We start from the raw sequence: 144,179 nt of genomic DNA on the forward strand, positions 1-144,179 counted from the left end.
CCTAAGTACATGTATGCTTGTTGTAATTACATATCAATGAGGAAAACTGAAGAAAAGTTTGGCCAACATCTAAAGATAAATGAACAAAGGGGAGATTTGTTAAAGGCTCCAAATTCAAGGAGCAGTCCTTAACCTGAGCTTGTACGGAGGTTTGGGTCCCGAGTGTCAGATGGTGCGCCGAATACCCAAGGCTCTTTTCATGACAAGTTGATTTTTATAAGTTCATCTTTTTCTAGCTGGAGGAGAGCTAATAACCTGGTCATATTTTTTTTAGGCAAAAGTAAGGTCCCTGGGGAACAGCTCTCCGTTGAGCCAAAGGACACCTGATAATCAGATCTGGGCAGGCTCAAGTGACAAGTGTTTAAAAGCCAGATGTGGGGCGAAGTGATGAATGCTCTACCGGGGGCTTTAGTTGAGGTTGCGAAGACCTGACGCCACCGCCACCTGGATGGGACCTGGAAGAGGAAGCGCTGGCGTCGCGACCGGCGAACAAGGGACCTCGTGCTGCGTCCCGGGCGCTGCCTCCCAGGCCTCCCGGACGCTTGGCTCAAGGCCAGGCCCTCACCCTTCAGTGGGTGTGGGTGCTTTCAGGAGCGGACGTGACTGCAGCGGACTGGAAAGCGTGCAAGGAAGGGCAGCGCGCGGGGGAGGCGGGGCGGCGCTGGGAGGGGGAGGGGGCGGGGTGCGCGGCGCGGGGAGGGCCAGGAGCGGGCGGGGGTGGCCGCGGAGGCCGGGGGAGGGCGGGAGGCTGGGGAGGGAGACGCGCGCCGACCGCGAACGGAGGCAGCACGCCGTCTGCTCTCGCAGGGAGGCCGCGCGCGGGCGGGGCTGCCAGGTGAGCCCGAGATGCTGCTGCGCGCGAGGCCGGGGCTGCCGGTGCGCCCGCCGCTTCTGCTGCTGCTGGGGCCTCTCGGTCCCTTCCTGGCGGGCGCCTCGGCGGGACCCGTGCAGGCGGAGGATGCGGCGGAGCTGGACTTCTCCACCGAGCCGCTGCTGCACCTGGTGAGTCCCGCCTTCCTGTCTGTCACCATCGACGCCAACCTGGCCACCGACCCGCGGTTCCTCACCTTCCTGGGGTAAGCGCCCCGACGGCCAATCTCCATTCTTTCCCTGCTCAGTCCCGGAACCTCTCGGTCTCTCTCTCCCTTCCTCCCCCCAGCTCTATTTCGGCAGCCTACATCAAACCGCTCCTTCCCGCCTTCAGTTAGTAAGGGGAAATTTGGAAAAGAAACTTCCCACCTCTCTCAGCAGCGCGCCCAGAGATGGGGACCTGGGCAAGTGCACCTGGAGGGCTGTGAGCGCTTCGATCTATTGCCCAGTGTAGGACACCTAAGACCTTGGACTAGGTGGACTTTTTTTTAAAGATGGAAAAGGCCTGAAAGAGAGTAAGCTCACTCCATTATAAGTATGTAATTTTATGCTTCATGTAAAGCTTATATACTCCATATAAGTTTATATATAAAAACTTTTAAAGAGCACTTTTGTGCAAGGTACAGAGATTTCTCAGAGTACAGTTTTTTTTAATCCAAATTTTATATGAGACCTGGGAGACTGTTGCAGTGACTTACAGAGCCTGAATACAAAGCTGCCTCTCCAAGATGAGACTGCAGAATGGGGGACGCTGCTATACCAGCTGACACATTTTCCTCACCTGAGAACTGAGGCTGATACAGGTTCACTGGCCCTGTCCCGTGAATGCAGGCTCTCCCAAGATAAGGAGCTGTGGGGACAGTCCCAGGTCATCTAGTCCACCCTTTCTCCCCCCCACCCCAACCCAGACATTTTGTTAAAGACTGGAGGATAATGAAAACCTACAGAGCATAACATGCAATAGATAAAACTGTTTGTTTTGTTAATTTTCAAAACAGTGTACTTCTGTTCGTGAGCTTCTCTCTAGTGGCTCCTGACCACTACAGATCCCTTCCCATGGCAGAGGCCGTCTTGCATGCCTACACCTCAGAGGTATCTGCAGACAGCTCCACACTCTTCCCAGCTGAGACCCCAAAGACTGCAGCTCACAGAGGCAGGAGCTCCTTCTCCTTCTATTCAAAGACCCCGCTTCTGAATTAGCACCTGAGGGTACATCTCCCCAAGAGTGTCAGCACAGTGCCCAGAGTGACCTAGCCATCTCAAAATACAAAGCATTTAGCTTCCACCTCAGAAGACAACACCAAGGTTAGTATCTGTCCACAGAGGAGAGGGTGAGATGGACAAGGTTCTGTTACAGTTCCTCCAGGTGAAGGTGCTTGGGTGAAGACAGCAAGAGCTGAGGAGATGAAAGCTGAAGTAATACTAAGGAGGGCTAATAAATAGAGCTGATACTAATTGGGCCCTCATCATATGCCAGCCTCTGTTCTAAGCATCTTCTAGATGTTAATTCATTTAGTCCTTGCTCCAAAATTATGAGGTCAGTACTATTATTATCCCCATTTTTAAAATGAAGAGATTGAGGCTTAGAGAGATGCAATAACTTGTCCAGGTCAGCCAGCTCTTACATGAAGGAGCAGAATTTGAACCCAGAAGCTCATTGCAGAGACAAGAGTACGCAACAAGAAAATAAAAAAGTTTATATTTTTTAAAGGCTAGTAGGATAGGGTATAGCTGTAAAGATTGTCCAGAAACAAACTGAGAAGATTGATATAATGAAGATAAGCAATGACTTGAGTGTAGGAAAATCAGAGCCCAAACCTCTGAAGTGCTTCAAAAGCAGCCTAAGAAAATTTAATCAGATGGCACTGTTATGGTTTCCTATGATGACAAACAGATTTTTCTTTTTACATGTCCAGCTAGAGAACACACAGTACACAGAACTTAAATAATGAGAACAATCTAGAATTGGAAAGGAGCATCTTTTCAGTTTTCCTTCTTCCCAGAGGTAACTAATCAACAAGCCAATCAGGAACTTCCTAAGTCTGACTATGTGGAGAGCTGGGAAGAGGCCCTGGCCCTCAAAAATGGGAGGTTAAGACTGGTGGTACTCAACAGAAATATAATATGAGTCCCAAATGCAAGCTATACAAGTAATTTAAAATTTTTTAGTAGCCATGTTTAAAAAGTAAAAAGAAACAGGTGAAATTAATTTTAATAATAGTTTATTTAACACAAAATATTCCAACATATTATATTTTATCATGTAATTAATATAAAAATATTAAAGAGATACTTCACATTCTTTTTCTAATCAAGTCTTCAAAAGCTGGTGTATGTTTTATACTCAGTACATCTCATTTCAGACTAGCTACATTTCAAGTTCTGACCACATGTGGCTAGTGGTTACTGTAATGACAGTACATCAACATTCAGTCAAGACACACACACATGCACAGGTCACTAATACAAGGTAGGAAGTGGCATACGGGGTCCATGGTGGAGATCCTAAGTTCTACAGAGCAAAAAGAGTGGTGTAAACAGCAAGAGTGCCGTTCATAAGGATTTGCTCTTTTTTCTTCAGCAGAGTTCATTCCTTTTTGCCAGTTTAATAAATATTCATTACTAATAACTTTCAATAATCGGATTCCTGCATCTCCGTTGGCGAAGTTACTTTTCATATTTGGAAAAGCACTTACCAGCAATGTCAAGTGCACATTTTGATAGCCAATGTTGGAAATAATCTCAGGCCTTCTCCATGCCTGTTGCTGAGAGAAATAACCACAGCCAGAGAAACAGAACTGAGAGCAATCCTGAGATATAGATTCGGATTTTTCTGAGCCCTGAGAGTACTCCACCCCTGATGGATGCTCATCATTCCCTTCCCTCCTACACCTGTCATTGTCTCTCTTCACATGATAACCCTGCTGTACCCTCCTCATAGAATATTCCCCCCACCTCTCTGCCCTATCTAAACTGTGGCTCTCCTCTGTCAACCCAAGTGGAGAAGTAGATGTGGCTGCTTCTCTGAAGTGGCCCTTTGGAGCAGAAGCTGCACTTTCTCTCCCGCTACAGCTCTTTCCCGTTCCCCCGTGTAGCTTGCAGATGATTGCCCACCAGTTTGAACTCCAGACTACTGTAGTTCAAATCCCTAGTGGCTTGTTACCTTGGGCAAATCACTTGCCTCCTTCTATTCAGGTTCCTTGTGTATAAATGGGTTGAAGTGAAGTAACCTATGCAGTGTCTAAAACACTCACTTGGATGAACCTGCTGCATGCCTGCAAGGACTGCTCGACTCCAGCGTGAGCTTCACCATCCCAAGCCCGGCTCTCATACTGCGCTCCTTGTCAGTGCACTCTGACATACCCCTCTTACTCACTCCTCCTTACTGATTGAAGATTGGCACTGATCTCAGTTTCCTGTCCACTCCCACATCCCATCGTCATCCTGAATGACTTCAAGTCCACTTGAATAAACTGTCCATTTCTTCACACCCATGTTTTTAAATAATCTTCACTCAGTGTTGTACTGGAACCAGCTTGCACCAGCTTGTAGTCATCTCTTCCCAGCTCCGCATTCAGTGACATCAACCTGGTATCTAAGACCCACCCTGGTGGGAATACTTAGCAAATATTGGCAAATACTAAAAATCAGGGCACATTTTTAGGGCACCAGCTTACTGGCACACACTGCTTCACTCTATCTCAGCCTCCTATTGCCATGGCCAAGCCTTGAGTCTTTTCATCTAAGAACCTTTCAACCACTGAAATCTGAAGTTAAAATCTTCTGTTCTTGGACCACAGTCCTTACCCTCTTAGCTCTTTTACTCTTTGACTCACACCATAACTATTTTTCAAGTACCTTCACTGAACAGCCTCTTCTTCTCTCTACTTCTAACACATCTGATTTGGGCTTCTTGATTTACCACGAGTCATTCTGTGATAGTATCTCCAAACTGTTGCCCCAGTGTTCTTGCTAAAACCCAAGCCTTGCTTAGTACAACTGTGTTTTCTCTCTTTGGGATCTATTAGGTGGCCGTAAGGTCTGGAAACGGGAAATATTATCTAATCATGATTGTAATGCATATTATTAATAAACAACTTTTATGTATTTGCTTCTGCTTCCAGTCGTAGTGGCCACCCTATATAGCTGAGCTGTCAAGTTCTTGGAGACCAGGAGGAATGCTCCTGTCACATGGACTGATGTTTCACTACAAATTCTTGGCCTCCAGACCTACTTGGCCCTTAGTGCTACCCCTGAACTCTTCATGTCCTGCCTCTCTCATTCTCTACTTCCTTCAAATCTCTGCTCCCACCTCCACCTTATCACTCTTAGCTTATGACCACATTTCTGTTTCCCAAAGAAAATGACATCCCTAGGCAGGAAGTTCCTTTTCTTCCTGCCACCAAACCTGCAGAAATACCATGGCTATGTGTAGCTTTCTCCCTTCCTTTCTTCTCAGGCCAGTTCTTCTAACTCTGCTCTGAATCCTGTTCCCCATCCTGCATCCCCAAAGGACTTTGCTCCATCAATCACCTTGTCTCTTCCCTGTGTCTCCAGCCTCTCCTTTCTTATTGAATCTTTCCTCTCAGCATAGAAACATCCTCTAGTCTTCACCATCTCAAACACCTCCCTGCACATGTGCCTCTGCAGTTAACCCCCTCTTTTTCTCCTTCCCTTTGCAGTCTTTCTTACTGCCCATTTCTTCCTTGTTCTACCCCCATGAAGTCCCTATCATTGTGTCATAAAACCAGTCTCTCCAACATCATCAGTGACCTTCTTTTGCTGCAAAATCCAATGAATACCTTTCAATCTGATCTTATTTGGTGCCTGCTATGGGTTGAATTTCTGGGCATCCCCCCCAAATTCGTATGTTGACATCCTAACCTCTAGTACCTAAGTATGTGACCTGATTTGGAAATAGTGTCATTGTAGACATAATTAAGAACAGGTCATACTGGAATGGAATGTGCCCTAATCCAGTATGAATGATGTCCTTATGAAAAAGGGAAATTTGGAGACAGATAGGCACACAGAGAGAATTCCATATGAAGACTAGTGTTATGCTGCTATAAGGAACTACCAGAAGATCTTTCCCCAGTAACTAAAGAGGGAGCACGGCTTTGCCAACACCTTGATTTCAGATTTCTTGACTCCTAATCTATAAGACAATAGATTTCCGGTGCTTAGGCCACTGGGTTTTGTGGTATTTTGTTATTGCAGCCCTGGTAAACTAAGAGTCTCTTGGAAGTATTTGGCAAGGTTGAAAACTGAAACACTGTCTCATCCCTTCGGATCTGTGTCACTTCCAATTCCAGGGGTTTCCCCCACCTCCCTACGTTATTTTCCATTTCTTCCTCTAGCTTGTCTTAAATGTTGATGTTCTTCAGACTTCTGACCTAGGCTTTCTTTCACTTCACATAGTCTTCTGAGTGGTCCCACCCACTTCGCTGGCTTCAGTTACTATGGCCTCTGTGTGCTAGGAAATGTTTGACATCTGGCTCCCTGGGAGGAGGGGAGACTGATTTGTTTTTATGATTTCTGGTATGGGTACTCCCTCCAGGGCCAATGTCAAAGTGCCAACAGTTTAACAACTGGTTCTCAAAATCTAACAACTGGTTCTCACAGGCTGGTCCAGACCAGCTCCAGTACTCCTCTGCTTTTGTGTAAACAGCTTGTTTCTGCACAGAAGGGAAAATCAAAATACCTGCAGACTTGTCTTTCCCCTAACAAACTCCAGAAATGGCATGTCTGCAGCTGTGCTCATGTGTTCTTTCATTATTTCCGTGTCACTATGGTAGTGGTAGATTTTTCCCCATTTCTTTTTCCTATATATGATAGAAGTACTGTACCTTTGATAAGTTTTGTTTTCATGACAGGTTTTGCAGGTGTTTTTAATTGTTTTTGTCATAGGGCATTACTATTTTGTCATAGGCCAAAACAAGGCAATGTTCCATTGCAAAGGTGGTAAACAAAACCATCGTTAATACTAATAACTTTGATGCACATGATTTCCTTTACTTGGCAGGAGCCATGGTGTTGGGTTCTAATTTAGTTGAGAAAACAGTCTTTGTCTGGCCCCACTTGCCCTTTCATCAGGCTGGTCTCCAGTGTTCATTCACTTAACAGACACTTACTAAGCCCTAGCTGTGTGCCAGGTCCTCATTCAGGCACCGAGGAAATTCTGATGGGCCTCATGTGTGAAGCCCCTGCTTTCACAGAGCTGACATTGGGGTGGGGCCTGGGATTGGTAAGAAACCAGGGAAACTAACAAGGAAGCTAATTTTAGAGAGTGGTGGATGCTGTGAAGAAAGTAAAGGCAGTGAGATGTGACTGAGTGTGACTCAAGGTGCTACCGCCACGCCCTCTGGGAGGCGGGCCGGCTCTGGTAAATGATCCTCCACTATCATCAAGCACAGTCAAAATGCCAAGCCCAGAAGCAGTGTTGGCCAAGCAGAGGAGGAGAGCCAGCCTGGAGTGTCTCTGAAGGAGCTCCTTTTATCAGTTTTAGGGCCATGTCTTTGCACCTTGGGGCTGGGAGTTACTAGCCCCTGACTTGTAGACTGAGGATTCTCCGTGCTATACCTCACCTGGGTGTGTCTCCTGAGCTCCAGACACACAGGGCTGGGCCTGATGGAAATAAGTTTTTTGGTGTTTCATTAGGATCTTAAATTCTGCAAAACTGAACACACACACACACACACACACACCTGCCTTCATCCCTATCTCCAATCTATCACTTACTCTTCATCTCAGCAAATAATACCATCTTCCAAGATGCTTCCCAGGAAAAATCCTTGACTCTTCTCCAATGTCCAATTGAACACGAAATCTAGTATTATTTATATATCCACGTGTGTCTTGAACTTATCCACTTCTCTCCATCCACTCTGTCACCTTACCTCATCTCATCACTTTCTGTCCACATTAACATGACCACAGTAAGTGAACACCGCAGCCTGAGATTCTTCCTCAAAAGAAAAGCCTGATGAGGCCACTACACAGCTCTGAGTCCTTCCATGGCTCCCCATTGCTCTTGTATAAAGTTGGACTCCCAGACACGGGAGCTTACAGGTCCTCTGTGACATGGCTCTGCTTGCCTCTCCAGTTTAACCTCTCTCAACATCTCCCTGCCCCAAATCTCTAGGCTCTAGCCACACCCATCAGCTCTTCAGTGGTGCCATATTCTCTTCTATTTCTGTCTTTGCACAAACTTCCCTACACATGGAACACTTGTTCCAGTCCCACCTCACTGTCTTTGATCTGGGTAGGATTTATTCCTTTTGAATGTCCAATAGTGAAGCCACTTCACCCTCCCTGGAAAACTTCTAACCACCCCCACCCTCAGCTCAAAGTCAGGTCAGGATCCCCTTTGTCTGTTCTCATAGCACTGTATTGACATTGCCTATTTACTTATTTGTATATATTGCTAGATTATAAATTATATGAGAACAACAGCTATCTCTGTCTTATTTGTCATTGTATCTCTAGCAGTTAGCATAATGCCTGGCAGAGTGGGCCTGCAATGAATCTTTTTTTGAATAAATTAACAGATGTCTATGTCTCCTTTGAATAAATCTTCACCTGTTCTTAAACTAACACACACGCACAAAACTACCTTGAATAAATTAAAATATCATGTGCTTATTATGAAAAACTTGTAAAATGCAGAAAAGCAATAGAAGAGTCTACTGTCCATCTCCCCATATAATGACAACTGTTATCTTCTTCAAAAATATTATTTTCATTGTTAAAATCACACTACGTACTCAATTTGTTTTTTTATTGTGGTAAAATATACCAAACATAAGATTACTAACTTAACCATTTTAAAGTGCATAGTTCACTAACATTGACTACATTCAAACTGCAGTGCAACCATCACCACTGTCCATCTTAGTACTTTCTCATCTTCCCAAACTCAGGCTTTGTACTCTTTAAATAATAATGCTCTCTTCCTCCTCCCTACAGTTTATTTTACTTGGGTTTGTAACAAAGTGGAAATAGTTCTCCTCTGAATCCTTACTTAGTCCAAGTTAGCATTTCTGTTTATCTTCAAGTGGTTTTGAGGCTCCCCTGGCAGATGCCATCCTTCTTAGCATTCCTGTCAGGTCTTTGAGCCAGGGAGAATTTCAGGTTGATAGCATTTCTGAGGCTCACCTGTTGCTGCATTTGCTCATGCCAGGACCCACTGTGTGCTTAAGGGGCCCATGAAAATATTCTAAGGTCCCTGTGGATAAAATTAAAATTCCTGTGGCTAGGATTCTCACCTGGCCCTGGTTGGCTAGCTCCCTGCACACCTGTGGGCAATACTTTGCTATTGACTCTATATAAAGAGCTCTGCCCAGTGCTCTGGGCATGACATGGTGGCGGGGCGGTGGGGCTGCAGGAGAGCAGAGCAGAGGCTGGAGTGGTGGCAGCGCCAAGACAGAGCCAGAGGACGCCTGTACGGGCAGAGAGGCCCAGACTCAGAGACCAGCTCGCTGTGTGCAGACTCACTCTGAGTGGATGGGGTGTTAGTGATTAACCTGCCACCATGGAAATAGAGTTGGGTATCACCCTTTCACCCTAAGAACGTTCTGTCATTTCCTTGGTCACATTGAATCCATAGCGAACTTGCCCAGGGCTGAAACCCATTGGCAAGACAGTCCCTAAGACCTAAAGAAATGAATGTTTAGGTCAAAGAAAATGTTTTAATATATAACTGAACATATTTGTCTTTCTATAAACATCATCATAAAATACACTTCTAAGTGTTTTTTTGTTTATGGAATAAGAGGCTCATGAAGGCAAAGGTGCCTAGTTAGGGAGCATAGTAAAAAGCTCTCAAGTTACAAACAAAAAGTTGATGAGGAGAATCCCTGAAGTTTTTAATGCAGGAGACTTATCTTTTGGTCAGTTTCTGTCTTTTAATTCCTCTTTCCTAAGTACAAATAAAGAAACCTTTTGAAAATTTTACGCATGTAGTTAAGCAGAAGAACATCTTCATATTCCGTATTTCAGGTCAGGCATTTGATTCCTAGGATGTCAAAAGACTTGGCAGTTCAATAGTTCTCCTGGGATGAGTTTCCAGTTTGAAATCAGCCCGCCTGCAAACTAATTAACTCAACTGTTCCAAGAACTACACAGCATTGGTTTTATTTCTTTTCAGAGGATTTGGAAAGCAGAGTAGCCAGGATCACATATGTGAGCCTTCCTGGATGTACCACAGGTGCCCCTGCTAACTGGGTCTAATGTTTTCTTAGTTTGGTTCACATAAATATTCATGGCATTTTCATCTTCTGAGGGAAGGAATTATAAGTCATTCTGATTCCTTTCTATAGCACTTGGTACCTTTCTGAGGACCTAATAGGCACCTTTCAGGAGCCCTGGAGCTTTATGAGACAGGCATTTAGAATTGCTCAAATTGGAGATGTCAGTGTTAGGAATTAGAATCTTAAATAATTCTAAGTTATTTCACTTAAATGTAAAAGGATAGTTTCCCTTGGGGAGGGAGGTTAGGGAGAGGAGGAATGTTAAATTACTTCTGAACTTCTCTGAGAATATGAATGTTTGAAGACCATCTCTTTTTCAAAGAAACACAGAGTCATCTTCCCTGTAGTTTCCACTCTTTTACCTCTGTTCCTCCATCAATCATAGAAGGTTATGATTTTTTGCAATTTCCAAACACTATCCTACTTGTCAATTAAAATACAAGCTCTTGCCACAGTTAGAGCACCAAGTTGCCTTCAGACACCTAGAAGAGCAACCTTGCAAACAGAGAGATTCAGACTGAGATGATTCCCCAGTATGACTTTCCCCTCCAAGGCCTGTATGGCTAGATATTAAGAAATAGGTCCACCAGGAGGGAAGGGAGGAAACATGTTTGGCTAGATTGTTTTGGGAAAAAAACATTCTAATTTCTTGCTTGTCTCCATAACAGCTCTCCAAAGCTTCGTACTTTGGCCAAAGGTTTGTCTCCTGCATACCTGAGATTTGGTGGTACCAAGACAGACTTTCTAATTTTTGATCCCAAGAAGGAACCAACCTTTGAAGAGAGAAGTTACTGGCAATCTCAAGTCAACCAGGGTGAATATTTTTAAAGATTAACTATATACTTCCATTAACTGGAGTCAGTCATGAGCATTCTTGGAGAAATATTATTGCTCACATCTAACAATAAGAGATTAAGGACTTCCCACTGAGCTGTGGGGACACCTACACACAATGAATAAGCAGTGGGCAGGTCTCCTCCTCCCGGCGGCTTCCTGCAGGTGAGTCCTCCCGAGTGAAGGTGTGCTGGGCATGCCTGGGAGCTGACTGTGCTGTGAGTAGTGAGTGTAGCTGAAGAGGGAGCATGTGGGCAGAAACATGTCAAATTGAAGAGAGCATTTCCAGCTGAATACAGCAATGGATTGAAACCCATTTACTCCAGCAGTAGATATGGGTGACAGGTATAGTGAGGGGGCGGTACGTGGAAACAGGCTCTGCTTCTAAGAATGGCTCTTATGACTTGATTTATTGGGTGTGGTTCTCAGGCTTTACTGACTAGACATAGTCACCTTGGGTGAGTTTGAATATTTGGATTCTTGGACTCCATTAGATTACGAGTTTAGCAAGCTCCTCAGGTGATTCTGATAGTGGAAGTCTGTGGGCTTCACTGGGGAAACCTGCCCTAGGGAGCCACGAGCCATTTGCCCTGGGTCTTTCATAAGTGCTCTACACACATCAAATGGAAGTTAAATCATTATCTTAACAATTATTAAAAATATATACATCATTGAATTATTGTAATGTATATATTAATGAATTGTATTTCTGTATTTCATGTATTACATATTTTCCTTGTTTATTTTCTTTACTTGGAAGTGTTTAGAGCAGTTAGTAATTCGGCCAGAACTGATAGAATAGTAATTAGAAAAAATTTTTTAAAAAGCAGGAGGGTTTCCATTTGCAGCAACATGGATGGAGCTAGAGGGTATTATGCTCAGTGAAATAATCCAGGTGGAGAAAGACAAGACAAGTACCAAATGATTTCACTCATATGTGGAGTATAAGAACAAAGGAAAACTGAAGGAACAAAACAGCAGCAGAAGCACAGAACCCAAGAATGGACTAACAGTTACCAAAGGGAAAGGGACTGGGGAGGATGGGTGGGAAGGGAGGGATAAGGGGGGGGAAAAAGAAAGGGGGTCTTACGATTAGCATGTATAGTATGGTGGGGGCACAGGGAGGGCTGTGCAACACAGAGAAGACAAGTAGTGATTTTACAGCATCTTACTACGCAGATGGACCATGACTGTGAAGGGGTATGTGGGGGGAACTTGGTGAAGGGGGGAGCCTAGTAAACATAATGTTCTTCATGTAATTGTAGATTAATGATACCAAAATAAAAATAATAAAAAATAAAATTAAAAAAAAGCAGGAGGGTTTCCTTGGAATAACACAGAATAGTTTATGTTTAGACTAGGCCTTTTCTCAAACCAGTCATATGCATTCAAAAGGTCCATAAGTTTAGACAGGAAACTGTCCTTTGTTCATCAGTCTTCTTCATCCTGTGTGTGTGTGGTGGGGGCTCACTGGGATTATCCAAGGGCCTCTGAAACATCCTCTGTGAGCACAGGGATGGATGAGGCACCAGCTGCCAGGAAGCCAGAATGTGCAGCTTCACAGAAAGGAAGTCCCTGGCAGGTTTGCTCCCCTGGCGGCAAGCGCCCAGCAGCCCTGCTGCCTTGTGATAAAGAAGCACAGTCGGCCAGACTTGGAGAGTGGTGGATATTTCCAAGTACACATGTTGTGGTCTCAGAAACTTTGTTGATACCAAATTACAAGGGAAAAGGTCAACATTTCCTGTCCTACCATTATGGAAAGAGGAAATCACCACAAAGCAGATATAGTCCATGTAAAACAAATTTCTATTCATTTTAACAATAAATCTTAAGAGAACTGAACTGTTTTCTTTGGTGTTGGTCTCTAACAATTTTCAGTGTCTGAGGAGCTTCTGCTTTGTTAAATATCATGACATTATGTCCAATGTATCTGTGGCCGATGTTTATAAATCCGATGTTTCTTAGGCAACCCACCCTTTGGTTGTTCGTTTGCGATGATTGATTAGCCAACAGACTGGACATTTGTAACAGAATGTATCTCTCTCTGAACTTACACCTGAAAACCAGAAAGTTCATTATCCTGCTTTAGCCCCATAAATAGCTAAGTAAATACATGTATAGGATTTTAACCTTGTCTCTGTGAAAATAGATTCTCTAAATTATTTTTTTCCATTTACAGATATTTGCAAATCTGGATCCATCCCTTCTGATGTGGAGAAGAGCTTACACTTGGAATGGCCCTTCCAGGAGCAATTGCTACTTACAGAACAGTATCAGAAAAAGTTCAAGAACAGCACCTACTCTAGTAAGAAATGAAAAGCACCCTGAAGGTGCTCCAGCCCCCAAAATATTTGGATAGCTTGAACTTGGGCTTGACTCTAATAAACCCTGCAGCAGCTGTGTAAAGCTGCATCATACTCAACGAATGTTATCCCTAGTTAGCGTGAAACTTCGAACCCAAAATTTCCTTTTTTTTCTCTTTTTCACCTGCCTTTGCCTACTAGCTAAGAAATGAATTACAGAAATCAATAATTCACTGGCTAATATTGACCTTTATTGTTCTGAAGGAAGTCTAGGAAGACATGGATACACTTTTCACGTGAAAGTAAAATACAACGTATGAAGAGTAAAATGTGAAAACCATTCACAACTCATTGTCCCTTCCGTCACTCCTCGCAGAAGCAGCCCCTATTAGGAGTCGGTGTATCACCAGGCAGGGGAATCCTCAGTCACACCACACAGTCTTGGCCATGAATGAAGCAGCTTTCTCTTCCCTCTGTGCTCTGCAGATGCAGAACTAGCTTGGCAAACCAGGAATTTATCTCCATTCACTGAAACAGGTTTCTAGTCTTCAAAATGGGATGATGTCATGCAGGGCTTGAAAACAACTGAAACTAGCAATCCTTATTTAACTATGAAATATATTTTATCTGAAAGTTGATGTTTTATACCTAACTAAGGGTTGATGTTGCCCCAGATCTCAGTTAAGGAAATGACCTGCTCAGATTCTCTACAACTGTCTTCTTTTGACTTTTGGAAAATAAATTATCTTGACATTAATTTGGGTTAATCAATATTTCTAAAAAGCACATTATTGAAAGTGAACTATTTTTATAAGATTTTGCTGTACACTATCTGGACTTTAGTGTATCTGATGGATGTTTTATATTTATTTTTTTAATTTATGAAGTACAGAAAAAAATGACACAAAAAGTAAAAAAATAGGTTATATGTTAATAGATAATGAAGTCCTCTAAATTAATTTTTTGCATTTTAAAGAAAGGTGGGGGAGCTACTCTGTTGCTTTAATAACATGATCTATGGTTGAATGGAATCTGGTGTAAGGCAGGACCGTCTCAGATCCCACTAAAGAGCCACAGCAGTAAGGTCTCATTTGTAATAAATCATTATGCTACAGGCCTGCTAGGAAAAGACTCCATGGTTTTGGGTAGTTTGTAGATTCCTACTTTTTTTTATCATGTTAAATATTATACTAATTTATGTTTAATTTTTCTAAAAAAAGATATGCTACTCCACATGACCTTTCTGTAACCAAGATAGGAGGTTTCTAACATCTTTTCCTGCCTCTGGGTTTTGGACCTTCATAGCACCAGGGAAGCTTCCTTTGCTAACCATGTAACTGGGTCAGTATAACTCCAGCCACCTCGTTGGCAATGCTAAAATGTATAACAAATGGAGACAGTTGACTTGTATTTGGAAACATTTGACTTCTGGTTTGAAATTTTCTATTTTAATCTGCACATCTTGGAAATATGTAAGTAGGAATCTACTGTGTTTAGCCTGGGCACCAACTCATAATGATAAGTATCTCAGAAGCCAGGAGGTATTTCCGTACATTGCTCTGCATCCATGGCTGAGGTTGGAAATGCCTGAGTACTTGGAGTGGTATCATACAATGGGGAAGACAGAGCAAAAGTCTACTGTGAAAAGAATATGTTAATTGCTTAGTGGCCTGAACCCTTAAAACAGGTGTTCTGGAAGATATAGGTTAAGTTTTCTAATTACAGGACTCATTATGCTGTATTTAACTTAAGTAGAAGATGACAAAAACATCTGTCATGGGAATATAAACACGCTGTAAACCTGTTTGGGCAGGAGAAGGAAGCAGTGTTATAGATGTAATTCTGGATGTGACTGCACAAATGAGGACGTCCTTGTTAAGATAATCCTATTTAGTGAGCTAATTCCTTGCTGTCCTTCTCCACCTCTCTTCCTCATCACCCAATGCCACCCCCCCAACACGCACTCCCATCCTGGATGCTGGACACACATAATGTGAACATACAGGCTTAATGCCAGGGAGAGTCAGTGCCTGTTTTTAATGACATTTAGATTATCTTTGTCCCAGAGATAAGGGATTGGATAATGATTGGATATCGACTAATTATCTATGACTTTTGTTATTATTATTACTTGAGAAGAGAGTAGGGTGGGTGCGTTTGTGTTTTTTTTAAGAGTCGATTTGAACTCAGCCCCACCTTTTATTTTAGATGATACTGTTAAATTATAGGAAGCTTATGATGGAATTTCAAGCTATGCAAATTCCAAGTGCATTTGGAAAAATGAAGAAATAGATAAAGAGTAAATTATGAGCTGGATAAATACTGTAAAATGCAAATGTTCCAGGTTTTTTGAAAATGCCAGAATCTTTGTACAGAGGCTAGGCAGCAGTAATAGTGCTGTATATCTCTAAGGGTGTTTTATGGTTTGCAAAGGGTTCTCACATGTGTGGTGTCAACCTTGGTTATGTGAGGAAGGTGTATGTGGATTGCTGCTTCCCAGATTACAGATCTGTAGCTGAGGCTCATGCAGGGTAAAAGGGTCACCCCTGATCTTACAGTCTGTAAGTGAGAGAGCAGGGCCTGCAGCTCAGATCTTATGAATCCTGGTCCAGGAAACTTTCTACAACATGATTTTATCACATGTCCACCTACAGTATACCATGTCTACGGCACTGAGTCATGCCTTTGCAACAGGCTCTATGAATGGCACTGCCATCAAAGAGCTGAGTGGTACTGGGCAAAGCACTTCAATTCTTGAGTATTAGTTTCCTCAGCCACGGCTCCAGATCCAGGGGCATGCTGGGCTGCAGGACTCCAGAGCTTTTCAAACCCTAATGTCTGTAAGCAGGTGCCAGAGCAAACATCAGAAACACCTGAAACAGCTTGCTACAGTCATTTCTGCCTCTCAGCCTTTATCAGCAACATTAAATCTAGGGTTTCACTGTTCTGGTGATCTGAATAACTCAGGCTGGAGATTTAGAAAGAAAACAAAAACAAACCCATTTTTAAGGAGAAAGGGTGTAAGTTTGCCAGGGATGGCTGATGGCAAGTAGAGTTTTTTTTAACCCAGAAGAATTCAAGAGTGAATTTCTACTTAACAAATAACCAAATATATTGGTTATTTGTTATCTCAAAAAAAATCATTATTATACATACGATAAAAAGATGACACTCAAAATGATATTGTTTTCACTCTCAAGAAGTGATTATAGACTAGCTAATGTTTGGAAAAGTTGAGCTCAAAACTTCTTTTTTCACAGCATACCTAGCCCATAATAAATACCTAAGAGCTTCAGTTATTAAGTTGTTAGGTCCAAACAACCTAATAGTAATTCTTGTCACGTCCAACAGATGTGATGGGTTTCTCTTGCAAACTTAAGAGATCCTGCAGTGCCCCTGCTGAGTAGGGTTGCCCAGGTACATTTGAATTTCAGATGAAATGCATTTTTTCTGTATTTCTCAAATATTGCATAGGACATACAGTAAAAATTATTCATCATTTATCTGAAGTTCAGATAAATGTCCTGTATATTTATTTGCTTAACCTGACAACTGTGTGGTAAATTCACTGTAGCTCCCCGAGTGCCCTGGCACATAGTTTGGAAACCACAGTCCTATGGCTAATTCTACTAATTTTAAAGTAATAAATCACATACATGCATTTCTCAAAAAAATCTTTTAAATGTAATTAAATTTACCAAAATAGTTTGCAACTGAGTTAGTGAGTAGAGACAGATTATGAAAAGTGGGGTTTATGTTGACTAATGAGGTCCGGTGTGTGCAGGCTGAGCACTGAGCCATACAATAGAGTTTTCCCAGTCCACCTGAGGTCATCTGCACAAAACCTGTGTGCTTGACCAAAGCTTTTGGTACCTTCCATGGGACTTGATTCAACAATTGGAGTAAATGAAATCATATTAGTATTCTTAAATTTTTGTCTTTTATTCATAACTGTAGTCACTCATTAGGACTGGAATTCCTTCAGTTTAACAAGGGACATAGTAATTCATTACAAAGAACAAATCTGGAGACCTTCATTATGGTGGTGCCAACCTAACCCTTAAACTGCAACATTTTTCTTTTAGGAAGCTCAGTGGATATGCTGTATACTTTTGCAAATTGCTCAGGACTAGACTTGATCTTTGGTATAAATGCATTACTCCGAACAGCAGATTTGCAGTGGAACAGTTCTAATGCTCAGTTGCTCCTAGACTACTGCTCTTCCAAGAGTTACAACATTTCTTGGGAACTAGGCAATGGTAAGTGTCCCCCAGGAACATTTCGTTAATAAGGAGATTCTCCCCCTTGACATTATTTGTTCCCATTTATTACATTCTTTTTATTATTAGCAAATATTCTTTTGACTCAACACATTTGTGCCAGTGCTCAACAATGCAACTTTTGGAATTGCTTATGGCTGAAAACTCCTTTATATATCCCAGAACCTATTGCTAATCCTAGATTATGGTGCATTTGGGCTGAGGACAATTAGAATACAGCAACATCCACAGCTCCCAGGTTCCTTGAGATTTTCATGATACTCAGACCTAAATGTCTTGCTCCAACCCAGCCTTGTTTGTTTGCTTGTTTTGAAGTAAATTAAGTTACTAAACACTGAATACAGACTATTTCCCAAATATCTGTTAGTTTTATATCTCCATCATTAACTTCAAATTGTCTTAATAACCCCTCATACCTCAGTTATATAATTAAAATTTTTCTTTCTCTGGAGTATCTTCCTTACAACTAGGGGTTTTACTTTTCTTGACTTTGGATTCTAAGGTTTTGTAATTTGGAAATGTTTTGTTGCTTTTATATGCTGCTGTTATGTTTGATTTTAAATAAACAAAACTAGGTACATGGTTATTTTGAAAAGTGCTGTCTTTCAGAACCTAACAGTTTCCGGAAGAAGTCTGGTATTTTCATCGATGGATTTCAGTTAGGAAAAGATTTTATTGAATTGCATAAACTTCTAGGAAAATCTGCTTTCAAAACTGCGAAGCTCTATGGTCCTGATGTTGGCCAGCCTCGAGGAAAGACTGTTGAGATGCTGAGGAGGTAAGAACTAGAGGAAGCAGAACCATTTTTCTTAAAAATAATATTTTTCTCCAGTGGGGCCCATCAATAGCCCACTTCTTATTAAACCATTTACTGACTAACTAGATGTTTTACCAAAGAGGGAACATTGGCACAGAAGACCAAGGATTTGTGGGCAAATAGCAGCTATGAAAACTTTTTTATCAGAATTAGGAAATTTCTGTTTGCTGGAACCTAAAGTAGTAACAGCCCATTTCTAGGGAACAAAATTCTTGTTCATGTATTGTGCACATGAGGATTAAGTGATAACATAACGGATTTTTTTTCCTAGCTTCCTGAAGGCGGGGGGAAAAGTGATTGATTCAGTTACATGGCATCAGTAAGTATGTTTCCTGACCTTAATACTAAGGAAATAATGCTAGCTTTACTTGTTACCTAGTTTTCAAAAAATTATTTCCATTTAACTGCTAATTGGCCTTATAGTTCAAGTAAGAAACAAAGTGTTTCCAGCAGCACTGTTCTAGAATTTTAGTATTAATAAAACAAAAATTCAAAGATGTGGTGGGGACTTGATAATGGGGAGCATCTAGTAACCACAGTGTTGCTCATGTAATTGTATTTTAATGATACCAAAATAAAAAAAAATTCAAAGATTAAGGCACATTACCATTTAACTCATGGAACAGATACCAAGCTAAAGCCGGCATGCTTGCCAAAGAATGGGTAACCCATGAGTATCCACACTGGTGACTGTGTCTTCTCAGGACAAAGTAACTGAACCCCTTCCACCTTGATCTCTGCTTAGTAGAACATCTGCCTTTTTTTTTTTTTGAGAGGGCATCTCTCATATTTATTGATCAAATGGTTGTTAACAACAATAAAATTCTGTATAGGGGGGTCAGTGCTCAATGCACAATCATTAATCCATCTCAAGCCTAATTCTCGTCAGTCTCCAATCTTCTGAAGCATAACGAACAAGTTCTTACATGGTGAACGAATTCTTACATAGTGAATAAGTTCTTACATGGTGAACAGTACAAGGGCATTCATCACAGAAACTTTCGGTTTTGATCACGCATTATGAATTATAAACAATCAGGTCAAATATGAATATTCGTTTGATTTTTATACTTGATTTATATGTGGATCCCACATTTCTCCCTTTATTATTATTATTATTTTTATTTTTAATAAAGTGCTGAAGTGGTAGGTAGATGCAAGATAAAGGTAGAAAACATAGTTTAGTGTTGTAAGAGAGCAATTGTAGATGATCAGGTGTGTGCCTGTAGACTATGTGTTAATCCAAGCTAGACAAGGGCCTTAAAACATCCATGGATGCAGATTTCTCTCAAAACAGGGGGGCTGAGGTTCTGAGCTTCACCTCTGTTGATCCCCAAATTCTCATCTGATGGCCCCCCTGCAACTGTGCCTGTCTTAGGTTGTTCCTCCCTTGAGGAATCTTACCCGTCTCTGGCTAACCAGTCATCTTCCGGGGCCATACAGGGAGATGTAAAGTTGGTAAGTGAGAGAGAAGCCATATTGTTTGAAAAGGTTAGCTTTTTACTTCTTTGCAGATTTATGCCCTGTGGCTTCTATGCCCAGCACTTGTCTCGAGGTATCTTTACCACCTGGAGGAATTATGATGCTCGGTAAATTTGATATGAGGCACGAATTCTATTTAAGGGTTGTAATTAGGAAGGAAGAAGAAAAGCTATAGAGGTAGCATATGGAAGAAAACATGGGAGGATTGATTATTTCTTTGACATATCTTCTTGTAGAGTACCTTAAGCATGTATAGGTTTTAAACTACTAACTAACTTGCGCACACATATTAACATAATAGGAATACGGTGACATAAACTAAACAAATCTATAATTACCAGCCATCTCCAGTGAAGCCAAGAAAACCAGTTAGGCACCCTAGGCATTTGTGAGGATTTGTCTATGATATGATGGATATTGTCCAACTGTACTTGAACAGTCTGAGAGAAATCAGACAAATTAAAGCAACCCATTTCTGGGATCGAACATCTGCCTTTTTTTATAAAAGGGATGTGGGAAGAGGTAGGAAGGAGAGTAAATTCATCCAATTAACTTAAAAGCAGAAAGTAAAGAGTGTTGGTTTGTTTCTGAATACTTTCTGAATAATTTAGCTACTACTTGAATGGGCGAATTGCTACCAAAGAAGATTTTCTAAACCCTGATGTACTGGACACTTTTATTTTATCTGTGCAAAAAATTTCCCAGGTAAGTCTTTTTTCTTTTTCATGTGCATTAGTTCCCCCTTATCCTCAGGTTCCAAGACCCCCCAGTGGATGCCTGAAACTGCAGATAGTACCAAACCCTATGCATACTAAATTTTTTTATACATATATGTCTATGATTAAGTTTCATTTGTAAGTTAGGCACAGTAAGAAATTAACAACAATAACTAAGAATAAAATAGAACATTTATAGCAACATACTTTAATAAAAGGTATGTGAATGTGGTCTCTCAAAATATCTTATTGCATTGTCCTCACTCTTCCTTTTCTTTTGATGATGTGGGATGATAAAATGGCTATGTGATGGGAGGAAGTGAGGTGAGTGACATAGGCATTGTGATGTAGTGTAGGCTACTATTGACCTTCTGACAGTGTGTCAGAAGGATTACCAACTTTTGAACTGTGGTTGACTGAGGAGGGACTACTGTAAAGTCAGAGTCCTTATTTTGTAGACTAGCTAGTTCTAAATTCTATGTGTATATAAATTTACATGTTTTTTCAACTTTAGAGAATAGGCCCTAGGTCTTACTCACCTTCAGTCCCCCTCAATATAGGGTCTTACCCATGTATGTTGCTTAGAAGTTAAAAACAACTTCCAGTAGCCTTTTTGGTAGAATTATCTCTCATAGGGTATAAGAATGGGATTATTTAAATTCCTCTCATACCTTGTATTCCAATAAAAGTAAATTGCCCAAGAATCTAAATGACTATGAGCATATTTTGTAGCTATATTGGACAAATGGGCCTGGGAACGAAAGGGTTTGAATGTAGTTAATCTTCAGCACTACAAATGGTCAGGCTGTTTGCAGTTACCACGGAGACTTTCCTGTTCCATAGGTTGTTGAGGAGACCAGACCCAACAAGAAGGTTTGGTTAGGAGAAACAAGCTCTGCATACGGGGGTGGAGCACCTCTGCTGTCCAATACCTTTGCTGCTGGCTTTATGTGAGTGAAGAAGCACTTGGCTCAGGGACCAGATAGCAGCATTCTACTATCCTTTTATTAAGTTGAAATAGCTCATCAGCCAAAAGCTGATCAAAGACAATTTCTGTGGTTGAGCCCCAAAATTTGTGCCAGATATTGCAAGAAAATGATTTACTAAAGTTTGCTGGACATCTTTAATGTGTGTCCCAAATAATCATTTATGAATGAATTGCTTTAGAAGTGTTGTTCCTTGATTATGGCTGTTAAGTATGCCAAGGATTCCTTCCTTTACAGGAGATGATGAAAGAGTGCATCTAGAGCTGTGACTCAGCCTCTAAACTTCTTGGGAATCTATGAATATAGCTACAAATATTATATTCATGGATTCCCAAGAAGTTTAGAGCCTGAAGTATGAGATCACATCAGAGGAGCTACCAATGAGTTTAAAGATTGAATACATCACCTCACTAACCAACCACCACAATCTTGATTGCTTTAAATAACTGGCTTACTTATGATTAATCCATAAGTCTGCTAACACTCTTATTAATCTAAATTCTGTATCTTCACATTGAGACATATTCTCTTACCTCTCCTATCCTTATTCTTGTAAGTCCAGAATAAAGCACAAATCTTTATGCTCATGGAGGGTATGAGGCATATAGAGAGAATGGATTTTGTTTTGCCATTAACTAAAGATGCAGTGGAGGAGATGTCCAAAAAGTTAAGTGTGATTTCTACTTATTTCACATTTTACTACTGCTGACTATTAGCAACCTTTCTTCAAACCTCACATGGGACTGTGAAGGCAAGGGGTATCCCGAAGATAGAGAATAATCATCTATAGGGATGGGAATTTGTCCACTCTGCTTAGCAGAAGTTGCCTTACCCTGAAAGGGACTCCTATGGCATATAAATGGTCTTTAAGGATTTTTATCATGCTGAAGTATGAGAACATACTAAGGGAAGGATGGTCTCCATTTCATTTGATGACTTAATTATAATTAATACTACTTTTCTAGTTTCCTGTCAGTTCCTCCCACATAGATGAATAAATCAGAATAGTGTGTAATTAGAATTGGGTTACTTTTCCAAGCCTGAAGAAATATGGGCCTTACTTTATTCCAGGTGGCTGGATAAATTGGGTCTGTCAGCCAGAATGGGCATAGAAGTGGTGATGAGGCAAGTGTTCTTCGGAGCTGGAAACTATCACTTAGTGGATAAAAACTTCGAACCTTTACCTGTAAGTGACCATTATTTTCCTGATTCTGTGAGTAGACTCCCATATACTGAGGGTCCTTATTTTTTTAGCTCCTATGAAGAGCAAATCCTCTCAATAAATTCAGTGCTCTCAGTACCATGGAATGATGAATTGAAAGAAATCTTAGAGATCTTCCATTCTAACATTTTTGTGTCTCAAGAGAAGAAATTCTAACATTTTGTGTCTTATGAGAAGAGAAGAAATTAATGTGGGCCATTTGGTGCATGGTATGGGGTCTTTAAACAAAGGGTAATTTGAAATTTTATGACTCTAATTTTACAAGATAACAAACTTAGATAAAAAAATGTTTGCAAAGTAAATTAAAGTGAAAATTACCTATGGTATCCAAAGTTTCAAAACTTTTTTATGTTATGAAATAATTTATTTAACTTTAAGATAAGCCAGTATCATGTATTTGCTCAAAAAAATCTCACCCTAAGAATTGGTTATTTTGTTAATACTCTCTAACATTTATGAATGAAGTCTAATTTACACCCTATCTCCTACTGCATCTGGTACTAAATCAAGAAATGTAGACTTTCTATCTAAAAAGCTACCTGACAGATTTATGTCTAAAAATTGGGTTAGTGTAGATAGAGCTCTGGGAAGTATGACCTTGATTTTTAGTCTAAAATGGCATTTGAGGGCATCTATTTTCTAAGAATAATTCCTAAGGGAATTATTTGAATAGTATAGGAAAGCTAAGAAAGTTTGCAAAAAGCACATGCCAAAATATAAACTAGGCTTTTGTGGTTTGTAGATAGATTTCTCAACAAAGTTGCTTTTAATCTTTAGTGGTCCAAGCTCATGGAGCACACTATTCATAACTTATAGAAAATTCTTAGAAAAATGGCCTTGTTAAAAAATGAAATCTATCTTCTCCAAGTATAAGTCAACTGTAGAGTTAAACCAAATGATATTTTCATTAGGCAAATATCCAAAATCTGGCCCTTTCTTAAATGCACCTTGAACATGGAAGGTAAATAAGTAGCTTCTAAAAAATTCACTTTGAGTATAATGGCTAGGAATTAACCAGCTTATTCTGTCACTCTTTGTAAGTAGCAACAGCTATTTATTATGTTAACAAAATCTTTTCAATGCCCAAACATAAACCTTTGGCTTAAGAACCCTTTGTATATGCATTAAATATACTTCTTCCTCAAAGTTCACAGTTGGCTAGAAAAACTTGCAAGAATAGTAAAAGGTACCCTTTGACACCTGCAGGATACAAGGGAATCAGCTTTAAATCTACCAGCTTTAAATTTCCCTATTTGATTTCAATAACAGTACTGGAAATGGGCAAGGCAGGTATTTTAGATCCATTTTCAAATGAGGAAGTTCAAACTGAGATCAGGCTGTGTGATTTGCTGGAGGTCACACAGTTGTTCTGTGTTACTTGAAAGAATCCTGCACAAATCCTGGCCGAGGCCTGCTTTCTACCCTACCACTCACTGAACCAGGCTGAAGTTGTCTCATTTGAAAACATGTAATTGGTTTTACTCGTCTCCAGTGAAAAATCTGATTTTAAGCAGGGAAACAAAAGCTGTTTTTCTATTGAGTCTACCTTTCCTCAGCTTAAGAAGGAGGAAGAGTTGTGGCATATATTGAGTGGGGTTCTTAAAAAAAGCACAGTCTTTTTATTGTGGAAAATTTCAAAGTATGTAAGTATATGAATCCCCATTGTTGTTTAATCCAGAATCCTACCTGCTCCTCACCTCCCACCTACTAGATTGCTTTCAAGCAAATCTCAGATATATCATTTTATCCATAAATATTTCAGTATGTATCTCGTTTGTAAAAACATAACAAAGTATCATTATCATACTTTAAATAATGTTAGCAATAATTCCTCAATATCATCAAATATTTAGTGTTTCACATTTTCCTTTTCATATCAGATGTTTCTAATAGTTGGTTTATTCACATCAGAATCCAAACAAGGTCCATGTATTGCCTTTGGTTGATATATCTCTTAAGTCTGTTAATTGTGAAGTTCTTCCTTCCTCTCCTATCTTGTCCCTTGGAATTTAATAATTAAAGAAAACAAGTACACATGGTGATTAGACTTGCCATGACGATCATTCATAATGTGTGAACATAGTGGGTCACCATGATATACACCCAAAATTAATAGGTTATTTATTGTATGTCAGTTATACTTCAGTAAAAAAAAGAAGAAAAAGAAACCAGGTAATTTGTTTTATAGTGTTTCCCACAACCTGGATTTTGCTAAATTTATTCCTATGGTATCAGTTAGCGTGTTAACCCCGTGTTCCATCTTTCCTGTACACTGGTAGGTAGACCTTGAGGCTAGAGCTTATCAGATTCTTGTTTTTGTTTTGTTTTCAAGAATTCTTTATAGCAGATGTGTGTGTCCATCAAGAGATACATAATGTCTGCTTGTCATTCTTTTTTTACCTTGCTAGCCAATGATGATTGTTACCTAATACATTATTTTATTGGGGGGGGGGCAGGCAATGGTTATAAGGTTTTAAAGGAAACTGTTTTAGTGTCTTAAACATACAGAAGCTCTATGTTTAAAATTTGCCTTTGTGTGCAATCATGTGTGTGTGTGTGTGTACACATGTGTGTACCTAAAAGTTTGGCTTTGAGCTTTGCTTTGAATTCTTGCATGATAGACAAAAAAGAATATTTAAACTCTCTCTCAGCAATATTGCCCTCAGATTCATGGTGGTAACGACCAAATGAGGTATTCTGTTTAAATACCTCTAGGATAATAGTCCCAGTCTTTATAGGATAGCTATTTGCTTGACACTGTTTTTGTTAAATAAATAACTAAATAAAGATCTATTTTTGCCCTTCCCCTTCCCAACCACCACAACTAGGACTATTGGCTATCTCTTCTGTTCAAGAAGCTGGTAGGCACTAAAGTATTAATGGCAAGTGTGAAAAGTCCAGAAAGAAGCAAACTTCGAGTATACCTCCACTGCACAAACATCAACCAGTACGTATGCAACACACTCTTTTCCAGGCAACAAGCTTTAATCAGTAAGCACGTGGCTTCCTGCTCTGACACCCTGTGGTCCTCTATTCAGTGGGTCTAAGGCTTGTCATTGGTCTTTACTTTTATTTCTGCTTTCACAGTGACATGGTGCCAGAGTTTAACTAAAAATAAATAAATAATAAATAATGGGCATTTGCAATCTAGCATAAATTCGTACACTGATTTTGTCATAATCCATACTAGAAATACACTCTGACTTTAAATGAATAAAGAAAAGGACAAATTTAAGAACACGTAACTATTTTTATTTGAACAGTTAAGTCATTGAAATTATGAGTGAATATAAATATGAATGTGGATTCACATGAATGATTATATGAATATAGTCATATCTGACAAATTCAATAAAGGAGAAGAATTAAGAGGAATTAGTTAAAATTAATTTTAAGAGAAGAATTAGAAAAATAATTAAAAGAAGGAGGAGAACAATAGTAACAACAATCTTGTTTTCAGAAGTTTCAACCCAATTTCTGGAGTTGAGAGGCCACATAGATTTTTGTAGCCCAGTTCTCTGGCCTCTGGTAGCAAAATATGCTCCTAAGTCTTGGAGATTTCTCTCTGCTCAGTCTGTCCTTCCTGATAACATGATACTAAAATAATAACTCTTGCCAAAAACATCTATCATTTCCAATTTCTAGTGAGTGGGAACTTTAGGGATAGTAAGGTCCAACTAGGAAAAAACAGGAAATGGTTTGGATAGAAATTCTGAAAAGTGTCAACAGATTTAATTTTCTTGTTTCAGTTTTTTTGTAAGGTTAGAAAAACTCCTGTTTATCTGGTTTATAATTTGAATTAACATGAACCCTCAAAATTCACCTTTTACCATTTGACCTTCCTATGTTAAAATGCACAGCCTGACCAGCTTCCTAGAACTCAGCCTGGCAAGAGTTGGTAATGGGAAGTGGGAAGAGGAATGTTTTTAATCATGTTTTCACATAGGACCACACTAGTGGTCTAATATATTGTGAAAAGAATAATAAGAGGCCCCACATCACTGTAGATACTAATATTAATATCCACAATTATGTTTGTAATCAAGTTTTCAATTGTTTAAATTAGATAAATATTTTTATTGAGTTGATCTTTTTTTTTAGCCCAAGATATAAAGAAGGAGATTTAACCCTGTATGCCCTAAACCTCTATAATGTCACCAAGCGCTTACAGTTGCCATATTACTTATTTGACAAACGAGTGGACAAATACCTCATAAAACCTTCAGGACCTGATGGATTACTTTCCAAGTGAGTTATTTTCCACGTTCATTTCAAATTTTCACCGATTTGTTGGTGTTTATCAGAATAGAAAGTGTTCAAAGGGAGCAAAAGAAAAAAAAAACTACTATTTCAAGTTCTAACAATTCTTAATACCCAGGAAGTTTATATAGAATACTTATCAATACAAGTAGGACTTTGAGAGTCCAAGGCAGGATAAGAACACAAACAAGCAGTTTATCTTAGGGAATAGTTTGTGTTTCAAAACAACTTGATGTATCAGGATCCACTCGAGGCTTTTAGATTACTTGCTCTAAAAAGACTTAAACAAAACAAGCATACTTTGATAAAATCGCTACTAAGAGCATGGAGGTTGACATAGAATATTATATCATATAAGGTGAGTGTGATTCTCTTATAGCATTGTTTTTTATTGGTTAGAGTAAGAAAACAGAATAGTCAAAAATGTGCCTTTTAAGTGGATTATTTGAAGCTGGTTCCTACTACATTTTGGTTTTAAAAGGCAGTCATTGACTGTCTTATGAAAGAAGATACTCAGCAGAAAACCCAAGAATGATCAGGAACCTGGAAGAGTCAGGAACACAAACATTGTAAGATTTCTGTCCAGTGGCTATTGGAAGGGGCTCTTTTCTCTATGATTATTTACATTGAAGCATACAAAATGAAGAGTTTACAAAATTCTTACTATCTCTTCCCATATCTGCAAAATGTTATATGAGTGTTTTCCTAACAATAAACATCAGAACCTGAAAAAAGTGCAGTAAGCATGCATTCCCCCAAATCCTGTCCCCCATACAGAAGTGTTATTAACACTGGGTACTGTTCCTTTATTTTTTCCCCATGCTTTATTTTACTATAACTATAATCATACAACTTCTGTGGAAAAAAGGCGGGGAAACCCACACAAGTTTTCCCAAGTGTCTTTTCATACATAGCCTTTGTTGATGGGCTTCACGTTTTATAAAATACCATGGTTTTACTTACCATTTTTCTACTGTTTAATCTTTTTTTCCTGTTGTAAATAATGCATATTGGGTAACAGATACTTTTCTCCATTTGGGTTCTGATCCTTGGTGAAGTGGGTATTTTTAGCATATTTGTGTCTGATGCTAATAAGGGGAAAGCTTTTCTGAAGTAATTGAATAATAGTTGTGAGTTGGAAGTGCCTTACAAGATCATTTTACTCTAACCTCAGTTGGGTATTTGTGGCCCGTGGGCTCTGTTTGACTTCTCTGTTGGATATCACAGACTCTCCTGGCAACTGTTCTCTCTGACGAGGATAAAGTGAGCATTCTGTGATGCTCTTAGATCTATTCTCTAAAGCAGATGTTGGCAACTACACCTCATGTCTGTGGACAAGAGGGCTTAGAGAAATTTTCTTCTCTTTCTGGTAAAGGAAGTTGGTATGAACTCTGTGTTTTTATTTTATTTATTTTGGTGTGAAGAAGGTTTGTTATAATGTAGAAATTGGCAGGAAATTATAAATTCACTGTTCTTTTTCATGTTTTTAAAATTTTTTAAACTTTTTTTTGTATCATTAATATACAATTACATGAGCAACATTGTGGTTACTAGACTCCCCCCATTATCAAGTCCCCACCACATACCCCATTACAAACACTGTCCATCAGCATAGTAAGATGCTATATAATCACTACTTGTCTTCTCTGTGCTATACTGCCTTCCCCGTGCCCCACCCTACATTATGTGTGCTAATTGTAATGCCCCCTTTTCCTCTTATCCCTCCCTTCCCACCCATCTTCCCCAGTCCCTTTTCCTTTGGTAACTGTCAGTCCATTCTTGGGCTCTGTGAGTTTGCTGCTGTTTTGTTCCTTCAGTTTTTTCTTTTTCTTTTAAACTTTTTATTAAAGTATTATTGATATATACTCTTATGAAGGTTTCACATGAAAAAACCATGTGGTTACTACGTGTACCCATATTATCAAGTCCCCACTCATACCCCAATGCAGACACTGTCCATCAGTGCAACAAGATGCCACAGATCCACTATGTGCCTTTTCTGTTCTACACTGTTCTCCCCATGATCCCCCACACCATGTGTAAACATAATACCCCTCAATCCCTTTCTCCCTCCCTCCCCACCTGCCCTCCCACACCCCTCCCCTTTGGTAACCACTAGCTCCTTCTTGGAGTCTGTGAGTCTGCTGCTATTTTATTCCTTTACTTTTGCTTTGTTGTTTTACTCCACAAATGAGGGAAATCATTTGGCACTTGCCTTTCTCCACCTGGCTTATTTCACTGAGCATAATGTCCTCCAGCTCCATTGATGTTGTTGCAAATGGTAGGATTTGTTTCTTTCTTATGGCTGAATGGCTGAATAGTATTCCATTGTGTATATGTACCATATCTTCTTAATCCATTCATCTACTGATGGACATTTAGGTTGCTTCCATATATTGGCTATTGTAAAAAGTGCTGCAATAAACATAGGGGTGCATATGTCTTTTGAATCTGAGAAGTTGTATTCTTTGGGTAAATTCCAAAGAGTGGGAATCCCGGGTCAAATGGTATTTCTATTTTTAGTTTTTTGAGGAACCTCCATATTGCTTTCCACAATGGTTGAACTAACTTACATTCCCACCAGCAGTGTAGAAGGGTTCCCCTTTCTCCGCATCCTCGCCAGCATTTGTTGTTCTTAGTGTTTTCGATGCTGGCCATCCTTACTGGGGTGAGGTGATATCTCATTGTGGTTTTAGTTTTCATTTCCCTGATGATTAGTGGTGAGGAGCATCTTTTCATGTGTCTGTTGGCCCTCTTCTTTGGAGAACTGTTTCTTTATATCCTCTGCCCATTTTTTAATCAGGTTATTTCCTTTTTGGGTGTTGAGGTGTATGAGTTCTTTATATATTTTGGAATTTAACCCCTCGTCGAATATGTCATTTACAAATATATTCTCCCATACTGTAGGAGGCCTTTTTGTTCTGTTGATGGTGTCCTTTGCCGTACAGAAACTTTTTAGTTTGGTGTAGTCTCATGAGTTCATTTGTGGTTTTGTTTCCCTTGCTCAAGGAGATGCATTCAGGAAGAAGTTGCTCATGCTTATTTATATTCAGGAGATTTTTGCCTATGTTGTCTTCTAAGAGTTTTATGGTTTCATGACTTACATTCAGGTCTTTGATCCATTTGGAGTTTACTTTTGTGTATGGGGTTAAACAATAATCCAGTTTCATTCTCTTGCATGTAGCTGTCCAGTTTTGCCAACACCAGCTGTTGAAGAGGCTGTCATTTCCCCATTGTATGTCCATGGCTCCTTTATCATATATTAATTGACCATATATGGTTGGGTTTGTATCAGGGCTCTCTACTCTGTTCCATTGGTCTATGGGCCTGTTCTTGTGCCAGTACCAAATTGTCTTGATTACCATGGCTTTGTAGTAGAGCTTGAAGTTGGGTAGCATAATTTCCCCTGCTTTATTCTTCCTTCTCAGGATTGCTTTGGCTATTTGGGATCTTTTGTGGTTCCATATGAATTTTAGAATGATTTTCTCTAGTTCATTGAAGAATGCTGCTGGTATTTTGATAGGAATTGCATAGAATCTGTAGATTGCTTTAGGCAGTATGGCCATTTTGATAATATTAATTCTTTCTATCCATGAGCATGGGATGTGTTTCCATTTATTGGTATCTTCTTTAAAATCTCTCATGAGTGCCTTGTAGTTTTCAGAGTATAGGTATTTCAGTTCCTTGGTTAGGTTTATTCCTAGGTATTTTATTCTTTTTGATGCAACTGTGAATGGAATTGTTTTCCTGATTTCTCTCTCTGCTACTTCATCTTCAGTGTATATGAATGCAACAGATTTCAGTGTATTAATTTTATATCCTGCAACTTTGCTGAATTCAGATATTAGATCTAGTAGTTTTGGAGTGGATTCTTTAGGGTTTTTTATGTACAATATCATGTCATCTGCAAACAGGGACAGTTTAACTTCTTCCTTGCCAATCTGGATGCTTTTTATTTCTTTTTGTTGTCTGATTGCCATGGCTAGGACCTCCAGTACTATGTTGAATAGAAGTGGGGAGAGTGGACATCCTTGTCTTGTTCCCTATCTTAAAGGAAAAGCTTTCAGCTTCTCGCTGTTAAGTATGATGTTGGCTGTGGGTTTGTCATATATGGCCTTTATTATGTTGAGGTACTTGCCCTCTATACCCATTTTGTTGAGAGTTTTTATCATGAATGGATGTTGACAAATGCTTTGTCAGCATCTATGGAGATGATCATGTGGTTTTTGTCCTTCTTTTTGTTGATGTGGTGGATGATGTTGATGGATTTTCTAATGTTGTACCGTCCTTGCATCCTTGGAATAAATCCTACTTGAACATGATGGATGATCTTTTTGATGTATTTTTGAATTTGGTTTGCTAATATTTTGTTCAGTATTTTTGCATCTATGTTCATCAGGGATATTGGTCTGTAATTTTCTTTTTTTGTGGTGTCTTTGCCTGGTTTTGGTATTAGAGTGATGCTGGCCTCATAGAATGAGTTTGGATATATTCCTTCTTCTACGATTTAGAAAACTTTAAGGAAGATGGGTATTAGGTCTTCACTAAATGTTTGATAAAATTCAGTAGTAAAGCCATCTGGTCCAGGGGTTTTGTTCTTAGATAGGTTTTTGATTACCAGTTCAATTTCATTGCTGGTAATTGGTCTCGTCAGATTTTCTGTTTCTTCCTGGGTCAGCCTTGGAAGGTTGTATTTTTCTAGAAAGTTGTCCATTTCTTCTAGTTTATCCAGTTTGTTAGCATATAATTTTTCATAGTATTCTCTAATAATTCTTTGTATTTCTGTGGTATCCATAGTGATTTTTCCTTTCTCATTTCTGATTCTGTTTATGTGAGTAGACTCTCTTTTTTTCTTGATAAGTCTGGCTAGGGGGTTATCTATTTTGTTTACTTTCTGGAAAAATCAGCTCTTGCTTTCATTGATTCTATTGTTTTATTCTTCTTGAATTTATATATTTCTGCTCTAATCTTTATTATGTCCCTCCTTCTACTGACTTTGGGCCTCCTTTGTTCTTCTTTTTCTAGTTTTGTTAATTGTGAGTTTACACTGCTCATTTGAGATTGTTCATCATTCCTGAGGTAGGCATTTATTGCAATATACTTTCTTCTCAGCACAGCCTTCACTACGTCCCACAGATTTTGTGGTGTTGAATTATTGTTGTCATTTGTTTCCATATATTGCTTGATCTCTGTTTTTATTTGGTCATTGATCCATGGGTTATTTAGGAGCGTGTTGTGAAGCCTCCATGTGTTTGTGAGATTTTTCCTTTTCTTTGCATAATTTATTTCTAGTTTCATACCTTTGTGGTCTGAGAAACTGGTTGGTACAATTTCAATCTTTTTGAATTTACTGAGGCTCTTTTTGTGGCCTCATATATGGTCTATTCTTAAAAATGTTTCATGTGCACTTGAGAAGAGTGTGTATTCTGCTGCTTTTGGGTGTAGAGTTCTGTAGATGTCTGTTAGGTCCATCTGTTCTAATGTGTTGTTCAGTGCCTCTGTGTCCTTACTTATTTTCTGTCTGGTTGATCTGTCCTTCAGAGTGAGTGCAGTGTTGAAGTCTCCAAGAATTAATGCATTGCATTCTATTTCCCCTTTTAATTCTGTTAGTATTTGTTTCACACATGTAGGTGCTCCTGTGTTGGGAGCATAGATACTTATAATGGTTATATCTTCTTGTTGGATTACCCTTTTATCGTTATGTAATGTCCTTCTTTGTGTCTTGTAACTTTCTTTGTTTTGAAATTATTTTGTCTGATATAAGTACTGCAACTCCTACTTTTTTCTCCTTATTAGTTGCATGAAATATCTTTTTCCATCCCTTCACTTTTAGTCTGTGTATGTCTTTGGGTTTAAAGTGAGTCTCTTGTAGGCAGCATATAGATGGGTCTTGTTTTTTTATCCATTCATTGACTCTATGTCTTTTGATTGGTGCATTCAGTCCATTTATATTTAGGGTGATTATCAATAGGTATGTACTTATTGCCATTGCAGGCTTTAGATTTGTGGTTACCAAAGGTTCAAGGTTAATTTCCTTACTATCTAAGAGTCTAACTTAACTCACTGAATATGCTATTACAAACACAATCTAAAGGTTCTTTTCTGTTTCTCCTCCTTTTTCTTCCTCCTCCTCTTTATATATTAGTTATCATATTCTGTACTCTTTGTCTATCCCTTGATTGACTTTGGGGATAGTTAATTTAATTTTTCATTTGCTTAGTAATTAGCTGTTCTACTTTCTTTACTGTGGTTTTATTACCTCTGGTGACAGCTATTAAACTTTAGGAACACTTCCATCTATAGCAGTCCATCCAAAATACACTGTAGAGATGGTTTATGGGAGGTAAATTCTCTCAGCTTTTGCTTATCTGGAAATTGTTTAATCCCTCCTTCAAATTTAATTGATAATCTTGCCAGATAAAGGAATCTTGGTTTGAGGCCCTTCTGCTTCATTGCATTAAATTAAATACATCATGCCATTCCCTTCTGGCCTGTAAGATTTCTGCTGAGAAGTCTGATGATAGCCTGATGGGCTTTCCTTTGTATGTGATCTTATTTCTCTCTCTGGCTGCTTTTAGTAGTCTGTCCTTACCCTTGATCTTTGCCATTTTAATTACTATATGTTTTGGTGTTTTCTTCCTTGTGTCCCTTATGTTGGGAGATCTGTGCACCTCCATGGCCAGAGGAACTATCTCCTTCCCCATATTGGGGAATTTTTCAGCAATTACCTCCTCAAAGACATTTTCTATCCCTTTTTCTCTCTCTTCTTCTTCTGGTGCCCCTATAATGTGAATATTGTTCCATTTTGATTGGTCACACAGTTCTCTCAATATTGTTTCATTCTTAGAGATCCTTTTTTCTTTCTGTACCTCAGCTTCTTTGTATTCCTCTTCTCTAGTTGCTATTTCATTTCTCGTCTCCTCCACCATATCTGCTTTTAATACCCTCCATTGTGCTCTTCAATGATTGGATCTCCAACTGTAATTCATTCCTGAGTTCTTGAATATCTTTCCATACCTCCATGAGCACATTAATGATTTTTATTTTGAACTCCCTTTCAGGAAGATTCATGAGGTCGATATCATTTAAATCTTTCTCAGGTGTTGTATTAATAGTTTTACTCTGAACCAGGTTCTTTTGGTGTTTCATATTTGTATATGGCATCCTCTAGTGTCTAGAAGCTCTACTCTCTGGAGCTGCTCAGCCCCTGAAGCAATGTCAGGGGTTGCAGAGGAGAGGTATTGGTGCTTGGGGGGAGGAAAAAGCTGTTTCCTGTTTTCCGGCTGCTATGCCTGTCTCCACTGCCTGAACCAGTGGGCTGAGAACACAGGTATAAGCCTCTATGCTTTGCATTTGTAGTTGCTGTAGACAGATCTTCCCTCTGGCTGGCCTAACACCAGGGTAGGGTTTGCCTGTTTGCGAACCAGGTGGGGCCGGCCAGGAGAAAGGCGCAGTAGGCTGCCTATCATGGAGGGGGTCCTTGGAGCTGTGTAGCCAGCCAGGGAGCTGGAGCACCTGAAGATCAAGAATGTTCCCAACCTGGGAACAATGCTGGGCAGAGTGCACCCAGACAATTTTGTTTACCTGTCCTTTCTCCTGAGCAGTAAGCTATGTGTAGTCTTTGCCCCTTAGCAGCCCTCTTGCTAAGGGCTTCCTTGTTAGGAGGTCTCTCAGACTGCCCACCTTTCTTTTGTCCCAGAGCAGGTGGATATGGATCCCTGCTTTCCACAAGCAGCTGGAATCTCAGTCTTTCTAGGAATTCTGCTTGTCTTAGCTTTCCAATCCCCTAATCACAAGAGTATCATGAAAGCACCATGAAATGTAGTTTTGTGCTCCCAGAGCAGATCTCCAGGGCTAGGTATTCAGCAGTCCCAGGCCTCCACTCCCTCCGTGCTCCATTTCTCTTCCTCCCACCAGTGAGCTGGGGTGGGGGAAGGGCTTGGGTCCTGCCAGGCCATGGCTTTGGTACATTATCCTGTTCCATGAGGTCTGCTCTTTTCTCCAGGTGTGTGCAGTCTGGCATAGTCCTCTTTCCTGTTGCTCTTTCAGGATTAATTGTATTAGTTATATATTTGGATTGTATGTGGTTCTAGGAGGAAGCCTCTGTCTCACCTCTCACGCCACCATCTTTAATCCTCTCCTCTTTCCTTCAGTTTTTTCTTTGTTCTTATACTCCACAGATGAGTGAAATCATTTGATACTTGTCTTTCTCCACCTGGCTTATTTCACTGAGCTATTTTTTAAACTTTTTATATTGTGGTACATACAATAAAATGCACAAATATTAGTGTGCAACTTGATTAATTTTAACATACATATACACTCATGTAACCATTGCCCAGATCAGGATATCAAGCATTCTAATTTTTTTTCACTCTTCACCTGTGTCACCCATTCCCCACCACTCCCTGTGGCAACCACCAGTCTGTTCTCTCTGTTTATAAGTCTATTTCAGTTTTGTTTTGTTTTTTAGATTCCAATTATAAGTGAAATCATATAAAATTTGTCTTTCTCTGACTTGTTTCAGTTAGTAAAATACCCTCAAGGTCCATCCATATTCTCCCAAATGGCAAGATTTCTTTATTTTTTATGGCTGAGTAATATTTCATTGTGTGTATGTACCACATCTTCTTTATCCATTTATCTATTGACAGACACTTAGGTTGCTTTCATATCTTGGCTATTATATATAAGGTAGCAATAAACATAGAAGGCGAATATCTTTTCAGATTAGTGATTTTGTTTTCTTTGGGTGGATACCCAGAAGTGGAATTGCTGGGACATATAGTAGTTCAGTTTTTAGTCTTTTTGAGGACCCTCTATACTGCTTTCCATAGTAGCTGTATGGCTGCTCCTATTTGCAGTCCCACCAACATTGCAAATGGGTTCCCTTTTCTCCACATCCCTCCTCTCTCTGTACCTCTATGTCTCTGTGTCTCTCTCATAGGGGAGTTTGGCATGAACTCTGTTTTTATTTTTAATTAGTTGTCAACATTTAAGAACTGAAACTACTAAGCCATCTGGACTTGCAGATTTTCTTTAAAATTGGAAACTCTGGCAACTCTGGGCTTGTTTACCAAATTAGATGGAATTGAATTGAGGTTATTTTAGACAGGTCATTCAGCTTTTTACTTCTGCTCAGTCCATCCATGACACTGTTCTCTTATGCTGGTCCTACTGCAGGTACATGCATAACTTCCTTGGCCCTTATGGGCATTTGAGTCTGCTACATTTTGTTCATGTGCAATGCCAAATACCTTGTTTTCCCCAGAATAACTCTTAAATATTTGAAGGACAGGTGGATTACATTCTCTCCAGGCTAAATATGCCCAATTTGTTCAATGATTCTTCTCTTTGCTGTATTTATCAGACACTGTTGCACTGTGATCACACATTTCATGCTTTATAATTGGAAAATTGATGAAGTTATGGATGTTTACTGCCCTAAGTTCTCTCTGACGAGTATATGTTACTTATGGTTTTCTCTCTTTAAAATGCTGCATGCATATCCCAGATAAATTTGATGAGTGCACAGTCTGCACATCTGCTCATGCTAATGACCTCAGAGTGTTAAACAGTGATAATCTTTTTAAAATTATTTTTTATTTGTACAGCTTGTGTAGCACCTATAGAAGGTCTTGCATAGTATTTAGTAAATATTTGAGTGAATATCTATTTTAATATGAAGGCAGTATTTTACATTTATCTGAGACAACTTTTGCCCAGCATTTCCAATTCTGCCAAATCTGTTGCTTCCTCATTCCTTCTAGCTGTTTCATCTGAAACATGACAAGCATGTCTTCTATTTCTTGTTATCATGTTACCAACTTCAAAATACAAAGCAGGATATTACCCTCAGATAAAACTCTACCATCATTGCCCAGCCTGATAGGGAAATAATCAGCATGCTTTAAGCTTACAAACTATATACTGATAGCATCATTTTAGCTATATTTATATCTCATTACACAATATAGCCAGATCGTATTACATGTTATCTCACCCATGTTTCATTATCTTAACCTACAGCAGTATTAATTTACAATGAGATTGACTTTAAACTCTGTGCCCCCTCCTAAAGCATCTCTGAAATTTTTTGTGTACTCTTGTTACTGGTGCTCAATTTCATGCAGAACAGCTCTTACTAATGTCATTTAGAAATGTTTTCAAGACCTATTTTTGTTTGTGGTTTCCTGATGATAGTTATGGCATTTCCTCCTCCACCCCATCTAAGACTTTATAGTGATATTAGTGCTAGAAAACAAAACTCGGGTGCACCTGAACTGAATGCACTGCACTGTAGGCTTGTGGGCCTCCAGCACGATCATGGTTATCCTACTAAATCTTTAGGTATGGAGCCCAGAGCTGGGCATCTGACCAAGATTCAGTGGAAACCAGTTTTTCTGCTCATTGATACCTAGTGAGGATAGAGTTTCATAGAGCTTTAAAAAATGAAAACTTTATAATAACCCTACATTGGAAACAATGAAATATCTAACAGTAGACATTTAAGTACATAAACTAATGTACTCACACAACAGAATCCTGTGCAGCCATGAAAATGGTGTCATGGATGAAAGTTTAATGGTGTGAGCGAATTAATGTTAAGATGTGTTAAGGGAAAAAGAATCAAGTTTTAAGAGACTATGTACTATATGCTCATTTTGTTTAAGTAAAAATGTGTGTATATGCATATATAGAAACATGATGAAAGAATACACATCAAAATATTAAAAATGGTTATGATGAATTAACAGGTTACTTTTGTTCAATTTACTGATCAGAATGATAACGATAGATAATACTTTTTACAGTGCTTACTATATGCAAGGCACTCTTTTAAGTGTCCTATATATTACATATATGACATAGATATAACTGGCATTTAATCTTATGAATTTTCAACAAAAAACTTTTTTCATATTACTAAGTTTTCATAATATAAAAATCATTTGAGATAAAGATATAAGCATCATTTAGAATTATGGAAGTAACTATCAGTAGAGCTAGAAGCAGACTAAAGCTTTCTTTTGTAAGTTCTGTGTGTACTGGATTTGTTGCTGTGAGCATGTATTGATTTGATTTAAATAATAATATGCATAAGAACACTTGTCATTAAGTTTTTCTTCCATTTTTTGACTCAGTTTTAAATTTGCATTCCAACAATGAAATGCAAAAATTTAATATTTTGGAATCTGTGGTTTAGCCAAACAAAATTTTTTGTGCCATCACAGCAATATACATTCTATCAAAATATCTTAACAATCTAAACAAAAGGGATGCAAACTCCTGAGGGGCTTCAGGGTTTATGGGCATAGCTACAAGTGGGGGCTTCCATTGGTTGTCATTTTTTATGTTAAATTCATGAAATTTACATTCCATTCTACATATCTCTTTGCTTTATATATGTTTTCAATTATTTACTATTAAATAAAATTGCCACAAATCCAGAAGTTATATCATGTTTATCCTTTGTATACCTCCATCATATTGCCTAATATAGACTGTGTGTGTTCCATTTTCTGTAAAGAACCAGATAGTAAATATTTCAGGCTTTGCAGGCCAAATGGTCTCTGTTACTAAACACTTGCCATGTAGCTTAAAGATCAAACCTAACTAATACAGTATTGAAATGCAGGTTATATAATATAAACTGCCCCAGAACATTTTTTTGGTCTTAAAAAGATATCACAACTTTTACAGAGTAGGTGGAGTATGCACAATGTGGCTAATTTGGATGTCACTCTTTTCCAGATCTGTCCAACTGAATGGTCAAACTCTGAAGATGGTGGATGATCAAACCCTGCCAGCTCTGACAGAAAAACCTCTCCGCCCAGGAAGTTCACTGGGCTTGCCAGCTTTCTCATATGGGTTTTTTGTGATAAGAAATGCCAAAGTTGCTGCTTGCATCTGAGAGTGAAAGTCTTACACTAGCCTTGAGATTGAATTTTCCAAGCATATCAATAAGAAGAAAACAAAGCTCAAGCTATAGGAAGGCAAGCAGATACATCACAGATCAACTACTGGGAACTTTAGAGACACTGGAACATGCTGAGTGCTAGATTTAGCACCACATTTTGTTCTAAGTAGACCACTGCTAATAATACCTTGTGTCCAACACTATGCGCAGTCTTGTGCATGTGCGATTTTTATTTAAGTTATTTGAAAGGTATATGAATGCCCACATTACAGCCCTGAGGCAAGAAAGGAAAGGATACACAGAAAGTGCTTAGCTGTTTTTATTTTTAAAAACAGCTATTAGAAGATTGTCAAATTCTTTACTCTATATGCTGTCCCTATGGGCTCCCCCTAGAAAAAGCTGTAATTGACTATAAAAGAGAGAGAGTCTCTCTGCACCTTACAGACAGCTAGATTCAGATGTTGCTCCTCTTCTCTCTGTTCTGTCTTTGTCAGCAGTGCTGTGTGAGAGGACAGATGGTTAGATGTGATAGTATAAAAAATTAATGACAATTCCGAGGGAAGGGATTATGTAAACTTCAAATGAAGTAAAAAAAATTAAGTGATTTACCAAGAGGAGAAAATTTAATTCAATACATTATAACCATATATTCAAGTTTACATTTAATTTACCTTTAGCTCTTTTAGTTGGGAAACTTTTGGCTGCAAAGAGCAGAAAACCCTGATTCATATGGTTTAAACCAGGAGACATTTATAATCCCACATAACAAGAAGTTCAAGCAGAGTGGGCTCCACACCTCAGCATGTCACCAAGGAACCAGCTTCTTTCCATCTCTCTGCTCTGTCACCTTTAGCATTGGCTCCATTTCCAGCTCTGTTCTCAGGGTGGCTCAATGGCTATGGTTATTCCATGGACCCATTCAATCCCAGCAGAAGCTGGAGAAAGATGAGCAACTTTTTCTGTCTCCTTCACAGACTTGAAGAGCCCTTTCTCAGAGGTTCTCTTGGCAAATCTCTCCTCATGCCTCCTCCCGTCTCACTGATTGGGAATGGGTTACCTGGCCATTTCCCTGTCACTACCGTCAGTGAGACTCCTGTGATGATCTCCTACTGACCTTTTGGAATGGAGATGGTGTTGGGAAGCCTATGGCACTATGGTTCTGTGCTTTTATCAGAGACAGAATGTTTTATTTTCTCCTGAATCTTAATTTTTTAGAACCATAATCCTCTTTATGTCTATGAATTTGTCTCAAATTTAAGTACACTTATAAGGAGCTAAAGCTGGAACTTAAAGTTTTGATTCCTCAGTACCCTAAAATTTTATACGCAAGTGGTTTTTATATTTTGGCATTTGAAATAAAGTAATTTTTATACCCTCAGTATTACATTATTCTTCTTCTAATAAAGCTTAAGCATACAGGTGCTTACATTTGGAGCCTGTTTTCCTCCACCACTTTGTTTACACGTCCTACTTGTACTTGTCCTTTCAGCCTCCCCCGTGCCAGAGCGCTGACCTTGAGGGAAAGAGATCATCACGTTGCAGAATGGTTTCCTTCCTCATCATGTAGAAATGATCAAAGTCCTGTCCTATTGTTCTTTTCCCTGTCCCCTCTGCCCCTTAAATTCAAGGCCTAATTTCTCACTTATATTATAATAATCTCATTGTTCTCCCTGACTTTACTGAAAATGCTTAAATGGCTCCCCATTTCTTATAGGTACGTAAGGTCCTCCAGAACCTGGCACCCGCCTGTTTCTTCACCCCAATATTTGCTACTTTTCCCATGAATTCTGTCGCCAACCACTCGCTGGCTGAGAAGTCTGAACACACCTCCCTACCTTCTGTTTCTGTGCCTGTGGTGCTGCTCCTCCGGCCCTCCACCTGGACTGTGCTTCTACCTCTCCTCTCTATGTGGCAAACTTTCACATTTACCAAGACCCAGCTCAGACATCAGTTTCAACACCCCCCATCATGCAAGTAGCTTTCATCGTATGTCTTTGTTTCTAAAGAAGTTTGGATATTTTACTATGGCAATTATGATGCATTGTGATTTTATCCAAACATCTTTCTAACTTGACATCAAGCTCATAAGAGGTAAATATCCTAATCATCTTGTATTCCCTGTGCTTAGCATATTGTCTATCACACAGTAGCCACTCAGATGTTTCCTTAATGACAGAAAAGAGGATTTCAAATTTAAAACTAGCTTAGGTATTTTGATTTTGAATATACAGAAAAACAATGATGATGGAAGGTATTGCCTTTTATCTTTAAAAAATCTTAAATGATCACTAGTGAGCTTGTCTAACAGCGGGGGGCTATGCGAAGAACTGGGGACATGGCTATGTGAAAGAAAGGAACGCTCAGTCACACGTTAATGAGTGTTAAATGTATTAAGTTTTTCTTCAGCTTCCTTAGAGGAAGCTCATGCCTAGCATGTCAATTACTTTTTGAACCCACACCCTTTCACTGGTATTTGATCAAATACATTTATTTCCTGCAACTTATAATATTGGCTCGAAATTATTTTTGTCCTTTAGTTTGGCCTTGTGATTCACATCATCTCCATGATCACAGGAATTTCTGCAACCTGCTGTGAAACTTATATGTTCAGGGCTTGTCAGCTCCATGATTACACACATTTTCTTCTTTTTTAAAAATCCTGGTGTGTCTCATCAACCTGTTGAATCACTTCATGGTTGATATCAATTATCCTTCTAACTAGAATTTTGATTACCACAAAACTAACAAATACCCATCTGTTTTACCTGGTAATGCAGTACAAAATCAAAGCAGTATTTAAAACTAAAACAGTAGTGAAATGAATAACTAGTTTCAACTGCAGGTGTTTTCAATGATCTTTTAGAAAATGTTTCCAAGGATGTATAGACCGGATCATGTATTGTATAGCTTAGAAAAACAATGTGAAGATTCTCATAATTGCTCCATCCCAGGATCAGAAGCTTTGGTTTTTTTGCAAGGGTAAGATAATCTTGTCCTTTTCCAATTTTATACCATTCTCAATTTTACAGACTTAGAGAAAGGAAAGACCTGGAGCAAATTAGATACAGAAATATTTGTTTTTTTTTAATCTTCCCTATTATTGTCACTAAGTGATGTAAGATAAATTCTAGCTGAAATAAGCAGGCAAAGAGAGGCAACAAAGGGCCAGGCAATTTATTTAAATACCCACGGGTGAGGTTCTGTGGCCTTCTTGTCACAGGCCAGAGAAGTCACACCCAGTTAGGGAGGTGGAGGGGCTTATAAGGGATTAGGAGGGGGAGGAGTGGGCAAGCTATCCTAGAGGGTGTGGAGAGGTATTATTGGCTAAAGGTGACATAATAGACAACTAGAAACTTTTTTCCTTCCAAGAGGGAGGAGGCTGACATCCGGGTCTTAGTTGGCACATCAGGATGAAATTCAGGGAGAGCTGTCCCCTTTCCATATACAGCACAGACTTTGGGGTCTGGTCTGTTCTCCCCCTACGGAATCTGTCTGTTCTGTTTTCATGTCCTTGTTTTTCCTTTCTCCAGCCTAACATTCCACCCTTTTGGTCATAATGGGCGACGACTCAATCTGGCTACTTCCAGCTGACAAGGGACGTCGTGGGGATTTGAGGCTGGTATTAGGCCGAAGGAGGGGGTTCAGTGGGAGGAGGTGCGTAACGGTGAAGTAACATCTGGTTGGTGGTGACTTGGGTCATCTGGGTTAGCTACTGTTGGAGGAACCTGAGGACACAAGGGGCAACTAAGAGTAAACCACAAACTGTTATTAAGGGGCCCAGTAAGGGCATCAGCCAGGCTATTATGGGGCACTGGAATTCTGAATCGAGTTTACATCTCAATGACTAGTATTAGGATTTAGTATAGATAAGACTGCATTATTGAAACAATACTTTTATCTAAAATTACCCTTATTTTTATTAGAAGTAGCTAGATTAAGAAAATAATTAACAGTTGGCTTGATTATTTGCATAAGTGCAGCAAGAAGAGCAATTGATTACACAGGCTCTTTTAAATATGCTTTGCTAGAACTTTTTGTAAGGAATTTCAGATTGAACTTTTAAAGGCCTCTCTAGGCCAGAAAGCCAAGTAAGACTTGCCCTCAGGTTTTGCCTGCAGTACTTGTAGATTTGGGTGAATTCCTCTCTTCTCGAGGTTAAGACATCACGAGGTTCCTGCACTTGTCAGGAAGTGACCTTCCTTACTCACCTGGTAAGGCTGCTGGGAACCCTGTAAGCAAGGTACCAGGCCAGTTCTTCTAAGGGGCTTTGTTGGCTCTATAAAGTCAACCTTAGTTCCTTAAAGCTGTTGATATCTAAGCTTACACACATGTCTCTCAGGTATGACATTCCAGTCAATGCCTTGGTAGTATAACCAGTGTTTTTAATTGGTCCTCTTACAAGGAAAGCAGGTTCTTATTGAACTTATGCAAATAAACATACTGCCATGAAATATAAAAATAGTCACTGAGAGTTTTTAAATTCTGGAGGGATCAGGTAGAGAGAAAGATAAAGTTTCAATTCTGCTTATAAAGATTGGTAAACTGTTGTCAGCTTAAGAGAAAAAGCTTAAAACACTTTATCAGCAATATTTGAAACAAAAAGCCACAAAATCATCTTCCTTAGTTTACTTAATCTTAGGTTACTAATACCTGTTCTGCTGAAATCTAGTTTTTTACTAGTTTAGGAGTAATAAAACAGTGAGTATAGATGACAGAAGACTTACAAATGACAATGGTTAAAGATCTGATGAGAGCTTACTGTAAGACAGTTGTTATAAAGAAATTTGGATATTTCTGTAACACAAAACATTCAGTAACAAAGTTTAGCATCATTCCTTTTGACAGTGCCCTCCAGGCAATTAAGCAGGTAATTATATATCAGATAAATAAGCCAAATTAGCCAAATACTTTCTCCAATGATAAAAAGTTTTTCTGACATGTTCCAGGGGCTCTCTGGAAAATATCAGAGTTATCTAGAGGCAAAAGCACTTTTTTAAATTTGATTTTGGGAAGTTGTTAAAAGTGTTAAGGCACTTGCTTAAATAGGACCATAGGTTGCTATGAAGCAATACTTATCTAATTAACTAGAATGACAACAAAGTACTTCAAAGGCAAATAAAGAAGGTTACACAGTTGTTATCAAAGTTTAGCTTTTAGTCTTTTTAATATTAAGATCTCATTTTCTTAAAGACTCCAAAACTCACTGAGACTTTAAGCATAAGAAACTGCTTTGATAAAACAATTAGAAGAACTTTCTGCAATCTTTCAATATTAAGAGCAGACTAACAGTTAAGAAAACTTTGTTTTTTTAACTGAAAACAAAATTCTAATTTTGCTGTGTACTTGATACTGAGACTCATTTGATTTAATTTTATATAGCATGACTATATTAAATTCTTTTACAAACTTTTTACAACTTTCTTATAGACATATTTTTAACATGCAGAAATGTTTTCCTTAATACTTTAAGTAGTTTTGATTAGAACTTAAAACTATTACTTTAACTCTCAGTGAACACTGAAAAATAGGCTAGTGTAAACTGTTACACTAGCATTTTTCAGATTGATACACTTATGAACGTATATTATCATTTTTGGAAATGTGCTTTATAGCACAATTTCTTATTAGGCACAAAATATGTCTATATAACTTAGCAAACTTTAAGAATTTTGGTTACTACAAAAATTCTCAGGCTGTTTGCATATATATATATACTGTTACACATTAATACAGTATTATTATTAAGTTATTTATTTGCTAGGCTTGTTTACTTATTTTTAGCAACTATGCTAAATTACTTACAAAACCTTTACTGAATGTTAGACAAAGCCAAGCCTTCAAGAATTTTATTCTTAAAAGATTTAGCAGATAACATTGACTTAAATGACCTTAGGTAAACTTAGGCAGCTGATAACAACAAGGACATGCCGGCCTCAGCTAAACTCAAATTAGCATTAATGCTTAACATTTTTTACTAGATTCTCTGGAAGTTCCAGAATGCTCAATCTTCACAAGTGCTTGTTTTTAAATAAACTATTTTTCATTTATACACTTAGACACACAAACGTACAAACTGAGATACAACGACTACAGTCAGCAACACTTTTTTCATAAAAACATATACACAGATAGACAAACGGATACGAAGACTTGAGTCAGATATCCAATTGTCCTCTCTCTTTTCAGCTTTTTGTCTGTGTCTTCTGGAACTAGAGGACAAGAGGGGCGTGTTCTGGTGGGGGAAGAGGGTGGTGAAGGTGGAAGGAGAGGGGGAGGGGGTGGTGCAGCCACTGGAAGAGGAGAGCAGGACAACGGCATGGTTGAGAATGCAGACTTTAAGATGGAGGCAACACGTGTGAAGACAAAGGACTTAGAGATGGTGGTGGAGAGAGGGGGAGGGGATTGCGAGCTGAGGGAGATGGGCGACTGAGGTTTTCTGGCGGATCTGAAAAGGAAGGACCGGGCAGAGTAAGAGGCTGACAATCTTTAACTGGAGATAGGGCCAGGAGAAACTGAGTCATTGAACACTTAACATAAAGGTCTTGACAGGAGTGCAAAGTCCAAAAAGCCTGCACATATGGGATTTCATTCTACTTTCCGCTCTGGTGGCAATAATTAGTTAAGTGGGTGAAGAGGCTAAAATCAAAAGTTCCCTCAGGGGGCCAGCAAGATTGGTTGTCCAAGGGATACTGAGGCCCTGCCTCAGAGCAAAGGAAGACTAGCTTCCGTTTGTGAACTTCCTGGGACAAATATAGAGTAGCCAGATTAGAAATGAGACACCGCAGTGGGGTCTGAGCCTCTGCTTTTGAGGACTGGTTCCCCATGTCTGTGCCCACTTCCCAAAAATAAATCCTGCTGAGGAGCGCCCAGCGTCCCAAGTGCACCAAGTCAGGGGAGACAGCCTGGGAGCCTGGGTGAGGGACGTCTCCTGCACTGCAGGGCTAGGGGCGAGTATCCCGGATACTCTCAACAGATGGGCTGAATACCCAAGACCTGGACGTAGCTATGATTTCGGATGGACCAGGTGAAATGGAGTTAGGAAGGGAAGCAGACCGGGGGAAACTGAGGGACTCACCAGAAAATAGTCCACGCAGCGGAGAGCAGGCTGAGGTCCCGGGTTGGGGAAGGAGGGGGCGGGGCCGCCGGTGGCCAGTCAGGGCCCTGCACTCACGCTCCTTCCCGCGTTTCGGCACCATATGTAAGATAAATTCTAGCCGAAATAAGCAGGCAAAGAGAGGCAACAAAGGGCCAGGTAATTTATTTAAATACCCCCAGGTGAGGTTCTGTGGCCTTCTTGTCACAGGCCAGAGAAGCCACACCCGGTTGGGGAAGTGGGGGGCTTATAAGGGATTAGGAGGGGGAGGAGTGGGCAAGCTATCTTAGGGGGTGTGGAGAGGTATGATTGGCTAAAGGTGACAAAATAGACAACTAGAAACTTTTTTTCCTTCCAAGAGGGAGGAGGCTGACATCTGGGTCTTAGTTGGCACATCAGGATGAAATTCAGGGAGAGCTGTCCCCTTTCCATATATGGCACAGACTTTGGGGTCTGGTCTGTTCTCCCCCTACGGCATGTCTGTGTTCTGTTTGCATGTCCTTGTTTTTCCTTTCTCCAGCCTAACAAGTGCTATAGGTTTTTATGACACCTTTGATTTAAATCAAATTTGTTCCTTATTTTCACACATTTGATGGTAGTCCACCACTTTTTAAATTGGCTTTTAAGTTACTCTGTTAAATGAAAGTTAAATACTTCTTACATTCCCATAGACCTTTCAAAGGACAATAACAAGATTAGTTTACCTGATTCTGCTGCACTCCAACTTTAATAAGGCACACTTGAATACTTAAACTATTCTTCCTAAACACATTTTAAGAAGACTTTTATACATCTAATAAACCAGACACAAATTTAGTAGATCGAGTTCCCTAGGCATGTAAACATCTTAACAAACATTGAAACAAAACCTATACAAATACAACTTGTACAAAAAGACTTCATCCCAAAGTCACAAATTTACTCCCCTGGCCAGAGTTAACAGAATTATCAATTCAGGTCCACTACACCAAGTAAGGTAATAATCAGGTTTTTCATTAGAGAGCCTAGAAACAGGATGTAGAACCACTAGTGTGTTGGGTTCAATCCCTTCTTATGCTTAGATGTCAGTTCTTGCATCTCTGAAAGCACCAGACAGTTTTGACCACTTAACCTTCCTGAAATAATTTCCTGGCTTCCATGGCACCATCTCTTCTGTCTTACAGTCATATCTCTGGGCTGTCCTGTCTCTGTGTCTTCCTTGAGTTTCTGTTCCTCTGCATGTCCCTGGATGGTAGAGTTCCTCATGAGTCAACCGCAACCCTTCTGTCTTGTTTTGCAATACATTCTTTCTGGGTGAAAACAAGTACTCTCATACCAGAGTTACATGAATGGGCATGATTTCTTGCTCTCTATTGAGTTTTTAATACTCATCTTTATTCATTTTATCCTGAATGTGAATATGTGATATTTAGATCAGAGACAGATTATCATTATTCACTTAAAAAGCAAATACTGATTGTGTGGTTCCCCACACCCCAATTCTTACTCCTGGAGGGACACAACAAAAGCTAGGTCAGTTGTCTTATGCAGACACACTTCAAAAGTCTCCATCACAAGTCTGGAATGGGAGAGAATGGATTGTCTTTGCTTACATACAAGAGAAAGAGGCAGCTCCCTTCCACACTCTTAACGAAAAGAGAGAAAAACCTTTGCTTATTGGAGACAGGATGTATAGGATTCTGGGTTCTCACCCTTTTGGGAAAATAAATAAAATCTCTCCAGGTCCAGATAGCTGCCATGTGTCTCTAGCTTATATGACCTAGAAATGCCTCAAAGCTCCTATGTTTCATTCTTCTTTGAAATGTTGACACCTAGAGAGAGTCCTCCAGTCTGTTGGCACCTTGGGAACTTGTGGTGTTATAAGAAATATATATTTGGTCTTTGCCCCTTTGGTTCCTGGCACAGAGCCTCAGAAGCCCTTGGAATGTCCTGGGTGATAGGAGTGTCTTTTGTTATATGGTGTAAGGAGCCCTTTCACCATACGTGCGTTTATGCTAATGAGATGACTCAAGGTGGACCCTCAGACAGTCACTGTGAAACTTTCAATTCCACCCCCAATCTCAGGAGAAAGAGGCTGGAGATTTGAGTTCAATTAACAATAGCCAGAGATTTAATCAATTATGCCAATGCAGTGAAGCCCGGATACAACTCTCTTAACAAGGAGATTCACAGCACATCCTGCCCTGTCAAACATGACATGACAGGAGGGTGTTCACTCTTGACTCCATGGGGACAGAAGCTTCTGTGCTAGGGACCCTTCTGAATCTTGCTCTATGTACCTTTACACCTAGCTATTCATTTATATCTTTTATAAGAAACTATAATAATAAGTGTGGTGCTTTTTTTAGTTCTGTGGGTCATTCTAGGGAATTACCAAACCTGAAGGAGGATCCTGGGAACCTCTGAATTTATAACTGGTCAGTCGGAGTGCAGTTAATCTGAAGACCCCATTTGTGGCCAGCATTTGAAGTAGGGGAAGTCTTGTAAGACTGAGCCCTTAACTTATGGGATCTGCACTAACTCTGTCCAGTTAATGTCAGAATTGCCCTGAATCTTAGGACACCCAATTGATGTCAGAGAATTGGGAATTGTTATTGGGAAAGCAACACAGATCTTAACATAGAAGCCAGTTTGGGCTGTAACCTTGTGCCTTCTCAAGGAGATAAGAGTAATTTTGTTATCCTTTTGGATCAGAGCAATTCACTAGACACATGGCTACAGATAGGATTCTCATGGTATGTAAAAGGTAAAATATTTCTAGGGGAAGTGGAGGCAAACATTCTCTATTTTTATACCAGAGTATAGCTTTACACAGAGTGTATCTTTCTACTCTATTCCAGGAGGTTAGAGATTTTTTTTTTGGTATCATTAATGTACAATTACGTGAACAATATTATGGTTACTAGACTCCACGTATTATCAAGTTCCCCGACATATCCCATTACAATCACTGTCCATCAGCATAGTAAGATGAGGCTGGAGTTTTTTTATAGGAGTACCGAGAAATCTGGGAAGTTATATTTCCCTATACCTCAGAACTTTGTATGTGCTCTTAGATTAGCATATCCTTCTTCCATTCCCTCCCCTTCTCCTATCCCATATTGGTTTGGTTAATTTGGACTTCAGATCTCAGACTATACATCACTTCTTCTGGAAGACTTTCATGATCTCCCCTTCCCAAGCTTGATAAGATGCTCCTCCTGAGGATTCTCACAGTGCCCTGGGCCTATGTAACATCTGCTATCAAATGCTTTCTATTTTCCCTTCTAGTTGATGTGCTCCTATAGGATTGAACTTTTTTTTCCTTAATATAGCCTGTGCTAAGCACAGTGCTTTCATAAAACAACAACTCAATATATTTTGTTAAATTATTTACAGTCTCTAACTTTAAGGAGTTTATAATCGAAAGGAGAAAAACACATAAAATTTGTAAAATACAAAGGAAAATGACAAATTCTGTAAAAGAGATAAAAACAATGTTGTATTAGTGTTTAAAGAGAGAAAAAAAATGTATGTGGTTGAAGGACTATGTCTACAATTCCAAATGCCATGGCAGGAGTAATGGGAAGATGCTGCTCTCTCATATAACTTTCAGGGCCGAAGAATGTGGTCAAACAAAATAGACTCAGAAACTCAACTTTCACCTTCATCCCCCCCAAAAAAGGAACTCAACTTTCACCTTCATCCGCCCAAAATAGAGACTTAACTTTCACCTTCATCCAGCTCTAGGGCTTTTCTCCTAATAAACACAGAATCTGCTCTGATGACAAGTCTAATGATGCTCTAAAGTTGAGCTCACCAATGAAGCTAGAAGAGACGTAACTCCAGACAAGGGCATTGATGGAGACAATCGCAGGACCATGTCTGGGACTAGCACTTTGGCAGCAAGTTGCAGGGGAAGACCTGACCACTTAGGAAGTTCCAATTTTTTCTGAATCTCCCCTGAGCTCTCCTAAAACCCTAGGAAAAGAGCCCCTTTTGAGCACACTTGATTTGTGTTAATGAGGAGACTTGGAAACTCCTGAAGGATGGGGAGCTAGTTACTAGAGGGTCGGAATTTTCAGTTCCGCCCCCGACCTCCAGGGAAGGGAGAGGAACTGGAGAATGAGTTCAAACACCAACGGCCAAAGATTTTATCAATCATGCTTATCTTATGAGGCCTCTATAAAAATGACAAGGTTCAGAGAGCTTCAGGGTTGGTGAACACATGGAGGTGTGGGGAGAGTGACACAGCCCAGAGGGGGCATGAAAAGTCTGTGCCCATTCCTACATATCTTGTCCTATGCAGCTCTTCCATCTGGCTCTTCCTGGGTTATATCCTTTCATAATAAACTGGTAATCTAGTGATATAAAATGTTTTTCTAAGTTCTATGAGCAACTCTAGCAACCTAATCAACCCAAGAAAGGAGTCTCTTGAGAACCTCCAATCACTGGCATCTGAAGTTGGGGAAGAGGTAGTTTTGTGGGACTGAGCTTTAGCCTGTGGAATCTGATGGTATCTCCACGTAGCCAGAGCCAGAATGGAATTAATTGTATCGACACCCATGTGGTGTTGCAGAATTGCTTGTTATGTGGAAAACCCACACCTGGTGTCAGAAGTGAAGCAGTGTAGTATTGAGAGTAGAGGTAACATACACATGAGGAAGTGTGTTTTTACCTTTACAATTACAAAATTTCCCAGTGCCACCATCCCTCTACCATTGGTGAATAAGTTACGAGCTAGTTTTGTAGAATTACCAAGGTTTGCCCCCTTACCACCACTGCAGAGTCAAGATATCACAGAATCACTGACCCAATTTCAAGGAAAGGGTGTGAAGACTAACCCAGTTCTCTAGATTACTACTATCCAGATGAGAGACTTGCCCGTAGTCACTCAGTGAGGGGTTAATGGAATAATACCTGTAAGCTGTAACAGTGTCTGGCACACATAACTATCAAAGAGCTGCAGGCTCCTAGCATCCCACACGTTGGTTGTCTCTCAATTACACGCTTTCCATTGAATTGACGGTAAAATTTAGTTTTTGCTTGTGTAACAAATGTCCTTTAGTTAGAAGTAGTTTTAATTTACATTCTTGGATTTGTTTCTCGGTGCCCTTTTAGTTTTAAAAAGGAAACACCAACCTGCAAATCATTATTTTGGGTTCAGTAGGTTTTCGAGGTTGACTTGCTTTTCCTGGTACAACTGTTGCGCATGAGTAAACATTATCCTTTCTCATTTACAGAGAAAGCTGATAACAGGACTCCCTTTTATACGCTAAACATTTCGGGGACCCCTTCCAGGGTAATGTGAGCACGATAATCCCTACTTCAAGTTCACTGTGGAAGCTCAGACCACACCGCCCCCGCGGGCGGGCACCCCGGTGACGTCACTGCGCAGGGCTGCCGTGACCTGGCGCCAAGGAATGACGTCAGGCCGATGGGAGCTGCGCCCTTCGGGGGATACCATGCTGAGCGCGAGCGGCGCGGGGCTCGCACGGAGCCTGTGGGCGGCGACGCGGGCGCGGCTGCTGGGCTCGCGCTGCCCTGCCCTGGCCGCGGCGTGCGCGTCTGGCGTCCTCGGCGCGGGGGACTGGCGGCCTCCTCCCGGGCCGGGGCCGCGCGCGCGCCCGCTCAGCCTGTCGGCCGCGGCCATAGTGAACTCGGCGCCCCGCCCCGTGCAGCCCTTCCTGCGCCTCATGCGGTTGGACAAGCCCATTGGTGAGTGCGGGCGGGCCGTCCAGGGGGCTGCGGGCGTGAAGCCGAAAGCCGCGGCACCCAGCCCTCAGGACAGCCGCCCTGGGCGCCCACCCCTGGCTTTCACATCCCTCTGACCCCTCAGCGCCCGACAACGGCAGAAGCTCGCTGCTTCCGCAATCCTTGTTTAAATAATGAATCAAGAGGAAATTCCATGCTCGTTTCACTCTATTTGCACGTATTCACATTGCACTTCCTCATTCATTCCCATGATCCTTCCCACAGTTCTGTAAGGCTCCCAAAGCAAATATTTAAGACAATCATGACGCGGAGGAAACTACGGTTCTTTGGCAGAACCAGACCAGACAAGCCTAGCACTTATTTGATGCTGAATTCTCTCTCTTTGCCCAGCACCACCCGTAACAAAAGATTAGTTAAATTGAAAGCGGCAGGTACAAGGTGTATGAATTGCCTGCCTGTCAGCTCACAAGTCGCCCCCAAGGGAGAATTTCCATAACCTTCCTATTTAAAATAATACCTACCACCTCACTCTATCCCTGTGTCCTCTGTGTCCTCTTTTTCACTTCTTAGCACTCACCACTGACATGTTTTTATTGATTTATTGACTTCTCCAATATAATCTAACCTCCACATGTATGGGACTTTTCTATCTTGCCTATAACAGAGCTTGGCACTAGTATTAAAGGAATGAATTCCTACCATACCGCCTAGCTTCAGAGATAGAAAGAGCTATGGAAACTCCCTACTTTCAAGGAACTCCCAGTCTAGTTGAAAAAGACAAACTTGGGTGAGCTAGGAAAGTATGGGATCAAATATTAATGGTACAGATGGCAATTGCTACCATTGGAAAAAGAGTAATTACTGGAATCTCCATTGATGGAAAAAGCTTCAAAAACAAATTGGATCTCAAAGGGCAGGTTTATTTTGCAGAGACTAGAAGAGATCTTGATTGATGGGGGAAATATTTTTGCAAAAACCCAAGGGTGGAGAATTGGAAGACCAGGTGGGTGTAGGAAATACCTGGAAACAAGGTTGAATAAGAGCTGGATTGAGGAAGATGGACAGTGGGGAGGAAGAGGTGGAGGCTGAACTCCAGGTATTCTAGATGGCAGCATTTGCCATTACAGTGCTTGGAAATACATTCAAATTCCTAGATACATTCACTCCATCGTTGCCCAGCCAAGACCCCAAATTAGGCCTTGTTTTTGGTATTCTAGGTTTATACATTACTTATTTGGGATCAGAACACTAAGAGTTATAACCATCAAGAGTTAAAATGTAAAAGCAAATTAAGTAACAGGCACAGCCCTGCCATCATGATCTCTTGCATTTTGAGGCATTGCATTCAAGTTGAATGGCATAAATTTCCAAGCCCAATTCTCATCTGAAGCCTGACTCTGATTGTGTTCTTGATGCTTGTGTCACAGAGCTGCAGTGTGAGTTTACAGGCATCCAAGACAAATAAATGACTGCCATTATTCCCACAGAACCTCTGGCTTCTGTGTTAGTGAATAGCCTTCCCCACCATATAATAAGAGGCTCTGGAACCAGACCTTTGGGGTTTTTTTCTCCACTCTGCCCATTTGAAGGACTTCAGTTAAGTTATGTTACCTCTCTGGGCCTTCATTTCTCATCTATGAAATGAAGATACCAATAATACTGACTTTATTAGGTTGTTGTGAGACTTCATTATATATATCAAGTTCTTAGAACAGTGCCTGACATAGTAAGTACTCAAGAAATGTTAACCGTTATTACTAAAGAAGTGGGTATTGGAGATTGGCTTCATAGTTATTATGTATGTGATAATACCAGCCTGCATGCTTTGGTTCTAAGTAGGGTGATGATTGCAGGATTTTTCAGACAACTTACTGATAGTACTGTGCTAAAATTCAACAAACCTTTTTTCAGGCCCTACTGTATGCCAGTAACAATAAATTGGCAGTAGTAGAATTTTTAGTTTGATATTTCTTGAAGTTGTTATTTTGTGGGGATAATTTTATGTTCATTGTTTTGCTTTGTTGAAGTTGGAGATTGTTACCTTCATAAAGTGAGTTTCTTTTTTTTTCAAATTGAATTACAACTTCTTTCAAATGAGTGAAACTTCATTATTTCGGGAAGCTCCAGCAGGTGGCACTCTTTCCACTAAATTGGTGGTGTAATTTCTGTTTTAGGTCATTTGTGGGTGATTATGTTGTTTTTAAGATAATGCGTAATTAGTGATTGAATCTTAGACTCAATTTACACAGGCTCACCTTGCCAACTCTGCATCTTTCTTCACAGAAGAGAGCGTAATGAAAGTGTCATAAGGAAGACAGGAGAAAATGTTGCTGAGAACCAGGAGGGCAAAAGAGCAGTAAGAACTTAAGTGTCTGTAGAGATTGAGGTATACAAAGTGGTAGCAGTGGCCTTAGGACGTAGAATGGAGCCAGACTTGCCTGGGCTTGAATTCTAGCTGTGCCACTTGTCTTTGTGACCTTGGGCAAATTACTTTCTCTGTGCTTCAATTTCTGTATCAAATGTATAATAAAAATAGTGCCTCATAGGTTTGTTGTGAGAGCAAAAAGTGTTATATGACAGCACTTGGCACATGTTAAGTGCTATATATATTTATTACTGTTTTTGTTTTCATCATTACTAGTGTCATAACAATTCTAAGAGGTAGATGTTCTTTCCTTTCATTTATAGATGGGGAAGACTTAAAGCTTAATGTAGAACTTTGGAGTCAAGGCATGGAATTTAGTATCTAGCAGCACTCCCCTTACTAGGCAGACATGGAACCAACTGATGGAATCCGGACCTGAGTACCACCTTTTGAATAAGCCCACCCACCATCTCAGAGAGACCTAAGTGTCATCTTACCTAGGCTACAAGCATTCTCCAGAGGACACGTCAGCAAGCCACAAACCCACCTTTTTCCTGACCCCTACCCTCAAAGAGCCCACCAAAAACCCTGGCCATAAAAAGCCTCTTGACCTGTTAGAGACCCTTCTTTTCTTTGTTCTGCTGGCCAGGACAGAGGGGTCCCTCTCAGGTATAGTAATAAACCTGCTTGGACTGTTGAGTTTGCATCCCTTTTACCAACAATCTGAATTTCACCTGCACTACAGGACCCCTCCTCATCTATAAGGGTTGCCCTACAGATTCCATCAATAAATGAATGTGGTACCTATAATACAAACTCAATGGCCAAGGAAATTTTGCTCCTTACACAAAATGCTATAGGGGATTACACATCTTTCTTACCAGAATTCTTTTAAATTCACTTCTAATTGCTCCAGGAAAATAATGCCTATGAAGTGGTGTTCTTTTGTTTCTAGCAGGATAAGATCAGTGTCTTGCCAATGGGTTTCAGCTCCATACAAGTTCACTATGGATTCAGTGCAACCAAAGAAATGACAGTAGAACATTCTTAGGGTGAAAGGGTTATACCTAACTTTATTCCCATGGTGTCAGGTCATTCACTAGAACCCTGTCCTCTCAGAGAGAGTCTGCATGCAGCAAGCCGGTCTCTGCCTCAGGGCCTCTCTACACCCGCAGCTATCTCAGTCTCTGTCCTAGGCACTGCCACCACTCCAGCCTCTGCTCTGCTCTCCTGTAACCTTGCAGCTGTGCTACCATGTCACCTAGAGCACTGAGTAGGGCTCTTTATATAGAGTCCATAATGACATATTGCCCATACATGTGTAGTGAGCTAGCCAGCCAGGGCCAGGTGAGAATCCTGGTCACAGGAACCTTCACTTTATCCACAATCAGTTGCTGGTGCCTCAGAGCTATACTGGTGGGTGGATTCAGGGAGAAGCAAGTAGTTATGTTTTACTCTACCTCTCGGTATATCTGTTTCCTCAGATGTAAGTAGGAATAATAATATTGCCTACTTTATAAGGATGTTGTTGAGAAGTAAATGAGTTTATGCATATAAAGCACTTAGAACCCTGTCTGGCACTTGACAAAAATTCAGTTAATGTTAGCTATTATTGTTATTGTTTTAGGTGGGACACACTGAATAGGACTATGTCCAGGACAACCTGAATTGGGGTCTGGACTCACCATACCTTGTTTTCAACCTTTTCTTGCCTTTTATGCTGTTAGTTTAAGCCCCTTCTGAAAAAGCTTCCCTGATTCCTCCCCTCTCCCTCTCCCATTAACTCGGCTGTCACTGTTTTATGCCTCTGTGGGACCTGCACTTGCCTGGTTTTTAATTAATCTATTTTGTTGTTATTGTTTCTTTAACTGTGCTTGTTTCTTTTGATTTATCAACTGTGTGAAGGCAGAAACCAGCTCTCTGTTAGTCCCATTGTTTTCCCAGTTCCTAGGACAGCCCTGACACAAGGTGTGCTTTATAAATACTAGCAAATGAATAAAGCTTAAACTTAAGGTGACTATAGGGACTTTATCATTTGCCCATTTTTGTACAGGATCTGATCTTTCTTTAGCCACATACTCTTTTTCTCTTATATCACTAAATAAGGAAGAAAATAAGGAAGGAAAGTTTGAAATATTTCTAATAGACACCATGTCCAAACATTTAAGAGACTCTTTTTTGAAAGGAGAATATCTACTAAAGTTCAAATGTGAAGTCCCCTATCCATACAGTCTATTTGGTTTTAGCTTAATTTCATTTAGTATTTGGGCTAAGTGCCAAGAACTAATTCCATTTGTGCATATGGCTGCAGAATACTTTAAAAAAGCAAGTTAATAACCTCTCTCCCCCAATGCCATTTTATTATATTGTATTAACAACAGTAAGGAAAGTCTTAATAACTTTTGAGCAGGTAATTCATGCATATGATAAAAATTAAGGTGCAAGGGTGGAGAGTGAAAACTAAGTCTTCCACTCCTGTTCTCCTCTTGAGCGGCAGCTACTATCAGTTTCTGTTGTATCTTTCCTGACATGGTCTATGAACATACTAACATGCAACTGTATGCATTTGCTTTATATGTATGTGTGTGTGTGTGCTTATATTTACATGCATACACACACGCACAGTAAAATATTTTTAGGTTGTCCTCCACAAGAGTCCAGCCAATTTATTACCTCATCAGAAATGCACCAGAGTATCTGACACCCCAGGGTGTATTGTCAGACTTTGGGTTTTACTGATCTGATAGGTGAAAAAAGTTTATCTCAATGTAATTTTAATGTGTGTTTAATGTTGGGTTATCTTTTAATATGTATAAGAGCCATTTGCATTTCTTTTTCTATGAACTTCTGTTATGCTTTTTTGTTCACTTTTTACTTGGATTATTGATCTCTTTTCAGTTTCTAGGAACCCTACACATTAGGAAGAGGAGTCCTTTTTGATATGAGTTGCAGATTTATTTTCCCAGTTTGTCATGTGTTTTTGACTTTGTGTTCTTTACTTCTTTGGGATAGAGTATGTAAACAAATGAAGGCACTTAACTCACTTGAATTTTAACCTTTTTGTCTTTTCTTTTTGCTTAGGAACCTGGCTGCTATATCTGCCATGTACTTGGAGCATTGGTTTAGCAGCTGAACCAGGTTGTTTTCCAGATTGGTACATGTTATCCCTCTTTGGCACTGGAGCTGTTCTGATGCGTGGAGCAGGCTGTACTATTAATGACATGTGGGACCGGAACTATGATAAAAAGGTATTTTCTTTCTGGAAAGCAACATAGGCTTCTCTCAGTTCTTCATAGTAATATGATGGTTAACTGTGTTATGTTGGTGTCCTTCTTACCCTGAAACCCAGGGTAAGAAATGCTGGTATCGGTTGAACAGCTGATACTGCAAGTCTAGTGTACTTCCATTCTCTACATAAGAGCGGCCATGGGGACAAGGTGTATACTTCAGTTTTACAAAATGAGTTAGAATGTAGAAGGCCAGGGTAAGGATATTAGAGAAGGTGAAAAAAATCTGACCTGAACCTTAGGGTGTCCAAAAGAGCCGTCATCCTTCCCTTTGAGATCCACGTTGGAGCTATATAGATGGGAGCTTTGTGTAACTATTCTTATACAAGTCAAATCTTAATTTAAAGAGTCAAGGCAGTCCCTGTTAGCATTTGCATAATTATTTCTTTAAAAAACGTAATGTTCTTTTTTCTCTTAAGAAAAGCAATACATATTTGTTCTGAAAAATTCAGGCAACACAGAAATAGAAGGATAGAAATAGAAATGGAGGGATAAAATTACAAATCTTCCTTATCTCCTCCCTCAAACCCCCAGTGAAAACTTCATTTAAAAGTTTGGTGCATATTCCTCTGGATTATTTCCTATGCATATTCTTACGCATGTGTATAAGTGTTTCATTCTTCCTCAATAGACTGTTATTTTCTCAAGGGAAGAGTCCATCTCACTTGCCTTTTATCCTAGCAGCTGTGTTATAACAAGTACAAGAGCTTGAGCAATAATCAAGTAGATTTTCAATTTAAAACTGACCCATGAGCCAGGCCAAGCCCACAGCAACAGCGGAGATAAACCCCAAAAAAAAAAAAAAAAAAAACTGACCCATGGTGAATTTATAAAGTAAATAATCATCCCTAGTTTGCCGTTCATGTAAGTTTGAATTTTCTTAAAGGAAGGCATACCTGTAGTGATTTTTAGTTTATAGAACTGTATCACATTAATATATTTTTAATTTAAAAAAATTCATTGAATACTTGTATGTGAAACACAGTGACAGGTTCTAGGATTGCATGAAGAAAGAAAGACAGCATTCCTGACCTCATAGTTAGTGATTATAATACAACAGCACTGTCATGAGAATGGTGTCCTCAAGGGAACACTGAAGACTGTCTACTTCAGCCAAAAGGAGGAAGCTAGAGAGAATTTTCTGGGAGTTCTACATGTGACCTTTGAACTGTGATGGAACAAGATGGGGGAAAAAAGGTGGGCTACAGGGCAGAGGTCATCTTAGGCAGAGAGAACAGCTGTTGTAGAGACATGGCTGTGAAATAAAGTATATTACACTTAACAACTGCAACTGTGTGTCTTGTGTGTGGCTGGAGAATAGGATAGGGGCAGGGAGGCGGGAGCTGCATGTCAAAAGCATCTCTGTGTCCTGCTGACCCAGTTGGGGTACCTTGATGCATGCCAGCAGATGCATACTTTCTTGATTTGGGGTTTCACAATATCCTTCTCAGTTTTTCATTCTGCATAACCATATGAATGAGTCTCTGGCATATAACACTTCAAAATAATTCTTAAACATGTTTAGAGCAGCTAATGTCAAAATCCTGGTTGTGATATTTTATTGTCCTGAGAAGTTTTGAAGGGTGTTACCCTTAGGGGAGACTAGATAAAGGATACATGGGATCTCTATATTTCTTTAAATACATAGCTTTTTTTTAAAACTGCATGTGAATCTACAATTATCTCAAAGTAAAAAGGTTAATTAAAAAATAGTGTATCCAACCAATGAATTTTTTCTTTTTTAATTAACAAAATATGACCATTTTTGTCCCCTCTTCAGTGATTTTTTTCTCCCCAGAAAAAAGTAAATAAATATCTTACATAGCCCACCTGACACTTCTCTCTGATCAGAGGAGTCCATATTCTGTATTGACATAAAGCACTCAGTGTTTTAAAACTACTGAAATGGTTGTACTCATGTGAATTTTAAAATGTTATGTGCAACTTTTTATTTTTTTATTATATTGGGGTACATATAATAAAATACACAAATATTAGTGTATAGCTTGATGAATTTTGACATTGTATACATTCATGTAACTACCAGCCAGATAAAAATATCAAGCATTCTCACTAATTTTTCTCCCTTCACCTATTTCAACCATCCCCCACCCCTCTCCTTTTAAAAAATCTAATTTCTTTTTTTAATGTATTCACTTTTTAAAAAAAAAAACCCAGTTCACCCATTTCTTCTATCCCATTCTCCCCACAACCCCTTACAACTACTAATCTATTCCCTGTACCTATGAGTTTCGGTTGTCCTTTTGTTTGTTTTTAGATCCTACATATAAGAGAGATCATGTGTTATTTATCTTTTTCTGTCTGACTTATTTCACTTAACATAGTGCCCCCCGGGACCATCCATGTTTCCTCAAATGGCAAGATTTCATTTCTTTCTTTTAATGGTTGAATAATATTCCCGTGTGTGTGTGTGTGTGTGTGTGTGTATATGTGTGTGTGTGTATACTACAATTTTATCACTCATCTATCAATGGAAACAGGTTGTTTCCATATCTTGGCTATTATAATTAATGCCACAGTGAACATGGTAGTTGCGTGTGTCTTCTCAAATTAGTATGTTCATTTTTTTGGATAAATACCCAGAAGTAGAATACCTGGATCATATGATAGTTCTGTTTTTAATCTTTCGAGGAACGTTTATACCATATTCCACAGTGGCTGCACCAATTTACATTCCCACCAACAGTGTAGGAGGGTTCACTTTTCTCCACATCCTTGCCAATACTCTTCTTTTTTGTCTTTTTGATAATAACCATTCTGACAGGTATAAGGTAATACCTCATTGTGGTTTTGATTTGCATTCCCCTGGTGATTAGTCATGTTGAGCATCTTTTCATATGTCTGTTGGTCATCTGTATATCTTTGGAAAAATATCTATTCAGATCTTCACATTTTTTAATTGGATTGTTTGTTTTTTTGCTAATGAGTTCAATGAGTTTTTTATGTGTTTTAGGTATTAGTCCCTTATCAGATATATCATTTGCAAATATATTCTCTCATACAATAGGTTGCATTTTCATTTTGTTGATGGATTTTCCTTTGCTATACAGAAGCTTTTTAGTTTGATGTAGTCCTACTTATTTATTTTTGCTTTTGTTGCTTTTGGTTTTGGTGTCAGATTAAAAAAAAACCATTGCCATGACCTGAATCAAGGAGCTTACTGCCTGTGTTTTCTAATAGGAATTTTATGGTTTTAGGTCTTATATTCAAGTCTGTATTCCACTTTTATTTAATTTTTGTGTATGGTGTAAGATAGTGGTCCAGTTTCATCTTTTGCATGTGGCTGCCCAATTTCCCCACCACCATTTATTGATGAAGCTGCCCTTTCCCCGTGGTATATCGGCGCCTTTGTTGTAACTTAACTGACCATATACATGGGGGTTTATTTCTGTGCTGTCTGTTCTGTTCCATTGATCTGCGTCAGTTTTTATACCAATATCATACTGTTTTGATTACTATAGCTTTTTAATATAGTTTGAAATCAGGGAGTGTGATACCTCCAGTTTTGTTGTTCTTTCTCAAGATTGCTTTGGTTATTTGGGAGTCTTTTGTGGTTCCAAACAAATATTAGGATTCTGTGATTAAGATATTTCTGTGAAAAATACCATGGGAATTTTGATAGAAATTACATTGAATCTGTGTATTGCTTTGGGAGTATGAACATATTAGCATTTAATTCTTTCAATCCATGAGCATGGACTATCTTTCCATTTATTATTTGTGTCTTCCATTTCTTTCATCAATATCTTGTAGTTTTCAGTATAGAAATCTTTCATCTCCTTGGTTAGATTTATTCCTTGGTATTTTATTCTTTTTGATGAGATTATCATTGTAAATGGTTTTCTCAATTTCTTTTTCTGATAGTTCATTATTAGCATAAAGAAATATAATAGAGTTTTGCATTTTAAAGAAAGTTTAAACACTTGCCAAATGAATGCGTACCTCACAGTTTCTTAAAGACTGCGTGTGTTCATGGCTCAGAGTTTTGCTTAATACATTAGATGAGAAGTAAATTGCTAATACATTAAATGATAAGTGAATCATTATTAGGATATGGGTTGTGTTTTGTTGATGTTGTATATAATCAATAGGCATGTGATAAACATTAGGCCCATAAACATTGAAATAATCTCAATGCACAGGTATTAATGATTTGGTTTTGTAACCTGTGAGCTTCTTTATTAAAACCACATAAAGTATGTTTTAACATAATGTTACATTGTTTTTAGTCTTTTGATGGAGTTCTTATTTATTTTCAGTTCTTATATTATTTTCAGATAAATTTAGCTAGGTAATCATCACTGTACTAGAGGGGCAGTGTAATCGTATGGGTTTTTTTAGTGTGGTTGGTGGGACTAGAAAGTCACTGAGCCCTTCTGCCTCAGTGTCCTAAGACAGAAATGATGAGAACTTGAGAGTGGCCAAAAGACAGGGTTGTCATGAGGATTCAGGGATATGATGCATATATATGTATCTCTTAGAACAGTGGCACATTGTAGGAACTCAGATACTAGCTGGAATAATCATAACATCCTGAAACAAATATAAGAACATAAATTTATTTCCAACGGAAACTAAAGGGACCAAAGCCAGGATAAAAGATCCACTTCCGGCACTGTAACCAAGATGAGTTGTCACAATTTTTGACAAACTTATTGCACAGTGAAGCATGCTATAAATTGGGCCAGCAATTTTTTCTGTAAAAGACTAGATAGTAAATATTTTAGGCTTTGTGGGCCATACTGTCTTTGTTGTAACTATTTGACTCTTTTGGAGTGTAAAAGTATCCATATACAATATGTACACAAATGAGTGTGTCTCTGTTTTAGTAAAATTTTATTTATGCACACTGAAATTTGCATTTCATGTTATTTTCATATGTCACAGTACATTACTCTTTTTAAGATTTGTCTGAAAAGTAAAAACTATTCTTAGATCATGAGCTATACAAAAACAGGAAGTAGGCTGGATTTGGCCTTTAGGGCATCATTTGCTAACCTTTGATATAAATAATACAAAAATATGGTATATTATTAATAGTTAACACTGCATATTTATATGCTTCAAACACTGTATTTACTCTATGAGGTGGGTGCTATTGTTACCTTTCCATCTTCTCCCCATTTCTGTTTTTCCTTTAACAGGTGAGTAAGAAAGGTTAAATAGTCTACTAAAATTCACACAGCAAATAGGTAATGGAAATGGATTCAAATGTTGGGCTGTCTGGCCCTAGATCCTGAGTTATTAACTTCTAACAATGTTGAAAATTTTGGTTATGCTCTTTATTTGTGATTAAGTTTAAAATAATCACATTTCATGATCTCTTGGAAGGAAAAGAACAATTAATACATGTCATTTGTCCACATAATTGCTCTGTCTGTTAATATTGTTATAGTGAATTTGCCCTTTATATTTGGGTGCAACTAGTATAAGTTTAAAGACCCTTCCCTAAATGGCAAAAGCACTCCCACTTTCCGACCCAGATTATCTGTCTTCTTTCTTCCTTCACATATGATTTCTAATTGCAGTGCTCCTTATACACAGGACATTTCTCTGGTACTAGCTTATCTACCATGCCCTGCATTTTCCTCTTTCCTGAGGAGTCTCATTACTATAGCCTTTCTTTTCTCTGTGGAAATCGAACATATACTTACTGAGTAGCTAAATAGCTAGATTAAGAAGTTGCTTTGTTTTATTTGTAGATGGGGATGGGAGATAGAAAGAAAGGGAAACAAGTAGTGGGAATTTTCAGTTCTTTTCAAAGCTGTTTTAAATATGAAATTTTGCTCCTTGGCAGTACTTCTGATGTTGATTTCACTTTTTATTCATATTTTTGCCTTAGTACCTACCATGGGCCAGTCTTTTGATTAAATGTTTAAATAAATGATTGAGCCATTACATGAGCTAAGGTGTTCCATTTTTATGTGTTAAGGTAACAAGAACAGCAAATCGCCCAATAGCTGCTGGAGACATTTCAATTTTTCAGTCCTTTGTTTTTCTTGGGGGACAACTGACCTTGGCACTGGGTATTCTTCTGTGTCTGAATTACTACAGGTATAGTAAATGTGTTTTTCATAATCATGTATAAAATCTCTCCTTTGAAATGGAAGAAGTAGGAATACAATAAAATTGAAATACCTTAATTACAAAGTTGTTTACTGGCTACCTATCAAGCATCTGTAAGTTAGCGTATTGTAAAATTTAGAAGCCAGAGGAATCATGAGATCAGCATATAATTTATTCTGAACCACTTTCAGTTCTTATACTACGTGTTCCACTACATGTGTCCTCTAAGAGACACAAGGCACTTTCATAGGCTTTTTAGGTGCATGCATGTGTGTATATATACCCATACATAAAATTTTATTTATCTTAACAGTATATCTGAAATAGATAGAAGCAGAAGTGATAAAATTCATTTTGCAAAAAGAGGAACCAAGTCTTTCCCAGAGTAATGTTCCTAATCAGTGACAGAAGAATAAGTGGAAGGACTCACCCCTATATCTCTTAAACAGAGACAAAACTTCTCTGCATCAGATGGCTGCTTACGAAGTGCTTCAATGAAAAAAAGGAGGTCAGCAAAGAAGCATTACTTTGTAGAGTCTCAACTTAATTGCATATCTTGCCCTGATAGCATCAGTCACATGAAAACACTGAGGAAGGTTATTCCTGAGGGGTAGTGGTTGGTGAGCTTTGAGGTACCTGAGAATATCTTAATGTTATCATTCCCTTATAGGTGCTTTACGACATGTAGAGTAGTAACACCCCATCATTCATAAACGAGGGTATCTTGACTCATTCTCTGTTAAGACCTCTCAGTTTACTAGCTATCTTAATGTTTGAAATCAGAATTTAATGTGGTAGTAGCATATGATGGGTAAGATGTCGGACTCTGGAGCCACACTGCCTTAGTTTTGATTCCTGGTCCTGGTACTGACTGGCTGTACTGTATGGTAACTGACAAATTCCTTAATCTCCTTGACCTTTCGTTTCCTTATCTGCAAAAAACAAGTAGAATAAAACTATCTGTCTTTTAAGGTCCTGGTGAAGATTATAATGAGTTAACGTATATAGGGCAGTTAACGCCTGATACATAAAAGTACTCTGTGTGGTAGCTATTGTTATTTTGTTTGGTTGTTTTGTGACATTTAAAATATTTTCTAATTGACCTATATCCTAATCAAAGTCTGGGAATCAAGTCCAGGAAGATAATTTTACATAAAAAAAATGTAATTTTAAGATAAATCATTTTGCAATTAATATTACTATTGTTGTCTTTTTTAGCATTTTCTAAGAAATGGTGATATTAATCTTTTTAATGTTTTTTCTTGATTTCAGTATAGCTCTGGGAGCAGCATCCCTATTTCTTGTCATTACCTACCCTCTAATGAAGAGAGTTACATACTGGCCTCAATTGGCCTTAGGTGAGCTTGAAATAACTCTTTAAGTATTTCCTTCAATACCCTCAAACTGTACTTTTATTATAATATCATATATGTTTATATAAAATACATGTAATGTCATATCATATGTACTTTTATATATACTATATATTATATAATTTTATATATAATGTCATGTATAATACTTTTATATATAATATCAATATTATATATTGACAGTAACATACAATATGTGGCAGAGATGAAATGTCAGCCATGAAATTTTCCAAACCAGGAATAGGTTTGCATATTTTTAAAAATGGCAATTAGCCATTCTTAATAGCTAAGCAATCTTACATATTTATTGTCACTGTTAATGTTTTCAGAAATGATCTTTTAAAAGCCTAGGTGTGTCAGGAGGGAAAAAAAATGAGCTGCCTTGACCCTCCCTTCTCTTTAGGCAGCTGATCTAGATGCCCTGAGGCTTTGGGGCCTGAAGTAGAAAGAACTCTCAGGTAGAACAGGGTTAGTGTGTGAGGACTTAGCTCCCCTTTACCTGAAGCCCTTCTTAGACCTCTCAGGAAAGAGTTAGCCTGCTCTCTACTGGGCTCCCATAGCACTCTGATGGGGCACTTACCACGCCAACAAGAAGACACTGAGAGCCTCCTCTGTCTCCCCATTGATAAATTTAGGTAAATGCCTAAAAGGTCAAGCTTGCTTTACATGTGGATGGCTGGCATCTAACAAGCAGCATTGGGTGCTTTACAGGCATTCAATAGATGTTTGTTGGTAAAAAGAGAAAGGTAGGCAGGGAAGTCAAAATCTATTGCAAAAATAACTACTGCTAGGCTTTTCTCCTCTAGTCCCAGAATAAAACAGAATATTCCTAGAACTATGCTAGTTCTTTGAGCTATTTTTTCAGTAAATAAAAGAAGAGCCAAAGACACTCCAAGAAACTGATGTGTGCCTGTCTTGTGGGAAAGTTGTGGTGGCATGTTCACCTTCTTCTAAGATCCTGTCAGTCAATGTTGTATTTCTTTTCATTATTTAAAAAAGAAAATAGGACATTATATTCTCAACTAACCTGGGAATCTTTTGGTAAGAGGTGAGTAAGCATTTCCTTTGTATGAGATATACTAAGAAAGCTGGTATATTTACTTCAAATATTTGTTGAACCCCCAACTTTTATTTTGTGCCAGTGATCACACCAGGTGGTAGGAAAATAAAAATGACTAAAACACATTCCCCGGCCTGAAGGAGCTAGAGAAGAAGACAACAGATAAGCAGGTCATTGTAGTACAGTGTACTGGTATGCGAGAGTGCTCTGGGACCACAGAGGAGGGGCATTTAATCAGGTGAGGAGAAGGGATTCTGAGTGGAAATTGACAGTATGGGAGGAGAAAAACAGCTTCTGGGACAAGATATTTGGAACCCATTGAGTTTGAGGTGCCTGAGGGACTTGCAGGTAGAGATGTCCACTGCCTGGTCTGAAGCTTAGGGAAGTGATCAGGTTGGCACATAGAGACTTAGGAACTGTCAGCGTGTAGATATTTGTTTACAGTCCTCATAGATGATGGGCCTGTAGAATAAATAAGTGTTCCTGTCTGTAAGCTTGTTTCTGTAGCTTTTAGTCAGGAAGCAGAGTGAAAATGGAAAGAGCACAGGATTTTGACTCAGAGAGGTCCAAGTTCAGACCCCAGCATGTACTGTTTATTGGCTGTGCCAGAAACCACAGTAAGGAGGATAAATGTTCCCATGAAAACTATTTATCAGGGGGATATTAATCTTTTTATTAGCTGTGTTATTTTAATTTTTAATTCTCCTCTCTGGACCTGTTTCCTTTTTTGTAAAAGGTAGCTAATAACTACCACAGAGAGTTGAGAGGACGTAAGGAACAAACATGTTAGAAAACAGCATACACAGGGCCCAGTACACTGAAGCCCTGAATACTGCTCATGCCCTCGCCTTCCCCTTGGGATTCTCAGGTTCATTTAGACTTGTCCTCTCTTTCTGTTGCACTGATTGTAGGGTTCACTTTTAACTGGGGAGCATTACTTGGATGGTCTGCTATCAAGGGCTCCTGTGATCCATCTGTTTGCCTGCCTCTCTATTTTTCTGGAATTATGTGGACTCTAATATATGATACTATCTATGCCCATCAGGTAAAGAAATTATACCTATTTTGTTAACTTTGGCTTAGTTAGTGTTTTTTAAGAACCAAATTAAAGGGAAAGTATTTTTTCCTAAAAAGAAAACATTAACACTTCCACAGTGCCAATAAATATTTTTATTTCATGTATATGTATGTTTACCAAAGAGATCAACTCATTTATTTTATTTTATTTAAAATAAAATGAAATTTAAATTTATCTTATTTACAAGCATTTGAATCATATTTATTACATATGATAGCACTGTCTTAAATACCTTACAAATCCTAATTTAACCTCATAACCACCTGTGAGGAAGGTACTTTTATTATCCTCACTTTACAGATGAAACATGGACCAGTGACTTGTGTCACACAGTCAGTGGAAGGCAGAACCGAGGTTCGGGAGCTTTTAACTGCCCCTGTCCTGCCCTTCTTTGGATGCCTCAAGTGGTTGTAGGAGGCAGCCCTTTTACCTAGCATAGGTAGTAAACATCTTCCCCTTTTACCTATTTTTGTCATTATCACTTTAAGACTGCATCATAGCCCATTGAGTTAATATGCCACATTTTTTAGGTTAATAGGTTGTCCATTTTTGGCCTTTTAAGTTGTTTTGAGTTTCTGCAATTATAAATAATATTGTCCTAATCACTAATATCTTTGTGAATGTGGGGGGTAAATTTTTAGGAGTGGTGTTATTTAGTTAAATGACATAAACATTTTAATAGCTTTTGATACTGCCTTTTTTATAAGCTTAATAAAAACTCTTTGGCTTTTCTTGGTTTGTGTTCTTAAATTACCTTTTAAGTTTATAAACTTTGAATAAAGGTTATTTTTCTCAATTTTTTGCAGTATGACTGTACTTAAATAATATGTCATGATTTAATGAAAGTTATTTCAAATATCTCATCTGGATTTCATCCTGCTTTCTTTCATTAACCCCATTCCCCACTAGATCTGTATTATCATGAAAAAGTTTGCCAGATCTGTAATCAGCCTGATTTTCTGACATGAAACCTGACTGACAGTTGAGAAGAGATGTCTATACTTTTTGCTGTAAGGTCTGGAACCAGTGGTCAGGATAACTGTACTCCAGTTAGGTTAGCTCTTCAGTAAAACACATTCTCATAGACACTTCTGTGATCCACATAATTAAAGATAGTTTTGCACTGTGATGGTGCTTGGGGTATGAAAGGAAAAATATACACTAACCCCAAACCCATTATTATCTGGATTTGGGACTCCAGAAGATAGCCAATCAGATAGCTCTCTGCCTGCAAGTAGATGCAGAGTTTAGCTTTCAGACTCTGTTATCACAAGATCATAATTACAACACTATATAGAAATATAAATAGAGTTGCTGAAGGAGACCAGTCAGCTGGACATGAGTGTATCAGCAAAACTTAGCTCTACTTGAACAGAAAGAATTTGATGGGAGAGGTAAGGAATAAATTGAGCCAGAAGTGAAATGTGAATGGAAATGGTTAGGTGGCAAGTGAGCATTTTTTCTACATACATCATTTTAGCAAGATTGAAATAAAAAATGTACAGGAAATTATTAAGACTTGAGAACTCTGAGGTAAGGAGGGACTATGTGAAGAATTAGAATTGAATTTTACTATATAAAAGTAGTTAGAAGTCATAATGGAATAAGAAAAAGAAACACAATGACATGTAGAAATAGAGATGGAAGATAACTTTATCAGTAACATTTAACTGATCTGACCCACACATTCATTACTGATCAACTTATGTTTCCAACTTAACTGTTACCTTTCAAAGCTTATGGTTTATCTTTATGTTTATAACTAAATAGTCTTTAACAGACAATTTCTTCTGAAATTAGATAGTGGTAATGGTTGCACAACCTTGTGAATATACTAAAACCACTGAATTGTACACTTCAAATGGTGAATTGTGTGGTATGTTAATGAAAACCAGACAATTTCTTATTACTTTCTTTTGTTAGGACAAGAGAGATGATGCTCTGATTGGTCTTAAGTCCACGGCACTGCGGTTCCGTGAAAATACTAAGCAGTGGCTCAGTGGCTTCAGTGTGGCAATGCTGGGGTCCCTGAGCCTGGTAGGGGTGAACAGCAATCAGACCTTACCCTACTACGCTGCTCTGGCTGCCATAGCAGCCCATCTGACTCACCAGGTTTGACCTTTTTTTCCCCTCATTTTCCCTTGGTGTAAATTATAAAAATGACTTTAAACAAAATGACCTCTGTGTTTACCAAGCAAGGTACTTAATAAAAGAAACAACTGCTTGGCTTGAGCTTCCTTGAACCACCCTCCCCCTTGTCCCAACTTCTCATATAAAAAAGCTTGCTATATTATTTTAGAGAAATAATCTTAACCTAAACCTAGATTTCCATCAGATTTTTCTGAAATTACTATGATTCATTTCTGGAAAAATTTCAGCGGTGTCTGAAGGTTGTAGGATGAGTTGCATTACTCTGAAAGCAACCTGATTGATACAATGCTTACACATGTATGGGGGTATTTTTGATTATCGTATAACCAGTATCAGGGGGGTCACTACAAGCATTTCGTGGGTGAGGGCCAGATACATTATATATCTTTCATTGCACTAAACAGCCCCACACAATTGAGAGTTGGCCTGCCTGAGTGTGACTTGTTCTCATGTTGAGAATCATAGCTGCAAAGAATAAAGCTCATTTGAGATGACTGGAGATAAGAGTTGTAGAAAGCAGATATTAGTCAGTGTAAGAAAGAGCTTTCTAAATAGAACTTAAAATAGCGTAGGTTGCCTCAAAGTGTTCATGGAAGTTTTTTGGACATAGCTTAGATGAAGCCAGTGAGAGAGATGGTAGATTTCTACATTGGGATACAGTTTGGGGTATTTCAGGGGCTTCCCATTGTTTAAAATTCTTTAACAAAGTCCTGTCACCTTCTCTGTATTGATGTGTTTATGGTTCCAAGAAGTCCATACTAAGTAAGTACTAAATGCAGCATTGTGTTCTTCTCTTACAGATTTACACTCTAGACATCCACAGACCTGAGGATTGTTGGGATAAATTTACCTCCAACCGAACATTAGGACTAATAATTTTTTTAGGGATTGTCCTTGGGAATTTATGGAAAGAAAAAAAGACAGATGAAGTAAAGAAAAATATAGATAGTAAAACAGAAAATTAGCCAATGAGTTTTATGTATGAATTTTTTAAGACAAACTTTTACAGAAAACTCTCAGGTCTTGTTACCACATAATTAGATTTGAATAAGCAGTCTCACAATATGTTAAAGAATTAAGAACCAAAAGATGAAGACTTAGAACATATTTGCCAGGGTTTTAGTTCAGTTATTTACTAGTAAAATTCTTCCCCTATCCCAGGAAACTAGGGACTCTTCGGGATTTGAGATGACTGAGCATTTGCATGAATGTATTCTTCTGCTTGTTACAATCCTCAGCTCCAGGTATGGAAATTGTATGAGTTTGGGCACTTTAGAGGAAACCTGGTATGTATCTCATCTAAATTAATGTCTCTAGGAAACTGGACTTTCTTTTTAAGGAAAAATGAAAGCAGCTGCAGAAATTTGAGGTTTATTGTTCTTCACTGTGACCTTTCCTCATTGCCAAAAACTGTAATTCAGGAAACCATTCTGTTTTTTATATTTTAGGAGAATTTAAAAGAGTAAATAAAAATTTTTACCTACTGTATTCATACATACTGCCTTTTTTACCAACCCTGACATTTATGTGGGAGATCCAGTCTCTCTGTAGCCACAGTGACTAGAATGGGTGGGCAGGCCAGTAGTAGGGACTATTTTAATTTGTTTATTTTGTTCTTATCTAATTGTAATATATAGGATAGTGGCATAAATTGTAATTTATAGGCTAGTATAAATTATAAATATGTAAATTGTAATTTATAGGAGAGTGACATATTGGTTAAGTATACTGTTTCTTCCCTTGCCTATGTTCTCAACATAGCAACTAAGTGATTTTCTTAAAACCTATGCAAGGTGATGTCATTCTTCTGCTCAGAATCATCAGGATCTTCCCAGGTCACTCACTAAAAACTAAAAGTCCTACCACCTGCTGGACTATCTGTGACCTGGCCTTGTCTATGACTGTTCTCTCCAGCTTCACTGGCCTCCTCACTGCTTCTCAGCAGTCTGGGCAGACTCCTGCCCTAAGACCGTTGTATGTACACTTCCCTTTGTCTGCAACATTCTCCTTGAATTATGTCTTAGTCTTTCACTGAAAGTCTTTTCCTAACTATTACCATCTCAAAGAGGCTCTCTCTCTAGCCATGGTTTCTAAAATTTCATATGCAAATACAACCAACCTTTCAATCTCCATTCTCTTTATTGTTTTTTTTTTCTCTTTAGAACTAATCACTATCAACCTAAAATATATTTTACTTGACTTAAGTGGCTGTCATGGACAGTGGAGTATAGGGAGGCATTCATTTGTGTATGTGAGTGTGGGCAGCAGTAAACACTAAACTACATAATAATGATGCAGCTGACACAGAACTCTTATAATGCCAAGTGCTGATAAATAAGCATAGGAAAGTGCAGTTAACTATTCAGCAAATACGGAACCACTGAGAGTGTTTAGACTTACCACAGTAGTAGCAGCTGTAATTCTACTCTGCTGTTGCAGCAATGAGTTGAAGGAGAGAAGAAATAGAAGTGTTTTTATCCTACTTCTAGGGAAATACAGTTCACTTCTATTTTATCTAATTCTGATGCTACACCAAGATAGGCAAAACATTTAAATCTATATTGATTTTTATTTTCTTACAAATATCATCCTATATTTTTTTCCCCCTTGGAAAAGATTCATTTAGCAAAATTTACACAGTTTTTCTAGAAAGTATAGTAATACAAATATAGAGTTTAAACAGATGGGGAAATATATTCAACAATGAGAGAAGTGAGAATCAGGGAAAATTTGATCTTAGAAAAACATTAGGCTTAAAAACTACCACCTCTTATCACAGAAAATGTTGATCTCTAAATGCCTTTTGCCAGGTTTGGGCTCTGGAAGAATATTGGCTAGGATAAAGGGTGGAGGAGCAGGGCCAAAGGAAATCTGTGTTTAGTGCAAGGAGGCCTGGTGTGTCATCCTCTGCATTGTACCCCACTGGAAATCTTAAGACAGAGTCTCTTTCACTGGGGAAATGCTCCAGTGTTTAAAAAGGCAAAGATTCTATTAGGGAACAGATATATAATTTGAAGATGCTTAAAATCTTAACCCATTAGCACTGATTCCCATTAGAGGAGGGTAAGAGCAATGTATTTCAATTTTGTTTAACTTTTCCTAAGTTGATGAAAATTAATATGGAACAAATCTTAGAATCAGTCAATGAACTGCAGCCATTTGTGGTAGATACAGGTAGGAAAATATAGGTAAAAATTCATAGATTCTCTTGCTTTTAAAAAGTTGTTTAAATGTAATTGAATTATTTTAGATCCTTTTCTTTTCTTCTTCCTTCTCCCAGGTAGAAGGGTTGAACATTTAACTCTGGGGGGAAAATAATTTCCCAGCCTGTGGCAAAATACCTTTGAAACCAAAATCAGTCAAAGGAAGAAATAAAGTGGGAGAAACCCATTTATTGCCTACAAGTAGTCAGTCATTTCTGCTTGCCCATGTCTCTTGCAACCCTGCTGCAAAAAGGTGCCCCACCCAACCTCTCAAGTCCAGATGTGCCCTTGCTCCTCTTTGTAATTACCTATTGATATGGAGAAGGACTGCTTCTCTCTACCCATTGGAAACACCTATTGATATGGAGATGCACTAAGGCCAGGCAAGAGATTCTGGAAATACTGCAATTTTATCCACAGCCCACCCCTCCAGAAATCTCACCTCACAATCTACTCACTCCCCATCTTCCATAACAGCCCTTGTGCAAGAAAGCTGGAGCACTGTAACCAGACTAATAACATACAATAACAGTAATAAAATCATGATAATCCTCAAGCCAGAGGATTCAGCTAAATTCAAAGTCCTATGCAGATTTAGTTCATAGCTTGCCCATTCCACAGGCAGCCAGTAGCTGAACAGGTAGGGAGTTCAAAGCAATCATCACATGGCAGCTGCAGCCAGGGGGCACATTCAGGCCACAAGAACTGTAGAAGAAAATAACCTTAAGGGTGATATGATACATGTTTTAATGACACCAGCATAGGCAAATCTTGACCATCAGGTAGACTGCATGCAAGAGAGTGGTCCTGTGATAGGACAGTAGCAGGAATGGGACCTCATCCTGGTCTAGTATACCAGACTTTCACCCCGCTTCCTGTGGGAGTTACAAATGGGTCAATATATAGGCTACAGGAGGTACATGCACTGGCCATAAAGATAAAACAAAATGCTCCCATGAGATGCTCTTATCTCCCGGACATTTTGAGTCTGTTACTGCTGTTTGGGGGCCACTCTGCTGTTACTCCAGGAACACATAGGAGGCCAGTTTCCAGGCCTTTTCCCCAAGTTGCCAGAAGGGCCAGCCATCACTGGTCCATGTGTCAAAATGTTCAGAGGCACATCCATTCAACAGAATCTCCAGGGTTTAATGCAGTAGGGGCTGGCAACAGGATATTGCTCTGCCGGCCATATCCAGACTTCAATAACTCCTTTGGTTTGCACATACAGTTGTATAGAAGAGGCAGCAAGGTGTGTTAGCATATCCACAGGGCTCAAAGCTCCTTTATGTGGCTTCTCATTCAAACACCATAGCACTGTCCATAGGCAAACTGACCAGCCCCATAGACTGTTGGTGTCTGACTTAAGGCTAGATTTCAACAAACCGTTGTACCTCTCTATCATGCCGGCCCTGATAGGGTTATATGGTACATGAAACTTCCACTTAATTCCTAATTGCTGCACCCATTGTTGTAACACATGTCCTGTAGAGTGAGTGCTTTGAACACCCTCAGTCACCTGGGGCTGGCCATAGGCTGCAAAGAGATGCTCTAGGCCCCTCTTGGTGGTTTGCTGATCTGCAAGATGTGCAGGAAAAGTACTGGACCAACAATCCAGTAGCCATGTCCACACAAGTCATGGCGCACTGATATCCTGACATGGGCAGAGGCCCAATATAGTCTGTCTGTCATCTGACAATGGGGTATTGGCCCCTTTACTATTGTCCCACATTGCTGTGGGACTCAGTGTAAGTCTCTCTTAGAGCACACAAGGCACTCTCTCCAGGCTCTCCTGACTTCTTCAAAGGTCAAAGGCCAGCCCCACCTATGGGCTTCAGCCCACATTGTCTTTTGCCCCACATGTAACAAATGCTGATGTAGCCATTGGGCCACATCAGAGGCAGGCTTTCCTTCTAGCCAGTGCACCTGAGCCAATGTGTCTGCTTCATCATTGCCTGGGGATGCGAAGGGCAAATGGCCAGTCATATGATATATGGCAACTGTCTTAGTCTGACCAGAGGCCATAGGTCTTATCACAGCTCTTGGCCCCAAAGGGGCTGGTGACCAACCATCCAGTTAGCATGACACCATGTCAGTAGCTACAGGGCCAAGCCCCAGTAGATGGCCCAGCTGTCTGCAGAAACTATAGGGGAGGGCGCCTGGGTGATCACAGACATACTGTCTGCATAACAGCCCACTGATTGCTCTTCCCCTCTCCAACCTCCATTCATATTGTCTCAGTCTTAGGAGGGAAAGCCTCAGCCCTCCCCTTTGGGGACTGCCCACAACTGGAACCATTAGTATACCAAGCATCTTCAGGTATAGGGGCTTTTCCCTCCTGATAAGGACTCTTGGCTACCAATGGCTCAAAAGCAAATTCTTCCTATTTTCCACTGGCATATGTCACTGGCCCCAATAAGCATTGGAGTTCTTCACTTAAAGGGCTAGTAGCCAGGTGCTACACTGCTGTAAGTATGCGCCCCATTTGGCCAGTGTAGGTGCCATGCCACTCCGTGGCCTTTGGGTCCAGTCTTGCACCCACCCTGCAATGGAATAGATGGTTGTTACCTTCGTCACAGCTGTTCTGGTGATGGGCTCCGCCAGCAAGTGAATGTCCACTGCCGACCTTCCCACGTCTCTATTTAGACTGTGGAGGTATCCCTGTGGAAGAACAGTGAATGTCCACTGCCTACCTTCCCACATACACAGCAACCAGTTGCTTCTCAAGGTGTACCAGACCTCTGTTACTTTCCATAGTTGTGACCAGAATCCAATAGGTTGGCAGGTCCATTCAAGCCACTGCCAAAGGCCTATACTGCTTGACTGCTTGCTTAGCATCAGTAAAAGCAGCTGTGTCTCATCCCAGTCCCACCTGATGCCCTTTCATACTAACCAGTATAAGGGCTTTAGAATTTGTGCTAAGTGCGGGATAAACACTCTGCAGTAGCCCCAAAGACCCAAAAACTCATGTAATACTGCCACAGTGGTAGGGGTAGGGAAAGCCTGGACCCTGTCTAAAACTGCTTCTGAGATAACTTTAGTTTTACCCAATCAGACAACCCCCAAGAACTTTACAGACAAAACAGTTCCCTGAACCTTGGTGCCGTTCAAAGCCCATCCTTTCTCCTGTAGATGTTGCAGCAGTCTAGGAACTGCCCCTTCTAAATCTACAAGAGATCAGATGTGAGCATGATATCATCAATGTAGTGACACAGCCACTCCACTGTGGTTTCTTCTATGTGGCCAAGTCCTGGGCTACAAGTCTATGACAAATGGTGGGACTGTGGAGGTATCCCTGTGGAAGAACAGTGAATGTCCACTGCCAACCTTCCCATGTGAAGGCAAACTGTTCCTGACTTTCCTATGCTATGTCAATAGAGAAGAAAGCATTAGCAAGTTCCACAACATAATGATACATCCATAGCTCATGACTGAGGGTGTCCATAAGGGCTGCTATAGAGGGGATGGTAGCATGCAAAGAGGGTATGACTTTATTCAATTCCCTGTAGTCCACGGTCATACACCAGGAGCCGTCTGGCTTTTTCACTGGCCACATTGGGAAATTAAAAGGGCTATGAATGGGCTTTATGATACCCACCTGCTCCAACTCCTGTAGTTTTTCCAACTTCCTTGTGTCCCCCAGGCAATTTATACTGTTTAGTATTTGTCATCTGCCAAGGTACAGGCAGAGTTACAGATGGGTGCTGAATATGTCCCCTCAGAACTGCCTTTACCACATATACTACCCTCAGTCTAAACTCACCTGCAGTAGTCTGTAACCACAGGCCCTGCAGGATATCTACCCCCAAAATATATTCAGGATTGGGAGAAATGTACACAGTATACCCCTTTGGGGTTAAATACCGTGTCCTCAATGGGATTTGGGCTTTCTTCACTCTAATTGCCTTACTCCATAGCCATGTATCACAGCAGGAGTCCCAGGAAAATGCTCAAGGCTGCCGTGAATCAGAGAACATTCAGCTTCTTTGTCCACCAGCGCCAGGACACAAGGGACCAATGAATTGCTAATTCTACATGTGGTCTCTGGTCCCCACCGGGTCCCCCAAGGTGGGGACCTTGACCCCCTCCCCACCTGCCCCAGTCAAACTACGATGCCCAATTGTCCTCCTATGGGGGTGAGGGCCCAGGTGGAGCCTGAGTACTGTCTCCCAGGAAGTCTTGCAGGGACACAGGCTGAACACGGGGCTTTGCCTCCGGCTTCCATGTCCTGGACCTCAGTGGCTGGAACTGCTGCTCTGGCTTTAATTGGTGCCACAGTTCTAACAAGATCCTATTGGGCTTCCCATCAAGTTTTCTTTCACTGCCCCGACCTTTATCAAATCAACCCACATCTGGGTCCTCAAGACCTCCATGGGGCCCTTTGCACCTCTCCTTTCAGTCATAGCCCATACTTCCTTCCGTGCTCTTATTGTTTCAACCTCCCCCAGATCTGCTAAAGTACAAGTAGTCTCACTTATGGGTTGCTCTATGTAGGGGGCAAGAATAGTTACTAGGGACCCAAAAAGATATGTAGGAGCTGTATGGAGCACAAGATTTCTCATTCCTACGGAGAACAACTCCTCATTGGAGCCCTGGAGGGGTGGTCCATATTATAGATGATACTTTGTATTCCCAGCCCCCATAACACCTGCTGGAGCTCTACATATACATACATTTTCCAGCTAGTAGGTAAGTATGGTAAATCACCCTGATTAGGCTAAACTTCCCTGATAACTGCTGTCAGCCAATCCAGAAGCACTTGATTCCCTGAGGTGTGACAGGCACTTTGCAACCACTGCCAGAGGGAAGGGTGAATTTTCAGGGAAACCAATCTATTCATCTCAGTACTTGACATAACAATGTTTTCCACCCTCACATCCCAGAGACGCAAAAGCCATGAATGTAGAGGTTCCAATGGCTTCTGCTGAAACCAGATGCTCATGTCCACCAGCTCTTCCTGGGCATAGAGGCAGAGCACAGAGTGCTCCAAAACCTGGGGAGGGAGCAGCTCCTCCCCTTGAGGAGCCCATGGTGGCTGCCTTTTATTAATTACAGCCGGGGTGGCCTTTAATACAGGAGAGGCTGGTGCCTTGGGTGTTGGCCTCAGCAACAGATTGGCCCTCAGCCCCACCCCCTCATCCTCGCCCAACATCTCTACCATCTCTTGGGCTGAAGGCACTGCTCTTTCCTCCCCCTCCACCATGGCCTTCTACAATGCTGATCCTCCTGCTGCCTCTTCCCTCCAGGAGTGCAACCTGTCTTCTCAATAACTGTCTCTCTTTGTCAGGGCACCCTGTAGGTCATCGTCCAGCTCCTCTAAGTGATGCTGAAGTGTGTCCCTCTCCTGCTGAAGTCTCTCTCTCCTCCATAACCCTTTCCACTATTTCAACTAAAATAAACACCCCACAATTTTAGCTGCTACACAGCCACTCAAGGCCTCTAAGCAGTCTTCTATCTCACGGAGGGCTAATTCCACAGCATCCAATGTCTCCACCCTTCTCCAATTCTGGAAGGCCCCACTCCTCTAGGAGGTGCTTTACCCTAGACCAATTGACCACTATGGGCTCCCCAATTGGAAGTCCCACAGATAGGGGCCTCCCGGGTGAAGCTGTACCCTCCACCACTGCAGCCACTGGGACCTCCCCACCATCCACAGGGGGCGTTCCAGGCATCTCCTCACCATCTCTAGGGACAGCCCACCCAAAGGTCACACCCATGAAGACAGGTTTTAGGTTCAGAGGTCCGGCCAAATACCACCAGATGTAACTGGGGGGAAAATATTTTCCCAGCCCATGGCAAAATACCTTTGAAACCAAAATCAGTCCAAAGGAGAAATAAAGTGGGAGAAACCCATATATTTCTTATAAGCAGTCATCCACTTCTGCTTGCACTTCTGCTCGCCAGTGTCTCTTGAAACCCAGCTGCAAAAAGGCACCCCACCCAACCTCTCCAGTCCAGATAAGCCCTCACTACCCCTTGTAATTACTTATTGATATGGAGATGGACTACTTCTCTCCACCCATTGGAAATACCTATTGATATGAAGATGCTTTAAGGCCAGGTGAGAAATTCTGGAAATATTTCAATTTTACCCACAAACAAATAAATGGATAAGGGACAGGTAGAGTTTAAAAAAAAAAAAGAAAGATGAAAAACCGTATTAGCTCCTAAAATTAGCTTAAAACAATTGAAGTTGGAAACAAGCACAGCCATCATCCATCTAGTATCAGGGTTGTCTGTCTCTTCTATAGCCATGAGGGTACTATAATTTAAGATAGGTGAGATCAACAGTCTTGTCTTGGGAAATCCATTCAGTTGAGAAGGCCCTTGCCCTAGTTTCCTGCTGCAGAGTCACCCTGGGGTTATACAGAAGAACTTTATAAACTGAACAGTTGTCCAATATAAGTTTATGGTGGGGGTGGAGTTGGGGTGAGAGCTATAGGAAATCTGGCTAGATTCCACTAATAGCATCACAAGTGCTGTCTCTCCTTCCTGGACTTCTTTGCTAAATTGCTCCATGCCTCTTCCAGATTATAAAGGCCTCCACAACCAGGATACACCCTACTATTTCTCCCAAATCAACATACACTCTTGCCCTTGGGCTGGCCTATTCATTATCCACAGTCCATGCTCATCCACTCCCTCTGCCATCACAGGTGTCCTCCCGGCAGCTGGTACCCAATGAGGGCCTGGCCTCTGCAGCAAACAGGCCTGTGTGTGTCCTCTCTCATACTTGCCAGCTGGGAGACCTCAGGCAAGTGATGAACCTTCAGCCATCATGTTCTCATCTGCCAAACCTGGACTGTTGTGAGCATTAAATAGAGTTGGCATTTGTTAAGGCCTATTATGGGCTGACCTGTCTTGCCCCAAAATTCATGTATTGAATTCCTAATCCCAGTAATTCCGAATATTACCATATTTGGTGATAAGGTCTTTTAAGAAGTTTAAATTAAACTAAAATGAGGTCATTATGTAGGCCCTACTCTATTGTGATTTGTCTCTTAGGTAGGCCCTACCCCACTATGACTGGTGTCCTTTTAAGGAAATCTGGACACTCAGTCACCAGACACTTGCACATACACAGAGGTGGCTGTGAGTGCCCAGGGAGAAGATGCCGTCTGCAAGCCAAGGAGAGAGACCTTAGAAGAAAGCAACCATGTGAATACCTTGATCTCATAATTCTGGCCTCCAGAACTATTAGAAAATCAGTTTCTGTTTTTAAGCCACTCTGTGGTATCTTGTTAGGCTGCTTTGAGCAAACTTGATACAACCTGGCACAGAAAAGACACCCTACAACTGTGGTTCACTCGAAAGCTCTCCCTTTTCACCCAATCCTACCTTTATGTCCTAAATCCCATACAGTGTTCACAACAGTGACAGGCTGAATAAAACCCCCCAGAGATGTCCATGTCCTAGTCCCAGAACCCGCGAGTACGTTACCTTGTATGGTGAGGGGCTTTGCCGATGTGATGGAAGAAGGACGTTGAGACAGGACGATGTTCCTGGTTTATCCAGGTGGGCACAGTATAACCGCACAAGTCTTTTTAAGAGGGAGGCAAGAAGGCCAAAGTCAGTAGTAGGTGATGTGACAATGAAAGCCAAAGGTGAAAGTAAGGCAGTGAAGGGGCCAAGCTGAGGAATGCAGGCGGCCTCTCTGGGCTGAAAAACACGAGGACACAGGCTCTCCCCGTGAGCATCGGGAGGACTCAGCCTTGTGAACCTGAGTTTGGCTTCTGACCTCCAGAATAATAAGATCATACATTCGTGTTGTTTTAAGCCACTAACGGGCTGGTAATTAGTTTTAGCAGCAACAAGTAAACAAAGACAACTCTCTGAGTTCTGATGGACCTGTCCTCTGAGCTGCCAGGGCGCTTGGTTGGTACCTGGAGCAGCTACTAAGAATACCAGTCCTGGAGGCAGCTCGCCTGGGCTGGGATCTTTGCTTTAACACCTGCCTGTGAATGATCTTGGGCCAGTTACCCAATTTCTCTGTGGTTCAGCTTCTCTAATAATATTATTAAAATTAATAACTAATAATAATAATAATATTCTTTTCATGAGTTTAAAAATCATCTTTTTCCATCTACGAAAATACAGATTCCATAACTGCAACTTTGTCTTATTCACTGAAATAATCCCAAGATGTCACACTATAGGCACTCAATAGATATTCATAATGTATTGCACAACAATGAGCCAACATTTGAGTATTTGCCAGGCCTGGTGTTAGGTGCAATCATTAGAGATTATTAATGCCATTCAGTAATGTATAAAACATTTACAATGTGAGGCACCACAATAAAAATATATTGTCATGTACACATGATTAAAACTATGTAAAATATATATAATGAAGACTAAAGAAACAAAAATTGATATATCATGGGTAATAGGTTATTATAATACTGTTTTATAATAACTTGAGATGGGCATTGGTCCTAAATTACATGTATGTAATGTATATTAAACTATGCATTGTTACAATGAATGCTAAACTATGAATGTAAGCATTACTATGAATGTAAGCTAAACTAACTAAACAATGAATGTAACCTTTGTTTCTTCCAATATTAGTTTTACTTTTTAATATTAGCATTTAAAAACATACTTCAAGGTAATCTATGTGTAACCCCTACAAAACAAAGGAAAGAAGACTATTATTATTATTTTAATGAGTTCTTTCTAAAGCAAAAGATAGGATAGGATTCAGTCCTAAAGGAAGGCCTGTAATTGCAGCCTCAGACTTCATATCTTCTTTTAAGTGATAATCCTTGCCCACATTTGAAAAAGAGTGACAGTTCTAAAAAAATAGAATTAACCCAACAGAGCACCAAAGTTGAGACATTCTTTTGGCTTCCAGTAAGTCACACTGAAAAGCCAGCATTTCCCCATCTCACTATGGAGCCACCTAGTTTCTTAACCATCATGTCCAAAGGCCTCCTGTGATGTTGGACAATGAGTTGCCACATCTTGCCCATTAACAGAAACCTGGCCAGGAATAGCAATGCCACCTTGCTTCTCCTCAGGAATGATAGATAAGGGGTGTGAAATAAAAAATTTCCCATCACTATCTTTTCTTCTATCTTTTAAAAATAATACCACATTTTTCCTAATGCAAAAGTAGCATGTACATTGTGGGAAGTCTAAAAATATAGAAAAGCACAAAGAGAAAAATAAAATACATTTTTGCATCATTATCCAAAAATATCCACTATTACCAGACTGAATCTTCTAGACTGTTAATAAGCATATAAACATATTTTCAGTAAAATTGAAGCCATACTGTACTTCTTTTTCAAAATCTACTTGCTTCACCTAATATTTTCCTGTGTCAGTAAATATTTCAAAATATGTCTTTATGGGTTGCCTAAGTTTTTATCATATGCAGGCACTATTACTTAATGTTGTTATTGAATACATAGGATTTTTACTTTTGTTCCTCCCTCACAAACACTAATGTTGTGAATAGATTCATAGCTTTGGGCATAACTCTGATTATTTCTAGGATACATTCCTAGGATATTTCTAGGATAAATTCCTTGAAGCGGAGCATCTGTGTGCATATTTCCAGAGACTACAAGGTGGGGGTAGAGACTGGGATGTGGTGACATGCACATTTTTAAGGTTTGGTTACATTTCTCAAATTATCTCCAGAAAAGTCTATATTTTTACCTCAGTACTTGAGCGCCTTCTTCCTCAGACTGCAGTATACATGAAGATGTAATTTTTTAATCCTTGCCAATTGCATAGGCCAGAATAAAACATTATTCTACTTACATTTCTGTGGTGAATAGTATAGCTGAATACTTTTCAAAATGTTAATAGGACATTCATGTTACCTTTTTGCAAATTGCCTACATGTCTTGTCCATTTGGTTATTGCTGTTGTTAATACAAGCTCCCTTGTTGATCATATCCCCAGATCTGATATTTGACATACTTACACTGTGTTCTTATTTTACAAGGTCATTTTATTAATAGCTATTTGATTATCTGTTTCATGCTTTAGATGAAACTATCTTTTCCATGGGGAAGGTAACAAGTTTCACATATTGTAGTTGTTCTCATTAATGTGTACTATTCAGTCAGTCATCAAACATTTGTTGAGCATCTCCTATGTCCAGGCACAGGCTAGTTGCTGTGCGAACAGAGATGAATTAGATATTCTTATCCTCAAAAAGTCACATATCAAGCTATGCTGTCCAATATGGAAGCCACTGGCCACATGAGGTGATTAAGTACTTGAAATGTGACTTGTTTGAACTGAGATGTCCTATAAGGGTAAAATACACACCAATTCCAAAGACCTAGTATGACAAAAATACAAATATCTCATTAGTAATTTGTTTATTCATTCCAAGCTGAATGTGTATTTTGTATATTGAGTTAAGTACAACATAGTATTAAAATTAATTTTACCTATTTCTTTTTACTTTTCAAATGTAGCTGCTAGGAGATCTTAAATTAAATTAGTGGTAAATGTATTTCTGATAAATAGCAACACTATATGACATTATCGATACTCAGAAGATTTGACCTACAAAAATTAAGTAACTCAGAATTTTAGTTTCCTTACCAGCTAAACATAGGGAATAAAATTTAACTTCATCTGTTTGGTGTGAGGCAAAACAAATTTCCTGGCACATGATAAAAACTCAAAAAATGTTAGTTCCTTTCTCCTCCTACTCCCTTGCTTTGAAAGGTAACCGGCAGCTATGGAAAAATAAAAAGAGAACACTGAGATAAATCAGTATGTCAGTTCTTTTAAAGTCTGTTCTGCCAACAGTGTTATCTTTTTCTCTCTGGATGTTCTTTTATGAGGAAGTTAAGAGCTAGATGACATTAAATAGATGGTGAATGGGTGGATGGATGGATGGGTAGATGGGTTGACAGACAAATCAGCAGGCCACTAGGTACAGAGATATTCAGTTGTTCCTGCTCATCTATTGACGTTTCAATCAGAAAATGGGAAAAACTCTTTGTTTTCCTTCTCTTCTCAACATTGAACTAGAATCATAAGAGCAGAACACAATGCCTCTTCCTGGTGCCCTGGCCAAAACCTTGGGGCTGTCTATGAGTCACCTCCTCTCACATTCCATATCCAAGACATTAGAAAAGCCTCTTGGCTCTTTATATGCAGAATCCCACCTTTACTCACCACTTCATCTGCTACCACCTTGGTGTAATCACCATCCTCTTTCCCTAGATTAGCGCTTCCCAATTGGTCTCCCTCCTTTTCTCTGGCCTTCTTTCATTCTGTTCTCACTGCAAGAGCCAGGCTGATTCTGTTAAAACAAGCTAGAACCTGCCAGGCCTCTGCTCAGAACCACCCAGTGGCTCCCAGTTTCTCTGGGTAAAGCCAAAGCCCCAAGCATGGCCCTCAGGCCCTGTCTGATCTGGCTGCCCGCTACCTCCTGGTCCTCACCACTTCCTCTCTTGCTGCACTCCTCCAGCTACACTGGGCACGTTGTGGCTCCTGCAATGCTGCCCCAGGTTCTATCAAGGCTGACCCCCAACCTCCTGCAATCTTTACTCAAATATCAACATCTCAGTGAAACCTTCTTTGTCTTCCCTTTCTAAAACTGCACGCTCACTATAGACAAACTTCTGCTTATTTTCTGTTTAATTTTTTCCATAGTAAAACATATGATACAATTATTTCACTTATTTTCTTTATTGTCTGTCTTCACCATCCAGAATCTATGTTCTATCAGGGCACAGATATTTTCTGTTTGGATCAACACTTTATCTATAATGCCTGGAATAATGCCTAGCACAGAGTAAGTGCTCAATAAATATGTATTCTGAATCATGTGTATAAATCTTTTAACAATGTAGTACTTGCTCATTAAATATTGTCATTTTTGCAGGCATTTTCACATTCTTTTTTTGTCCAAATGTTTTCTCTTTCTTGAAGCCATCAAGGAAGTTCTATTCACTTAAGAGATAGCTGATTTTAAAGTTCTATTTTAGGAAAACAGGTTTAACATTCAGTTCCTAAATGGTGGGTGGGAGCAGGAGAATGAGGAACAGAAAGTGGAGAACTTGTTAAAATTATGAATGAATGTTAAAGGAGAAGCTGTACCCACTAATAAAGTATAAATTCAATGTAAAGGAGTTAAAAGTAATTATGCAAGCATTCATTAGATTTCTAGTTGCTTACTTACCAGTTTAAAACTCTAAGAATCTTCTTTTAAAAATCAAAGTTATTAAGTAATTTTTTCTTTGGGCAGCATTAAGTACTGTAACAAACTGAAATATCATGACTCTTACTTCCTTTACAGGTAGGCAGTAAAAATTCTGATACTGATACTGTATCTGTGAAAAGATTACTGGGATCTGAGGTCAAGTGGTGTTAAAGGAATGCCTCATAAACACAAACTGCTTTCAGTTTATGTTATTTCCTCAAGCAGAGATAATGACAGCTTTAACACTTAAGAATCAAGAGTGAGTTTATGTTTCTGATCAATACTTTAGTACTAAAAATAAATGCTCTATGAATATTTTAAATAAATTCACTAGAAAACATGTTACAAATAAAGTTTTTAGCACAGGTTAATCAATCAGTAATTGAAAATTGTTGAGATCTCAGGATATCCAGAAGAATGTAGGAAAAGGCCTTCAATGTATATGGCCTTAAAATTTTACCCCATTGATACATTCATGTTTCTGATTTCTTCATTTTGTTTCTGGATGGTTTTTATTATTTGTGTAGCTAGGTTCTCCTTTAACATCAAATGTGAATGGAAGTTACATTGTCACATGCAATGTGTTCCAGGAAGAAGGAACAGCAAATGTAAAGCCTGGAAGTAGGAACAAACAGCAGATTCAAGGAGCAAGGTCAGATTTCAGATCTTATTTCTATAGCCATGCTACTTTATAACAAGTGGTGAAGATGCTGGTGGAAAAGCAAGGTGGTGTTGTCACTTTGGAAAATAGTTAGGCAGGTTCTTGTAGTTAGCTATGCATTCACCATATGACCCACCCATCCCACTCCTAGTGATTTACCTAAGAGGAAAGAAAACAGGTTCACACAAATTCTGCTTTTGAACAGTTACAGTAGCTTGTTTTATAATCACCCCAAATTGGGAAAAAAAGTGTCCAGAATCAGAAGGCTTCACAGCTGAATTCTACCAAACATTTAAAGAAGAGCTAATACTAATCCTTCTTAAGTATTCCCAGAAGTAGAAGAGAGGGAATATACCAAACTCATTCTATGAGGCCAGCATCACTCTAGTACCAAAACCAGACAAAGACATTACAAAATAAAGAAAATTTTAGACCAATATCCCTGAGGAACATAGATACAAAAATCCTCAACAAACTGTTAGCAAACTGAGTTCAAAAATACATCAAAAGGATCATCCATCATGACCAAGTGGGATTTATTCCAGGGATGCAAGGATGTGATGGTACAATATGCATATATAAATAAATGTGGTATACCACAGTAACAAAAAGGAGAAAAACCACATGATTATCTCAATAAATGTTGAAAAAACATTTGACAAAGTTCAGCAACTTTTTATGATAAAAACTCTCAACAAAATGGGCATAGGGGGAACATACCTCAACATAATAAAGGCCATGTATGACAAACCCATAGCTAACATCATTCTCAATGGTGAAAAGCTGAAAGCTTTTCCTCTAAGATCAGGAACAAGACAGGGATGTCCACTCTCACTGCTTTTATTCAACATAGTACTGGAAGGCCTAGCCATGGCAATCAGACAAGATAAAGAGAAAAAAGGATATCCAAATTGATAAGAAAGAAGTTAAACTATCACTGTATGCAGATGACATGATATTATACATAGAAGACCCTAAATACTCCACTAAAAAACTATTAGAACTAATAATTAAATTAAGCAAAGTTTTGGATACAAAATCAATACACAGAAATCTGTTGCATTCCCATATGCTAATAATGAACTAGTAGAAAGAGAATCAGGAAAAGAACTCCATTTACAACTGCATCAGAAAGAATAAAATACCTAAGAATAAACCTAACAAAGGAAATGTGAGACCTGTACCCTGAAAACTTATAAGATACTCATGAGAAAACTTGAAGAAGACACAAATAAGTGGAAATCTATCTCATGCTCATGGATAGAAAGAATTAATATTGTCAAAATGTCCATCTGGCCCTAAGCAGTTTACTGATTCAGTGCAATTCCTATCAAAATACCAATAGCATTTTCCAATGAACTAGAGCAAATAATCATAAGATTCATATTGAACCACAAAAGACCATGAATAGCCAAAACAATCTTGAGAAAGAACAAAGCTGAGGATATTACATGCCCTAGCTTCAATCTATACTACAAAGCTATAGCAATCAAAACAGTATGGCACTGGCACAAGAACAGATTTATAGATCAACAGGACAGATTAATAGAGAACCCAGATGTAAACCCACACAAATATGGCCAATAAATATACAATAAAAGAGCCATGAATATACAATGGGGAAAAGACAGCCTCTTCCAATAACTGGTGTTGGGGAAACTGGACAGCTACATGTAAGAGAATGAAACTGGATTACTGTTTAACTCCATATACAAAAGTAACCTCAAAATGGATCAAAGACCTAAATGTCAGACATGAAACCATAAAACTCTTAGAAGAAAACAGGCAAAAATCTCTTGAATATAAACATGAGCAATTTTTTTCCTGGACTCATCTCCTCAGGCAGGGGAAACAAAATAAAAAGTGAACAAGTGGGACTACATCAAACTAAAAAGCTTCTGCACAGCAAAAGACACCATCAGCAAAGCAGAAAGGAACCTACAGTATGGGAGAACATATTCATAAATGATTTATCTGATAAAGGGTATAATCCAAAATATATAAAGAACTCATTTGTCTCAACATCAAAAAAACATAACCCAATTAGAAAATGGGCAGAGGACTTAAACAGACATTTCTACAACAAACAAATACAGATAGCCAACAGGCACATGAAAAAATGCTCCTAATCACTAATCACCAGGGACATGCAAATCAAAACCACAGTGAAGTATCACCTCACACCAATCAGAATGGCCACTGTCCGAAAGACAAGAAATAGCAAGTGTTGGTGAGTATGTAGAGAAAAGGGAATCCTCCTACACTGTTGGTGGGAATGTCAATTGGTGCAGCCACTGTGGAAAGCAGTATGGAGGTTCCTCAAAAAGCTAAAAGTAGAAATATTATATGACCCAGTAATTCCACTTCCAGAAATTTACCAAAAGAAAACAAAATCCATGATTTGAAAAGATATATATGCCCCTTCATTTATTTCCACATTATTTGCAATAGCCAAAATATGAAAACAGCCAAAGTGTCCATCAATAGATGAATGAATAAAGAAGAGGCTGTACATAGACACAATGGAATATTATTCAGTCATAAAAAGACAAGAAATCCTGCCATTTGCAACAACTTCTATGGATCTAGAGAGTATTATGCTCAGTGAAATAAGCCATGTGACATAAGACAAATACCATATGATTTCACTTATTTCTGGAATCTGAAAACAAAACAAAACGAACAGAATAGCTGTAGACTCAAAGACACTGAGAAGTGACTAACAGTTACTATGAGGGAGAGCTGGGGTAAATGGATAAGGAGGATGATAAAGGGGCACAAAAATGCTCAACTATAATATAAATAGATCACAGCAATAGTAGTACAGCATGGAGAATATAGCCAATGATTCTGTAACATTTTCCTAGGTTGACAGATAGTAACTGCTCTAGTGGGGGTAAGGATTTAATAATATGGCTAAGTGTTGAACCACTGTTATATACTTGAAACCAATATAAGATTATACATCAACAATACTTCAATAAAAAGAAAAATGTCGTTCAACTGGTGAAAGGTAAACCATCTGTAGTGCATATGTACAGTGCAATACTACTCAGCAATAAAAAGGAGCAGACTACTGATACATGCAGTCACATCATTGGGTCTCAAATGGATTATGCCAAGTGAAGGAAGCCAGATGCAAAAGCAATGTACTGTAGGATTCCATTTTTATGACATTCTGGAAAAAGCAAAACTGTGGGAATAGATAAAAGATCAGTGGTTGCTAGAAACTGGATGTCAGGGGAAAGGTTGACCACAAAAGGGCTTGAGGGAATTGAAGTGGATGAATGGAATTGTTCTATATCTTGATTGCAATTGTATGCATTTGTCAAAACTCATAGAACTGTACACACACATGCAAAGGTGAATTTTGCAGTGTTAATTATACCACACACAAAGTAGAAGTCATTTTCATCAAGTTGAGAAGAATCGAAATGCAATCACATTATTGCCATGCTAATTGAGTTAGGAGCTGAAATTCTATTGCTGTCGATCTGTGTGTGGACTTCCGTTCTAGAAGAATCACCCCTTTTCCAACACCTACAGCCATTCATATAATTAATATTTATCAAATACAATATTTATCAAATATCTAATTTATTATACACCATGCACTGTTCTAGGTTCTGAGGATACCTCATGAACAAGTGCTGGCCGAGGCCCACCCAGCCACTTGGCCATCACCCGGTGGGCTGCAACCACTCCTCCACCAAGGTTTGTGTCCCAGCTTGAGGCAAGGGTGCCGCACTTCCAAGTTTGTTTCTTCCTTGGGTACTTTTCCCAGCCCTAGGGTATTCTTTAGAGTTCTCCTTACTCCTCATAGTTATTACTTTGCATTAGTTAATAACTCTTTCTATTAAACTTACCCTGTTCAAATTATGCTTGGCCTCTCACTGGCACAGTCTGACTGATACAGAATTGGTTCTGGGAGCACCTTGGGAGGTAGACCTGAAAAGACTGGATTTGGTGGTTGGTTTGGTCTTGCCCTTTGATTTGAGGGCAGTGCCGAACTCCTTGCCTGTGAGAAATGGGAAGCTGGTGATCTCTGGCCTGCTGGGCCACCACAATCAAACTGTCACCTGAGTTTGATTATAAAGAGGTACAAACTGAAGCAAGGGGCTTTGGAGCCCAAGTAGTTGTTGCCCGTAACTGATAGGGCAGCCAGTGAGGACTGTCAGGAATATAAAGAAATATAGTGTGAGATTGAGTTTTCTGAGGGCACTTGAGAGCTTACAGAAAGAAAATGACAAACTCAAATCTTTTAACTCAGCTCAAGTCACAGTTGGGAAGTCTTCCATGACAGCCTGAGAGGAATTTTTCTTTTTACACAGAGGACTGATATTGCTGAAAATTAAACACAGAATTTAGTTGTGCGGGTTTCTGAATTGAAACAATGGTTGAATTTATAGTTTCTGAACCTCTCTTTCCTGTTGAAGCTTGCAAATAAGTCCAGGTAAACTAGCCTTCCTTTGCTTAAATTACTGTGAAAACCTCATCTGGGGCAGATGTCCTGAAAGGGGTCTTTCATTCTCCTTAAGACCCAACCACCCCCATGTGACTAGATGTATAACTAAGGTTACATCTCAGCATGTGTCAGCAGGACAGGTACACACTATGATATAGGAAGACATAATTTACCTGCCAAAAGGGCCACCACACTTTTCTCAGGCATATCATTCAGGAATTTGGGGAGCATTGTGGGAATTCATTCTAATGATGTCAGAACAAGAAGCATGGAGTGTAACACAGGTCAGGCCAAACTCACTGATAAGAGTGCACTTATTAGAGTGCTTTCCTGGCGTGATGTGGAGGACGGAATCCAAAGGCTTAGGGAGACAGGAATGTTGGATGGGTCTTATCTGCAACTGCACATCCAGCCCCCAGCTACATTCCAGGAAGAGGCCCAGAAGACAACACTCTTCACTAAAGCATCTTCACCCTTTGAAAACTGTGGCTGCTCTCTTTTATAGGCTGGGTATGACCATTGAGAAAGATTGGCTGACTTCAGTGGGATGAGGGGATTCCACAGTAGTGGATTTGACTGCCAAAGACAAGCTGTGTGAGCACATCTACCATAAAAGGTGGCAGGGACGTATCACTAATCAGAAAGCTTTGGCTCACCAAGATCTTTGGCAGAGGCTAATTAATCAAAACAGATGGACTGCCTGCCATATGGCTTGATCAGTGTTACTGGGAAAACTCTAGGCTTGGTAGCCAAAAACTGGTCTTGAGTTGTGCTATGCCAGGTTACTGCCTTTTCCCAGTTTCTCAGCCTCAGTGAATGCAGACTCTGTGTTCCCTGAATGAAGAGTGTGGCCCAGGAGTCGTGGCCTGTCCTGACCACAGCCTCACAGGGGCAGAGCTGGAATCTGAGTCCCAGCCACTACGCTTAACCATGGTTCTCTTAACCCTGGTCTGAATGACACATAAGTGTAGCCACCACTCACCACAGTGTGGGTGCACACGGCATTCCAGATCCTAGGCAGCAAACGTGCAGTTTTTTGCAGGAAACTGTTATGGCTGCTTCTCCTTTTTTCTCCTGTGGGAGAAGAGGCTCCTAGGAACCTATGATAGAAGATAGTACCAGGTGCTTGTCTGTCCATGGAGCTGCTGTGCCAATAAACTCAGGCCTTTCTAGGCTGGCATGAAAGCCTCCTACTTCCCAGAAAGGGTGACCGAATGTCCTCGGGAACTGAGGCATTTCCTGGCCCATGGGACTTCCTGTGCTACAACTAGGGAAATCCTGAGCTGACTAAGGTACCCATGATGTAGGAATCCGGCCACCATTTCAGCAGCCGCACTGCCTTGGAGTACAGGAAAGTAGAAAAATTGCTCAGATATTATGTGATATGGGCTCTACTTCAGGATAGAATCAAGTGTGTTAATCTATTTATGTGTTGTTTTTTGATAAATTACTCTCTAAATGTTATATATCTTTTAGCCATTAGTTTTGAATCCAGTAGGAAGATGGTAAAATATTTACCATAAATTCAATGGATAAACAGTTAATGGAAAGCAGGCTTACAGCCCTAAATCACGTAGTCTGATAGAAACAAACTTGATTTCAAAATAATTTCCTCAGAGTTTTCAACATAGCTTAACACCAGTAAAAGCTACAACTATTAAGACAAACAAATAGTATGTAGATAATTAATCCACAAGCAATGTGGTAACTCTTAAACTTTCAACAGCTGTGTCCACTGAACTTTGGTCCTTTAAAAAAAGGTTTTCAGTTCTCTTTTCTTACCCCTTTATTCCTTCAGATAGAAAGGCTAATAATCATTTGATTGTTTTAAAAGAGACCATGTATTAAGGACAAGAGAAAAGTAATTATTTTCTATGCTGGAATCACAGGTTCAAACATCTTAAATTTCAAAACAGCCTCAGCAGCCATCTGATTGTGCACCTGTGGCTACTTAATGGGACGGTAGTAGATATGACATGTTAGGAATGATAAAGTATAAAAGCGTCTGTTACTGGTTTACTTCTTAAATTGAAATAAAGTGGAGTAGACTCAAGGTCTCCCAATTGACTGTCCTGCTGGAGAACCTAGTAGTAATAGCCAACACCTTAGAATGCTCCTGTGTGCCGGGCACTGTTCTAAACACTTTGCAGTTATAACTCATCTTACAGAGAGGGAACGGAGGAAGAGGGAAGCTGGGTAATGGATACAGGGTCACACAGGCAGTAAACAGTGATGCCCTCCTTCAGCAGAATCCAGAGTCCTTGCTTTAACCGCCAGTCTTATTGCCCCTTCGTAGGCAGCAGTGCAATTGCAAGCAAGGGAGTCAAGGAGGGTTCAGGCGTCCAAGATGATACGTGAGCCAGGGCTGAAGCCAAAAACTAAGAACCACTTTCACTTATAATAAAGACCCAGAAACAGGAAGTGGACATCCCCAAATGGTTGGGGATGAGAGCCTGTGGAACACAGAAAAGAGGATCCGGGCCATCCCAGAAATATTCCCCTGGCCACAGGGTTTAGCTGTTATGGGCAGTTCCTTAGAGGGGAGGAACTGGAAGTGGTATAAAGTGCAGAATGGATTCAATCATGTTTAAACCCCTTTGTCATCTTCATAAGATCCTGAATTATAGAATCCCTCTGGGAGTATTTGTATGTTGATAACTGGGCCCTACCTGATAATTACCGTCTCTATTCTGACTCCTAGTCTTCTCTATTTCCTGTGGGGGTGGGTGGGGCGGAGGGGGTAAATGTTTTCAATATGTGTCAAGAGCATGGACAATGTGATATACACGTGTTTGTTAGGTTCAATCTGGAGATAGTAATTCAGTATTTGAAGTCCCCTAATCAGGAATTACTCTCCAGAGTATGTTAGAAATGCGTGTTTCAGGACTCTGTATTCTAGAGGACCAGTTAAAAGTGGTTCAACTATTGCTATGTCAATATGCTAATTGTTAATAAACTTAAGAAATGTTAGAAATGATTTTTAATTGGCAAAAAAGTGGTATTTAAGATATGGTATGTGTAACTAGAAATACTGTAGAGCTCTCTTTGCCTTATATGTTTAGGAATATATGAATTTATGAGCCCAGGAGCCCTCTGCTTTCAGAGTGGTCTTCTGGCTCTGCCTGTGATCTGGACCTGAAGATTCTGCTATCTGTTCTTACTAGAAAGTGAGCTGAACTTGCCTCTGGAATATTAATATTACTGCATCTGCTTGATTAATGCTTTCATGCAAGGTATTTGACACTGTGCCAATGGTGGAGACAACTGGTATCCACCAAAATATCTATCTGCCCTTCTTCCTAGGGGCACGGCTGCAACACACATATATCCCACTGAACAGATAGGTGTGGTCAGATGGCTACATTTTGTCTAATGGGATGTGAGTGAAAGAATGTATGCCTATATTTCTAGGCCTAAACCTTAAGACTATAAGCGTGCCTCCCTTCTTGCCATTTGGCTAGGACCTTGGCCATGCAGAGAACAGAAGGCACTGGAGATGGTGGAGAACCATGTTAGAAGGCCCACGTGCCTGCCTGGAGCAGAGCCACCTGTTGCTTTAAACTACTGTATTATTATTGGGTCTTCGTTATATCAGCTTTGCGTTATCTCAACTAGTATGATACCTAGTGGATAGAGCTGAGCTTAGAGGACCAAATTGGTAAATTTGGTACAACAAAACAAAGCCCTCACCTATACCAAAGGCCTTCGACATCTCCCAGTAATTCATTAACGGCAACTGGACTTAGGCCAGTTTGCAGCATGTCCAGTCTGAGCTCAGTGAGAGAAAGGGAGATGCCAAGAGTAAGCTGGATGCTTGGCTTGGGCAGCTGGGGGACAGGCATTTTCTAAGCAAAGGGGTTCAGCTTCAGATATGCTGCATTAAGGTGGCTGCATGATTTCCGGTGGGCCCTGAGTCGGATGTTCAGGCCTAGACATCAGAAGAGAGAGATCTGGTTTGGAGATAAAGGTTTGGGAATCATCCACATGCAGTGATTACCCTGGGAGAGAGAATGGAGTGAGACAATCAGAGAGGGTAAGGCTGAGCCTTTAAAAAAAGCAAGCGGTTAGTGCACAGGGAAGGAAGAGAGCCTGCTGAGGAGGTGGACGTGTGTGGTGGCTATTACTAACCAGAACAGCAACATCCTGGAAGCCACAGGGGGCCATTTCAGGAATCAAAGAGCAGTTAATAGTTCCGGTGCCAGAGAGAGGTCAAGCAAAGGAAGGGCCGGAAAGTGTCCTCTGAATTTGGATGATGTGGTGGCAGCAAGAGCCAGACTGTGGTGGATTTAAGGTAAGAATTGAGGGAAGAAACAGAGGCAGCTTTTCAAGAATTTTGGCTCTGAATATGAGGAAAGAAGTGGGACAAGAGCTGACAGTGGAGGACCAATCTAAGGAAGTTTTTATTTCTTGTTGAGTTCAAATGAGAGAAATGTGAGCATATATAAGTGCTTAAAGGAAGGTTCCTCGGCAAATAAGGGTGGGAGATGTGAGGAGGGAGAGGGCAGCTGCTGGACTGAGGCCCCCGTGAGAGCAGGGACCAAAGCACAGGTGGAGGAATTAATTTGCTAACTCAGAGCTCAGAAGCCACACGTCAGCTGGAACCGCTAACTCCTCAGGCTCACTGTGTTCAGATGTATGGCCTCTCTTTCAGTCTGCATCGACCCACGCCTCAGAACTCATTCCTTCTCCAGTTTCTAGGGGAAAAAAAACTAGTATCCTGGGCATTTCCCAAGTTTTATAGAATTTGCTTAGAATTCGAGGATATGTAGAATGGAGTACACTGTGCCCAGAACATACCATCCTCAGACCTGGCAGAAGCATGCCTATGCTGGGTTGTGTGCTTTAGAGCGCCTTACTCTGACCCTCGTCTGACTGCTCTCCTTTCAGGGAAAGGAGGCTGTGGGGCTGAGGAGATACAGCCACATGGGTCCTGGCTACCCTCTTCTACACCATGGTCGATGCCTGAGACCCCAGAACTATCTGCTCTTCAGCCCTGAGCCTGTTTCAGGGCTTGTGCAGCCTCTTTCCTGTTCGGTTCTCCTGTGAGCAGGCTGCCCAATGGAAATGCATACCCATAGTCCCTGAGAGTGCCAAAGGGACACATGTTTTATGGATGGGGTGTAGATAGAGCTTAGATCTGCAGCAGAGGCCATCCATACCTGTGCACACAAGGCCCTCTGCAGTGTGGAAAGAGACAGTGGGGAAACAAAAGAAACTATCTACAGGCCAGGGAGTGGCTGCCAGGGAGCCAGCTGTCTCTCTCCATACTCTGTTGTGGAACCCAGGGAATCTGGTAACGCTAAATTTGAACCTACCCTTCCAGGTCTTTCTAAAAGTATGCTTGTCCAAGTAGGAGGGTAGAATATATTTTATTTAATAGTTATCCAGACTTTGAACTTCTAAGTATTTAGGCAGATGTTATGTTGGCTTCTTGCCCCAGACCCACAGTTGTTCTGGGAAACAGGCTCTAGGAGGAAGGTGAGTTGGGGAGCTCTAATATGGAGTGTTTGCCAGTTTCTGTGATGTAAACACTCCTACTGTGGGTTATTGCAGGCTATCAATATGGCATCACTGATAGGGTTGCACAACTTGCTCTCCTGAGCCAGCTGGAGCAGGCCATACCCATGTGCAAACCCACAAACACTCGGTGCTGGACTGGCCTGCACTGCACTACCTTGCTCTCCTCTCTGCTGCTTATCCTACACTTTCTCTTCCTCCCCTCCCTTTTCACCTTTCAGGAGCGACATAATTCCTTCTCCTCACTGATATGCAATACTTTTACAACCATCTGCTGCTGCTCAAGTCTAACCTTGGGTCTTCGCCTTCACACACTCCCTTCACACAGAAATAAATTTTCAAAATGTTGCTTTTAAACAAATTTGCCACTCTTTTCTAGAGAACTTCTTAGTGAATTCAAATCTTCTCCAGCCTGTTCCACTGCAGACTGGCTTATATAATAACTTGGTCTGGAAATAATAAACCCAAACCAAGGAGGATAATAAGAAGCTTTTGAAGCTGTAAAGCTGCCTTTCTGCTGTTGCCCCTGAATACCAACTCTTCACAAATTATGGACAGTTCTTCACTGTCACTTACCTGGCTCTCATTCTGAGTAACAGGTAAAGAAGGGAGTCCAACTTGAGGGGAATCCAATACCCATTTTATTCTGAGACTACAGCGGTAATTTGCAACAGGAGCCCTCACTTGGGTACTTGCCTCTGAGCCCAGGTTCTGGGAGCTGGTTTGAAATTCCCCCCTTGAGTTTGTCTGCTGAGGGTCTTGGAAACTAATTCTGTGCTTCATTCCTCATTCTGGAGATGGTCCCTGCGTGGACCATATGTGGACACTAAACACCACAATTGTTTTATGTTAGTGACTATGTAACTTTAATCAGGTATTCATTAGACTTAAACCAGTTGACTATTTCACAGTTATGGAATGTCTTTAATACTCATGAAAATGAAAATAAATACGAAATTCTAGAAAAGTTGCTGAAGCTCATATGTTAAAAGTAAGTCAATAATAAAGTTTGTATGTATATGCTCTCTGGAAAAAAGTTCTCTTTACAAATTTAAGCATTTTAGTGTCCATTTCAAGAATGGACCATAAAAATAAGAGTTTGTATTTGCTACCTCAAGCTGCTGGAGGCAAATGCCTACATTTTTGAAGCAGTTTGCATGGGATGGTCTTATCATACTTCCTCAGATTTTGTTCTAAAACTTAGAGAAAAGCAATTAACTCTGTTAGTGTTACATTCCCAAGAAAAATTGTTTGCAAATAGTTGAATTTTAGGCGATCACCCTCTCCAAGATAGGGATGGAGGGAGGATAAAGCCAGGTAGACATAGGTTGTATATATTAATCTCAGTTTGTGTCAGATGCAAAGAAATTTTTTTTAAGTCCCTTTGTCTTATTGAATCCTTACATTAATTATCATTTCCAATAATATAGATGCCAACTTAAACGCTGTCGCGTGCCCTGTCCTCGCCGGCAAGAACAGCATGCAACAACAGCAGGATTCTTCTGCAGAAAGCTTTATTCTTCAGCTCTTTGTGAAACAAATGAGTTGGGCAGGACCCAGAGGGGAAGGAGAGGCTTGCTTATATAGTTCTCATGCTCTGACCTGGTTGGTGCGGCTCCATATGCCTTATTAGCATAACCATTTGGTGGGTCTCATTGGTCCTTATGCCAAGGCGCAATTAGCATGTAGTTTAGTGGTGTGGGATGATTTGTCATTAGGAAGTTCGGGGCCTTCCGGCTGCCCTGCATGGGGCGCTATTTTCTGAGCGCGGCTGCCAACATCTCCCCCTTTTTTGTCTAACAGAAGCTCAAGGCGGAACTTGCCAGCAGAGGCGGAGACAGAGGCCTGACCTCCATCATACTTCCTGATGCCCCCTTTTTGGAGAGGGGTTCTGGGCATCTACCCCTATGCAGTCAGGCATGCCTCTCAGAGGGGTCCAAGACCTCTTGCAGTGCTTTGCCTCGCATCCTCTGGCTGGCGTTGGGACCGCTTGGTACAAAGGGTTTGGACCCTTTTTCTCAACCCTCTTGCACCATGAGCTTCTTAAAGAAAGCTGTGATTAAGCATTGAGGTACTCGGGCCTGGTGCAGTGCCACATGGGCTCAGGGTGCAAGAGCTACCTCAAGCTAAAGCCGAGCTTCCTTCTTAAGCATGTTGAGCCACACTTGGGGAGAGGCGCCAACGTCTATCGCCATTAGGGCTTGAGCAAGGATCACCTTGTCCTGCTTATGTTGGTTGCGGAGTCTGCATAACAACCAGAGTAAGAGCATGAGACCTCCAAGCAGGAACACGCCCATCCCAGCCATGCCCGCCCACTCCTTGACGTGGGAGAGAGCTCTGAGGAACCAGGAAGAGAGTCCTTCCGCTACGGAGATATCTAGACGGGTGGAGTTGATGTGGATAATTTCTCGCCGCAGCTCTTCTAGTGTCCCATCGAAGTCTTGGGACCAGTTTCCTGAAAGATACTGGGACAGGTCTCGTGACAGATTAGCTGCCCGTGTAAAATTTTTATATTGAATGCTAGTGATGCAGAGGGCACGATATTTCCGCTCACATCCCAATTGGGCCATTTGCCAGAGCACCTCCATTTGTTCCTCCACGAGATCTATGCGTTGATTGAGGATCATTATTCCTCCTTTCAGTTTGCCATCAAGTGTGGACTGTTGGTCCAGGGCAGAAGCTACTGAGGCTGCAAGGTTATTGAGCTCTGTAGCCGATTTGATGGAGGTGTCTAAAGCTATACCAGCGGCGGTGGCTGCGACCGCGGTCGCGGAGATCAGGAGCACTATGGCGGCTGTAACACCGAAATCGCGCCTTTCTCGAAACAGAGTCATGGTGTTAGGGGCGTCTACGGGAACAGGGACCCAACGGGGGATGCGGACTACCAAAGCATTGGTAAAGTTACGCGCATCCCAACACTGAGACAGAAAGCAGGTTTCATTGGAGCAGGAGTCAAAGCTACTATTGGATAAGATAAACAGAAATGGGGGGTATACGCATACTGGAGAAGGTGGAAAAAGGGAATTAGGTGACTCTGGACCTGATTTTGCTGAACACGTGTAGTTCTCGTTGTTATGGGTCATGATCATGTTCCAGTGTGCGCGCATGTGGTTATTCTCGCACCAAAAGGTGATATTTTTTACACCGATTCCCCCACCCTGGAGGGCGGAAAAGGGGGAGAGGTCGGTACACGAGCCATTGACTCCACACAGCATCCATTTATGGAAGGGGTTCATGCTCAGCTGCTGACGAAACTCGCCTTCGAGCACCTTTACTGGCCACCAAGCCTCATTGGCTGGCCGTCCCTCCATATCTGGGGAGATGGTAAACTCCTGCCTCTCAGTTGCCCACGTTACTACAGTTGACTGACAGTCAGTCCAGGGCCACAGCTCTCCCTCATAGTCGCCCACACAATGGGAGGCATATTTGGGTTGACGAGGCCTGTCGGTGGAATTGTTCCTGGGAGAGTGTACAAATGTGCCATTGATCCAGAGAACCATCTGGTGGATAGTCATGTTCTTATAGGACGGGCTCCCTTCCTTATTAGGCCCTTCAAATTTAGCTGACATAACAGGGAGGCTACTGGCCTCTAGAATTATGTCACTGAACCATCCGTATTTCCTCCGTTTCAGGGAGATACAGCCAGCTAGATTCTGAGTGGTGAAGCATAATGACCCATTAGTTACGAAGGATCGGTTTTCTCCCAGGGGAGCTACTAGGGTGTCTTTAACTAAGTAGGGCAAGTTCATACTAGTATTGGTAGTGAAAAAGCGCGGAAAAACGGCTGCATTGAAACGGACAGGCATAGGCTTAGGAAAGGCAGACAGGATTCCCCATCTCAATACTCCCTGAGTCGGGGTCTCCAGTGTCAGGAGCAGGGTCAGGAGGTACAGCGAAGTCATCTCCTTTGTTTAGGACTTTCCTCGTTAGGCGCTCCGGGATCCAGAAGGGATTTTCTTCACCCTGGGGGAAAACACACACAGCTCCCCTGGATCTGATTATGATTGGATCCGGGCCCTTCCATTGGTTAGATAACACGTCCTTCCATTTTACTAGTTCTTGTGGGTCTTTTGGCCACTGATTATGGCGATCCGCTGCTGTATGGCTTTGAGCATCCAGATTCAAAAAATTTATAGTGAAAAGTGCTAGGGCTATGGCAGTTTTTGGTGTGGGGGGTATATCTTCAATTCCCCCTTTTTGTTTAAGTAAATAGGATTTGAGCGTGCGGTTCGCGCGTTCCACAATCCCTTGACCCTGTGGGTTGTAGGGAAGGCCAGTGATATGTTTTATCCCCATGTGATGACAAAATTGAGCAAATTTTGTAGAGGTATAGGCTGGGCCATTGTCTGTTTTCAGAATCTGTGGTAACCCCCATGCGCTCCAAGCTTCAAGGCAGTGCTGGATGACATGGGAAGCTTTCTCTCCTGACAATGGGGAGGCAAAGATGACTCCTGAACAAGTATCCACGGATACATGTACATATTTCAGTTTCCCAAAAGACGAAATATGCGTCACATCCATTTGCCAAACTTGTAAAGGCCTAATACCTCTGGGGTTGATCCCAACATGAGGTGTGGGAAGGAAGCTGCAGCAATGTTGGCAGCTAAGGACAATGTTCCTAGCTTCGGCCCTGGTTATGCTAAACCGCTTGCGCAGTGTTTCGGCAGTGACATGAAATTGTGTATGGAATTTTGAAGCTGTGGTGATAGGGTCTAGCAGGGGAAAAGCTATATTTCTGGTTGCGAGGTCTGCCAGGTGGTTGCCTTGGGTCATAGGCCCGGGAAGGCCTGAATGTGCTCTGATATGAGTTATATACAAAGGAGATTGCCTATGAAGTAGTGCTGATTGTATCTGTTTGAACAAAGTGGCTACTGGGCTGGACGCTTTGATTAGCCCGGCCACTTCTAGAGATTTGACTGCATTAACTACGTAACAGGAGTCAGACACAATATTTAAAGGTTCAGGAAAGATTTGTAGGACCTCTAAGACTATGCGACATTCCACTATTTGTGGAGTGTCAGGCGTGTAGCCTTTTGTCACAACTTTGCCATCATGGACATAGGCACCTGTGCCTGTCTTAGACCCGTCCGTGTAAACTGTTTTTCCATGAGGCAGCGGGGTTAGGCTAGTGACCCGAGGAAATACTAGGAGATGATTTTTGGCGAAGTTGATGAGGGGATGTTTAGGGAAATGATTATCAAAGGTTCCTGAGAAACTGTAAGCAAGTATGGCCCAATCATCGTTCATAGCACATAATACTTGTATCTGTTCTACGCTGTAAGGGGTTATAATTTTAGCTGGAGCCCCTCCGAAATGTGTCATGGAGGTTTTTACTCCTCTCAAAGCAAGTTTGGCCACGGCTGCTGGATAGTACTCTATTGTCCTAGCCTGAGAGGCTTGGGGATGAATCCAGATCAGTGGGCCGTGCTGCCATAAGACTGCTGTTGGCAGCTCTGGGGTGGGAAGGACACACAACTCAAAGGGTTCATTCGATTGCACTCTATTTAATTGTGCTGTCATCAAAGCCTGTTCTACTTTGCGAATGGCTTGTAATGCCTCAGGTGTGAGGGAGCGCGGTGACGTTAGTTGTGGGTCTCCTTCTAGGGTTTTAAATAGTGGAGTCAATTCAGTGGTGGGTATCTTTAAGTATGGGCGCAACCAATTAATATCCCCTAGGAGTTTTTGGAAGTCATTCAAATTTCGCAATTGATTATGTCTTATCTCAAGCTTTTGGGGGCAAATTACATCTGTGTAAATGGTTGCTCCTAGGAATTTGCTAACACTAGATTTTTGGACCTTCTCGCTTGCTATATTCAGTCTCCAATTTTCTAGGGATCTAGTGAGATCTATATATGCTTCTTCTATTTCCGCTGGTTGTGGGGAGCAAAGAAGGATGTCATCCATGTAATGGATGATCTTTAGCGTGGGATAGGTCTTACGAATTGGGTCTAGCGCCCGCTGAACATACAGTTGACATATGGTGGGACTATTTGCCATTCCTTGAGGGAGGACCTTCCACTGAAATCTGGCATCGGGTTGTTCATGGTTAATAGCTGGCAAAGTAAAAGCAAATCTTTCCCTGTCCTTGGAGCTTAGAGGTATAGAAAAGAAACAATCTTTAATATCTATTATGAGCACTTTCCATTCTTTGGGTAAGGCAGAGAGGAGTGGCAGTCCCCGTTGTACGGGTCCAAGCATTCTCATTTGAGCATTTACTGCTCTCAGATCATGAAGCAACCTCTATGATCCTGACTTTTTCCTGATTACAAATATGGGTGTGTTCCATGGGGACACAGAGGGTTCTAGGTGTCCCACTTGGAGCTGCTCTTGCACTAAGCAATGAGCTGCTTCTAATTTTTCAGAGGATAGGGGCCACTGAGGAACCCATACGGCCTCCTCTGTGAGCCAAGGTATGGGCATGGCATCTTCAATGGCCCCTATGAAAAACCCAGGCCGTGACGGTCATTCTTTACTTTGGGCAGGATGGGCTCTATGTGTCCCTGTTGGTGTTTCCCCAGCCCCTTGCCAGGGATGTATCCCATGTCCATCATCATGCCTTGGGCGGGGGTGGAGTATTCATTAATGAGTTTGAGGCCTAAGTCTCTCATGACATCCCTCCCCCATAAATTGACCGGTAGAGGGAGTACATAAGGGGTGACTGTACCCTCTTGTCCTTCAGGGGCTCGCCATTTCAATGGTTTGGCACTAATTGAAGGGCTTGACTCATATCCTAAACCTTGTAATGAATGTGAGGATTGGGTCACAGGCCACTTGGAGGGCCACCAGGTTGCAGAGATAATACTTTTATCTGCTCCAGTGTCTAGGATTCCCTCAAAGCTCTTTCCCTCTATTTGAAGAGTTAATTTTGGTCTGTCTGCTAAATCTAATACTATGAAGGCTGAATCCCAGTCAGAGGAGCCGAAGCCCCTTTCTCCCCTCTCCGTGTTGGTAGCAGGATAATTGGCGTGGAGACTAGGTAAAACTAAGAGCTGGGCTATGCGGTCTCCCGGGGATATAGGATAGATTCCTCTGGGAGCCGAACACATGATTTTTACCTGTCCTTCATAATCTTGATCTATGACTCCGGGATGAACTACCAGGCCTTTCAATGCAGCAGAAGAGCGCCCTAGGAGTAACCCAATGGTATTTGGTGGTAGGGGGCCTTTAAAGTCTGAAGGGATAGGCTGAACTCCCATCTGTGGAGTCAACACTATTCTGGTGGTGGCACGGATGTCCAATCCCGCGGAACCTGAAGTGGCTCTCCTTGGGGGGCCTGGTTGTTCCCGAATGACACTTGCGTGCTGGTTGCCCCATATATTTGCGGGCCCTGGTGACGGGGGCCCCTCTGGGCGTTTTTTGGCAACTCTAAGGGTTTCCCTTCTATATCTTTAATAGACCGGCACTCATTAGCCCAATGCCTGCCTTTCTTACACTTAGGGCACAACTCAGGGGTCTTTTGGGTTGTTTGTTCTGAAGCTGGGCTCCTACACTCTCTCTTTATATGTCCTAATTTCCCGCATTGAAAGCATTTGATACTTCTGTTAGTGATCCTGGCTTGTTTGTGGCTCTGTAATATGGCCACGGCTAGGCCCGCATTGGTGAGTGGCCCTCCTATTTCTCTACAGGCTTTCAACCAGGCATGTATCCCTTTTTGTTTCCAGGGTGTTATCGCCTGTCTGCATTCCTTGGTACATTGTTCAAACACTAATTGCTCCACTAGGGGCATTGCTTGTTCCTGATCTCCAAATATTCTGCCTGCGGCCTCCATCATACGAGCGACAAAGTCAGAAAATGGCTCGCTCAGCCCCTGAATAATTTTTGTCAAATTGCCTGATACTTCTCCTTTGTTGGTGAGGGCTTTCCATGCCTTGGCGGCGCACGTGTTTATTTGTGCATATACCTGTAAGGGGAAGGCGGTCTGGTCGGCTACCCACTGTCCTTGGCCCGTCAGCATATCATATGACCATGCAGGCTGTCCTTCGGCCGCGTTTGCGCGTGCCTGGGTCATGCTGATATCATGCCACAATGCCTTCCATTCTATGTATTGCCCCATACTAGAAAGGCATGCCTTAGTTACATATTGCCAGTCTGCGGGTGTCATGGCTGTCTCTGTTAATCTCTCAACTTGTGCTATGGTATAGTTAGCACTGACTCCATAAGCCCGAACGGATTCTGCTAACTCCTTAACTTGTTTATGGCTCAGGGGCTGGTGAGAGCGTACACCGTTATCCTCAAATACAGGAAACATTTGTCTAATTGCCTGAAGAGTATCTGGGTGGCAAAAGGAGAGTGCGCCACTCACGTAAGGTGGCGGGGCAAAGGGCGTCGGGGGACACCCTGCTTTCATTTTTTCCTTGGTCCGCTTTTCAACTTTGCTGGTTCCCTTACTTCTACACTCTGCGGTTTTATTTTCTTCCCCTTCCTCTGCGGACGTTAATTCCTCCTCAGATTCCCTATTGGAGAGTTGGAGGTCCCTCAACTCTTTCCAGGGGTATTTACTATTTTCTCCGAGGCGATTGTCACTCGCTTCTCGGGGCTCTTTTGCTTTTGCCCTAGGCGGGCTTTCTCCCTCACTCTGAGGTTTCTTTACCTTCGTTTTTGTGGCCTTTTTTCGGCCGCGCGCGCTCTCTGTTTCCCGTTCCGTTTCTGACATGCTCTCTTGGATATCTGTCAATGCTCTCTGACCTTCTTTTATTACCTTTTCACATCTCTCATCTTGCAGACAAGCTCTAATCAGTTTCCAGAGGGGCCTGGTGCCTCCCCTCAGGCTACCCTCCTCCTCCTCTCTATCAAGATCTTTCCCCAGTTTGTCCCAGCTCGGGATTGAGAGGGACCCTGAACAAATGAACCAGGGGGCCACACGGTCTATCTCCTTCACAAAAGATCCTAAGACTTTGCTGGAGACCTTCAAGTTTCGCTCTTTGAGAGCTGTCTGCAGCGCCGTGACTAATGACGGTGCATTCCCCATGGTGCCTCCTTATTTACAGAGAACCATCAACCATCATCCTAAAAAGCAGGGGCCTCTCGGAACTTACCCCTCCGGGCTTTCTTCTGACCTGCAGTTCTGAATCCTCTCCAGATGTCTGAAGGGTCCTCCCTGTGCCGGTGATGTTCTGGTTCCCGGGATTCGGCACCACTTGTCGCGTGCCCTGTCCTCGCCGACAAGAACAGCATGCAACAACAGCAGGATTCTTCTGCAGAAAGCTTTATTCTTCAGCTCTTTGTGAAACAAATGAGTTGGGCAGGACCCAGAGGGGAAGGAGAGGCTTGCTTATATAGTTCTCATGCTCTGACCTGGTTGGTGCGGCTCCATATGCCTTATTAGCATAACCATTTGGTGGGTCTCATTGGTCCTTATGCCAAGGCGCAATTAGCATGTAGTTTAGTGGTGTGGGATGATTTGTCATTAGGAAGTTCGGGGCCTTCCGGCTGCCCTGCATGGGGCGCTATTTTCTGAGCGCGGCTGCCAACAAAACGCTGGGTCTTAGACTCTTCTGATCATACCAAATCAACTTACCCAATACTTAACATTGCTGTTAGAATAAATTAATGTGAAATTGACAATGCTTCCTTAGAAGTAGTAGGTAAAATCTAGGGATTGGTTAACATTTCAGTACAAATAATTTTGAAGGAAAGTAAGAAATAGTCTGTTTCTGTCAGTTAGTACAGTCTTTAGCCTGATAAAAATGTTTCAATATGCATTATGATTATGATTATAAATCAATATAAATTAATTATAAACTCCCTGGAGGCAACAGCCATATTTATATTTTCTCTGTCATAGGACCTAATAGGACTTTCCAATCTCCCTATTCCTAGTCCAGATTTTCTTTTTTTTTCAGAGGAGGTTTAAGAGGAAGCTCTCTTTCTTCAAGGTTTGTGTGCTGGGAAGATAGCTAATGGTACAGAAATCCAATCTTTTTTTTGTGGGTCAAAGAAAGGAGATAGGACATCAAGTTCTTAATGGAATAATTGACCAAGTAGGAGACTATCTTTCATACCATTATAAGAAAAGATAGTCCTCAAATCATAATCTAGTAAAATCCCTACCTTGTTTCTGAGAAAGTTTTTGTAAGAAACTAATATTAGAGAATTGGGGTTACAGAAGAAATCGTATTAGCCATATGAAACACACTTATACACATATAACTACTTATGGAAGGAGAAATTTTTTCTACCCAAGGACGACTTAGAGGTCCCTACTTCTCTCTCTTCATTCTCTCTCATAATTCCCTCCCAGTAAGTGGTCCAGAGGTAGGTCTGGGTTTCCATGGTGGCAGGATATTCAAATATCTCAAGATGCTTCACCATGTCCTGACTGACACCTTAATTAGCCACACTGCTCACATCAGAGGACACAGTGAGATGAGGACTCCATGTCTCCTGTCTCGAAACAGGCTTGAAATTCTTGTTTGGTGCCTGTTCACTTTCCCCTTCTGAGCAAAGTCTTCTCTTGTGAAATTCTAATGCCTTGTATAGAATATTCATAGTTTCCTGGTTGTCATCCTTGAAGATTTCTTTGGCTTTCTCAATAGCAAATCTGATATGCGGCTTGTGGCCCTGAGATCAGAGTCAAGTCTCACACACTGCTCCTGTTCCACCACAGGACATTGTCAGGTGTTCTTGCCACGGCTCACATTTGCAATCTTTGAAGTCCATTAAGCAAGGTCTCAGATTCTTTGCTGCTAGAGCCTTCATCCCTAGTGCAGGTTATATCTTGGATTTCTCAATTCTAAGTGTCCTTTCCAACTTCTTAAAAGACATAGCAAAGCGTGTCCACATTCAGCCGCACTTGGTTTGGTCAAATAGTATAAACATATGCAGCTGGGTTCCTCATACGACATCTATTGTCAAAGCCCTTAAACCAACCCTTAACAAAAGTCCCACACTACTTTTGAATAATCTCTTACTGTCCCCTCCTTCCCCCTTATCAACGGGGAAATGGTAGAAGTTTGGGTGGCAGAGGCCATACTCTGATGAAGTTTTATCATTATCATGATAAGAATGAGGTTGAACCCACCAATTTTGAGCTCTATAGGCTTTACACCCACAATCTCAAAGTCCTCCTTCATCTTTTTTTTGTTGAAATATCACTGATACACAATCTTATATTGGTTTCAAGTATACAACACAGTGGTTCAGCAGTTACCCATATTATTAAATCCTCATCCCACCAGTGCAGTTACTGTCTGTCAGCCTAGGAAGGTGTTACAGAATCATTGGCTGTATTTTCCCTCCTTCTACTTGCAGCATTCTGGCCCAGTATAAAGGGATTCCACATTTACTCATCATTGATTAACTCAGGACCCCTGGTTGTAAGGGGAAGCTACTGTTTCTGTACTCTTAGTTTTTTTACATTATGCTGAGAAAACAAAGGGTAGGCATGCAGACTGTATGCTTCTATGTCCGTGGACTTCTAGAATCAGCAAAATCAATCTAAGGTGGCAGAAACCAGGTTGGTGTCTCCTGGGAGCAGGCTAGGAGAGGACTGACTGCACAGGGGCACAGGAAAACTGTGAGGCTGTTGAAATGTTCTGTATTTTGACGGGTGTATACATTTGTCAAATCCCATCAAACTGTCCACTTAAAAGTATGCACTTCATTGTATGTAAATTACATTGCAATAAATTTGATTTTGAAGTCCTTTTTATTGCCTTTGAAATTTTTCACAAGCGTCACATCATTCTGAGGACTGGACTTCTGACAATTGCCTTTCAGTTCAGGGCCACACTTGGAATTTAATCCTCTTCCATCTTTGGTGTGTTTTCTTTGATATCTGAGTGAACTAGAGAATTTACTAAGCTGCCAAGTGTATCTCCTTAGATAATTCTCCCTTTTCTTCCTATCCAAGATCATTCTTGTTTACAAGATTAGGAGTACATTTTGATGCACTTCTCCCAAACACTTGTCATCTTCCCTTCGGGGGATCTCTGTCCAGGGACTCCTACCCTCTATCAAAATATTTTAGATCTGTACTACCAACATCTAGGACATATACCTGATGATGTCTAACTCTCCGCATCATGAGCACTAGAATAACCTGATCATTTTTTTCCCATGAGTTCATGCACTTCCACTTCTCTGACCTGTTCCTTCTTGTGGCCAGTACTTACTTCCTCTACTTTTCTGAGAAAACATCCATGACCTTTAAAATAATTGCTTGGCTCCCTAGAGCATGGCATTTTTTAGATAAAAAGGACCTTGGAGATCATTAATGACCCTTCCCCTTGCTATATGAGACAACTGAAGTCTTAATGAGGTGTTTGTCCAAAGTCATACCATTAATGAAACTGCATTGAAACAGCATCTCTATCAGGCCACTGTGCACTAGCAAGCAGGATATTTACTGCCCAAAGGCAACCTGCTGAGGGCTGAGGGGGGGACTGAATTTAGTCTGTGCTCTACTTCCTTTGCCAACCCGTGAGGTTAGGACTATACTCCTCCTCAGAGGAAAGGGCTACTCTAATTTTTATAAAGGCACCATTCGGCTAATAGTGGCTCTGATCTACAGAAACCTTTCTTCCAAATTATTTCAAATCTAAGTGTTTATTGAAAAAAAATTCATTAGGAAGAAATTTGCTTTTTTATTTTAAAAGAATCTACTTATCCTATAACTTTTATGTTCCTCACAATTCTTACCACATCTTTTTCAAATGCTGTTTTATGAAGTCTTAAGCAATCCAGGACATTCACAGATTTTACATATTTTGCTTCAGCTCTCTAAGAAATGGGGGCCTGCTGTGGGTCCAGGCCAGGGATCCAAGACTCTGCTTGGAATGAGAGGGGCTGGCCCATGACTGCAGGGTGAGAGCAAAGGAGGACTTGAGTCCCATCCACCTGTAAGGGGACTTTCAGTCTGATATAAAAACCTAGTCCAGGGAGACAAGAACTTAATGCTGTGGGAAAGGTCTGGAGTAAGCAGCCAGAGAGAGCAGATCAGAGGCAGAGGCTGGAAAGACCCCGAGACAACAGGAGGTGTCCTTTTGTAGGGTGCCTCCTATGGGCCCTGGATGAGTCAGGAAAAACACGAGAGGCCTGAGCCAATGCAGGAACACCACTGGAGGCCAAGAGGGCTCAGTGGGAGCACAGCCCAGTGTCCTGATCTAAGTGGGACAAGGCACCACAGCCAGCACCCAGTGTGGGCCCCCAGGGCACAGCAACACCTGCTGTGGGCCAGTTGCCCCTCCACACAGTGCCCTGTGATGCACAGATTCCCCCTCCTGATGCCATCCTGCTAGGGGAAGGTGGAGAGAGGAGAATGCTTGAAAGACAGCACTTACCCAAAAGCGACTGGGCTACCTCAAAAGTTGTCTCTGGTTATCTTTATGCTGCAAGTTTACGTTCAGTGATCTACCCAAGCTCCACCACTCCCATCTCCCCATCAGAGGAAATGGAACTTTCAGAACAAGAAAGCAACCGGTATAGAAAAGAAGAACGCTGCATTTTCTTGACCTTTGAGTACAATTGAACCCTGTTACCTCGGCCCCTCCGGTCCAGAAGACATGCTGTGTGCATTACCCAGGGACCAAAGAATTCAAATATAAATTGTCAGTGTGTCTCTTGATGCCCTTGAGGTTGGCTTTGGTGCACAGAAAAGGTTTATTCGGAGGTTACTTTAGTTTTTAAAATTAACATTTCACTTATTAAAGTTGCAGTTTCATAACTTAGCTTGCTTTAAGATTTTAAGTACAATTTAGAATTATTGTTGTTCTTAAATAAATACAGCACATCTTAAAAACCACTTTGAAGAGCCTTAAATATTATTTGGTGCCATTTACAAACATTACTGAATAAACTCCCTAAAACCCTTTAAAATACATTTATTTTCTTTGCAAATACATAATTATTTGATTTACTATCAAAGACTTTCCTAGGAATCTAAATAATTCATACAAATCTAATAAATCACACTTATAAATATTTTTATAAGAGCTTTTTGGTGATTTTTAAGTCCTTAAAAGATTTAGGAAGAATCTGACTTAGAATCAGAAGTGTGAATCAATTACTCCTTTTGTCATTTTATCTATTTACTTTTTATTTTTATTGAAGTATAGTTGATGTACAATCTTATATTGGTTTCAAGTATACAGCACAGTATTTCAACAGTTACCCATATTCTTAAATCCTCACCCCTTCCAGTATGGTTACTATCTGTCAACATCTGGAGATGTTACAGAATCATTGGCTATATCCTCCATGCTGTGCTACCATCCCCGTAACCAACTTATTTTATGGTTGAGAATTTTTGTGCCCCTTTATCCCACTTACCCTCCTCACCCACCCAGACCCTCCCTCATGGTAATCACCAGTCACTTCTTAGTGTCTATGAGCCTGCTGCTGTTTTATTCATTTTATTTTGCTTTGTTTTTATATTCCACAAATAAGTGAAATCATATGCTATTTGTCTTTATCTGCCTGCTTATTTCACTTAGCATAATACCCCCTAAGTCCATCCATGTTATCTCAAATGACAGATTTCTTTCTTTTTTATGGCTGAATAACATTCTGTTGTGTATATATAACACCTCTTCTTTATGCATTCATCTACTGATGGGCACTTTGGCTGCATCCATATCTTGCCTATTGTAAATAATGCAGCAATAAACATAGGGGTGCATATATCTTTTAGAATCAGGGATTTTGTCTCCTTCAGGTAAATTCCTTGAAGTGAAATTACTGTTTCAAATGGTATTTCTATTTTTAGTTTTTTGAGGCAGTTCAGTGTAGGAGGGTTGCCTTTTTTCCACATCCTAGCCAACCCTTGTTATTTCTTGTCTTTTTGGACAGTGGCCATTCTGATTGGTGTGAGCTGATATCTCACTGTGGTTTTGATTTGCATGACCCTGATGATTAGTAATGTGGAGCATCTTTTCATGTACCTGTTGGCCATCTGTATGTCTTCTCTGGAAAAATATCTGTTTAGGTCCTTTGTCACTTTGGCATTTGAAAATAGAATCACAGACTCATGCCTGGTTATAACAAGCTAAATTCTCTTAAATATTACAACTACTTAAAAGTCTAAGTGTGTATAGGTTCTGCATTAACACAAAATACTATAGGTATTATCTTCTTAAACATTTCTATTGCTAAATCTTTCCAGGGTTGAAAGATGATTTCCTATTGTATTAGTATGCTCAGGCTGCTATAACAAAAAGACCATACACTGGTAGCTTAAACAATAGAAACTACTTTCTAGACTAGGAAGAAGGCAAGGGAGATCTGGAAGAAGCAGGCCTAGTACTCCTGCATGTTCTGACCTGGAGCCTGGACGTGGGTAGAAGTTGATGGTTCAACCTCACTAGAGAAAGCCTCTGTCCCTCTGTCCCAGCTGGTGGCCCTCATGTGGTTTGGCCATGACTCACAACACACACAGAGAGCACTTTACAAAGGAGGGGCAGCATCTGTTGCCACAGAAAAGAAAGCACATTAGTATAGTTAGTTTTGATTTCCCAGCAACCAAGTGGAGAAATTGAAAACACTTCATTCTTCTGCACTCCCCACCCTTCCCTTGCAAGCTCACTCTCAATTCTCAGGGACAGTTTTTCAAAACCCAGTGTACTGGGAAATTTGATCCAAAGTATCTTGATTAGCAGCAGAATAATAATTAAGTCACAAAGGCAAAAGGTACATGGGATCTCTCTGTATTATTTCTTACAACTGCATATGAATCTACAATTATCTCAAAATAAAAAGTGTAACTTTAAAAATCAAGCTACTTATAATGTACCTTGACAGGAAGAAAGAAAAAAGAACAACACTGCACCCCCAACCCTGCTCCTCCAAAAAAAAATCAACTTTTTGTTTTTTTGTTAGATGAACTTCCTCAATCAAGTGATACCTATACAGAGGCACCCTGTGCCCCCCGGAAGGTGGTGCAGCAGAACCGACACCTAATCCTTTCTTTTCCTTCCCCTAAGGAAACTAGCAGGTACCTTAATGGCAACTGAGTATTTCTGGTAGTATAAACAAGAACTGGTAAGAGTTGTTCCCTCTGCAGAAGAAAACACGGAAGGGGCCACAGAGAGAGGAAGATATATCTTTCATGATAGATCCTTTTGGGCTTTTAAATTTTTTATCATGTGTTCATATTACACAGTCCAAAAATACTGTTCCCCAAATCTTACCTATCCTTCCAGATATGAGCTTCTCTATGAACCCTTCTCATCCTACCAGTTTGAACACACCATTCTCTCCTGTGTGTTTCTAGCACAGTGGTTCTCAACCCTGGCTTCCAATTGAAAAACCTGAGAGCTATTTTAAAAATGCCTATGCTCAGCCCAACTGAATGAGAATCTCAAAGGGTAGGAGGTCAACACGGATGTTTTTTTAAAAACTTCCTAGGTAATGTAATTGTGTACTCAGGATTGAGAACTTCTGCCCTGGTACTTTATGATTCATAAAGTACCTGGTACCTTGCTTGAGTCAAGCTCTCACCCTAAAAGTAAACTATGAATAATTGATTACAAAAATAAAAAACACTTTCACACTGTTTAGTGCATTTAGTCTCCTCACAGAACAACCCCATGAACTGGGTGTCAGTGCCCCACTGCCCAGAAAAGGAAAGGAAGAGGTGAAGTGCTAGAAGTTACAAAGTTTCAGTACTCTGTGTTTGACATCTCCCCTGAGATTAAGACTGTGTTCCCGCCCATGTCCTCACACAGCACTTTACACACAGGTGGTGTTCAACTGCAGTTTATCAGCATAGTGAAAAATGAGTAACCCAGCAGAGCAGCAGGAAGTGTCTCAGCCACCCTGAGTTCACAGGGTGGCTCACTGCTGTGCAAGAGTTCCCAGATTCTGCTTAGGAGTTTATCTCCCTGCCTCTCCAACCCCTTGCTTACCCCTATCACCTCAGCTGCATGTTCAAAAAATACAGATTCCTGGAGCCAGGATTTACAGAATCTGAATCTCAGAGGATAAACTTCAGGGATATCTATTTGTTTTGAGTTTGTGTTTTCATGTGGTAAAATATCTATAACATAAAATTCACCCTCTTAACTACTTGTAAGTGCATTTCAGTGGCATTTAAGTTCATTCACATTGTTGCACAGCCATCATCAGTATCCTTCTCCAGAACTTTTTCATCTTCCCAAACTGAAATTCTGTACCCATTAAATAATAACTCCTCATGCCCACCCCGTAGTCCCTGGCAACCACCATTCTACTTTCTGTCTCTGTGAATATGACCACATTAAATACCTCGTCTAAGTGGAATCATGCAGTGTTTGTCCTTTTGTGATTGGCTTACTTCACATAGCACAATGTCTTCAAGGTTCATCTACACTGTGCCATGTGACAATATTTTTAAAGACTAAATAATTCATTTTACAAATATGCCACATTTTCTTTACATATTCATCCATCAAAGGACATCTAGGTTGCTTCCACTTTTTGGCCATTGTGAAAACTCTACAGTGAACATGGATATGCAACTATCTTTTTGAGATCCTGTTTTCAACTTCCTGTTGTCAAATTCTTTTTCTGCATCAATCATGGTGATCATGTAGGCTTTTTCCATCATTTTGCAAATATGGTATATTACATTGACTGATTTTTTTTATTGAGCTTTCGTTGATACACAATCTTATATTGGTTTCAAATGTACAACACAGTGGTTCAACAACTACCCACATTATTAAATCCTCACCCCCTCTAGTGCAGTTACCATCTATCAACATAGAAAGATATTATAGAATTATTGACTATATTCCCCATGCTGTACTACTGTTCCCATGACCACCTTATATTGTGATTGATTGGAAATTATTGTGCCCCTTTATCCCCCTCCATACCCGCTCACTCCAACCTCTCCCGCTTGGTAACCACAAGTCCCTTCTCAGTGTCTATGAGTCTACTACTGTTTTATTCATTCTGTTTTGCTTTGTTTTTATATTCCACAAATAAATGAAATCATATGGTATTTGTCTTTCTCTATCTGACTTATCTCACTGAGCATAATACCTCTAGCTCCATCCATGTTGTTGAAAAAGGCACGATTTCTTTTCTTGTTATGGCTGAGTAATATTTTGTTGTATATATATACCACCTCTTCTTTATCCATTCATGTTTTGATGGACACATAATTTGCTTCCATATCTTACTATTGTAAATACTGTGGCAATAAACATAGGAGTGCAAAAATCTTTTTAAACCAGGGATTTTGTTTTCTTCAGGGAAATTCCTAGAAATGGAATTACTGAATCAAATGGTATTTTTATTTTAAGTTTTTTGGGGAACCTCCATACTGCTTTCCACAGCAGTTGCACCAATTAACATTCCCACAAACAGGACAGGAGGGTTCCCATTTCTCTACATACTCATCAACACTTGTTGTTTCTTGTCTTTTGGATAGTGGCCATTCTGACTGGTGTGAGGGGATTTGCATTTCCCTGATGATCAGCAATGTGAAGCATCTTTTCACGTGTCTGTTGGCCATTTGTATTTCTTCTTTGGAGAAATGTATTCAAAATGCAAAGCAGGGCAGGGCTGTCCTCATACATAGCTTGGACTTGGCAGGCCTGGGCTGGGAGATGCCCATGGTCTGAAGGGTCATCCAGACCATCATTGGAGACCTTGGGGCTTGTTGAGCATCTTGATCCCTATCTCTACTTGAGGCTTGGGGTGTATTTGTGGCTCTGTCCAGATAAACCATTGGTTTGTGGTGCAGTAACTATCTGCAGAGCACAGCAGAGCTGTGTTTGTATGTAATCTTGCTCCCATTCTCAGAGAAAATCAGCCACAGAGAGAGAATCTGGATACAGTCCCAACAAATTAGCACCGGAGGTTTCTAATGCTGAGTGGCAAATTGCCCATCTGTCTCCTCTCATTTCCTATACCTGCCCCGTCCTTGGAAATCACTGCTCTCTGTTCTCTCCACTCTCTTCCCTCATTCAAAGGGAGGAAAAAGATAGTGAATAATAGGCCACGTACTATATAAGCATTATCTCACTGAGGCCTAAGTATTACTATGCCCCTTTCATAGCTGAGAGAGGCTCACAAAGGCTGAGTAACTTTCTCAATCAATATTGAATAAGTAGACAGAGGAAGAGATTGGATCTCAAAATAGATCTTTCTAGATCTAACACCCAGACTGTTCCCACTGTAGCAACATCTCCCATGCAGTCAACAAATCCCTGCTATGTGCTTCCCCTGTGCTAGTAGCTCAGGAACCTACAAAGAAAAACAAAAGGTATGGTTCCTGGCATCCAAGGAAACAACTGCTACTAGTGAAGATAGATACTCAAACTGTAATTATAACAGATATTTTTTAGAGTGTCACAGAGGTGTAAGTACTATGGGAGCACTGAGAAGCAGGGATTTTAGGGTATACGTAGAGAGAAAACTCACAATTAGGACAGGACTTCACCAGGAAAAAAGGAGGAGGAAGGCCATTTGGGAGTTTTTGAGTTTTGTTTTTTAAATAAAACGTCAGATAGTAAATATTTCAGGCTCTGCAAGCCAGGCAATCTCTGTTGCAGCTAGTCAGCTCTGCCACTGGACTACAAACACAGACATAGACAAAACATAAATGAATAAGCATGGCTGTGTTCAGTTCCATACAGCAGCATATGAGTCAAGTAAAACCCTTGTTTTCAAGGAAGTGTGGTTTGACCAGGAACTGGACTATCTGAAATCAGGACAGTCACAGAAAGTCCAGAGAGCATAATCCTTGTGATCTTCAAGTATAGTCTGCATAGCAGCAGCAGGAACAGTCTCTGCTGCCTCTTTACAACCAAGGGGCCAGTGAAGTCATCCACTCAGTGCGTTGAGTGGGGAATATTCCGAGTCTGGCAACATCCAATGACCATGGTTAGATGTCACACAGTGTGTTAAAATGAACACTAGTGATTAACATCCAGGTACACAAATAAAAAAATAAATAAGAAAAATTTTCCTTTTTTTAAACAGATACAAATTCCTCCCAGCATTAGTTTCAACTTTTACAACTGTGTCTTGTTAGTACTTTCCTGTCAACCTCCTCTATGACTGTGTCAATTTAGGGGAGGAGAGGCATGTAGAAATCAGTTTTTCAAGATTCGCCTCAAGTCGAGCAGCACCTCTTTCCACACAAAGATGAGATGTATTTCCCTTGCTTAAAGCAGTATTAACAGAATAGGTGATACGTCCGGTGTTACTTCTTCACCCAGGGGCTAATTCTAATTTTGCTCCATACTGAGTGTATCTGAGCAGACACTTCACAGAATGTGTGTTTCACAAGCTGTGAAAATACTGAAACCAGTTTTAGCTGGTGTGGGTGGGAACGGGAGTCCCGCCCCACAATTCAACTGAACCTGTGCGATAACTGAATCCTCCCGCAGAACAAAAGCTGGAATGTGTCTGGCTGCAGTCCACAGCAGTTAAGGGCAGGGTCCTAAAGCTTTCTTACAAGGAAAATTCTTGTCTGTACCACCCTCTACTTACCCAATCCCACACTTAGGTTCCCGTGTTTTATTCCCCAAATGCAATACTCAACCTCTGTGGTCGTTTGTAATTATGTGTATGTTTTTTCACACTACAGTGCCAGCAGGAAGGGACTGCCTGTCTCGGCTCACGTTCATCAGTATCCTGATGCTTGGTGAACTAAGAGCTCAAGAAATATGTGTATTAACAATCAGCTGAGCCACAATCTTCTAGCTGTGATTAGTTTGGGGGGAAGTCAAGAACACTGCAAGTAATAGAGCACCTGAGTTCCATCTTGACTTTACTTTTTCTAGCTTTGTGACTCTGGAGGAGTCACCCAGCCTCTCTGAGCTTCTATTTCTTCATCTGCAAAATAAGGATGATAATACTAATATCCTCCTCAGGGGCGTTTCTAAGGAGCAAATGTGATCACGGACTTCTGAGTGTTCAAAGCACGTCAAACAAGTTCAGTTAAGAGGTGAACATTTTAGCATTGATGCTCTAAAAGAACTTTGTGTTGCAAAATAAGATGAGTAATTTAAAAATTGAGGGTATGGTCACTTATAGCTTGCCACCAGAAGTCAGTTTATTTGAGGTAAAAACAATATCCATAACCATGTAGGAACTTGTGGTAGTAGCTGCAAATAAACATATTTATTTTTTACCTCACTTTATCCAGACCATTTGACTGCAAGCTCCTTGAGGCCAGGGGATTCTGGATTATTCATCATTGAGTGCCAAGTCCTAGGTCAGGGTTGGGCCTCAGCATATTCAAAATATATTTACTGAATGAATGACCTCCTACGCTTCATGATCTCAACATGTCCTCTAGCTATTGAATTGGCTCATTCCTTCATGCACAAGGCATGTGACTAATGCCTGGGAATTAAATTGCTTTACCTGTATCCAAATTCTATCCATCTTTTATGGATCTACCCTGAATTTCGTTTTCCCTTGGCATAGGATTGTATCAAATCATGAATTCTCTGGATTAACCAAATGACACCCTAATTTCTATTAGTCACTGCAAATTCTCATTCCAATTTCATCTCCATTCCCATTCCCATTACCTCTGTAAATGTTTCATCACCTGTCAGGCAACAAATGTCTGTTGTTCCTACTGTGTGTGAGGTTGTCCCTTGCCCTCAAGGAGTTTACAAGCCAAGGGGAAGGCCAGATGTACCCACAAACATCCAGAGAGTGGGATATCACAAAATTCCAGAGTGCTGTGCCATTACATAAATACCATAGCTCACGTGTGTTAGGAACTTTTCTAGGCACTGGGATAAAAAAATAAGATATGCTTTCTGTGCTTGAGGGGTCTTACAATTGAGGAGGGAGGAGAGGACCAGAGAGTAAGCTCTGAGAGATTAAGGATTTTTGTCTGCTTTGTGTCCCTGCTGTGTCCCCAGCCTCTAGAGTAGTGCTGGGCACATGGGAGGCCCTTAGTAAATATTTGTTGAAAGAATGAATGGGTGAGTGAACCTCTGGCTTCACAGTCCTGGCTGCACTTGGCCTTTCTGAAAGGTCTCCACACCCTAGAATGCAAGCATGAGTTAAGGCTGACATGTACTCAGTTTTTCCTCCCTTCCCACGCTGATCCACTGTTCTTGACCCCAACATATGACTCTTGACTCTTTTTTCTCTTGGGTGGGTGAATTAAGTCCTCATGAAAACAGAGTCTCTGTGGGCCCACCCCACAATCCTCCCAAGTAAAGGTCCACTGAACCCAGCTGGCTACAGTCCTAAAACACCACTCACACCCACACCCCCAACACCTTCGGGTCCCCTGGGCCCCAACCACCTCGAGATAAACCTCATTAATATTCTGATGGTATCTCACTGGCACATTTCATTATATATTCATACATGTATGTAAAATCTCACATGAGAAGTATCACATCATACATGCTGTTCTGTCATGGACACTTTCTCTTCCTTCTCTCCCCTTTCTCCCTTCATAGTAGGGCATCACCTTCCACCTCCAGCACAGCTAAGTCGGTGTTAACAACCTTAAGCAAATCTCTGTAGCTTTCATTCTCTCAGACAATTCTATACAGATTTACATACATTCACACACATAGATGGCTTTTGGTCACAAATTTATAAAAATGAAACCATATCCACTTCCGGCATCTTGCTTTTCTCACTCAAGAGGACATGATACAAATGCCTGCAAGTCATCTGTTAAAATTTCTAGTTCATTCTTCTGAAAGGCCACCTTATAGTTCACCCTTGAACAATGTGGATTTGAACTGTTCAGGTTCATTTGTATGTGAATTTTTTTCAATAAATACAGTACTGTACTGTAAATGTATCTTCTCTTACGATTTTCTTAATTGCATTTTCTTTTCTCTAGCTTACTTTATTGTAAGAATGCAGTAAAAAATATATATAACATAGAAAATATGTGTTAATCAACTGTTTATGTTATCAGTAAGGCTTCTAGTCAACAGCAGGCTATTTATTAGTAAAGTTTTAGGGGAGTCAAAAGTTATGCATGGACTTTTGACTGCACAGGGAGGTCTATGCCCTTTATCTAGTGTTCAAGGTTCAACTATATTTTAAAGAATTATATCAAACCCTTTAATTCATTTGTTGTTATTCGTATGTGGTATAAAATGGAGTCCATTTTTGTTTTATTCCAGAAAGAAGCCAGTTGTTTATCACATGACCCACCTTTTTCCCCTGAATTTAACTACCACGATTACATGAATGTCTCATCGGAATCTAACTCTATTGTCTACACTACATTGATTTGATTACTGTGGCTTTAGGTTCTGATTATCTGGTATGCTACATCTACCCTTACTGTTTTTTATTTCATAGCTTTATTAGCTTAAAGCATAGTTTCTTAATTAATACTGAACATTTATTTTTCCCAATGAATGATATAATCATTTTGTCCAATTCCAAGAAAAAAACCTGTATTCATTCCAGTGGAAATCGTATGAAATCAGTTTTAGGAAAGACTTTTTTATGATACAAGATTTCCAATCCAGAAATATGAAGATACTGCAGTTATTCAGGTCTTTTTTGTCTTGTAACAGATAGGAAGTGTTTTTTCCAAGTATTTTGTTAATTTCTTGTTAGAATTATTCCTATGTAATTTATAGTTTTTGTCACTATCATACATGGAAAAATATGTTCGCATTTTTATTTTTAGTTGGCTCCTTTTAAAGTAGATAAGAAGCTGTTGACTTTTGTGTATTACCTGGCAGCCATCCACCTTATCACATTTTCTTAAAATAATATTTACTGTTTTCGATAAATAGTCTTTTACCTATTTAAATAATTTGCTCTTATACCTACTTATAATTTGCATTAGGAATGGCTGCTAAATTTTAGCAGGTGTCATTTCACCATTTAGTGAAGTTTTCTTTTAGTTGCATTAGTGTAATGGATTAGATCCATCAATGTCATGGATTTGGACTTGGAACCACTGTTGCTGTTTTAGCACAAACGTTGCTTATTTACTGCTTTTTATTCTTTTTTCGAGGGCTTCTATAAGCTAATATTTTATTTATTACTTTTATCTCTAAATCATAAGTGACATCAATCTGTAATTACAATAAATAATTATAAGTAATCTATACTTTTTTCTTAAATTGTGGCATTAAATTATATTATCTTCAAAACAAGAATTTAAGTGATTTTTCTATGACTCAGAGTAGCTAAATCTGCATTTCTAACCAGCTCTGATGTGAAGCTGGTTCTATCAGTCCTTGGACACACTTTGAGAAGCAAGGGTTTAAATAACTTAACATTGGAATTATTAGACTTTTAGAGGTAAACTAAAACTCAGCTGTGTGGCCATCTGGCCCTAGGGTCTACTCAATAGTTGGTCTTCATCATTGGTCAATTTATGTTTTCCCTCTCTTTCTGGGTCTGTTTCCTCTCCTCTGGGATTTGCCAGAAATCATACATTTCCAGCCGCTTTCCATATCCGTTGCCATAGACTTGCCAATAATGAGTCTCCTAAACCTTGTAGTCTCTCAGTGGTGTGATTACAACTCTTCTTATTGCTAACCTCTTCTCTTTTTTCTCTTCTTTCCCTCTTCAACTTTGCAAGCTGTTTATTTTACATAAATACATAGTTCATTAGTCTGTTCAATAAACTTTTAGAGTTATTTTTGGTAGATTTGGCTTATTTATCCTTCTTACTATTTTTATCCTTTCTATTATTTTTTCTATATCATTAACTTCAACTTTTACCTTTATTAATTCTGATTTCCTGATTTAATTTCTAAATGTTTAAGGTGAATATGTAGCTCTTTTATACTTTGGGTTAGTTTTAAATTGTGAAGGCATTTCAGAACTCCAAACATTCGGTTTAGTACTGCTTTCAGGGTCCTGTAGGTCTCAGTAGAAAATGGTTGTCTTTTCATTACTTTCTAGAAAATTCGTGAAATCCCTTTTATTCCCTCTTTGACCCAAGACTTCCTTAGGAGTTTGCCCCTTAATTTCTAGCTGTTTAAGATTTTTAGGTCATCTTTTATCATGTGTCTATTATTTTTCATTTTTATGAAAAAAAATTATTTGCAGGATATAAGTCCTTCATGTACTATATCAAATGATTTGATTACATCATTCAGCTCATCTGCATAATGTCTTAACTAGCATAATAAGGCATTGTTTTATGTGTCCAAATTATTTTTTCACTATTCATTCTGGCTAATTGTGAGAAAGGTTTTTTGAAATCTCTCAGAATTGTATATAAAGTTCTCCTTGCTTTTATATATTTAACTGCTAAGTTCTTGGATGTCTACTTTTATGACTATTGGATCTTCTTTATTTTTTTGTAATAAATCCTTTTATCACTATAAGGATGTTCCTTTTGCTCTAATTGCTATCAGCCTCATGTCCACGGACGCTTGTAATGTAACCACTCCTGTTCTCACCCACTTGCCATGCGCCCATCATTCTGTTTTCACCCTTTCATTATTACTTTGCTTCAGGTTTGAGCAGTGTGTCCAATGAGCCACACCTTCACATTTTTTAAAGTGCTTCCCACTTGTTTTATAACACCAAGTTCATCGTTTTCTCCCTAAATTTCTCCTCTTCTGTATTTTCGATCTCAGTTGTGATGGAAAGCTCTTGTTCTGCTGTATATTCTGCATACACTATCCAGACTTCCTTCTCCTGGGCCGCCCCCTCCCCCGAGCCCAGGGGGCTTTGGACAGCTTTTCCTCAAGCCCACGTCCAATGAGCATGTGGCTGCAGTTTAGCCAATTGAATAGCCTTTTTCTAGTCATCGGGGCCCAAACAGAACATGCAGTGCAACTGGGTCCAAAAAGATGGCAGCTCTCTTTCAGAAGAGACACTTCAGAGCACAGACTTTGAAACCAGATCACCTGGGCTCAAATTCTGGCTATGGCTCTTATTTGTAACTTTGGGCTAGTGACTAATCCGCCTCAGTTTTCCTACCTACCTCATCCTTGTGAAAATTACAAGGGTGAGTATGTGTAAAAAGTTAGAACTGTGCCTGTGGTGTAGTAAAGCAAGTATGTAGTAAATCAAATGTGAGTGTTCACTATTGTTCCTGTATTCTCTAACTCCAGGATCTAGGAGGGCAAACCTGGGGCTCTTGGCAGCCCCTGTGCTACCACAGGACACGTGAAGTCAGAGGATGAATGAGGTCAGCAATTTAGCAGAGCAGAGCAAGAGGAGAGACTTGGGTTCTGATCACAGAGTTGAGCCCTGGAACAAGTTGGTCCTAAAACTGGTTGTACTAAGGTTATTTTAGACATGGAGCAATTATCCCTTTTTTGCTTAATATTCTGTGACTTGAGTCAGAAAGTCTTAAATGATGCAACCCTCAAGCAGTATACCAGGCTAGGCAGCTAGGAACCATTTGATTCTTCCCTTCCCCTTGCTGCCCACATCCTATGTGGCAAGTTAGAATATTCTTTTGCCTCAGTTTCTTTCCACTATGATTCGTTTTTTCAATTCCTTAACTCAGGGAGGAAAAAAGAAGGTCTGTGTTGGCTGAGTACCTGCTGTGTACTTACAGGACGCACTCACTTTTTTGTCCTGACTACAACCCTACAAGGAGCGTGAAGCACAGGGATGGCGACTAGTCCACGGCCACACCTGGCACGGGCTGGCAGCTACGTAGGCTTCTTTGAAAATGGCAATGACCCTACAGCAGTCTGGTCAATATTAGGAGTCACACACACCTGTCCTGCCCCATTTTCTCCTGGAAGTGGTCATCAACCACTAAGTCTACCCTTTCTCAAGCCCTAAAGTTTGCAGAGCCGAAGAGCAGAGCAGCACTAGCTAGGTTGTGGTCACGTGTCGTGAAAAAACAAACACTTGGCTGGTGATTTTTTCAGAACTAATTCACACACGCCTGTACGTACACAATCCAGTCTGCCAATCTGTCTTTTTAAGATAGAGCTCTCCATGGTGTCTGCCCAGAATAGTCTTGTAAGACTACTTCTGCCGCCATTCCTGGGCTCCTCACATCGTCCTTTACAATGCTTATTGTCCGTCCTCTGGGTGCCCCCTTTCAGTTCCTCACATCTGCTGAGCTCACCCTGGGACTTTGGTCCTCCGCCGGCGTGCTCCTCCCTCCCCTCCCCGCACAGCCGGCACCTGCTCTTCCTTTGGGTATCTGCTTCAGGAAGACCCTCCCTGCGCACCCCAACGTAGGCGCCCCTTCTTTCCACTCCCTTAATCAGAATCTCAGCTCCTTGATTTTCTTCACGCCCTTAGAACAACAAGCCACTCACTGTTTTATTCACTTACATGTTTACATGGACTTTACTTGTGTTTGCATGTAATTTTCTTTTGTCTTTCTCCTTTGTTAGAATGAAACTGAACAGGCATCCTGAGAGCAGAAAACCTACTTGTTGCCCCTGTAGCCTTAGTACTTCACATAGGCCTGGTGTATAGCAAGTGCTCAGTGTTTATTTGTTGAATGAATGAAAAGACAAGAGACTAGAACATAGGACAGGGAAGATGATTTCACTCAAATTACAGACCTGGTGAGCCCCTTTTAAACAGCTTCACTGGTATAAATGGGAAAAATGGGTAAAATCCTCAAACCCTGGGTCCTTCTCCATTTGAGAGAATTCATTCAATCCCTGAATGATTTCTGCATTCTTTTCCACTCATGTGTGGCTAGCTTAGACCATAACTCTAAGAACATTTTAATGCTGTTCCATGAGATCCTGAATTTCTCTCATACCTTTGGCTTGGCCCCATCATTAAAGTCATGCTAATGACAAAGCCCTACACCTCGTCCAAGGGCTCAGCGTCCAGCTGAGGGGCAAGACAGGTCAGATGTGTACTGGGGAGGGGAGGGGTACACAGAGGACTCGGAAAAAAACCTGAAGCAGAGCCTTGTCCTGAGAAAGGGTGGTGTGGGGGCAGGGGACACAGCTCTCTACTGCACATCTTCCATGCATCCAGATGCTCACCACAGTCCTGGGATGTAATTTTTTTCAACATTTTGTAGTTGAGAGAAGTGGAAAAACATGGGCTTCTTTGTCAGATAGGCCTGGGTTCAAATTTCACCGTCACAAGTTATCTGCCACAGAGCCCTTGAGAAAATATGACTTGTTTCCTTACCTTGGTTATGAAGATAATAACAACTAGTGTTGCTATGAATATCAAATGATGAAGATAAATATTGATACATTCATAGAAATGAAATGAGTTTGTACTTGGCACATACTAGATACTCAATAATTTACAGCCTTTTTTATTAAGATATTTGCACAAGATCCACATAGTAAGTGGTCTAAAACTCCATAACCTCTTGCTCTGTGAGATCCCAAGGATATTTTCTTTACAGGCTGTGTTGAGGAGGAGAGCGCTTTGTTTATTTTCTCAATTCTTGTCCCTGCCACAACAAAGAATTGAAGGGCAGAGACACAGTAGTGAAGCAAGGTAAAAGTTTAATTTAAAGTTACTCACTTAAAGAAAGAAAAAGTGCAGGCAACCTCAAAGAGGAAAGGCACGCCCTGAAAGGTTGAGAAAAAGTTTTAAGGCAATAAGGTACACACTCGGAGAAAGGGGAGTGTGGGCTACCTCAGAGAAGAGGCACGCTGAAAGTTTGGGAAAGTTTTATATAAGGCTATGCACTTAGGACGGCGGACCTCAGAGAGAGGTGCACGCTGAAAGATTAGGGGTTCCCCTTTGTAAGGATTTTTTTTCAGGAATGTGACAAAGGGCTAGGAGTGTGGACTTGTCAAGTGGCCCCAAGATGTTTATCTTTGATGAGAGACATTAAGTGTCTTCTATTATTAGTCCTTTAGGTAATTCTGCAAAATTAACACAAGAAATTTACCACTCAGATTCCTTCCCAAGATACCAGCTTCCCTCTGGGAACAGACCAATTAAGACCTCTTGCTCTGCCCCCAAGTAGGCTGAGTTATTGTCCATTTGCTAAAGAGTATGTTAAAAATCTTACTTCTTAACTTCTGAGTTTTAAAAGGTAATCTTAGCTTTAAGATGGAATTTTTTCCTGTTTTTACTATGCTTTTTATAGCCGGGCTTGTTTGCTAAATTAATCATGATGCTTGTCTCCCGCCCAGGTTACAGATTACTTGATTAGGGGCTGGACAAGGAGAAAAAAAGCATATAGGTTAAGTTAAAATATAAGTTGGCCCTTTTGGCAGGCTAAACTAAATCTTAAAATGGCATAATCTAATTGACACAATGGAGACGGGCTGTGCTCAGATACTTAAATCTGGGGAATATCTGGACATTCCAAGTTACTCCTAACCTTTGGAGCTTCAATTGATTAACTCATTAACTCTGTGAGTCTTTTCTGGCTCTCTAGTTTTAACTGGTTAGCTCTTTGAGTCCCTTTTATTGAGCTTTACTGGCCTTAATTTTCTCTCCACTTCACTCATATCTATTTTCCTGCCTAACAGCTGCACAGTTTGTCACACTTTACACTTTTCAGAAAGAACCTGAGTTCTTTCAGGACAGCAATGACGTCACTTAGCTTTCTGGCCTAGTGGCCTATATATATATATATATATATATATATATATATATATATATACTAGGCAACTGTCCGTCTGAAATAAGCAGATACCCAGTAATCCGTTTTCCACTTCACTTATCTTCCACCTCCAGGAGCAACTCCCTCTGTACACATTTAACCAGGAAGAACATAAAACAGAGTTTTAGTAATGTGAGTCATTCAAGTTTATGTTCAAGCACCATGAAAGAAAATCCAACTTGCCAGGGTAACACCAATAGGAGTGAGAGACACCTGAACGCCTGCTAACCTAACAAATGATACTCAGCAACCTGAAAACAATTGAGGTTTTTTTAATAAAGTATTTAAATATATATGCCCAGCTAATGATTCATCATGTGATTCTTTCCCTCTCTCATGTCTCTGCCCAATTCCTAAGGACTGCCATTTCCTATTACGATTTTCTGTTACATTCTTCCTCTTGCTTTCCATTCCTGCCCAAGCCCTCTGCATCCTTCCTCTCTATGAAATTTTCCCTGCAGTGGGCTCCCTGATGTCAGTCCTGCCTTCTAGAATCCAGGCTCCACTGGCACCAGACAGGTGGAGCCAATGCCACTGCCCATGTCCCACTCTGCCCCCTTCAATATCTTCCCTTGTCTACGCCATACAGCTCTTTCTTGGAGTGTAAGTCCCAATAACCTGGCAAGAAGTAAAGCTGATTATCTCTTTAGCATTTTTGAGACCTAAGACCAGCTGCCCAATTCTTACTTTTAAACATATTCCAAGACCCTAAAATGCTTTTGTAAGTAAATGCATTATAGAAATCCTAAATAAATAAACAAGCCTTGGGCCTTCATAAAGTGTGCTGTTGCCCAATCATGGATAAATCTTGCCATCTAAGGGAGTAATGTTGTCAGGCTAATGTCACACAAAATAAGTGCAGTGAGATAAAATGTTAGCGCCCACTTCCTTAAATGAAAAAACATTGACCCCTGAAGCAGTAAAGACACCCCTCCAAAACACAGACACACAGGCACACACACAATTTCTTCCTCTTTCCTCCAGTCCCACCTCCTAATTTTCCCCACCCTAAACCCCACCCTTGCTGTTCACGGCCCTTAGGGTGCAGCAGCTAAGGAGTTCAGCTCCTGAGACTTCTCTCAGTTGACCTGGGCTGCTGTCCTCTGTAGTTAGAGTGTGGTAAGTATTTTTGCAATACAAAACACATTTCAGTGCTAACATTTTGTCTTTCTCTCCCATCTTCTTCCAAAAGAAAAAGAAACTATAAAACCAGTAAAATCTTACTATGTAAGCCAAGGCAGAAATGAATGGTAAGTATTGATTATTTGTCTAGGTGAAGTTTTTAAAAACCACACATCTGCAACATGCAATTGTCTTTTAAATTATATTTGGCAATAGTGATTCTTAAGAGCTTGTTTATATCATGATTGTTTCTTTAAAATGTGTTACTAGGAGATTAATTTTTTAAGAGAAAAAAACGTTCTGAATCATTAAAGAAGAAATTGTGTCACCAGTAAGACTGGTGTGTTTAAACACAATACACTAAATTCTTTCTAGAAAATTTCTCTCTTATTTTATAATTGGTGTTAAGATTTGCTGTTGGAATTGGCTTCACTAGCGGGAGACACAGTTTCTGTTTCAGTCATTTTGGGGTTGATTATTATTTTATTGTCAAAAGTTAATTCAAAATGTCTCTTTTTATAGAACAAAAACAATTCTTTGAAATCATAATGATCTGGCCACTTGTTACCCTTCCTGATTTGCAGCCTTGTTATTTTCATTAATAATACGAAGGTAGCTCTTCACTATGGTATTTTCACTGTGGAGGGAATGATTAGCTTTTTTCACTTGCAAGAATTAAAGGAAGGGGAATAAAGAAGCTTTTTCCACCCTTACTACTAGATCCCTAAGGTAAACGTATTTCTTATAGATGGTTAATAAAAGGCAGATGGGACTTCTGACTTCTATATGTCTGGTCTAGAGACTTCAAATTGTATATTTGAGACCTACAATTTCTTTATTCATACATTTTGTTCATTTATTTTCTTAAAATCACTCATGGAGCATCTACTCTGCTCCACCTTCTGGGTTAGAATAAAAAGATGAATAGCCAGCACATGTGGAGCTCAGGTCTGGCAGAAGGGAGGGATCTGAACAGAGCTGACTTTAAAATATAACCAGGACCAGATACCTCCAGAGCAAAACATTTATAATCAAGAGTTTTTTTAGGCCTCTTGTTTCTTCCTGAACTAAATTTGTCAAATATAAGTGTTTCATGGTCAACAGAGAATTGTATTTTCATTGAAGTTTTGTGACCCATTTATATTAACTAGATCACTCATCAATGGTTTTGTTGTCTTAATAAAGTGTTAGATGGGGCTTGCTCAAGTTACAGGTTACAAACACCACCACAAATTCAACATTCTCTAAGTTTTGACTTGATTTTGTGGCTGAGGAGCAGCACCATCTTAGCCTGCTTACCTTCCATCACCAATACAAGTTCCTGGCATTGGTAGAAAGGGGAGGACTCTTCCACCCACACAGATAAAACAAAATTTTAAATCATTTAACAAAATTGACAGTTTACTAAAAAAGTTTTTGAAACACCAATCAAGTCCCTTTGAGATGTTTTTTTACTGAAGTGGATGCTGCACTTAGCTGTGATGAGTCACTGGGTAAATGATTTTCAGCACACATGGTTCAAAGGATGGGCAATTCCAATTCAAATTTGAATCACAGCAAGATTTAAAATACAAACCTGTGCTTCATAGATCTTCTGGTCCTTTTAGCCAAGATATTAATCTGAGCTATCTGTAAGACTGCTCACTGTGGACTTGACCAGCAGATACACGAAGCCTGGGCAGAGCCAAGCCTCCTGCAGCTCAGGAGCTACTGTTTCCCGCTTCTTCCTCTGGGATTCCTCTATGGGACACAGAGCTCCCAGAAAGATATGAAGAGAGAAACAGGAAAAAAAAAACAAGACAGGAGTTTGGGGGAAATAAACAATTGCCTACAGAAGGAATCTGATTTTAGTTGAGGGTTTTAAGCTATCACATGTAACTTGGTACTTTTAGGGAACTCAGAGACTCATTCACTTAACCAATAATATTTCAACCTTTCATTCTGCAGACAGAAATTATGAGATAAGCTGGAAGAACTCAAACTCTTTCTTAGAAAGAAAGACTCTTTCTGCTCGTTTACTTCAGCACAAGACTCCCTAGTAAGGGTCACACTAATGAGATTATAATTCTGAGCTACAGCACCATGAGTGGACACCACTTCTGAAAGAGCTGATTGCTTGCCCCCCCTCCACCCCGACTACCAGAATAACAGCAAGGGAAACAACCTTCTATAACTGTAGGAAAAATAGATTTATTGCCACGTTGGAAATATCCTTGTTGAAACGTGGTACTGTGCACAAATTTTTTTTTATTGGACTAAATGTAAGAACATACATCACAGATGTCAATAGTGGTTAACTTTGTATATATGGAGAATTTACTAGAGATTTTTTCTTTGATAGTTTACTGATTTTTAGACTGTCTTCACTGATCACCTTATTTTGGCTAAATTTGTAAAATTTTACCTGTTTGCTGTGAAAATTTAAGTAGCAGGGGAAATTTGAAATTAGTGGGGAATGTGTGTTTTATTGTTGTGTAAGAGACTTAAACTATACTACCTCAGTACTCGAATCAGCATTTTACATAAACTTCCCTTAATACAGGGCTTCTCAACCCTCAGGGCATCTTGAAATCACTGAGAATCATTAAAAATATCCATTCCATGGCCACTAACCCCTTCCACCCAGACCAATGGATCAGTTTGAAATGGAGCCAAGTGGAGTGATATTTTTAAAAGGTCAACTCATTATGTTATCTAAGGTTCAATACTGTAAATATTTTATCTCCGTAGCATTGACCAGGAAGGAAGTTGCATTACTTAAAATTAGACTCCAGGACTGTTTCATTCCATTCTTTAATTATCACGGTGGGTCCGTTAAGTTAACACATGATATAAAAGTTCTCAGGCTTTATGGTTAGAATTTTGGGACTTTGCTCTGTCATATGGTCACATGGTCACGTGCAATTCATTAGTGCATACACAAGGTGTACTGCTTAACAGACACTGTCCTCTTGTTTTAAATGATCATGTAAATGCCCATTATCACCTGTGCCGGCTAATTCTCCTATGAAACTTCCCCCCTGGTCACTTGCTTAAATAGCCCCAGAACTGGTTTTCCACAAGGATTCCTTTAGCTTATTTCCAATTTGACTTCGATGTCCTGAGCTCACCTGCAAACCACAGTAGGGTGGCCTTCTATTCACGTGTGTGTCCTGATGGCGTCTTAGAATTTTCCTAACACTACGTTGGCCTTCCATGCCTCTCCTTGTCTGTGCCTTAATAAGCAGCCTGAATTGGAAATCTGAACTCAGGTCTCTCCAAGGACAGCCTCCTGCTGCCCAGTTATTATTAAACCCCAGCTATTCGTGGAGGATTGTCAGAAAATATGCATCCATGTGTTTCTCTGAACAAACTAAAAAATTTGATTTTCAATCTTGAATCATCAGAGAGGTAACTACTTAGATGGGATCGCTTTGGCTTCTCATAGATTGCTTTCAGCAATTCTCCAGCATTGTGCTTTCCCCCTATATTAGTAAATAGCTCAAGAAAGTCGGAAAAGAAACTATTCTGTTTATTGTCACATATCATCTTCTTTTTGAGGGACTTGATGAGAAGTTTCTCTAGGCCTCAATCTGTTTTTATTTTAAGAACATGGCCAACCTGCTAAATTTTGGTGTTGCCTCTTTGCTTTGCCTGGTAGAAACAGTCTAATTTGCAGCTCATGTCTAGCACCATACAGGAATCTTAAAGCTTGTGCCAGATTTGCTCCAGGATTTATTCTCCCTATGTCTGACTTCACTTTCCATTTTGTATCTTGTTACATATGAAAGTTTATAAACAGGGGACAGGAACTCACAGCAGAAACAGGATCAAGGTAATGCCTGCAGAGTGGTGAGAAATCTGGCAAGACCAAGGTGGAGGCAGGAGCATAGGCTTAAAGGGTTTGGGTGTGAAAAGGTGATCTTCCCCTAGAACCGTGTATGCCTGACACGAGTTGACAAATCAAAGGACCAAAGTAGAGAAAGAGTTTAATGAATTAGGTCCCAAAGAGACTAGTGTCAGTAGAATGACAGTGGAGCCTGGAATGACCCAATTTATCAGGTACTCATTATCCCCCACCCTTGCCCCAAATTAAACATTTTAGTGAACAAAATCCCTTTTACTTTTTGATGGAAGGAAGACAGCTGAACTTTTCTGGTGGCCAAAAAAAAAAAAAATTTTGCAGTCTTGCACTATCAAAAGTGAAAACACTCCTGGGAAGACTGCTAATTTAAGCATTATCAGGCATGAGCATCTTCTCCAACATGACTGAAAATGTTTTAGAGTGGCATTTTGTTTAAAGAAATCATTTAGCTTAAATTAAGAAAAGCCATGCTTTCGATGAGTAATCATTTTTATTTACTTATAACTGAAAGTATTTGTTGTTTTGACTAAGATTTCATAAGTGACATAATTCGTGGTACAATAAGGCAGAATCCTGTTGGTACACAGAAAGTGCAGAATTCTGTATGAAAGCCAGAAAACTAAACTGGTTCCTGTGGCAGACTCTGACCCAGGACTACTCGTGACCCAGCCATGGAGTTTCTAGGTGGCTGAAGAAGTTCTAAGAGGCTAAAAGCAGGACCTTCTCAATTGACAATTTCTTTTCTTCTTCCAGAAAGGGATTGCGTATAACCCATGGAGTTATTTGGTAGGAAGCTGAAATCCAGAAGGAGGGAGCACAGAAGAGAAAGGACAATATAAATCTTCAGGGAATTAAGAACCCAAGAATGCCCAAGGCAGCTAGTCAGTCTTTTGCTGATCCCATCAGGATACTCAGACCAGTTGGGAGAAATAGAGCCCAGAGATAGTAGCCCATAGGCTACTCAATGAAACTCCTTCCCTACAGAGCACTTGGTAGGATGCAAGAGCGTGGACTTTGGCTTTACATTGCCTTGCTCTTTACTTCTCCAAGTACCAGATTTCAAAATGGGAGAAAAGATTGCTATGAATCTGGAATCCAGTAGTATACATACATAAGATTGCTTAACATGGAAATGAGTGGAAACTGCTCCAGATATTTTACTTTTCCTTTAGCCATGAATAAACAATTGTGTATTCCCACAGGAAATGCTCTTATAAGAATTGAGATGGAAATCAGATAAATTATTGTGCTATTAGTGAGTGCCCTTTAGCCCCTCATCTCTATGTGGGGGTGGGAGAAGGTCTCCTGCATAACCTCAAAAGCCCCATTGTTTTGGCCTCCTCCCCACCACTTCCCCTTCCTGTAAATTTCCAGAGCAGTAACTGCCCCCACATAGATATTATCCAATACCAAAGTTATTGTCCCAACCCCTCAGATAAAATATAGGATGTCCAGGTAAATTGGAATTTCAAATAAAGAATAAATAATTTTTTATTGCCTCAGTATGCTTGGATTGCTTGGGACATACTTACTCAAATTTAACTGAATCTTCTGTATTCTTTTTAACCTATCTGTGGAAACTCTATTTAGTCATTTAACCACAATTTGTGGGTTATTGGGTTTTTTTCAGTCTTAATCCTGGGCTTCCATTTCCCAGACTCTGTAGTGACCTATGGGTAAAAAAAAAAAGATGGAGGTTTACCAGGTATTGGCAAGGAGGTAGAGCAACTGGAAATCACTTACATTATTGATGGGAGTATAAATTGGCCCGACCAGTTCAGAATATATTTTGGCACTATCAACTAACCCTGGGACCCAGCAATCCCACACCAAAGTGTAGACATAACAGAAATGAATGTGTCATCCACATAAAGAGATGTACAAAATTGCTCACAGTAGTGACATGTTTTTCATTATAGTCCAAACTAGAAACAAAGCAATGGTAGCATGCATAAATAAATAGTGGTATATCTATTAATGGAATATTATATAGCAAAGAGAAAGAATGCATTAGTGCTACACACTACAGTGTAGTAAAAGAAGGGAAATAATAAATAAATAATGCATATAGTTCAATCCATATATGGCTCAAACACAGGCAAAATGAGCCTCTGCCATTAAAAGACAGGGTAGAAGTTGCCTTTGAGCAGAAGGATAAGGAGGACTTCTGGGGTGCTGGTAAGGTCCTAGCTCTTGAATCAGGTTGTGATTATAGGAATTGTTCACTTTGTAAATATTTACCAATCATGCTCACTATTTCTGTACTTTACTATTGTATATTGAACTTGGATTAAAGGTTTATTTAAAGAGAAGTAAGTGATAGAACTGGATGGGTTAAACTGTCAACATAGAAACAATAAGCAGAAGAAAGAGAAGAGAGGCAACTTTTGGGATCAGTGAGTGGGGGGGGTCTCCTAACAGGACTTGCCAGGAAGGAGAGGATTTCAGAACAAGATGTAAACAAATCTGTGGGGGAAATGGGGTCATGTAAGAATTCCTGAGTTTCAGCACTTGCTTTTGAACATTTTTTAACCAAGAATCAACCTTCTAGGTTTCATTCCTCACTAGGATTCCACGTCTCCTCCTGGAGACACAGTTTATTCATCTAAGAGGAAACTGAGCTAGACAATCTTCAAGACCCCTCCTGAGGCTCATGCTTCATGACGCCCTTGATGGGTCTCCTGCCGGTTTCTTACCACAGCACTGTGGTTCAATTTGGAGGGTAGAAAATTCCTGTGGTCTTGCTCTGTGTTTTACAGGATATTTAGCCACATCCCTAGCCTCTACCCACTAGATAGAGGGTAGATGTCACCCCAGTTGTGAGAACCAATAATTTCTCCAGATGGTGCCAGATGTCTCCGTGAGTTAAAATAATCTTTGGTTGAAAACCAGTTATGTAAACCTGCACTGTGCAACACTAGGGCAGTTTTTGAGTGATTGGTTTCAAGATTTAAAATACATACATGCACACATAAGAAGAAAGGAAAGTGAGTCATAAATTGCCTACCTTCTATAGTCTCCAAATTTATCTGAGAAGGGACGTTCTAGGAAAATGCTTACCATTTACTCCTGAACAGAGCTGGCTCGTGTCAGCTGACCGAGATTCACAGTCACTGATTGGTGGAGTTCAGTGGAAAGAAGAATAAAGGCTCTGGAGTCCCCCGGCTGGAATTTAGATCCAACTCTGCCGTTCTGTCCCTTTGGACATGTAATTTCTTTTCAGTTTCTTTTCCTTTCTTCTGTAGCATTGTAGAAGAACTAGCCACATCATACAACATCTAGGAGAGTGTAAAGAAGGAGGAATGGTATTGTGTTTCCCTCCAAGGCCAAGTACTTTCTTTTCTTTAATACTCATGAAATACTTACCTTATGCCAGGTACCACTCTCAGAACTTTTCAACTATTAACTCCTTTAATCCTCCTAACTCTGTTGTAAGACAGAGACTGCAAATATCCCCATTTCACAGATGAGGAAACTGAGGCACAGACAGGTGAAGTTACTCTCCCAAGGTCAGCTAGCCAGTCACTGGGAAAGCTGGTCCTAGGGCCTAACCGCTAGAGTCCTCGGTCCTAACCCCTAGACTGTGTTGCTCGGTTCACCTTCTCATCTTTGGTTTCCTTAACTTTGGCAGTGAGGTGTTCTCCATGTCTTCTCCCTGAAGAGATGAGGAACAGAATGGGGGCCAATGCTCAGTCTTAGAGACAAGCCTCATTTTCTCATCCATCAATTAAAGAGGTTGGACTAGTGATCATGATTTTTCCCTGGCCCTGGAACTTAACCGCTTTGCTTCAGTTTGCTTGTCCGCAGTAAAAAGAGTCTTAGCAGCCCTAATTGCCTGAGTGCTTCAGTCTGTTGTTAATACTAAACAGAGGTCAGTGTTAATGAGGGGTCAAACATGAAAATGCTTTGAAAAAGTATTATGCTCTGTACACATGTAAGCCATTGTCATTGGGCAACATTTCACTCCCTGGTTTTTTCCATCAACTTTCACTGGTACTTAGACTCCTATCATGTACATGGTAATTTGCAGTTTTCAAAATATCTTCACATCCTGTTCTAACTTCAGCCTCTCAAACACTAACTGACGAACATCCAAGCCCTCTGATCGCTAACCCAGTGGTCACGCTATCACCTCCCTGTCACTGGGCCTCTCCGTGCCGTGCTCCCAGACGCTTGTCGGTACTGTCAGCTGAGGCACTGGCCCTGCCGCTCCGCTGCAGGGGTGCATCTGTCAGGTCACTGGCGTGCGGGAAGCAGTGGAGAGCAGACGTAGCCTATTGGCAGAGTCTCATCACATTAATGCAACTCAGCGAGGAACATGGTACTGTATTCCTTTTAAAGATGTCAAACGGAGGCTCAGAGAAGGTAGTTTACTTGTCTAGGGACAGACAGACAGTGGAAAATAGATCTGAACCCAGGTTTGTTTGTCTCCACGGTTCCTAATCATGATCTAGATGTTGGCTAGTCAAAGTGTGGACCAGACACCAGCAGCGTGGGCACTACCAAGACCATGAGCTCCACAGCTGCTCAGTAGAGCTCTGTCCACCATCCAGGGATGCCAACATTTAAATAAACACCTAGATTCATTCATACTCATGTATATTGTAGACTGTTTTAAAAATATACTTCTAAACATTTTACTTCAAAAAGGGGGACTTAGGGATTTTAAAGCAAGTGGCATTAATCCTTGTGTTAGATTGGAACTGAATTAGTTGAATTAACAGATACTCAATACATACTAGACATGACTTGCATATATAGTAATTGTAGCATATGCCCATTTCAGGACTTACATCAGAACTTCTAATTCTTAAAACTTACTCATTGGTATTTTTTTTAACATGAAACACAACAAATTTTATCCTTCAAACTACTCAACACAACAAATATATGTGTCCAGTGCTATACAAACAGGTATGAAGCACTGAAAGAATATTTAAGATATAATTTTTGCCCTGAAGTAATTTTTACCTGTGGAGTTTCCGAAAAAAAACTTTAGCACAGCTTTCCATTTTGATACATTGCCTAAATGATTTTGATTGTCTCTACTTTTCCCACAGCATTGTTTTTATTAAAGAAGTCATTTTTGCTTAAGAATATTGCCTTCCTGGTCCATTTGGCTGTACTCATCTTCCTGGTATATTTTTAAAGGTAACAGAAAATTTGCTCTTGAGACCACAGGTATATCCATAATATTCAGAATTGAATAACACATGACCTGTATAATGTATTCCTTATCTGTAACTAGTTCTCAGATAATAGACTGAATTCATATGTCGTGCCACTCTGATCAGATGGTAGTAGCATCCTATACACTCTTGTGAAGGATTCTAAGATGTCCAACGGGAACGTTCTGGGATTGGTTAGCAATGCCTGCTATGAGCGTGGGAAAGAGGTGCTGAGGGGCACCTGTCCATGCATTGCTGTCCCTTCACTCTGACATGCCCACTGTTCCAAAAGGCTGAGGTCTTTACTCTGCCTCATGCATTCCATACTCTGTTTCCCTTAGGCATTCCTTCACACTGTTTCCACTACCTAGAATGCTTACTTTCTATGCCTGGGCCAGAATCCAGCATCATCCAATCAGCCTTCCCCAACTTCTACAGACCCAATGGTAATTCTCTTTCTGCCAGTTTGGAAAAAAAACAAAAAAACAAAGAAGTTGTTCCTAGATCATATGCGTGAACTTCAGCTCAACGCCCTGAATCAGATACTTCTCTTACATCTCCCAGGGGCCAAGGAGGTTCTCAGTACAGACTTGTTTTGGTTGAAATGAATCATCTCCACTTCCTCTTTGAGGTACACCTGTCCTTCCTGGGCTGAGCAAGTGTCACCACAGTTTTTGGCCTTTTATTTTACTATGGAGAGTCCCCTAGTGATTTCTGTACTAGTTTCTCCTTACTGAATTTCTGTAACATTTCCCTCTGGCTTTATAACTATGCCCAGTCCCAAACTGAAGGCAGACTTGCTGGGCAAAAAGATTTGGACAAATTATGCTTTTCTCTTCTTGTCCTCTGATTTGCTTCTCAGAGGAGTCAGTATCTGGGAAGGGAGTTGAAAAAACTACAATTTTGATTTAAAAGCCATCAGATTAGGCAATAGCACTGTTGTGGTCCCCTTCCACGTTCTCACTTTTTATCAACCCCTCTCCCTTAAGAAGCTCTTGGGCCCTTATTAAACATACAGATCCCTGGACCCTTTCCCAGGCCTATTAAATCCAAATTTCTAAGGATGTCTCATCATTAACAAGCCCCTCAGGTGATTCTTACCCACATGAATGTTTAAAAAAGAGAAAGAAAATTTGTTCGTTATATGCAAGTTTTCTAGTGTATTTCAGTAAGTATACCAGATGCTGGCTAATAATATAACAATGGTGTACTCTGGTAGAATATCTATAGACAGAAACCAGTAGAAAATACCAATTGTGTAGAGCATTTTCATTACTAAGACTCCAGGACAACCACACAACACTTAATATATACAAAAATGAAAGTATTTGGGCCTTAACCTGCACAAATTTAAATTTAGTTGATCATGCAAGGCAATGCTATCCATTCACATGACTTTTAACCATCACCTGTCTGCTAATTCATTTCTTTAACAATATCATATCCATGTGTACCATGTTCAGACTCTGTTGTAGGTTTCCCTGGTTAGCCCTTTACCTCTGCAGCCTGTCTGGAAACAGTCCCTGCGCTACCACATGGCCATACATTTTCCTGCATTGTCAGCAAAGGCATCATTACCCTACCAATTAATCAAACAGGAGAAAGACCGTTGGATTCCAGTTAAATTTTTAAGTACATCTTGCAGTTTCAAACAAGATTCTTAGTATGATTTTATGATCATCATGTAGCCTTCTCAATGTCATGGATTTCTCTTTCAGTCATAAAGCAAGTTCTTGATAATCAATATTAGAGTTACTTTCCTATGGCAGCTCAAAGTGCCTTAGCTTTTATTATTCCTTAAAACATATGCCCCTCTTGGTGGGAATCAGTCAGTCACAGCCGTGGTCTCAGGGTAAACAAGACCAGGAAGAGCAGTGTCAGAGGAAGAGCTAAGAACACTGGGAAGGACTGAGAGAGCATGGAATGACACATGACCAGTGGTCTCCAGGGCTGCCTGCAACACAATCACCCCTCAAAAATTTTATACCCCACTTAAAAGTCCACCCCAGGCTAGTGAATCAGTATTTTCAACCAAGACGTAAGGTTGAACCTAATGCACAGCTGGATTGGGACACACTGCAGAATCTTTGACTGGGGCTTCCTTGGCAACATGGTGGAGGAAGACTGAAGTGGGTAAAGTAGAGCGGTAGTAGGCTCAGGGTGCTGCCTTGCAGTGCTCAAGGGAAGTGTGAGAAGGGAGCAGGGGCAAGACTACAGATTATGCGTCATGATTAGATTCTATACAGTAAAGAAGAAAGTTGTAACATTAAGTCCTTGTGAAACTGCTTTTTTTCTGTCTTGAGAGTTCTGACTGGGCAGGAGCTCACAAGACATTCAGCTTGATCGCTGGATGAAATATGAAAAGTATAGGAAGGACATTATTTCCTAGTGGTTTACAACTACTGGATTTTTCTGTGGAAATCTGAAGTCTCTTTTTTCAGATGATGGCCTGACACTTTCACAAAAGGAAGTCGATTGCTTTTTAAGTAACATAGGTCTTCTGTTACGGTTTTAGTTATCAGGACTTAAAATCACACAATGAACACTGACATTAGCTAGAAGCATCTTTTCTAATGACAATAATTTTATGGAAGGTAAAGAGCTCTACCTCACAGAGTTCTCTTAAGGAACAATTGAGAGAATGTCTGTAGAATAGCTTTTAAAAATTGATTATAATAACTATTAAAGAAGAATACATCAAATGCAAAATACACATTGTTCAAGATGGTTTTCTTGAAAATACCAAAAAAAAAATCTTGCTGAACTATAGAGATCAGTAAAAGGGGCTAAAAAACACCCCAAACCAGAAAACCTGAGAAAGGAACCCTCATTCCCTTTCCTTTGTGTTCTTAATTCCAAACATGGTCAATAGTATAGATACATTATGCTAAGTTAGTTGAACGTGACCACCCCGATAAGGACGGAGGTGATGAAATGTCTTCTCAGCTGGTATCTACATTACATGCCCCAATACAAGTAGGTTTTTAATCCTCTTTTGGTTTTGTTTTCTAGGCAGTACCCTATCGAACTGAGCCTTAAAAATGAATCCAGTTGTTCAACAGCCAAAATACGGTGCAGGGGGTATGAGCAATGACTGGCAAACTGGCATGTTTGGCTGTTGCGATGACATAGGCATTTGTAAGTGCACATAGTTACTGATTCTCCTTGACAACCTAATGCAGATCACTGTGTAATACGATTCTCATATTTATCCTGTCACTAGGCTCCATGCTTTAGTCACTAACTCAGAAGTGACAAGCAGGAAGCCCATAGGTGGACTTGGCCACCAGCTGTGTTTTGTTTGTCCTGTACATAATAATGTACTCTCTTGATGTAGTAATTGAAAATAGTAGGAAACATAAAAACCCAATTCATGTAAAAATCTAGCTCTCTAATCTAGATTTCTGACTTCTCTTGAAAATTGGAAATCTGGAAAGAGGCGTCCTCATTCACCCACGGCAGAGGTCAGCAGCCACTGCGTATTAGCTAACCCCACTGAAAGGAGCAGTTACTCAGCAGTTCGCCATACTTATGTCCACCATCCGCTATTATCTACTTGTGTTTTTCCAAGCTGTTTCACTTATTTATTTTGCTGCCTGGCCTTGAGTTGGTGATCCCTGTCTGACACAATCACCTCTCTTTGAATTTCTTACCTCTTGGGTGTCACATGTCTTGACGTATTTCTCTCCTGTGTCTTCCATTCGCGTCTTCTTTCGCCTGCCCCACTGATTCTGTGTGTCCCGAGCTTCCGTGATCTCCCTGTGGCCCTTGAGACTGTTCCATCTCCAGAAGGAGAACAGGTGTTCAGCCTTACTGACTTGTCATTCTTTAATGCTACCAAACACACTTTTTGTGAGAACATTTGCCTTATTTCTCCTTCGCCATTATCAGTCGCAAACACTCTGTGCAGCTCATCTTCCCACTGTCTGTGAGAACAGCCCCCTCTTTTTTTGGAGGATGGAATTTCCACGTCCTTTGGAGACTGTCTTTTGCTTAAACGATCTATCAAAAACCTCAGATTTTCTTATCCTATCTAAGGCGCAGTCATATCACAGCTCCGGCCCAGAGGTTTTCACAAGAGATTTGTACTCAGAGCATATCTGAGAACAGTGTCCTGTTTGCTGCTATTTTCTTAGGCCTCTCTTTTTGGACTTATACAGATTTTTTAAAGAGAATTTGCAGTAAGCCTTTTAAGCATCTGATACCAATATCTGTTAATCTCTCCTTGCGTTCATCCCCAAAACAACAGCAGAAGTGTCCTCTGCCCGAAACCATCTGGAGTCTGTTCCCCATTGCTGTCTCCCTTTGGCCCTCATCACTTCTCCTGCAGCGTTCTCTGACCCTAAACACTCTCCCATAGCTCTCAGAGGGCTTCTCAGAGGCCCTGATGCCACAAACTTCCTGTGCAAGCATGACCCAGATGCAAACAAGGGCAGCTAAGAAAGATAATGTGAACACACTCTGATGGTCAGGGCGGTCGCTTCGGCGATTAAAGCCGACCTGGTGCAACGCCAGGCACATTCGCCCCAACTCCCGGACGAAAGGCTCTAGAACCGAGACAGAAAGAGCCAGATGACAGCATTGCTTTCTCAGAGTGCCCGTGAAGGCCCTTTCCCAAGGGAGCCTCTTTGCAAGAGTGTGTGATGTGGCTGAGGCCATGACGCTTGCACTGACTCCCCTGTGTGGTTTCACCCTTGCAACCAGGCCTCTGTGGGACGTTCTTTCCCCTGTATCTTTCATGTCAGATCGCCTCTGACATGAACGAATGCTGCCTGTGTGGAGGAAGTGTCGCCATGAGGACCCTGTATCGGACCCGGTACGGCATCCCGGTGAGTCGCCCAGGGCCCCATGCGAGGAGGCAGCCGGCGCGCCCACAGAACTTCCCTTCCATCTGACAGGTCTCTGTGATGGCCCTCCTCAACTTCAGGGCTTGACCTGAATCTTTCTTCACTCCCATATATGGGAATATATTTGTAATGAAATCTTTTACTGTTCTAATTGTGCATCTCTGAAAAAGTTGCTGGAAGTGAGTAAGTGAGGGGTGGAGGCCAGCACAGGGTCCTTAGGCTCTCTTGGCTTTACTCAGAGGCAGACACAGGACCCTGCAATCCTGCAAGGCGTGCGGCAGTTCCTTAGAAACCCTTGGGGAAAGACAGATATGAGGTGGATCGCTTTAGAGCTGCCACATTTGCCTCACGTTCCAGGGGTCATTCATTCAAAATGGATTATTGAGCATCCAGAAACTGAGTGAGGCCTGAACTGGGGCTCATTCATTCAACAGGGATTTATTGTGTACCTGGAACACACCGAATACTGTTCCAGATGCCAGAAACACATCAGTGAGCAAAGCAACCCAAAATTTCCATCTTCATCAAGCTTACTGTTTGTTTTGAGAGTTTTTATTTTAACACAATTTCAGACTTCCAGAAAAGTTATAGAATGGTACAATAACTTCCTGACTACCCTATCATCAGACTCCCCAAATATTAAAATTTTGCCATCTTTGCTTTATTTTCTCTCTTTCATCTATTGGACTATCTATCCTATTTTATTCTGAATCAATTGAGAGTCAGTTACAAACTTAAGGCCTTGTTCTTTCTAGTACAGTGTGTATTGATAAAAAGGACATTTTCTAACATAAAAATACTACTATGAAAATCTGGAACTTAATGTTGATACAATACTATTATCTAAACTCTGGATCTTATTTACATGTTACCAATTATCCCAATAACATTCTTTAGATGAAAAGACCTAAAAGGATGAGAGGATGACCTCTCTGGGGCAGATCCAGGCAGAGGTGAGATCCAGCGCTAAGGCCTTGAACTAGAGCTCACCTCGAATGCTCCAGAGACAGCAAGGGGCCAGAAAGGCAGAAATAGAGTGAATCAGAGGGTAGGGATAGGCTGTAATAGAAGATGGCATCAGAGCACTAGCAACAGTTAGACCTTCTGGGGCCTTGCAGAACATCAGAAGAACTTTAGCTTTTACTCTAAGTGAGCTGGAAAGCCACTGAAATACTTTAAACAAAGAAGTGACATGATGTATTCTTGTTCCTGGAAACTTCCCTCTGCCCAGCTAACTGTTCCCATGTGACTGAGAGCAAGTTCTTAATCTTCCTGAGCCTGGACTCCCTCACTGGTGTACGGTGATGATATTCCCCCATGCCCCACCCAGCTGCCTCCAATGATGGTGTAACTAAAAGTCAGGTGAGAGAATGTATGGAAAGGCCTCAGTCCAAGGCCAGGCAAGTAACAAGTGCTCAAATAAGTAACTATTTTATTTTTGGACTGAGAGAATGGCTGAGCCGTCTCAGGGCGGGGGTGTGTTCAGGGCCTGGCTCCATTTCTCCTGCCCACCTTTTCAGCCCTGCTGCTCCCGTTAGGGCTGCGCAGAAGGCAGCCGAACACACAGGGCTTCTTAGCTTGGTAACTTGCCCCTGAACTTTTTGAACTGTATGCAGGCCATACCTGTGTAGTTAGGCACATGGATGTGAGGCTGAGGTTCTCAAAGTAGTCCACAACCCCGAAATGGCATACAGGAAGGGGCACTTAGCACAATCCTGCAGATAAAGGTTCTGGGACCAGCTCAACAAATAGCCAACTTTTTTGTTCTCTGACAATCATTGGGTGGCATCAGTTTTCGCATCTCTCATAAGGAAGTTGTGCAAGATGATTTCTAAGGTTGCTTGTAGGTCTTGGATTCTAAGATGTAAAATTTCTTCGCATACATTATATAATATACTTATAGATACTATATAGTCTTCCTCCTTAGAACAGATCTCTAAAATGACTAGTAATTCCCAGGACTGATTTATATCATTCAGTCTCTCTGTTTTGTTTCCCTACATCTATGCAGACTTGCACAGGGCACCACAGTGCAACCTCTGATCTGCCTCTCCCTTCCTGGATGCAGCCAGGGCATGCCTTTGGCAGGCATCACAGACTCTGCAGGAGAGAAGTAGAAAGAAAGGAAACACTCATTGATTGAACCATTATGTGGGGGATGTTATTTTGACATACATTTGCTCATTTACTACTTGCAGACTCTGTGGTGGAATTGTTAGCTCTACTTTACAGATATGGAAACCAGGAATGAGAAAGGCTTAATGTCACAGAACATGTATATGTTGGCATTTGGGCTCAAGTTTATTCCAGGTCTCAGAGTCTGGTTTTTCTCACTTTACCATCTCGTCCTCCTGAATAGATGGGTCTTCAGTCACTTAACATAATGCATTCATTTATTCACTCAGTGATCAGTAACTAGTGCCCACAACAAGGTGGCTTCCAAACTAGCTCAGCGCCAGTCCCCTTTGCGGAGCAGTGCCAAATGAACCATCTCCATGCCTGGCATCCACTTCCTGACATGCTATTCTGGTCAAGGCAGTTACATCCCTTACTACCTTCCACATGGTATTAACCTGTAGTTCAATTCCTTCACTTTGAAAAAGGAGTGTTTTTCTTCTCCATATTCTCTGTACCTGAATTGTGAAACAGACTTAGAATCATGGTGGTTTTTTTTATAGGTTTCCTCCATCTCAGAAAATACTAGTGGATTTTTTTTTCTCCCATAGCTTCCTAAAGTGAAAGACAGACTCAGACATGCTGGAACAGAAAAGTAATTAGATCCTTATCAAATGAGAATATTTCCTTCCTTGTGGCATATTATATGTATTCAATAAATGTTGGTTTAATGAAGGCTTAAAAGATACAAAGAATAAACAGTAATTAATGAACTGAAGATTGAAAAGAACAAGTATTCTGAGGAAAAGTTGAAGGAATTTGGATTATTTATCAGGGAAAAAGGCAAGGCTAAGAGATTGAGTTGTCTTCAAGCTGAAGACCAATTTTGCCATAAGATAAAATTACATCATTAGATTAATAATGTTGCTACTTATCTGTCCACTCCACCCCACATGCTTACTCTGTTAGGTGAGAATCAAAATCACTTTATCAATGGAAAAAAATTTTCATGAAAAATAAATCACTCATAATCTCACATTTAGGAGCTCCTGACCTTTCTAAACTGAATTTACTGTAGATATCCCTCTTTCTCTCCCTCACTCTCTCTCTCTCTCTCAACTCACACTGTAAATTGGGAATTCTATTAACACACCCTTAAAAAAAATAAATGCTATTAAAAAATAGAGTTCAAAATTATTTCAGTTAGTCAAGATGTACAGTTATAGAATCTGGTGATCAGACTAGAACCCCATGGATCACCTAGTTCCTCCTGCCCAGGGCAAGGGGCCCTTCAAGGGCATCCCTGCCAAAAGGTCATTGAAGACCCAAGGGAACTAGTCAGTCCAGGGAGGAGCTTTGCAAAGTAGCCCATTCCATGACTTTTCCAAACACTGTTTATTCTCTGCTTTCTTCTTTGCCTGATACTTATGTATCTTCCCCTCACTCTAGATTCCCTGCCTTGCAGAACAAACATGAGAGGTGTCACTGAAAATGGCTATAGGGATACAATGTGGTCTGGCACTACTCACAAACTATAGAAAAATCAGTGCACTACACAACTGGCTTTGAAGAGAGGCATTCCAGAGCATATGGTGGAGGCCTGGGCTATAGTTGTAACCTATAGGTCATTGAAAATGATATCATATTATGAAAAGGGCACTGGTTTGAGAAGAGAAAGACCAAGCACTACCAATTTGTTATGTGATTGTAACAAGTCATTTAACCTCACACAGTCATCGGAAAAATGGGGATATTCTCACAGCATTCTCATGATAAACAACATAAAATGTATGTTTCAAAGAGGTTTGAAAAGCTATACAAATGCAAGGAATTGTGTGACTATATTAAAGGCCACATGTGAATCCATTTGTCTATTTTTTAACAGGGATCTATTTGCAGTGATTTCCTATGGCTGTTGTGTTTCCCTCACTGTGCCCTTTGTCAGCTCAAGCGAGATATTGAAAAGAGAAAAGCAATGAATGCTTTCTAAAAGGTGCTTGGTGAGTTGGTGGGAATGCTTTGATCACTGACTTTCAAAACAGATCCTCAAAAATTTCCTTGGTGCTCTCTCACAGGTATATGAACTATACCTTAATGAGTGGAGGTAAATGATTTTTCATTGCCAGCCTATACCAATTGGTTGACAGCTTCCAAGAGCCTGGGTTGAGAGAGCTGGGTAGGAAAGGGCTCTGTGATTTGTAGGATGTCTGCCAGAGAATGAGGGGCTGTGTGGTGTACCAAATAAACATGCCCATATCAACCGTGGCCCTCTAACTACACCATGACTTAAGGTGCAGAGACACGAATTATAACCAGACACTCATTTCCCTAAGCCTGGATCTCAGGTCCGCTGCTGGCAACAGTAACCAACTGAGTTGCTGTACTGAGTGTGACTGTGTAATGTACCTAGTTATATGTTCTTGTCAACACCACAATATTAAAATAATTCATTCTCCAAAGGAGGCTATTTTAGTCTCTATAAATTATTGTTGATAGTACACTCAG

At 40.4% G+C, this 144,179-nt stretch overlaps 3 protein-coding genes and 1 long non-coding RNA gene across 12 annotated transcripts in view; 3 read left to right on the forward strand and 1 right to left on the reverse strand.

Annotated features, from left to right (window-relative positions):
* Positions 1 to 742: 742 nt before the first annotated feature.
* HPSE (heparanase) lies at positions 743 to 41,448 on the forward strand. 3 transcript variants are annotated; one of them, XM_073237372.1, is made up of 12 exons: positions 743 to 1,076; positions 10,790 to 10,935; positions 13,135 to 13,260; positions 17,344 to 17,517; positions 18,148 to 18,316; positions 18,627 to 18,674; positions 20,449 to 20,542; positions 21,397 to 21,503; positions 22,611 to 22,725; positions 25,590 to 25,708; positions 26,863 to 27,009; positions 38,776 to 41,448. In XM_073237372.1, the coding sequence occupies exons 1-12, from the start codon at positions 847 to 849 to the stop codon at positions 38,933 to 38,935; spliced, it is 1,635 nt and encodes a 544-aa protein (XP_073093473.1). In that variant the 5' UTR covers positions 743 to 846; the 3' UTR covers positions 38,936 to 41,448. The 3 variants fall into 3 exon arrangements, with proteins under 3 accessions (XP_073093473.1, XP_036877083.2, XP_036877084.2); XM_037021188.2 differs by lacking the exons at positions 20,449 to 20,542; positions 21,397 to 21,503; XM_037021189.2 differs by lacking the exons at positions 18,627 to 18,674; positions 20,449 to 20,542; positions 21,397 to 21,503.
* A 9,973-nt stretch (positions 41,449 to 51,421) lies between these two features.
* On the forward strand, positions 51,422 to 70,617 carry COQ2 (coenzyme Q2, polyprenyltransferase). The gene is made up of 7 exons (XM_037021187.2): positions 51,422 to 51,731; positions 57,175 to 57,341; positions 63,334 to 63,455; positions 64,740 to 64,825; positions 66,812 to 66,945; positions 68,902 to 69,090; positions 69,930 to 70,617. The coding sequence occupies exons 1-7, from the start codon at positions 51,437 to 51,439 to the stop codon at positions 70,092 to 70,094; spliced, it is 1,158 nt and encodes a 385-aa protein (XP_036877082.1). The 5' UTR covers positions 51,422 to 51,436; the 3' UTR covers positions 70,095 to 70,617.
* A 22,876-nt stretch (positions 70,618 to 93,493) lies between these two features.
* LOC108389937 (placenta-specific gene 8 protein-like) overlaps positions 93,494 to 144,179 on the forward strand; it is a 52,022-nt gene continuing 1,336 nt past the window's right edge. Inside the window, exons 1-5 of one of the 7 annotated variants that reach the window (XM_073237373.1) lie at positions 93,494 to 93,933; positions 110,973 to 111,087; positions 137,725 to 137,850; positions 139,417 to 139,541; positions 143,560 to 143,674. In XM_073237373.1, coding sequence (XP_073093474.1) covers positions 137,754 to 137,850; positions 139,417 to 139,541; positions 143,560 to 143,664 — 327 coding nt within the window. In that variant the 5' untranslated portion in view covers positions 93,494 to 93,933; positions 110,973 to 111,087; positions 137,725 to 137,753 and the 3' untranslated portion in view covers positions 143,665 to 143,674. Of the gene's footprint in view, positions 93,934 to 110,972; positions 111,088 to 125,555; positions 125,698 to 125,766; positions 125,829 to 134,604; positions 134,696 to 137,724; positions 137,851 to 139,416; positions 139,542 to 143,559; positions 143,675 to 144,179 lie in introns of those variants that run through there. The other 6 variants (XM_037021175.2, XM_037021176.2, XM_037021177.2 and 3 more) reach the window with 6 other exon arrangements.
* Positions 131,020 to 139,410, reverse strand: LOC118972935 (uncharacterized). The gene is made up of 2 exons (XR_005062088.1): positions 138,366 to 139,410; positions 131,020 to 132,822 (listed from the first exon to the last, which is right to left on the reverse strand). It is a non-coding gene; the product is annotated as an uncharacterized lncRNA (long non-coding RNA).

Source organism: Manis javanica, chromosome 5, assembly GCF_040802235.1.
Source record: "Manis javanica isolate MJ-LG chromosome 5, MJ_LKY, whole genome shotgun sequence".
Lineage (NCBI taxonomy): Eukaryota > Metazoa > Chordata > Mammalia > Pholidota > Manidae > Manis > Manis javanica.

Coding starts and splice junctions, on each gene's coding strand:
- HPSE (XM_073237372.1), top strand. CDS start 847: ATGCTGCTGCGCGCGAGGCCGGGGCTGCCGGTGCGCCCGCCGCTTCTG. Junction 17,518..18,147: donor TTCTTGGGAACTAGGCAATG/GTAAGTGTCCCC, acceptor GCTGTCTTTCAG/AACCTAACAGTTTCCGGAAG. Junction 18,675..20,448: donor GATTCAGTTACATGGCATCA/GTAAGTATGTTT, acceptor TGAATAATTTAG/CTACTACTTGAATGGGCGAA.
- COQ2 (XM_037021187.2), top strand. CDS start 51,437: ATGACGTCAGGCCGATGGGAGCTGCGCCCTTCGGGGGATACCATGCTG. Junction 57,342..63,333: donor ACCGGAACTATGATAAAAAG/GTATTTTCTTTC, acceptor TTATGTGTTAAG/GTAACAAGAACAGCAAATCG. Junction 69,091..69,929: donor CAGCCCATCTGACTCACCAG/GTTTGACCTTTT, acceptor CTTCTCTTACAG/ATTTACACTCTAGACATCCA.